Source organism: Coenobita brevimanus, chromosome 14 (assembly GCF_032717465.1).
Source record: "Coenobita brevimanus isolate Jiangsu-jjx chromosome 14, ASM3271746v2, whole genome shotgun sequence".
Classification (NCBI taxonomy): domain Eukaryota; kingdom Metazoa; phylum Arthropoda; class Malacostraca; order Decapoda; family Coenobitidae; genus Coenobita; species Coenobita brevimanus.
The window spans coordinates 6,406,580-6,525,120 of record NC_136967.1 but is presented as its reverse complement, the minus strand read 5'-3'; the positions used below and the strand labels follow the sequence as shown (position 1 = coordinate 6,525,120).

General features: G+C 41.7%; 2 protein-coding genes across 2 annotated transcripts; one reads left to right on the top strand and one right to left on the bottom strand.

The window, feature by feature from the left end:
- Positions 1–15,627: 15,627 nt before the first annotated feature.
- tamo (PUB and ZnF_RBZ domain-containing protein tamozhennic) lies at positions 15,628–77,639 on the bottom strand. Its single transcript, XM_080287206.1, has 8 exons — positions 77,520–77,639; positions 63,117–63,748; positions 62,146–62,345; positions 55,292–55,525; positions 49,728–49,902; positions 30,948–31,292; positions 29,934–30,055; positions 15,628–16,734 (listed from the first exon to the last, which is right to left on the bottom strand). The coding sequence occupies exons 2-8, from the start codon at positions 63,724–63,726 to the stop codon at positions 15,628–15,630; spliced, it is 2,793 nt and encodes a 930-aa protein (XP_080143332.1). The 5' UTR covers positions 63,727–63,748; positions 77,520–77,639.
- A 31,312-nt stretch (positions 77,640–108,951) lies between these two features.
- LOC145418138 (uncharacterized) lies at positions 108,952–117,584 on the top strand. Its single transcript, XM_080286662.1, has 4 exons — positions 108,952–109,817; positions 109,875–110,469; positions 113,471–113,652; positions 115,517–117,584. Exons 1-4 carry the CDS (start codon positions 108,952–108,954, stop codon positions 117,582–117,584), a joined length of 3,711 nt encoding a protein of 1,236 aa, XP_080142788.1.
- Positions 117,585–118,541: the final 957 nt, after the last annotated feature.

Below are 118,541 nucleotides of genomic sequence, written 5' to 3'. Positions count from 1 at the left end.
TGTCTCAGTGGTAATGTGCACGCCTATGAAGCGCAAGGGCCCAGGATCAAATCTCGGTCAGGACAGTGTGATTAATTTGTTAAGTTTTGTTTTGGTTATGACATTGGTTGGCAGCGGTGTGGGGTGTGAAGTGAGGCTTGGAGGGCAACTATGTTGTTGCCAGTGTCCTTGTCTTTGCATCCCAGGGATGAGCTGTTCAGTGTGGTCTGTAGCATCCCCAATGGTGGCCTTTGATGCTGTGCTACCATATGTTCGAAACTAACCAGATTAATCACCAAGGGGAGAAAAATGTGATGTAATGGAGTATATAAAAGCCTGTGTTGCTTAGAGGCAAAGCGGGGGATCCTCTATTTGGCCCGGTGGTAACGTACACATATCAAGTGCGAGGGCCTGAGCTTGAATCTTGGCCAGATCAGTGATTAATTTGTTAACTTTTATTTTGGTATTATGTGGTTCATAAATATGAGCAATACAGCTAAAAAAAAAGAAAAAAAAAAAGTATATCTTGAATACAGTGTCAGCTTTGGATACCTCCTGCCCTGGTCATTGGTAGGATGTGGAATGGTGTCCCTGGCTCATGGGCTGCTGAGTCTGTCTGGAGTAAACACAGTCCCCTCACAAGAATCTGGAATCCAAGACGGTGATTAATGGGCGATGAACTCCATCCTCTTATGTCTTCCTTTCGTTCATTCTTTCCTTGTCCTTCTGCCTATGGGCAGCTTTACACTCCCTCTTCTGTCTTTCTTTCCTTCATTCTTTTCTCTTCCTTCTGCCTGTGGGTGACTACACTGTATATATATATATATATATATATATATATATTATATATCCATCCATCCATCATCCAATCCTACATTGTCCCATGAGGAGCGTAGGAGCCTGGGGCCAGGCAGTTGATCTCGACATTTAAGATGAGAGTGACCAGCCTCACTCATCTCTGAGTGGCATTACATGAGCAATCAACCCCAACCACCCCTTGGATATAAACCTTCACTGGCTCAATCCGACTGGAGCGCAATAATTACCCACTAAACCACCAGGTGCCAAAATTTGGCTATATGGTTACTACCCAGTGTAGTAAATGGTTTCCTGGTGTGCAGGAAACCATTTGCCTTGTCACTCAGTGTAGAGTCACCCACAGGCAGAAGGAAAAGGAAAGAATGAAGGAAAGAAAGACAGAAGAGGAAAGTGATGATTATTGAGAGAGAAGGTGACTGCCAGTGCAATGTAACAGTGAATGGAGAGAGACTGGAATTGGTGAGAGAGTTCAAATACCTGGGTACAGTGATAGAAAAGAGAGGAAAATGTGCAAAAGAAGTTGAAAGTAGAGTGACACAAGGAAGAAAAGTAGCTGGTGCAATGAAGGCCTTGATAAGAAACAGAGGCTTGAGTGTTGCAGCTGCATGTGGCTTACATGAAGGAGTGTTAGTGCCAACTTTAACACATGGATGTGAGACTATGGTGTGGCATGAAAATGAAAAGTCAAGAGTAAGAGCAATGGAGATGGGACTGCTGAGGAATGTATGTGGAGTACAGAGGGTGGATAGGATACGAAATAATGTGATTCGTCAAAGATGTGGAGTGAGAAAGTCGGTGGACACCAGAATTGAAGAGAGTGTACTGAGATGGTATGGTCATGTGGAGAGAATGGATAACAATAGAGTGGTGAAGAAGGTATATCTGAGCGAATTCAAAGGAGGGAGGAGGCAAGGTAGGCCAAGAAGAAGGTGGAGAGATATGGTGGATGAATGTGTGAGGAAGAGAGGTTTGGAAGTTGGTGAGGCTAGGGAACTGACAGGAGATCGAGCTGGCTGGATGAATTTTGTTAGGAGAAGTGCTTGATCAGGGATTTTTGGCACCCTTTTTTAACGTGGCAGCATCTGGATTGCCTCTGTCGGATACGATTATGTGAAGCTAAAGAACGTGGTGAATGTTTTTGGCGTATCCGATAGAGCCAGGATTCCAGGGGCTTGAATGATGAGTGAATGGAAGCGTGGCCCATTGGATTGGGCAATTTTGGGCTGTCTGGACATTGCTACTTCTCACCCTGCCGTTGGGTGGGAAAGGAGGTCCGGATGATGATTGATGATGATGATGATATATATAAGGTACTGTACTAGGAACCACGATTTTTTTCCCCCTACCTCTTGTGGCCTGATCAAGGCATTTGTATCCACCTCACTGACACTCAAACTTCCACACTCCTATTTGCAGTCGTTGCAAGAAACACACAGTGACTGAATTCCATTTGAGGTACTTCTGGTGGTGTGCAAGAATCCTTTAACATTTCTTCTCATTTCCAGGCCAGTTCATTCATACATAACCCTGAAGAACAATAAGTAATATCTCTGGGGATTGTGATACAGAAAGGTAGATTACCAGTGGAGAAGGGAGAAAAAGTGAGCAGATGGAGAGAACACTTTAAGGAATTGTTGAACATAGAGGATGGAAGTAATGCGAGTATAAGTGGCTGGGGAATGGCTGGGAGAAGGAGGGAGGTGAGAAGTTGTGGAAGCAATGAAGAAAGTTAAATCGGGGAAAGCCCCAGGAATTGATGGAGTGTGTGGTGAAATGCTGAAGCATGGGGGAGAGATAGTAGTGGAATGGATGTGGAAGATGTGCAGATTGGCCTAGGAGGAAGGTAGAGTCCCGGAGGATTGGAAGTCAGGTATAATTATTCCTTTGTACAAAGGAAAAGTGGAAAAAGAAGTGTGTGGTAATCATAGGGGCAATTGTCTTCTTAGTATAATAGGAAAAGTGTATGGTAGGATACTTATTGACAGAGTTAGAGAAAGAACAGAGAAATTAGTTGGAGAAGAACAAGGAGGCTTTAGGAAGGGAAGAGGTTGTGTAGATCAGATATTCATTCTTAGATCTTTAGTGGAAAAGTTTCTAGAGAAGGTAAAGAAGTTTTATGCGGCTTTCATGGATTTGGAGAAAGCATATGACACAGTGGATAGACAAGGATTGTGGAAAGTTTTAAGAATATATGGAGTAGATGGGAAGTTGTTGAATGCTGTGAAGAGTATGTACGATGGTGTGAAGGCTGCAGTGCGTGTGGATGGTGAACTAAGTGAATTTTTCTCTTTGAAAGTTGGGTTGAAACAGGGATGTGTCATGTCTCCATGGTTGTTCAATCTGTACATGGATGGGGTAATAAAAGAGGTACAAGGTAGGGTAGTGGATGTTGGAGTGGCCCTGGTGAGAGAGAATAGTGTTTGGAAACTCCCTGTACTGTTGTTTGCAGATGATACTGTGTTGTTGAGTGAAGACGAAGGGGAGCTGCAATGCTTGGTGGATGAGTTTGGGAGAATGTGTAAGAAACGGAATCTAAAGATGAATGTAGGGAAGAGTAAAGTGATGGTCTTTGAGAGAGGTGAAGTCTGTGAATGTACAGTGAGGTTGGATGGTGAGGATTTTGAAAATGTGAGTACGTTTAAGTACTTGGGTAGTGTGATGAGTAAGGATGGAGGTTTGGAGGGTGAAGTGCTTGAAAGGGTACCAGCAGGGAAGAAAGGTTGCTGGTTCTTTGAAAGCAGTGATAAGAAACAGGGAAGTGAGCATGGAAGTGAAAAAGTTACTACATGACAGTATTGTGATACCAACTCTAATGTATGGAAGTGAAGCTTGGACGTTGTTGGAAGGACACAAGTCAAGAGTGAGAGCAGTGGAAATGAGTTATTGAAGAGGAGCCTGTGGAGTCACATGGAGAGACAGGCTGACGAATGAGGATATAAAGGAGCGTTGTGGTGTGATGTGGATGTGATAGGAAGCGTTATGAGGAACACACTGAGGTGGTTTGGCCATGTGGAGAGGATGGATGGTGAAAGACTGATGAAGAGAGTGTATGTGAATGAGGTGAAGGGGGGAAGAGGGAGGGGGAGGCCGAGGATGAGATGGAGGGATGGGGTGGAGAGGTATATGAGAGAGGGGGGTGTGAGTTGGGAGCAGGGCAGTGAAATGGCGGGGGACAGGGCGACTTGGAGGCGATTTGTTTGTGGCCACCCCAAACGGGATTGAGGCGTCTGGCAATAGATAGATAGATAGATTTATCACACACTGGTAAATAGTGTTGAGTATAAAAAATCTACCCTCTAAAGAACATCATCATTGACTGGGATGTTCTGATCACTATCCCTACCTTTCCATTTTGCTCAGAAAAAATATTTGTATATCTTTGTAAAGGTCCTGTTCAACTTTGTAAATACAATTTTATGGTCCTGGAGAGGGATGCCTTAATATGGGAGTAACATTAACCCTCCCAGTCCCCTGAAAAGAGGATGGTGAACTGCAGAAGGGCTGCTCATCCTTCATGCCACTGGGTTCACATGCTGTTGTGCTTGAGGTCACAGCAATGGTAATACTGTAATCCGATCTTGCTGTACCTACTGAAACAGATTGCCTAGGTTTCCCATAATATCGAGACACACTAGCTGTCTACCAGTTCTGTACTGTTATACTGGGACACCTTACCATGCAGCATTTAGTACTGGTAGCTCTCCTATTCTGGAAGGTAACACCCTGTCACATTAAGCCGAGATGGCTTGACTGTCCCTTGTCCAGAAACTACTGTGATACTGCTTATTTTATGTTCATAATACTGGCAAACCCTGGTTTAACCATGCAGTTGGTTAAAGAGAAACCAACTGCTAGGTGGGGTATCATGAATCGGGGACAATTTAACATGTACGAGTAGAGTATAGGGATTCATTTTTGAGCCTTGGGTTCCCCACCCCCAACCAAGTTCTAAACCCACCCAAAGGAGGCCCACCCAAAAGTTTATAGCCAGTCTGAATGGCCTAACAGCTCTAAAAGATGCTAACCTAAGCCTGTCTATCTATCTAGAGCCCGACGCCCTAATCCCGCAAAGGGTGGCCGCAGACAAAACGCCTCCAAGTCGCTCTGTCACCCACCATTTGACTACCCACCCGCCAACTCACCCCCCCCTCCCTCATATACCTCCCTACTCCATCTCTCCACCTCATCCTCGGTCTACCCTTCCCTCTCCCCTCACCTACATACACCCTCTTAGTCAGCCTAACACCTGTAAATACTGTAACTCACAAAAACCAACAAATAAAATTGAAAATCATAAAAAATAGGTCAGAAAATATCAAACATTTCTGACCAATTACTTCTTGTTAGTCCATGTCTGGTCCTGGTTGCCATCCTTGCTATGCACCTCCCCCCCCCCCCAGCTAGGGGACATGTGGTGCTCCCTAGCACTCACTCACCCTCCTCAGAGCCTTTAAACCCCATTGTTAAACTGGGGCTCAGTCATTGTTAGGCAGGGTAGTGTGGTATTTAAACCCCCATCACTAATCCAGGGTATCTCATACGGGGTTATGGTAAATTGGGGTTTGCATGTACCTTGCCCGTTAACTTTTGAGAGAAACTGATTTTCTAAATAATGCCTAAGTACAGTATCTTATGGTGACGAATTTTTCTTTTTTGAATGTCACACTTCTATTCCAATATTGCTGGGTAGGTGGTAATCATGATCTATATATAATAATGCTTTTTGGTGTATCATATGTAATTATGTATTTATTTATTTTTTTAACAGACTTGGTTTCAAGGATACTGCTATATATATATATATATATATATATATATATATTTTTTAAAGCATGAAATCTCAATGTCAGTATTGTCCAAAAGCCATTAGGCATACTTCCCATTCAGTGACTTTATTGGTGTATTAGCTTTATGTTCGTTTTTAAAGGCTCCAACATGCTTGCATGTGTCGGCCTTGGTCACCTAATGGCGGCTCTCAACGCTGCACAATCCATTGCAGCCTCCCTGTTCAGTCCCTTAACCCTGAGGTCACACTTAATGACCTCGTCCCATGTCTTTCTCGGTCTACCCCTCATAACCCCACCCCCAATATTAACACTTCTCACCTTCCTCACCCAATTATCATCCCCCATCCTCTCCACATGTCCAAACCATCTCAATCTACCTCTCCTCATCACAACACCAATACACTCCAGTCCCATCCTACCTCTCAACTCTTCCATCGTAAACCCAGCCCCTCCAGGCCTTGGATGCAGGGACGCACTGCACATCCACCTAATCATTGTCATTTCTGTATGTCTGAGCCGGCGAATATCTTCCTCCTTCACTGCCCAGGTCTCACTACCACACAGCATTACACTCCTAACACATGCTGCATACAAAGACCCCTTAGCACGTAGGGAGTCCTCTCAATGTCAGGAGAGGCAGGAGCTCCCTGAACTTCTTCCAACCACTTCAAACCCTAGCCACAGAGCTAGCTCCAGCCCCACCTCCAGCACACAACTTGTCTCCCAAATAACAAAACTCTTCCACACACTCAAGAGATTCACCAGCAAGTTCAATCCTTTCACGTCTGACAATCTCCACCTGCTCACCCTGACACGCCGTACACATAAAATCGGCATTATCTTGCAGTCTACCTCTGATATCACTACATCTCTTATGCACCCACTTATCACACACACCGCACAAGATGGAATTATTTCCCACGCCCTTGTGGCAAACTGCACGTGGCCACTCTCCCTCGTCTTTGACAGTACCGCCACCAACCCTAGATATCATCACTTTTGTTTTATCTGCATTTACCCTTAAACCCTTGTGCCCCAACTCATCACTCAAATCTCCATTCACTCTCACCTGGGTGTGAGCACCCACAAACATAGCCATAACCACCCTAACCAGCCACTCTTCCAAGCCAAGCTTTCTCATTGCCCACTTCACCACCTCTCTAGGGACTTTATGAGCTTTGGAAATGTTTGAAGAAAATTTTCATTTCAATGTAACATCTCCATGTAAAGTAAATCAAGTACTGTAAAATTGAAAACATTTATCATTTCTGTAGAAAGGGCTTCAGTGCAAGTAAAGGTATTAGGTGGTACCACTGTCACAATTACTGTGCATCTTCCCCAAAGATGTTCACTGGCAATGTGTGAGAGAAATGAGCGAGGAGAGTGTGAAATATGCAGTGAGCTGGTATTTCATCCCCCACCTGAAAAAGGCAAATATTAATTATTAAGTGTAACTTAACCTTAGGTGAGGAAAAAAAAAGGTTAGGATGATGATGATGTTACACTCTGGGATGAGTTTATATGTATGGAAGTATGAAGAGAGCCACTGATAAAGGAGAGCTTTGTATGTAGGATACTGTATACAAATTATGGTATAGAGATTGAGATTTCCATTCATAAAATGCAAATATGGAAGTGGAAAATTATAAAACAAATAATCCACAGAACCATTATCAGTCCTATAACTTAATTTTCTGAATTTATTATCCATGAAATTCAAACACAAACATCGTCTGCCTCTTTTCCAGGTTCTTAGATTCTATGCTAGAGTAAAGGGATCTGCTGTATAAAACTGAATGTATTCCCTCACTGTCATGGCATCCTTTTATTATGGGCACTTGGTATTGATACAGTATAACTATCATTTAAATATATATAATATATATATATATATATCAATCATTAATACATATTGAAACACTATAATACATTGTGTTGGTTACCTGAACTGGCTGTGTTACAAATAAATGTTAGCTGAAGGCATCTCACCAACAATAATGACAATGTTACAAGGGTCAGTCACAGAGAAGCATTGCCAAAGAGTGAACAAGACATCAGCTCCTCCATTACCAACTTTGTAAGGTTCTTTTTTCATTCTGTGTTGGGTTATTGTGGAATGTAACCCCCATGCTAATGATGAAATCTTGTTGCACTCTTTGGTGTCACTCCATCCTAGATCAGAAACAGTATCAAGAACACCCTCAGTAACAGTACATACACAAAGAACATCATGACACCAGTTCATATAATAGTTCTCCTGAATAAATACTCTCTCCTCTGTACACACTGGAGACATTAAACCATAACAACTGTAATACTGGCCCACAGCCTTAGGCCTTGCATGAGGATAAAATCTGTCAAGATTTCAGCTTGGCTGCTTCATAAAGCTGCCAATGACCTCAACATTGTCAAGGTTATACATTAACTTGGTCAGAGGCTGCCCTGAAAAAAAAAAAAAAAAAAAAAAAAAAAAAAAAAATAGGTGGAGTGTTGTATACTGCAAAATGCATTACTGCTTAAGATTTGTGGAAAAACTTTTCGGCTGTATAAGAGTGCAGACAAAATCCTATCTACCAGAAAGAGGGCAGCCTCTGTCTGCTTCAACATCACAGCAATAAAATGTGGAGACGAGTGCATGCAGGAACTAAGGCAACCTAATTAGTCAACAAACTGTGCAACACCTCCAAATAAGGGTCTCATAAGAAATGCTAATCATAATGCTAATGTGCTACACGGGTGGGGTGGACCAGTTAGCACTACAGCCACATGCATTCTTCAATGTCACACTTCAGTTACACACTGTTCAGTAAGTTATTAATAAAAAGAAAGCTGTAGTGAGCTACCTTTTTTTTTTTTCTTTGTAAAAAAACTTACATCGGCAGTCATAAGTACATACTAGCACAACATAATCAATTATATTGAACACTATTGCATCTTCCTAAAAGATTGTCAGATGAACAAAACAGTAATAAAGTGGATATAAATTCATGACTGTAAAAATACATTACAATGCTGAAGCACTTCTAATGGTTTATCATGACAATTATGCATCAACAATCGAAGTTAATACCTCATTAAACATAAGCATTCTCACTAACACAGAACACTTTTATCTTGCATTGAAGTGGCAGATGACAGTAGTCTGTGACAGTCCAAAAACACAGCTGGACTGAATGTAGTGAACTTCATGCCCATAATCAAGTGATTGGTATATGTTACAGACATATCAGATGTTACCCTCAGGCATAATTTAGGTAAATACAAACCTTTAATATAATTTCATTTCTGAATAAATATATTTTTGTCAGAGAACCAGCACCAGCTATGTATGTACAATGGCTAAAAAATTCACAGGCTGAATATATCATAAGCAAATTTCAGTTGGATATCCACGGAACAAAGCAGCAGAGAGAGAAAGAGAGAGATTTATCAACTTATATACTGCATTTCCTGCCATATAATGCACAGCCATGACTGGGGGAGGGGGGAATCAGTTTAATTTACTAATTACAGTACTGTACACTCAACCCTCGGCTATCACGGGTTCCGCTATAGCGTATCTGACTATCACGCCTATATAAAAAACTACCCAAGTACCTTTATCATGCACTAAATGCCTGCTATCGCACACCGCAAATGTTTGAAAATTTCAAAAAGGCCAGGCTCCAGTGCTCCGCCCAGCTAACAAAAGCTTCACTCCGTGACTGGTCGTGTGACATCAGCACCAGCCGAGCGCTGATTGGCCTCCCGACCGAGTCTCCTGCCCACCAAACCATTCAAGTGCGTGCCCTCAGACTGTGAACAGTGATAGTTAGAACAATAACCTTTTTTATGATATGACCATGGCCAACGTATCCCCTCCCCGTCCCCCTACCATCACCCAACATAATGCTGCAGCACCTGGCAGGGAAATAAAGAAGAGGAAGAACCTATGTTCTGCAGATAAACTGGAAATGTGAAACTTATAGAGAATGGTGAGACCAAGCGAAGTGTGGGGAAGATACATAACATCAATGAATCAACTGTGAGGGGTATTTATAAGAATCATGATCACATCATAAAACATGCTCATTTTTAGACTATTATATATTAATATGTGGTACAAAAAAGGTATCTTAGGGGTAAATATTGAGGTCATGGCACCAATTAGAATTATTACCATAAGTTCTTCAATTTGGCTATCATGGTTTCGGCTATAGCGCAGCCATAACGGGACCAATTGGGAGTGATAGCCGAGGGTTGAGTGTATTTATATCCATCAGTAAGTTGTAAGGGAAAATAGTTTTTCATTAAATTATGTATTTAAAGTGAAAATTCACAAATATACACATCTTTTTTACTGTCACTTTACATTTGCTAGCACGCAATCAGCTAACTTTGTTTACAATCTACAGATGTGCTTAGCATGATGCACACAATGCTCCATGTGTGTGCATATCTAACCCAAAGAATGCTTAATTTACTGTTTAATCTTGATGTATTTATGATAATGCACACTTATCAAAGTCTGCATTATTGAAATTTTAGTAATATTCAGTAAGGTCATCGAGTGATTTGCACCTAACTGTTAGTGGCCTGCATACCAGTTACCTTAGCCGACAGGTCCATCTCAAACCATGACTTTCGTGGTATAATGATCAGGATAACTTTTGAGGTTAAATTTTTGGGAAAAAAGTGGGCATTATATGGCGGAAAATATGGTAATTCTTTTTTTCCCTCATCCAGTAGATATTTGTAATGTAGGTCTGAATGATTACAAGGTATCTGCAGCATACTGAAACAATATAGCCTAAAAGATACACAGCCTGAAGCACTCCACTATTGCACCATGTGTATCAACAGTAGCCCTTGGCCACCAAACTCATAAGCTGCTTGACCTGAGTGCATAGTTGGGTGACTGGACAATTGTCTTAGATAGCTCAGACTGATTTAAGAATCACTGCAAAAGGAAAACAAAGACTACCCGTCAATACTCATTAACAACAACTCTTTGAGTTACGATGGTGTCAAAACTAAAAGAATGAACAATACATAAAGTAATAAAGAAATATATGTACAGAAATTCTGTATTATTAGTTGTGTCAGTACACTTCAGTAAAAAAAAAAAAAAAAAAAAAAAAAACCATGCCTGTCAGCAACTGCAATTGTGAAAATTCTGTGTCACAGTCATGCATACAGAAATTCTGTATTTTCAGTTATGTCAGTACACTTCAGTAGAGTATACCAATTTAAAAAAAAAAAAAAATCATATGCCTGTCAGCAACTGCATTTGTGAAAATTCTGTCTCACAGTCAAGCATAACTCTGAGTCTGATTTCAAAGTAAACCTCTGCACAACACATGATCACATTATGAAGTGAAATATTGTTTTTCCACAGAGCAAATAATGCTTATTAACTGATTACTTCCATTACATGCCATATAGGAATTCATAATATGCCAGCCTTTATTAGGAGGTTTATGAGTCATATCATAAGCAAAAATCTGAAATGAGATGTTTACTTTATAATGACTTTAGCCATCTGCCATGAATGCTATAAATAACTCTGCTTGTATACTATGTATATGCTTTAACTTTCCTGAGCAAAACAATGCCAAGTTATAATATTCAAGATAAGTCAAATATTCTCTAGAAGTATTCACATGGTGCTGTATACAAAAGTGAGAAATCATCACACTATGTTGAAATACAGTACAGTAAAACCTCCCTTAGTTGGCATTTCCCTAAGTTGGGTTCCAAAACATTCATTCAAAAAATCATTTTCGAAAATTGACCAAGTGGCAAAAAAATAATTGGCAAAATTAATCCCAAATCGGCAAAATGCCAACTAATAACAACAACTTGGCATCACGTGAGGCGTGAGGTGTCAGGGTATCCCATTTAAACTTGAAGTCAAAAGTAAGTTGGCACATTGGTTGTCAGCCGGCAATATCCCAACTTAGGTGGCATAAACATACCAAGCCGCCGCGCCATGCATCACATGGAGCTTAGCTGTGCCCCAGCCACCACCCGCGATGGGTCTCTACCGCTTGTTCATGCCTGTGACAGTGTTGAGCACTTTTCAACTCTACTTATCCTGCATCCTGCCATCATGTCTTCTCTGTAAGGTACCAAGGGAGCCTCTGGGAGGCTATCATGTATGCAAACATGGTAAAAGATCTTTGACACTTTTTTTCTTTCTTTTTTTTTGGGATGGTGGTGGTGGAAGTCGGCAGTCTGCCTAAGTTGGCAAGGCCTCAGCCCCTATTATGCCAACTTAGGGAGGTTTTACTGTACACTATTAAAAACATAACCAAACTTATCACTTAAAGCTAGTCAACTTAGTATGAAAAAATCAAAACAACCAAGAAAGCCACAAAACTCATCACTACTTGATTTACATCTCATTAATGGTGCTCTTTGTGAGATGTATTAGATAAAAATCATTCCCAGTATGTATACATGAATAAAATATTTTGTGCATAAAATTAATAATACCATATATGAACTCATTACATACATGTTTCCAATTCTTCAAAAAGCAATACATCATTGCTCCTTATATAATGTTAACTGCAATAGTAAAAAGAATGGAATGATAAAAAATATTTTTTTCATAAGAGAAAAATGAAGACTAGAATATGATTAATCTATTTTGAGTAACGACTGTAAACATACAAACACACACACACACATGCATTCCCACACTCATACGTAGGCACACTGCTGCAGTACACATTAGTGAGTTTAATGTAACAGTAAGTTATGCAACCAATAAGAATACTGGTTGTGGATACTATTAGTCAATGAACATCATCAACATTCCACTATTAAAGCTTTTCCTTGCAAATGAACTCTGCTCAAGGACCAAATACTGGATCTAAAATGCACTCACAATCCCAGGAGAACCCCCCAATTTACCCCCCGACCCATGGCTGAGCTACTGCAGTTCAATACATTTAAGGGTAAATGATCAGCCTATCTTGGTGGTACTACTTGATTGATGAACCTCCAGTCATCTCTGCAGATCATACCTATACAAGGTCATCATGCCAACTGAAGCATTTTAATTCCCAGACCATCAACATTTATTTCTATGAAGGAAGCACAGGTTCATGGGTGAATCAAGTTATCTTACAAGTACTTCATGATGAGAAGACTTTGAAATGTGTGGGAAGTTCTACTGAGATATTTTAAGCAATTTAGGCCAAACATGCACTCTCAGCATCACCAAAAACTGGCAGCACACCTTAAAGTTATAATCGCAAAAATAAATAACAATTTGACTTCTTGTGCTTTGTGGGGAGCTGGGAATAATCCAAGGCTGAGGATTTTATGATGATAAACAGTGAGAATCACGTATTTCATAGATTACACGGTTGATTTCAGCTAAAATCATACAACCCTATGACTGCAATTGGTTTCTAGGAGCTGAGTATTCCTCATATGCTAGAATAAGATATGAAGCTCTCTACATTTGCCAATATGCTAACCGTTACAATTTTTAACATAATTTTGTGTCTTAAGTTTCTCTTGTGCATAGTACAATCATGTGTCACTGACTGAAATAAATGTAAATACTATGCAGCCAAAGGGTTAATGGTGAACACTAAAGTGCAGACTGCCATTGTCCCTACCATTCACTAGCCATAATCTGAATTATGTTTTCTGGTTTGGGTCTGATATCATTACAGGCATTACTAACAAAGCAAAATATCAGTACACTGACTTAAGCGAAGAAGCTCTATGGATGTCCACTGAGCCATTCTTTATCTTGCTGCAAGTCCTGCCTAACCTGAGAGTGATCAAAACTGCTCAGCATAATAATTATCTATACCAAAGGCTAAGTTTCTCCAACATTACAAATAATCAAATCTGTTTTCCCTCAAATGAGGAGGATGGCTGAAAAGTTTAAACAACTGAAGGCTGTTACCTCCTGTCCGATGATGCATTTTCCTGTTTTATTCTAGTTACTTCCAGACAAATTTATTCAATGTAGGAAAGACCTCTTGTGTGGACAGGGGTCAGTGAAATTTGTATCCCACCCATTCCATTCCAAATGTCTTCCTTAAGCCCAACAAAATCACTTGATGGCAGCAGGAGTAGAATAAATAATACAGTACATCATTGGACTGATGGAGTTAATACACTGCTGTAATCTCCCAAGCAATGCAAAGCCAATTACAGTAAATCTTAATAATCATCCATGAGCAATTTGGATCAAAGCACTCTGCCAATTCTTGAATGTACAGTAATATAGTAACTCTTCATGATAACATACTTTAATTTCTACCCCCTGAATCCAGTGATGTAATTTTACTGGTTATACTTACTACCTCCAGATGATCTTATTCAGCTTTATGAGAGACCATTAAAAAGGTTTTATTTAATCCCTGCAGTTCAAAAACTCGATTGAACATTCTGTTTGGCGGTAGCAAGAATACTGTATAATAAACAAGAGATATTACTGGATTCAAGGTGTTAAAGATGGTTGTGTTGCTTCAAGTCCATCATTAGAACCTTAAACCTGTTGATGTATCTTTCATTTCATTCTTTTCACTACCAGATGAGTTTATTGAACTCTCAGAGATGTTCTGAGCTGGAGAGGGTTAAATATAGCCTTTATTAACACCAATCCTTATTTCTTCCTCATGCCGAGTAAAAGTGTCTGGTAGCTGTATGCACAAAATAAAAATGAGACACTTGGGGGGGGGGGAAAGAAAAAAAAAAAAAAGAAAGAAAAAAAAAAAGCCTTATGCCCTCCTGGCTAGCAACTGATGGGTTAAGTTCAGTGTTCAAACACTTCTCTATCTGTTCTTTCTAGCACTTTGGTTCTTGCAAAATAAAATTAAGGTTAAATGTTTATGGTAGGCAATATCAGAGTCTTGCAAAAATTACCAAAGCACCTTAGGGTTAATAACAGCTTCAGCATTGAGATAAATTAATGATAATTAAAAAAAAAAAAACTATGCTATGGTAGTAACTATCCAAATGTTTGCTAAACATAATTCTATTTCGTCACTGAATAATATGTGCTAATGCAAAGTTTTAATTAGAATGAGAAAATAAGCTCTTCAGCTGAAGACAGTCTAAAGACTCTGCATTTCATATTATATTCTAGTTTCTAAAGATCAACAATTTCATGAAAATATAGATAAGAATTTTAATTAGATATGCCTGCATATTAAAAATATATATTCATACATATACTGGTTTTTGGAGTGGCACTTACATCTTTGGGAGTAAGAATATCTGTTCAATCATAGTGACAGCAGCTGATCGACTTCAAACAAAATTAAAATACAGAGCCATCAAATATGCAAGGTGATTTACAGTATGATACTCATGTCACAAAACAGCTGTACTGTAATTGTATTTATACTATACCCGTGCTGTCATATGGTTCAGAAGCTGAGACTAATTCATCACAATAGTCAATCTGCTTCACTCAAGAATACAGCAATGACAAGAACTGCTTTGAAATACTGCTGTCCTCACACATCAATGATATTGCCACTTTCTTCTCTCAAGATCCATACTTTTTGTACTGTTTATCAAGGATTATAACAATAAAAATTTTGGCAACCTCACTACTGAAGAAAGAAAACTATGGGTAATACAAACAAAGAACTAAAGCCCACTTAGCAGCAGTGATGTGATATAATAATGTAAGGCAGCAGAGGTACCCACTTGCCTATGCTGGTGCTCTTGGTCAAATGAGAAAATGAACACATAAATTACAATGATGAAAGACAAGCCATTATCTTTGGTGCTCCTCTTGCCTTTCATAATCTGATCAACACTTGATGATTCATGGCAATTTTAGATACTATAACGGCTGTGAACTGGGGGGGAGGGGAAGAGAAAAGAAAGCGGCTTGTAACAAGTCACATAAACAGCAATATTTGAGATTAGTGGCCAAGGAAACACAAAATAATTTTTATTGGATAATGAGCAGAGATATTCTCCTCCGCATGATCTACTGACACCAAAATATTACCAAAATCTACATGATTGCTTTGGTGTTCTATTATACATAAATTCTTTCACAGGTAATCTTTTCTTAAATATAGGTGGAAGAACCCTCCAAGTGTACTCCACAGGCAGAACAATCTTGGGCATCTCTCTCATTAATGAGGGTACACTGTGGACACTGTCGCCCTCCTGATATTAGCGGCTTTGACTCTGAACCTGGTACCTTGGACTTGCCACACATATCACACACTGTGCGGTTCTTGTCATTAAGAAAAGTGCAAGTACTGCAGGACCAGGGAGTGAGGGCTAAGCTTTCCTTGCTAGTCTGTGTGTCCCTGGACCAGAGGGTTGTACCTCCATCCCTGCCAGCCTGTGTGGTGGTAAGGGTGGAAGTTGTTGGCTGCAACGTGGGAACCGTGCCAGAGGAACGTGAATTGTCTGAGGGCAGATCATGGCGTGGATGAGACCCTTTGCTGCTGATACTGAGGCTTCGAGGGGAGGATGAAGCACTCATGTTGTTTTTGGTGCCCGCATCCAGCCTAGTTTCTGCACGATTTATGTTGCTTGTTTTCTTTAGTGCAGGTTTTCTCTCCTCATAGTCATCACTGTCTTGTGGAGCTGTCTCAAATCCGGCAGAAAGATTGTCATACAGACTATTTCTTTTTGTGAGATTGGGGAAGACATCTGGCCCAGCACCATGAGATATCGAGTGAGAGCTCTTGCTAGAGGCAGAGGGTCGCTCCACTCTCTCTCGAGGCTCATTGAGTGCTAGTGCCTGCAGGGCCTGGTTGATGGACAATGGCTTGTTCTTGGTTAAGTCCTTCTTATTGTTCAAGTTAGTATTCTTACCTTGAGCTACACCATCAGGACAAAGGTTCTGACGTGTGATTTGGTGCAGTATGTCACCACGGTCCCCAATGTCCTTGTTGTAACCTCTCTTCTCCAGCCCTCGGTACACAAAGTCCCATGTCTCCCAGGATGTAGCCCCCTGGTCATTTGGGGTGGAAAGGTTGGCAGAGTTCCTATTTGGGTCCTTGACAAGGGACAGCGTGGCTTCCAGGTGCTCATCCAAGGTGCCTGCCTGGAACACTTCAGGTGGTGGAGGTGGGGGAGGGGGTGCATCAGGGGTATCTAAAGGAGGAAGCGCACGACTGCTGCCCCCAGAAACCTTTCCACTACGTTTGTGAGGCAGCACCTGGAGATTGAGACATCATAATCAGAGTTGAAATGGATTATAAAATTTTATTCCTGACACTTTTACTTTAACAAGAGGTGAGGCAAAATACACATGAATAAACATCATCATCCTAACCCTACTTCCTGCTAATGAATCATAAGTGATGAATGGAATAAGTGAAGAATGCTGTTACCTCAGTGACAATGAAGGGATTCTTTCTATGTATGAATGGGAAACTTCATGCTTCATGTCCAAATATCGCAATGCTATAGGGTATTAACACATGTAACACAAAATGTTCACAAATTGCATAATCATCATCATCTAACCCAGTGTTGCCCCATGAGGAGAGTAGGAGCCCGGGGCTAGGCAAGTTAGTCCTGACATTTAAGATGAGTGACCAGCCTCATCCATCCCAGAGTGGCATTACATGGGCAATAAACCCCAACCACCCCTTGGATATAAACCTGCACAGGCTCAATTCAGCTGGAATGCCTTAATTACCCACTAAACCACCAGTCGCCATAATCTGGTATATAGTTAGCACCCAGCATAGTAAATGATTTCCTGATGTACAGGAAACCATTTGGCTTGTCACTCTGTGTAGAGTCACCCGTAGACAGAAGGAAGAGGAAAGATTGATGGAAAGAAAGAAGAGGAAGGAAGGAAAGTAGGAAGGTAGAGAGGAATGGGCAGTCACCTGAGAGCAGCTCTCCATTGAGAGATTGGATGGTATGCGCCCCCACCTACCATTTAAGAACAATGCCAACTGTATCTGGTGTTCCCAGACCCAGTGTTGCTTAACTTCGCTGATTGGAAGAGAAGTTGTACACTCAATGTGCTATGGCCGCTGGCAAAAGATAATGGTTCGTACAGTTTTGTATCGTTTATAAAGGTTCCAACAAGCTTGCATGTGTCAGCCTTGGTTGCCTAATGGTAGTTCTCCAGACTGCTTGATCTCTGGCAGCCTCTCTACTCAGTCCCCCATGAGTTCAAACATTATGAAGCTGTCCCAGGTCTTTTTTGGTCTGCCTCTTGCAACCCTAACCTCGATGTTCACACCTCCCACTTCCTACACCCAACTGTCACCTTCCATTCTCTCCACATGCCCAAACCATCTCAATCTACCCTTCCTCATCACAACAAAAATACATTCAAGTCCCATCCTTCCTCTCAACTCATCCATCACAATTTTAGCCCCTCATGCCTCACATTCAAAGATTCACAAAACATCCACCTCATCACTGTCATTTCTATACATTTGGGCCTAAGAATATCCTCTTTCTTTACTGCCCAGGTCTCACTACCATGCAGCATTACACTCCTAACACATGCCACATACAAAGATCCCTTAGCACACAGGGAGAGTCTTCTAAATCAGTAGAGGCAACAGCTCCCTGAACTTCTTCCAACCACTCCTCACTCTGGCCAAACTCCAGTCCCACCTCTAGCACACAACATATCTCCCAAGTAAAGAAAAAAAAAAAAAAAAAACTCTTCCACACACTCTAGAGACTCACCAGCAAGATCAATCCTTTCATGCCTGACAATTCCACATGCTCTCCCAGACACACTGCACACATGAAATAAGCATTCTCTCACAGTCTGCATCTAATATCACTACATCTCTTATGTACCCACTTATCACAAACACTGCACAAGATGGAATTACTTCCCATGCCCTTGCGGGAAACCGCATCTGACTACTCTCGCTCTTTGACAGTACTGCCACCAACCTTAGATATCATCACCTTTGCTTGATCTGTATTTACTCTCAAGCCCTTGTGCCCCATACTATCACTCCACTTCCTAAATCTTTCTTCCATCTCCCTTTCAGTCTCTGCAATCAACACCAAATCATCAGCAAACAACATCTCCCACAGGAGTCCACCTCTGAAGCCCCGTGAGAGGGCTTCAAGCACCATGATAAACAATAAGGGGCTCAAGACTGACTTCTAAAGCACACAAACATTCACACAACACTCATCACTCAAATCTCCACTCGCTTCACCTGGGTGCGAACACCGACATACAGTGGAAGCTCCTAAATCACTCATTTCTAAAGAGCGAATTCATAATGCATGGCAACATCATGCAACATTTTGCAATATCAGATGTTTACCGACCACCACACCGACTAGATGCGTCAGTGTATCATGCATTCTAAATCCTCGTCAATAGCTTTCAGAGGTATGTTTATAAAAATGCCCAGCAGCTGTAGTAATCCAGGAATAACAAAAATTAACCTGTGAACGCTCTTTCCTCTCTTCCTTTCGTCTTTCCTTCCATCCTCTTCTGTGTTTTTTTCTTCGTTCTTTCCTCTTCCTTATGCCTATGGGTAACTCTACACTCTCTCTTCTTTGTTTCCTTCATTCTTTCTTCTTCCTTCTGCCTATGGGTGACTCTATACTGAACGATAAGCCAAATAGTTTCCTGTACACCAGGAAACCATTTACTATGCTACGTGATAACCATATAACCAAATTATGGCGCCTGGTGTTTTAGTGCGTAATTAAGGCGCTCCAATCTGATTGTGCCTGTGCAGGTTTATATCCAAGGGATGGTTGGGTTTATTGCTAACATAATGCCACTCAGGGATGAGTAAGGCTGATCACTCTCATCTTAACCCGTGGACTGCACAAGTACCGGTACCTTTTTTTATCCCACCCCATGGTGCAAGAAAAAAAAAATTAGTTGTTGTTGATCATAATCTTGAAGATAAACATCCATGGCATCATGTGCTAAGAAAAAAAAAAAAATCTTTCTCTCTCCATCTTTGCATAGCGCCATGCGTAATTTTGCGTAGGGGCAGAGTAGTGAGTGAGAGAGAGAGAGAGAGAGAGAGAGAGAGAGAGAGAGAGAAAATTTTTTTTTCTCTCTCTCTGTCTTTGCATAGCACCATCCCTAAGTTTGCATAGGGGTGGAGGAGTGAGCAGTGATGCACGGCCACTGGAAGGTTTGCACAACCTGAGCTATGGCTCGCAATGCGGTGCTTCCCAGCCTCAGCTGCGGCTCACAATCCACGGGTTAAATGTCAGGACCAACTTGTCTAGCCCCGGGCTACAACGCTCCTCGTGGGGCAACACAGGATTAGATGGTGATGATGATGAACCTGTGAAAAACTCATTTCAATAAAAAATAGGAAAAGGCCACACCTGTCTGGTAAAGAAGTAATCACACCACGTAATTCTTCTCTAGATGAACGTGGCAATTCCACCTATAATAACAAACTCACAATCCCAAGTTAAGAAATTCTGGTACATATGTAACACAGAATTAACTGTTGACTTGTGACTGCAAGAAGTGAGTAGCAAAAAACAAAATTGGGGTATTCAAGGAAGCTGGCAGGTTGCCACTGGCAGTGTTTATGAACGATCTCTCCAACTGGCCGTGTTGTTTACCAACCACCACTCCGACTGGATGGGTCAGTGTATCACACATTCTAAATCCTCATTCATAGCTTTAAGAGAAATGTTTATAAAAATGCCCAGTAGTGGCAGTAATCCAGGAATAATAAAAATTAACCTGTGAAAGACTCATTTCAATAGAAAATATGGAAAGGCCACACCTGTTTGGTAAGCTCAATGAATTAATGACTCTTATGACAACATGGAGGCACCTGAGGGCGATAATGACACCGCTTCCAATGGATGCAAACAGAACTTTGAGGGGTTCCTGAGGGAGGCTGAGGAAGAGGAAGCAGCACAGAAGTGGCAGCATGAGGAAGCAGCACACTCACTTCATGCTGTGAGGCTGTAGTCAGCCTCAAGCCTTGGAACCCCTCCCCCCACACCATGGTGGCACCTTAGGGCGACAATGACACCGCTTCCAATGCCTCCACACTGAACTCTGAGGGGTTCCTGAGGGAGGCTGATGAAGAGGAAGCAGCACAGAAGTGGCAGAATGAGAAAGCAGCGCACTTGTTTTGTGCCGTGAGGCTGTAGTCTGCCTCAAGCCTTGGAACCCCTCTCCCCACACCATGGTCATTTTGGCTGTAAACCAGTTCGGCCATAGCAGCCTAAAGCAGCAAATGGCCTAATTGCCTTATGGCCAAAATATAGGTTAGATTAGGTTAGGTACAGCCTAAATGTCTTCGGCCTAACAGGATCACGGATGGACAATCTCGAACTCCTCTCCCCCTTCCACGTCCTTTCAAACAATGTTGCCACTCAGAGTCAGGTAAGAATCTTACAATAGTGCTCATTTCCATTAAATATGCTTTACTAATTTCTTTTCCAGGTTGTTAGTGTTTGCTGGTGACCAATTTGGTGTAGGCTGTGACCAGCTTGATGTAGGTTAGGGGATAAGGGGGGCAAAGTTTCCAAGATGACAGACTCATAAGTAATTTTCTCAATAAGATCAGTTATTTCTAGCTTGTGAAATACTCAATTCGCGGCCTGTGCCCAGTCTCATAAGACCAAGATTTAAGAATTCCACTGTACACAGCCACAGTCACTTTAACCAGCTACTCCTCGACCCAAAGCTTTCTCATTGCCCACTTCACCACATCCCTAGGGACTCCGTCAAAGGCCCTCTCCAAATCAACAAAAACATAGTACAGATCTCTTTTCGTTCACTAATTTTTGTTTGTTTGTTTATGAAGGCTACAACATGCTTGCATGCGTCAGCCTTGGTCACCTAATGGCAGTTCTCCATGCTGCTCAGTCTCAGGCAGCTTCCCTATTCAGTCCCTTATCACTGAGGTCACACTCAATGACCTCGTTCCAGGTATTATTCGGTCTACCTCTCACAACTCTATTCCTTAACAATAACACTTCTCAATTTCTGCACCCAATTATCATCCCCCATCCTCTCCACATGCCCAAATAATCTCAATCTATTCCTCCTCATCATAACATCAGTACACTTCCAGTCCCATCCTATCCCTCAACTCTTCCATCGTAAACCTAGTACAGGTACCTCCTAAGTCTCACACTCAGGGATGCACTGCACATCCACCTAATCACTGTCATTTCTGTACATCTGAGCCTGAAAATACCCTCTTCCTTTATTGTCCATGTCTCACTACCATACAGCATTACACTCCTAACAAGCTGCATACAAAGATCACTTAGCATGGAGGGAGTGCCCTCTCATTGTCAGGAGAGGCAACAGTCCCTGAACTTCTTCCAACCACTCCTCACTCTAGTCACACAGTCCCACCTCCTGCACATAACATGTCTCCCAAATTAAAAAACTCTTCCACACACTCAAGAGATTCGCCAGAAAGTTCAATCCTTTCACGCCTCACAATCTCCACCCGCTCTCCCTGACACACTGCACACATGAAATTAGCATTATCTCGCAGTCTACCTCTAATACCACTACATCTCTTATGCACCCACATATCACAGACACTGCACAAGATGGAATTACTTCCCATCCCCTTGAAGCAAAAGGACATGACCACTCTCCCTCTTCTTTGACAGTACCATCACCAGCCCTAGATACCGTCACTTTTGTTTTAACTGCATTTACTCTTAAAGTATGACATCTGTGGTTCCTCTGCCTGGGATAAACCCAAACTACATCTCATCAGTGTTCACTCTTCCCCTAATCATATCTTCTAGAACTCACTCCATCATCTTCATTATCTGGTCTAAAAGCTTTACGCCTCTATAATTTCCTCTTTTCAGGGCATCACCCTTACTGTTGTACACATTTACAATTACATTCTTGAGCAAATCATCAGGGGCAACACACTCATATATAATTATATTTATCATGTCAGTGACTAACCTCACTCCTATATCTGCTGAGGCTTTCAACATTTCAGCACTCAACCCTGAGAAACCTGCTGCCTTCCCCACCTGCATCCTGCCTATTGCCCCATTCATAGTGGCTGTGCCAATCAAAGGCCAAGGGCCAAACACTAGATCTGCTGGCTCCAAACCTTCCCTGTCCCACTCAAACTCCTCACTCAACAATCGGCTGTAATGCTCTCTCCATGCATCTTTCATACCCCACGGTTCACCGTTACCCTTCCTTCATCATTCTTCACACACTGCTCACCTATGATATCCCTGCTCTCCCTCCTCATCAGATTTGCCACCTTCAATATCATATTCTTCCTTTCTAAACAATTTAGGTTATCAAGTAAAAGTCTCTTTGACCCAGACTTGGCCCTATAAACCTCTTTCCTAGTCCAATGCTTGGCAGCCAAATATTTCTCTTTGTTACCACCCTTCCTCCATTCCTGGAAGAGCCTTCTTTTCTCCTTAACTGCAGCGTCTAGACCCTCATCCCACCACCAAGTTACTTCATGTCTTGGTGGGCCTCTTGTCCATCCACGTACTGAATCAGTAACTCTCAAGTGGTTGTTCTTGAGGGTTCTGTTCTGTTCATTAACACTTCTGTCAACATCTCCCTGTTCAGCCAACACTCTCCTCATCTCGCATAAGAATGCATCCCTTACTGCTTGGTTTTTCAGCTTCCATATGTTTCTCCTAGGTGCATAGGTCCTTTTTATCACCCAATTCTTAAGCATCACATCACAAATCAATAACTTGTGTTGTTGCACACACTCTTTGTTCCCAATAAAATTAACATCCCTCACTAACCTCTTATCAGCCCTCATGACCAGGAGATAGTCTACCTGGCTGCTATTTCCCCAAGACTCATATGTAATCAACCTACTCTACCTTTTCCTAAAATGTGTGTTGTACAAAAGCATGTTCATTGCCTCTCCACACTCAAGTATCCTTTACCCTTCTTCATTTCTTGTACTATATGCACATCCCCCATGTATTTGCTTCATATCCTTGAGCTGCTTCACCTACATGACCATTTAAGTCCCCTCCCAAAACTATAATTTCATCATCCCCCATACCACTTACCACACATATTAAGTCACTCCAAAATCTATCCTTCTCTACCTCATCCAAGCCTGCCTGTCAAGCATATGCCGATTTAAATGCAAACATTTTCCAATCGGACAAAATTTTCACCTACTATTATCCTATAACTTACTCTCATAACATTCATAACATATTCCACCCATTTCTCCCCAACCAACACATTCATACCACCATATCCATCTGTCTATCTGTCCTACCCTGCCAAAAAAACTTACAATAACAACCCTTCCCAGCAATCTTTCTGGCTGATCCACCTCCATACCGAACTTCTTGCACACATCCCACATCCACCCACCTCCTACTCAATGTCTCAAACACTTTCCTCACTCTACCCCTCAAACTTCCCATACACCATGACACCACTTTGATTCCCCTGGGTGATTTAGTGTCCTCAGGCATGCTTTGAATTTCATTCTTTAACCTGGTTATAACTAGTAAAAATAATAAAGTGGAGAGACACGCCACAGGCTCCACCCACTGCACAGTCCTATGTCCAGGCACTGGCTCTGGGACCCCTAACCCACCAGCCTTGACCAATGGCTGTGGAAGTGGCCTCAGGGACCCTGCCAGGACAGCTACAGGGACACCTTCCAAGCATGCCTTGGCACTGTAACTGCCCTGCCATTATACACCCACTGACAGGGCAGCCTCCTGGGGCATTACTCCCAGGTTTGGGCCCCTCTCTACTATGCGTAAGCGGCAGCCTGGGAACCATAATGCCCTGTACCCTCTAGCACAGATTTGAGCCCCATCTCACTCTAGCCCCATGTATGCTGGTGAAGCTGTCGTCACGCCTCCCCTCAAAAGGTTCGCCACTAGGTAGGTGAGGCAAAGTTTTCTGACTGCATGCCCTTGCTGGCGTTAACTTGTGACATAGTTGGGTACGTTGTGCGACACGTAAAGCGCATGTGGTGTAGTGTATGAGATAAAGGAAGAGGTTGGGAGAGTATGCTGGTCTACTCTCCATGTTAGTGTCACACTGAAAAGGTCAGCAAAGGGGGTTGGTTAGGTAGCCAGTGAAACAAGAGCTCCAGCTCTCCCTATCACCAGCATTCCCATTCCCTTCAGGAGTACTCCCTGTTCTACAGCCTCCTACCTATATATCTTTCCTGAAGCTGTCTAACAACTGACTGGCATAAACACACACTGCATCTCGTCAATATTCATTCTTACTCTAATCACGCCTTCTAGAACTCTCCATTATCTTCATTATCTAGTCCAATAGGTTTATGCCTCTATAATTTCCTCTTTCCTGGGCATCACTCTTCCCCTTGTACATATATACAATAACGCTCCTCAGCTAGTCATCTGGGAAACACACTCATGTATAATCGTATTTATCAAATCAGTAACTAAGCCCACTCCTATATCTCTTGAGGCCAACAGCATTTTGGCAGTCAACCCAGACACACCTGCCACCTTCCCCAACTGCATCCCGCCTTTTGCCCTGCTCACAGTGGCAGCATCAATCAAAAGCCAAGGGCCAAACACTGGATCTGCTTACTCTAAATCTTCCCTTTCCAGTCAAACACCTTATTCAGCAACCAGTTATAATGCTCTCTCCAGGCATCCTTAATATCTTCAATGTTCACCACTACCTTTTCTTCATCATTCTTCACACACTGCTCGCCTATGATATCCCTGTTTTCTCTTTTCATCTGATTTACCACCTTAAGTATCATATTCTTCTCTCAAAACTATTTGGGTTACCCCCCTAAAAGTCTCTGATACACAGATTTTTCCCTGTGTTATCTTTTTTTACTTTTTTCTCGAAGGGAACAATCTTGCGGACTTCTAGCCTTTGATTCCCTATGTCTTGCATTTATGTATGTATATATATATATATATATATATATATATACAGTCACCTCACACATAACGCACGATCAGGGAGTGTGGAAACAGTCACATCAAAGCCCCCTTTTTTTTTTGAGTCCAAGATATGGTCAAAATGCGATTTTGACAAATATTACGCGAGTGGAGAAATTGTCCATTTCATAAAAGAATGTACTATGCTGCTACGATAGTGAAAATGCGGCCTGAGGCCAAAAATTATGGAATATTTAGTCATTACGTGAGACAACTGGTCATAACACGGTAAAAAACAGACAAAACGCCTGCTGATTTAGTCATAGTGCGTGTTGCATCTGCCCGTGACGTATCCCTTGATCCTTCCTGCCTCTTGGCGGTTTGCCCAGACCACGCCACACGTTATGCTGATTTTGCTAGATACTAAAATGCATGTATGAGATTTGGTACTCATGGTAGTGCTAAGTACATTTGGTACGACTTAGAAAAAAAAATGCCAACCAATTTTCTGTTAATGATCTGTGATGAGCATAATATAATAGAAATAAGCTGTTTAACTTAATTTAAGTGGCACCAGCGTCCATACACGACATGTCTACGAAACTTCAGTACATACTGTATTAAACCTACACAGTGCTCACGACGCACTCAGTCACAAGTCTACTATGAGCCCTGAAGAAAGTGCTTGGATTTACTTAAAAATGGGCAAGCCACAATATTTTCAGAAATTTAGAAAGGCGTGGCTAAAAGACAAAAAGTACAAAAACTGGCTTCGAAAGGTCCCTGGAGATGACAGAAATGGATTGTGTAAAATTTGCAAGTATACTCTGCAAAACTGTGCGACCTTGAGAAACACTGAAACACAAAGACAAGAAAGCTGCAGAACCTTTCAGTAGAATGTGACACAGTTCTCCCATTTAAGAATTTGGTGAAGCAAAAAAAGTGAAGAGAACAGTGGCCATGTTTGACCTATTGATTAATACTGACCTATTTCATCAATACTGTGCAGAAAAAGCTGCTATAACTTGATTTAAAAATGGGGGGGCAGGGGAGGACTAATATTAGCCACTTTTGATAGGATGGTTAGTGACATTTTAGCGACTTTTAGGCATGAGCATAGCGACATTTGAAAATGTGAGTTGGCAACCCTGATTCCTGTGCCACTCCAGTCCAGTCAACCCTCTGCCTCCACACATGCTGTGTGTTAACTTTGCTCTTTTTTTTGGTCACCTGACCCAGCCTAACCATGCCGCGCTACCGTGACTCAGCAAGATGGCGGATCAGTTTGACCCAGGAGCAGAAGCTTGATGTGATCAAGCAGAAGGAGAAAGGAGAACATAATTGTGCCATCGCCAAAAAGTGTCAAGTCAACGACTGACCCAGCACTTGTTATGATGCAACTGACGGGAGAGGGAAGAAGTTCCAATCGACTCTATAAACACACACAAACTCTTCAGTTCAAGTTGAGGAATCCTTCAGTGTTTGTGGGTACTAAAGTCATTTTTAAGTAGGTAAATGTCCTGGGAAAAATCCCGGAAAATTGACCCAAAAGGTGAAGTTGGGGCTGGCTTGGGTACCACGAAACCCTTTAACATGTAAACATATGGCTGTATAACACTGAATTTTCATAAAGCGGGACCTGCCAGGAACAATATTCGTGGGTTATGTGAGAGGTGACTGTATATATATATATATATATATACATATATATATATATATATATATATATATATATATATATATATATATATAAATATAAATATATGTAAATATATATATATATATATATATATATATATATATAAATATATATATATATATATATATATATATATATATATATATATATATATATATATATATATATATATATATATATATATATATATATATATATATATATATATATATATATATATATATATATATATATATATATATATATATATATATATATATATATATATATATATATATATATATATACATACAGTGTATATATAGTGCTCGTCAGAAGTATCAAGCGCCCTGCGTCCCTCCTACGAAACAAACCTTTCAACATTGAAAAAACATATAAATAATGAATTTTATTTACCTTTAGTGCTTCGTAGGGTATCCTTTACGCTTCTTCACGGACCTGAGACGTCTTGGAAGTGAAAGGGCGAGGTTCCTGAGGTGCTGGAGGGGTATTTTGTCCCAGGAGTCACGATTGGCTGCTTCCAGTTTAGGCAGAGAGCTCACATCCTTCCCTTGGAGATTCTTCTTTACGAGGTACCAGAGATTTTCTATCGGGTTGAGGTCTGGGCTACTGCCTGGCTAGTCTTTCATGAATGAGACCTTGCAGTCACAAAGCCAATTGGTGACTGATTTGGCTTTATGAGCAGGTGCACCGTCCTGCTGAAACACTCGTGCACCTCTGAGCTCGAAGGACTCAGGTAAATCATCACAAAGAAGCTCCAGATAAATGTCCTGATTCACTCTGCAGTTCTTGGGAAGCACAACAAGCTTCCCCAAACCTTTACCAGAGAAACAAGCCTATACCATGAGTGAATCAGGGTGTTTAACTGTGCTTTCCACGTAACGGGGGTCAAGCGGGTCACTACCTTTGCGCCAGTACACCCGTGCTCCTCGATTACAGGTAACACTAAACGTTGCCTCATCAGACCACAACACTGACAACCATTGCTCCTCACCCCAGTTAAGGTATTTGTTAGCAATGGCAAGCCAACGAAGTCGCTGGTAACGTGTAAGAAGGGACTTTCTCACTGGCCTGTGACTTGTGTAACCAAGTTCATGGACTCTTCGAGACACTGTGCGCACAGAAACCTCACCAAACACTTCCGGGTTGCTCTCCTTTATTTTCCTTGCACTCACATGAGGATTAGACTCCACTGCACGTTTTAAAACATTAACAGACCTCGGGGAAGTTTTCCTGGGCCTACCAGACCGCGGTTTCTTTGTGGGAACGTCACCACTGTTTTCCACTCGAAAATGGGGGCACTACCTACGCACTGTCGATCAAGCCACACCAACCAATTCACTAATTTCCTTTGTGGGGTGGCCTGCCTCCTTTAGAGCAATGATCTGGGATATGATTTCACTTGATAGTTCACGGGTAGGTGCCATAACAAAGTGGCAAAAGCCAAAACACTGCGGGACACAAGGTAAAAAATGGCGCAATAAGAGAGAGAGACGCGGTGGAGTTCCTCTCTCTCACGCAGCCCGTAGGCAACAGAGGTGGGAACCAACCAGCGCACAGTAAGGCCTCAAGCTCCCATGACGTCATGCTAGCGCCCCAAACATCTGGCTCAATTTTTTAGTACCAATAACAGGTGATTCTTTTTTCGCCAAAAGTATTGCGCGCCCTGCCATAGGCGCTCGATACTTCTGATGAGCACTGTATATATATACATGAGGCCCTGAATGCAGGAGTATACCCATGCACCACCTTGTCGAAAATTGAGATAATGCTATCCCACAGTCCCTCAGAGCATGTACTTTCATGCGGACTTGGTGGATGTGATGTACAGTATGACTCAAGCCATAAGGGCGAAAACCCATAGATATAACATTGGGTTTACATCGCCACCCTTTATCAAGTGCTACCACTGTATTCATTAATAAGATTATTAATGTAAAACATCATGATTCCTAGTATTATTTGTGTTATTTTGTTTGTTATTGCATTTAACAGATGTAAAATATCTTCTGTTCACATAAAAACACAGGACAACGAGGACAACGGTGCTAGTTTATGCATAAAAGAGCAGCATTATATGTTAATATGTCGATTTTTTTGTTTTTTGTTTTTTTTGGGTTAAAACAATAGTACCTTTACTAAAAAGTTTTGGGATAAAGTAGAGACAATCAGCTTTGAAATGATGTAAACGCCATTATCCTAGGTATAATAGTTTTTGTGGTATCGTTTTTCAAAGTTGTAAAAACTTTAAACGTGATTTCTGCCACTTTTAAAAATCGTGCATGGGCATACTCTTGCATGCGGGGTCTCATAGATATATATTTACATATATATATATATATATATGTATATACAGTATATATATATATATATATATATATATGTATATACAGTATATATATATATCGTATAAAACTCCCTTTTCTAGCCCTATGCTTGGCAGCCAAGTATTCTTCTGTTACCACCCCTTTTCCATTATCAGGAAAGACTTCTTTTCTCCATAACTGTATCTACACCCTCATCCCACCACCATGTTACTACCGGTATGTCTTTGGGGTCCTGTTGTCCATCCACGCAATGAATCAGCAACTCTCAGGTTGTTTTCGAGAACTCTGTACTGTTCATTGACACTTCTCTCAACAACTCCCTGTTCAGTTGCCACTATTTTAAAATTTGGATCCTTTCTAACCAACAGATACATTTTTTAAATAGAAGGTTGGGGTAGACTGATGATACTGATTATGATGACTGCCAACTAATTTCTGCTCACAAGAGACTCTTAGAGTGATGGGTCAGGTTTCATAAAGATCATTCTGATAACAAAATGTGAGGGGAAAAAAAAAAAAAAATACCTTGGGGAGGAGGTGGGAGGGTCGTTGCGAGGCATGAGCCTCATGAGAAGAGTCCAGGTCTATCAGCTTAGCTGTTGGTACCTGACCTCCAACTCCCACACCTATGCTGCTCAAGCTCTTCCCTGCAAAGTAATCATTTATATATCATCACCTATACAATATATCATATGCAAAATATTGTATGTTCTCACCTATTTACAATATGACTTGGCCGAGTCAGACTCATGATGTAGTAACTTCTGTTACTAATGGAAAATGTGAATTTTTACCTTACTGTATTTTTACACAACTGACTCAGGAGTATGATGTACTGTCTTCTTGTACTATTATACTAGACATTTATTTTTAATTCTTGAATGGTTTCAACACACAATTTCACCTGGAAGCTGGTTCCAAGAGTCAGTTCTTCTCATTGGAAACTGTAGTTCCTAACATCTTTATTACTTCTTAATGCAGCTACCATATATCTGGCTGTGTCTTCTCTGCATGCAGTCCCTCATCTTTGAAAATCACACTACAAAATTATTCTTAACTAAAGGCTAACTTCATATAAACTTTTTGAGGACACACTTTTGCAGCAAGGGCCTTCCTTTAGCTGAGTAAACTTACGTGCACAATAAAGGTAACTAAGAAGCAGCAGTTTTCAATCCTTTTGAGTTATAAGCATTTACTCATACTGAAGTTTCAACCACTTTGATTTATGACCTTCCTCAAACTGAATTAAATCATCCCAAATTAGTCATAATGAAATACCGGTAGTTGTGTATAACTGTTGCAGCAAAAGTTCAAGAATAAAATTTTCTGTAACAGCAAACATAAGTGAAGATTTTTTATTTCATTTTATTTTTTGTTTAATAACTATCATCTGTGCATAAGGCCTGTAAACATTTAAAGACAGGGATAAATAAAGCTCTAAATTGCACTCTCTTATTCCAAAGTTCAAATCTAATAATATTCCAGTACCTAAGCAAAAAAAGCTTCATTGTACTAGACATACTATACAAGTACGCATACCTGTGTCTGGAGTGTCTGCACTACGAGAGTATGAAAGTGGTGGGGCAGGGGCTTGTGGTGGGGGTGGATGGGAGCTGTGGGCAGGCCCAGGGGCAGCAGTGGTGGTGGTGGGGGTGGAGTGATGAAGCACATGGTGGTGGTGGTGGTGATAACCTCCCCCTCGTTGCTCACCTCCACTGCTCGTGGCGCCACTCGCACCAGCAACATTCCCTCGTAGCTGATCTGGCACAGGTTTATCCTGGGGTGGGGGGTTGGTTTGGTGAGGGGTGGAGAGAGAGGAGGGGGAGGAGGAGGTGCCCCCAATGGAGGACTGACGGACGGGCAAGGGGGGGCCTGTCGACGAAGCTGTAGTCTGCAGAGGGTATCAAAAGGTGCAGGTAAATAAATGCTTACAATGATGGAAATTGGTGGCACAAAAGATAAAAGGATAATTTTCTCATATAACAAGTCTGCACAGATGTACTACTATACCCTTAACAAACTCTACGTACAGTGTCTTCCTATTCTTTTTGGAAACCTAGTGTACTTCCATTACTTTATTTCGTTCTTGCAGTAAAAACCCTCTACAAATACCAACTACCACTTCATGAAGAGAGAAACCTGTTTTGTACACTGGAAAAATCATCCAATATATTACCAATATGCAATAAGTACAACTTAATGATTTCCAGAATAGTATGGAACATGTCAAAAGCCATATGCAGCACAACAGTATTAAACTGGATATGATAAAATTTAGGCTCCAAAGGAAATACTGAAAAAAAAGAAAAGAAAAAAAGTACAGTATGTTAACTGTAAATATATATATATATATATATATATATATACACTACCATCATCACCATCATTCACTACCAATCTCACTACCACCATCACCATCATTCACTACCATTCTCATTACCACCATAACCATCATTCACTGCCATTCTAACTACCATCATCACCATCATACTCACAGCCATCACCACCCTTCACCATTCCCACCACAGGCACTATGTCAGAACAGTTAAGAATTTCCCTGGCACAAAGCTGACTCCCCATCCTTCCCTAGCACCATTACCAAGCGTTACTCCGGCTCTTGGTAAACCTATAGACTATGAATATTGTTCCTATGGTTCTTGGATTTGTTACTGACACTACTGAAACTTTGATAAATGTATCTTGATTAGGAATAACAGTGTTACTGTTCCTGGTATTGCTATAGATGTTACTTGGGTCTCTATAATCCCTATATCTACTTCTACTATTGCTATTACTACTACTACTACTACAACTACTAACAAAAACAATAATAATAATAATAATAATAATAATGATAAGAGAAATGGTAAAAATAATAACACCATTAATAATTACAGTAAAAATCCATCCATCCATCATCCAATCCTACGTTGTCCCATGAGGAGTGTAGAAGCCCGGGACTAAGCAGTTGGTCCTGACATTTAAGACAAGAGTGACCAGCCTCACTCATCCCTGAGTGGCATTACGAGAGCAATAAACCCCAATCATCCCTTGGATATAAACCTTCACCGGCTCAATCCGACAGGAGTGCCACAATTACCCACTAAACCACCAGATGCCAAAATTTGGTTATATGGTTACCACCCAGCATAGAAAATGGTTTCCTGGTGTACAGGAAACCATTTGGCTTGTCACTCAGTGTAGAGCGGTAAAACATATAATACTATCTGGAAACAATTTAATGACTTTGTAGAATGCAGTGATATTTGTGATTTGGCAACTCTGTACTGGCTGCTGCCTGGCCGCGGGCCTGCCGCATGCCATAGATGTACTGTATACAAAAAACACCTTTAAATTCAAGAGGTATGGCAGGAGGCAAATCTACTCATAATTATGGGTCCGCCACATGATTAGCTGTAATAAAAGGGGTCTGCTGCATGAGAAAGTTTAAGAACCACTGGTGTAGAGTCACCCACAGGCAGAAGGAAGAGGAAAGAATGAAGGAAAGAAAGACAGACGAGGGAATGTAAAATCACCCGTTGGCACAAAATGAGGAAACACTGAAACAAAGAAATAGAGAAGAGGATGGAAGGAAAGAAGGATGGAGGAGAGGAAAGGGCAGCCACCCGAGAGCAGCACTACATCTAGTGAGTGGATGGTGAGTGCCCCCACCTACCACCATACATACATACAAACATATATATCTCCTAGTCAGGTCAGGTGTGGGTACGGGGATGGGTCTATTATGATGGCAGGGGTAAACCAGCTCTGCTGTCGGGCCCTGCTGCAGATGTCACTGATTGCACTGCGGTTGACCCTTGTGTGGTGTGGTGCGGTGAGGATCTGTCCCTTCTCCCCTTTGGGGCTAAGATGCGAATGAATGTGTTTAAATGGATGAGTAAATGGGGAGTGTGTCGTCCTGTCTCAGCTACCTCCCTTTCCTGGGGGGGATGCAGCCTAGGTTTATATATATATATATATATATATATATATATATATATATACAGCTACTGCAAATTGACTTGGGACTTCCCCCCACAAGGTATTAAGAAACACAGAAATCAAAGTATATCACAATGTTTGTTCATGAAATGCCATTCATTAATATGAAATCGTTTCCCTTGTTTTTCAGGACCAGTTCGATGCATTTTGGCAGGGAATCACTTAGATCTCTAAAGTAATCTAAGGACATTTCTTTGCACCAAACATCTGTCAGTTCGGTCTTGAGGTTGTCCAGATTGGGTGTCTTCTTCTCTGCCATGATTTTCTTCATCTCTGCCCAGCAGTTTTCTATCAGATTTAGATCCGAACTGTTGCCAGGCCAGTCGAGGACCTCAATCCAATTATCCTGAAGCCATTTTGTCACCTTTCTTGACTTGTGAAAAAGTCACACCCATGAATAGCGAAAAAGTTTAACAAATGATCTTTCAGAATTTGAATGTACCAGCCACCATTCATCATCATGTGCTTAGGAAGAAAGTAGATGCCTCCCCTTCCCACTTCACCTGAGAAACACCCCCATACCATTACTGATTGTGGGTGCTTAACAGTCGGCAACGTGTAAGCAGAGTCATATTGACTACGGGAGGCAGGGAGACGAACCTTGGCAGAATGCACCTGGAACACTTGAAATGTGCTTTCATCAGAAAACATAACTTTTCTCCACTCATCCGATGTCCGGTGTGCATACTTCTCGGCAAACTGAATGTGCAGCTTCTTCATGTGGTCAGTGAGAAGCGGTTTCTTGGCTGCGGTGTGGCTTGGCAAACCCAGCTCCTTCTGCAAACGGTGCTGAATAGCTCGAATTGAGACGTCTTGTAACAGCTGGGGATGCATTCTCTTCAATTCTGCTGCTGTCAGTTGAGGATTCTTGATTACCTGTACTTCCCTCTTCAGAAGCATATCTGTACCTCTAAAGGTCATCCTCTTCTGTCCACTGCCATGCTTGGGACATCAGGTGGCAGGCCCAGCGCTGCAGCATGAATCTTCATGACAGTCGACATTGCGCGTCCAGTACATTCACTAATCGCGTTGATAGGGACACTATCTTGCCTCCGTGCAATGATACGGACCCTCTCACCCCTTGAGCAGTATTTTCCAGGAATGACAACTCGACTCTAGGAAAATAACAGGGCAAACAGTAATGCATATGAAAAAAGAGGGAGGTGCAAGCTCGGAGCGACAGAAACATATACAGTAACCCCTCCAATATCCGGATCAATAGAGCCATCGGTAGGTTCGGATATTGGTTTTGTCCGGATATTGGGCCCCAGCTTATGGACTTGTACTTACGGACCCTAACACAGAGAAACACCTATACAACTCCCTCCGGACATGCATAGCACCTATTTAACACCCAAATCACACCAATAAGGCACATAAATGACTGAAATAAATGCAATAGACACATAAAATGTGGGTTTAGAAGTATGTTCATACATTAATAAACATTCTGGTACTTATGGACTCTAACCGAACCTAACCTAACCGAACCTAACCGAACTCTGAAAAACACATTCCTACTGCACATGCATGAGGTAAGTTTAGTATGGAAAGAAGTACAGTATGACACTTTCTGGTAAGTATAGTATGGGAAAAAATACAATATGAAACATTCTGGTAAATATAGTATGGGAAATAGTACAACATGAAACATTTTGGCTACTTACAGCAAGTCCCTGGCCACCTCGATGAATAACCGCCTCCTCTCGGACTCTGACAGTAAGAACGATTTCCTGAAGCACTTGCACTACACTCTTCCTGAAGTCTTGCACTGAACTTAGTCACTAACACACAGAAGTCCGTTCTTTTCACAGTGTTCACTTTAGTCCAAATAATGTTCCATTAAATTTAAGTGTTGCACATAAACTTTTCCCAAGTTTTTTTAAGTTTCCAAAGCCAAAACAAAGAAGGTTAGTTACGTTAAATTTCTTTTCTACTTAGTCTTTTCTCCCAACTTGAAAACCTTAACACAACACACCGTTTTTTTCACTGCACAACACTCAAAATTCCCGTGTGGTCTAGTGGAGAAGTTCTTGCTGTTTATTCACTGTCAGAGCCCGAGAGTATCACTGGCAGGCGTCCAAGGGGTGCATCGGTGGGTAGTGGTGATGGCGTACCGACTACAGAAGACTCTGAAGACAGCCGCAAACTCACGTCGAGCGGTGACTCTTGTCGCGGTGAGAGACAGGCGGGAAGTGAAGAGGATGCAGCGGCGCTCTATCGGACGTCGGAGGAATGACGAACCAAAACAATGCTCTCAAGCGGCGCGCGCGGCAAGTTCAAATTACGGACGGCAAAAAATCGATTTTTTTTCCCAATTTTTTTGGATTTTCGGACCATTTTGGGAATGTTTGATCCCAGGACGATAAGGTTCGGTTAGTGGGGATGTTCGGTTATTGGGCGTCCGGATATTAGAGTGATTACTGTACTCCCACTCTTGCTTCTGGGCAAGCACTGACATGCTGAGTGTTTCACCACTTCCCGCCAACACCAGAGGAGTTGCCAGTTACTTCTTGCCCAAAAAATTCACTTGGTAGACGTGGAAACACAAAGCAATGACAGACAACCCTCCTGTAGCAATTCTGTGTGTAGGTTCTAAGTCAATTTGCAGTGGGTGGATATATATATATACAGTATATATATGCAACGTTGGGTCTGGTTAGTACTTGGATGGGTGACCGCCTGGGAACACCAGATGCTGTTGGTATCCCTACGTGTCAAGTGGGGTTGGTGGAGGATTAGTGCCCCTCCCTGTAAAACAATTAACTCTAAGCCCTTGGCCACCCTGTCTGGGATACATGGCGTCTGGCAATGAATGAATGAATGAAAATATATATGCTGTGCTGTATATATTTATATATATATATATATATATATATATATATATATATATATATACACATACACACACACACACACAATAAACCCTTCACAAGTCGAACTACATGGGGCTCTACCCTAGTTTGAATTACCAAATTTTCCATCTTACCGAATTTTCACCCCCGAAAATTGCTACGACAATATTGTACCTATTACACTCAATCCTCGTAAATCCGAGCAATTTGGGTCTGGACCACTGCCGCGATTTACAAATTCCACGGTTTATAAATAATAACCCCTGGGGGCAGGGGCGTTTTTCAAGAATACTCCCCCAGTATCCCTGCTTGTCGTAAAAGGCGACTAAAAGGGTTGGCGGAGGGTTAGTGCCCCTCCCCGGAAAACAACTAACTAAAAAGACAAACAATATGCCTCGGACAAGGACTGACCAAAAGATGACAACCAAGGACCGGACAAAGGACATGGTAATTGGAACATGGAATGAAAGAGGAGCGAATGATGAGGCGAAAGAGAGAGAGATTGTCCAGGTGCTTGAGGGTGCGAAAGTTGATCTATCTATCTATCTATAGCCCGACGCCCTAATCCCGCAAAGGGTGGCCGCAGACAAAACGCCTCCAAGTCGCTCTGTCACCCACCATTTGACTACCCTCCCCCCAACTCACCCCCCCTCCCTCATATACCTCTCAATTCCATCCCTCCACCTCATCCTCGGTCTACCCCTCCCTCTCGCTCCCTCCACCTCACCTACATACACCCTCTTAATCAGTCTTTCATTCTCCATTCTCTCCACATGTCCAAACCACCTCAGTGTATTTCTCCTAATCTTCTCAACCACATCCACATCTACCCCACAACGTTCCTTCACTTCTTCATTCATCAACCTGTTCCTCCACGTCACTCCACATGCTCCTCTCAAGTAACTCATTTCCACTGCTCTCAGTCTTGACTAGTTCCCCTCTTGCAAGGTCCACGCCTCGCTTCCATACGTCAGGGTAGGGATCATAATACTATCATGCAGTGACTTCTTAACTTCCATACTCACCTCCCTATTTCTCATCACTGCTTTCAGTGTACCAACAACCTTCCTTTCCTGCTGTACCCTTTCATGCACTTCATCCCCCAAAGTTCCATCCTTACTCATCACACTATCCAAGTACTTGAATGCACTCACATTCAACATATCCTCACCATCCAACCTCACTGCACACTCTGTGACTTCATTCCTCTCAAACACCATAACTTTACTTTTGTTTACATTAACTTTCAGCTTCCTCCTCCTACACACTGTCCCGAATTCATTCACCAAACCTTGCAACTCCCATTCATCTTCACTCAACAATACTGTATCATCAGTAAACAGCAACACTGAAAGCTTCCAAATCTCACCCTCATTCATTAGGGCCAGCCCCACATCCACTGCCCTACCTTGCACCTCCTTTACAACCCCATCCATGTATATATCAAACAGCCATGGAGACACACAAAACCCTTTTTCAGTCCCACATTGAGATCAAAGAACTCTCTCTGCTCACCATCCACTCGCACCGTAGCCATAGCTCCCTTGTACATACTCTTCACAGCACTCAACAATTTCCCCTCCACTCCATATATATCATAATACCTTCCACATACCTAGCCTATCTATTCTGTCATAAGCTTTCTCCAAGTCCATGAAGGCAGCATACACTTTCCGTCCCTTCTCTAGATACTTCTCCACTAAACATCTTAGAACAAATATCTGATCTATACACCCTTTTCCCTTCCTAAATCCCCCATGTTCTTCTCCAACTAGCTCCTCTGTCATATGCCTAACCCTATCAATGAGTATTCTACCATATATTTTACCAGTCACACTAAGAAGGCAAATACCCCTATGGTTACCACATACTTCTCTCTCCCCTTTTCCTTTGTATAAAGGAACAATTATACCTGATTTCCAGTCCTCTGGAACCCTTCCCTCTTCCCAAGCCAATCTACACAACTTCCATATCCACTTCACAACAATCTCATCCCCATACCTCAGCATTTCACCACACACTCCATCAATTCCTGGGGCCTTTCCTAACTTAATCTTCTTCATTGCTTCCACTACTTCCGCCCTACTGATCTCTTCCTCCCTCCTCTCATCTCTTCTTCTCCCAGCCATTCCCCAACCACTTATACTCACACTGCTCTCACTCTCTACATTCAACAAATCCTCAAAGTGCTCCTTCCATCTCCTCAATTTCTCTTTCTTCTCCACCAACAATCTATTATTCCTATCTTTCACTCCCCTACTATTTCCCCTTTCACATTGCCTTACTTTCTTTACCTCCTTCCAAAACAATTTCTTACTCTCTCTCCATTTCAACACTCAGATTCCTCCCAAACTCTTCATCCACTTTCTTCTTACTCTCCTTCACCAGTCTCTTAACCTCCCTTCTCCTGCTCACATATACCTCTCTCTCCTCTCATCTTCTCCCCTACCTCTATTCGCTAACCATTCACTATATGCCTTCTTCTTTTGTTCCACAGCTCATTTCACCTCATCATTCCACCATGCTGTCCCTTGCACACCCTTGCATCTCCTCCTCACTCCACAAACCGCCTCACATGCTGCGCCTATCTCTTCCGTGAATATCTTACATAAGTCTTCCACCCCTTCCATCTGCTCTAGCTCATACCTTCCCAATCTTTCTTCCACTATGCTCTTATACTCTGTCATTTTCTCACTATCTTGCAATTTCTCCACTTTTCTCACAGGAGCTGCTTCCTCCTGTCTTCCCCTTTGTCTCCTCAACCACTTTCTTTGCATCTCTACCTTGGCCATCACTAAGTGATGGTCTGAGACTCCATTCCCCCACCCTCTCCACACTCTTGCATCCAACACTTGTCTTCTCATTCACTCATCCACACACATGTAGTCTATCATTGCCTTTCGTTCAACAATTCACCATCCATCCTCCTCGTTACTCTCCATGTATACCGGTGGATCATCTTATGACGAAAGTAGGTGTTGGCTATTGCCAACCCCTTACAAGCACAGATGTCCACCAAAGCACTACCATTCCCATCTACTTCAGCTGGCACACCTCACTGACCAACCACTCCATCCACTCGTACATTCCCAACTTTGCCATTCATGTCTCCAATCAACAGCACTCTCTCGCTACTCTCAAACTTGTCCATACATGCTTCTACTCTCGCCCAAAACTCATCTTTCACTCTTGCCACTCGATCCTCTGTTGGGGCATACAGTACACACATACAATCGTCCATGCTTGTATACCTCCTTTCATCCTCACCCATACAATCCTTGCACCCACTGTTCCATACTCTCTTATATTCTCCTTCCACTTCTTGCTTATCATCAGACATACTCCCTCTCTTGCCCTCTCATTCTCACTGACTACCACACATATACCTACACCATATTCCCATTCTCTCACCCTTTCACCTTTCCATTTAGTTTCAGTCAATCCACATATATCCACTTTTGCATCTTCAAGCACCTAAACAATCTCTCTCTCTTTCACTTCATCATTCACTCCTCTCACATTCCATGTTCCCACCCTAAGAATGTCCTTTGTCCGTTCCTTAGTCGTCAACGTATGGTTGATGTATACGGAATAACTGAAACCAAATGGAGAGGTGAGTGTGTGAGAGAATGGGAGTATAGATGGGGTATTTGTGCAGGAGTAGGTGAGAATGAGAGGACGAAAGAAGGAGTATGTACAGTTGTGCGTAAAAGATGGAAGAAGAGCATAAAAGTGTATGGATCAGTTGGGTCAAGGATTGTGTGGGTAAGATGGAAAGTTGGAATACAAATGTGGGTGATTGTGTGTGTGTATGCCAACGCAAGATCGTACAAGCAGAGTGAGAGAAGAGTTCTGGACAAATGTGGAAGTGTGCATGGAAAAGTTTGGAAAGAATGAGAGAGTGTTTTTGATCGGTGATATGAATGGTAAAGTAGGGAATGTGAAGGTGGATGGAATAGTTGGTGAGTGCGGTGTGCCTGCTGAGATAGATGAGAATGGCAGTGCGTTAGTGGACATTTGTGCTGGGAGGGGGTTGGTGATAGCCAATACCCTCTTCAGGCACAAAATGATTCACAGGTATACATGGCAAGTGATGAGAAGGGTGGGTGGTGAACTGAATGAAAGGAAGGCAATGATTGACTATGTGTGTGTGGATGAAAGGATGCAAAAACGTGTAATGGATGCAAGAGTTTATAGAGGTTGGGGGAGTGGACTTTCTGACCACTACTTGGTGGTGGCCAGAATCAAGGTCCAATTAGGATGGAGAAATAGAAGAAGGGAAGGACGGGAAGAAGGAGTATTTGTAAGGAGAGTGGAAAGGATACAAGAGGATGCGAAAAAAGCAGAGTATAAGAGAGAAGTGGAGGAACGATTGGGCAAATATGAATTGGAGCAGATGGGGATGTGGAATGTGTGTGCAGGATATTTTCAGAAGAAATATGTGCAGCATGTGATGTGGTGTGTGGGATGAAGAGAAGACGGAGGGGTGTGCAAGGAACAGTGTGGTGGAATGAAGAGGTGAGACAGGCTGTGGCATAAAAGAAGAAAGCATACAATGAATGGATGAGACATAGTAGTGTGGAAGAAGTTGAGAGGCAGAAGAGAGAGTTATATGTAGAAAGAAAGAGAGAGGTGAAAAGATTAGTAAGAGAGAGTAAGAAGAAAGCGGATGAGGAATTTGGAAGGAACTTGAGTGTAAAGTGGAGGGACTGTAAGAAAATGTTCTGGAAAGAGGTGAAAAGAGTAAGACAGGGTGGAAGTGAAGTTAGCATGGGAGTGAAAGATAAAAATGGTAAATTACTAGTGGAGAAGGGAGAAAAAGTGAGCAGATGGAGAGAACACTTTAAGGAATTGTTGAACATAGAGGGTGGAAGTAATGCGAGTATAAGTGGCTGGGGAATGGCTGGGAGAAGGAGGGACGTGAGAAGACAGGAAGAAATCAGTAGGATAGAAGTTGTGCAAGCAATGAAGAAAGTTAAATTGGGGAAAGCCCCTGGAATTGATGGAGTGTGTGGTAAAATGCTGAAGTATGGGGGAGAGATAGTAGTAGAATGGATGTGGAAAATGTGTAGATTGGCCTGGGAGGAAGGTAGAGTCCCGGAGGATTGGAAGTCAGGTATAATTATTCCCTTGCACAAAGGAAAAGGGGAAAAAGAAGTGTGTGGTAATCATAGGGGCATCTGTCTCCTTAGTATAATAGGAAAAGTGTATGGTAGGATACTTATTGACAGAGTTAGAGAAAGAACAGAGGAATTAGTTGGAGAAGAACAGGGAGGCTTTAGGAAGGGAAGAGGTTGTGTAGATCAGATATTCATTCTTAGATCTTTAGTGGAAAAGTTTCTAGAGAAGGGAAAGAAGTTATATGCGGCTTTCATGGATTTGGAGAAAGCATATGACAGGGTGGATAGACAAGGATTGTGGAAAATATTAAGAATATATGGAGTAGATGGGAAGGTGTTGAATGCTGTGAAGAGTATGTATGATGGTGCTAAGGCTGCAGTTGGATGGTGAACTGAATGAATTTTTCTCTTTGAAGGTTGGGTTGAAACAGGGATGTGTCATGTCTCCATGGTTGTTCAATCTGTACATGGATGGGGTAACAAAAGAGGTACAAGGTAGGGTAGTGGATGTTGGAGTGGCCCTGGTGAGAGAGGGTAGTGTTTGGAAACTCCCTGTACTCTTGTTTGCAGATGATACTGTGTTGTTGAGCGAAGATGAAGGAGAGCTGCAAGGCTTGGTGGATGAGTTTGGGAGTCTGTAAGAAATGGAATCTAAAGGTGAATGTAAGAGTAAAGTGATGGTCTTTGAGAGAGGTGAAGTCAGTGAATGTACAGCGAGGTTGGATGGTGAGGAATTGGAAAATGTGAGTACGTTTAAGTTCTTGGGTAGTGTGATGAGTAAGGATGGAGGTTTGGAGGGTGAAGTGCTTGAAAGGGTACAGCAGGGAAGGAGGGTTGCTGGTTCTTTGAAAGCAGTGATAAGAAGCAGGGAAGTGAGCATGGAAGTGAAAAAGTTACTACATGACAGTATTGTGATACCAACTCTAACGTATGGAAGTGAAGCTTGGACATTACTGGAAGGACACAAGTCAAGAGTGAGAGCAGTGGAAATGAGTTATTTAAGAGGAGCCTGTGGAGTCACATGGAGAGACAGGCTGACGAATGAGGATATAAAGAAGCATTGTGGTGTGGTGGTGGATGTGATAGGAAGCGTTAGGAGGAATACACTGAGGTGGTTTGGCCATGTGGAGAGGAAGGAAGGTGAAAGACTGACGAAGAGAGTGTATGTGAGTGAGGTGGAGGGGGGAAGAGGGAGAGGGAGGCTGAGGATGAGATGGAGGGATGGGGTGGAGAGGTATATGAGAGAGGGGGGTGTGAGTTGGGAGCAGGGCAGTGAAATGGCGGGGGACAGGGCGACGTGGAGGCGATTTGTTTGTGGCCACCCCGAACAGGATTGAGGCGTCTGGCAATAGATAGATAGAACTCTTATGTGAAAAATGAATTTGGGTCTGGACTTTGGCCAACCACCCCCCACAGCACCCTACCTACACCTATCTAGGCACCATCAAACAAAAACATACAAATTTAGGAATATTCAGTGCACGTATTTAATAGAAATATGCAATGTTAAGGGATCTCACCTTAATCCTATGATGATATTGCTTAAGTGAATGGAGTGGGGTGGTGTTGGAAAGAACTTAGAACCTCTCAGCATGAGGTGGGGGTGCTCCCTCAAAGTCTGCCTCAGGGATGACAGATGCTTCGTCATCCACGTCCTAAGTTTGTGAAGGTCCAGGCTGTGGTTCAGGCTCAGCTTCTGCCCTTACCCAGGCAAAATAGTGGGTGATGAGTTCCTGATGTTTCTCATTAACTCTGCGGCATTAGTATGCACACTTGCCAGATTGGTTGTTTGGTCGCGATTTTCAAATTGAATGCCGCGGTTTACGATTCACTTCGGAAAAGACCCACTTCGGTGCCTAGATCCGCGATTTTCGTGACTTAACAGCGATTTAAGGGTGCCGGCAGTCTGACAGCCACTTAGCCGTGATTTACAAATCCATGATTTATAAACCCGCGATTTATGAGGACTGAGTGTACTTGTCCTTTCAACACTGAATTAAAAAAAAAAAAAAAAAAAAAAAAAAAAAAAAAAAAAAGTGCATTTAATATACCTTTAATTCGTAGAAAATTATTCACAGAGGCAGTACAGACCTGTCGGCAGCTTGTGTTGGAGATGGATTTTCACCCTCCAAATTGCAAAGACAATACTTATTACTGTACTTGTCTTTTCAAGACTAAAGTAAAGGAGCATATACAGTGTATAGATGAATAAAGAAAGAAAGAAAAAAAAAAAATTCAGGGCACCTAATTTACCTTTCATTAGAGGTAGCACAGACCCGTCGGCAGCTTGTCAGCCTGTGTTGGAGATGGGTGGTGGAGTTCACAATTTAACGTAACATTCTAAACAGTACCCAGTATTTATTTCACTGAACATTAAGAATTAAACTTAAATGTAATCACTATAACAGACTGGAATGTAACACTTGCAGTCATAATAATACTGAACTTTAATCATGATCGATTAACACTAAGTCACACGCACACATTTTTTTTCATTTAGTCAAATTACAGTCTTCATAAGCACACACACAGACACTTATTGGTGTCTGTGCCAACATTACTTGAACTGCTGGCTACCTGAAGAGTTGTAGAAGCAGAATCATTGCTGGAATCAGTGTGGTAGGTCTCCATATTATAATTGCAAATCATAATAGATAGATAGATAAATAGATAGATAGAGAGACAGACAGAAGCAGGGAGTCAGATGATTGAGAAGGTGTTGTGTCTGCGAGAATCGAGCAATGCTAAACATGCTTACACTGAGGAAAGCTGACGACAGCGGCCAGTAAGGAGATGATGCAGTTAGCTGTCAGCAGTCCTCTCGTGAACAAAGATCCACGAGGAACACACGTGACACACCCCTGCTACACCAGATTTTAGGAAAGAGAGCTCAGACGGAGATTAGCCACCGAACAGGCTAGGTAGAAGGAGACAAGCGACCCTAAAGAGAGGTCGAGACGGAGATTAGCCTTAGAACAGAAAGAGAGAGAGAGGGAGACAGGCCTCAGAGGAGGCAGGCAGGAGGTCAAGAAGAGGGATGACCCAAATGTCATTTATGACATTTGGTAGCAGCGAACGTATACGAACCTCGTCTACGAATCAACATTAAATTCCTACAAAATATCAAGATTGAAAACAACCAACAACATCAGCTCCTGACAGTATTCTCTCCATCCAGCCCCCTCCGTCTCCCAGATCATTACGCTGATGCAGAGGTCAAGAGATCACTCGACGCCTTGCAAGTAGCTTAACGACAAACCAGCAAATCTGCGGACATCGTCTCCGAATTAAAAGCAAATTTCTACAAAAGCAACCGAGACTACAAGATTAGCTTCAGTTCTACATTGAATCCTACAAAATACAGCCTACAGTGCAAATAGTCTACAAAGTCTACAGCCATCTACAATCAACTACAGCCATCTACAATCAACAACTCTACGTCGTCTGTATAATCTTCTACACGCACCTACAAGAAGCGGCAGTCTTCATCCTACAACGAGTAAATCACAAGAAAAAAAAGGACCAAGAATACATCAAGAAAGAAAACAAACAAACAAACAAACAAACAAACGGAGAGTGAGAGACGACTCACAACTCATAACCACCAGACCTCACCCTCCTCTTTCTGCTACATCCACCCAACCCCCACCGCTTACGCAGATGTGAAGAGGTCAGGACCACGCAGCAAAACACCAAGTCCATATTTACAACTCATCTTACTCGTCTTCACTCAAGTTACTCATCGCTACTCATTCACTCACCACAGCTACCAGTGTGGGAAGCCGACGTCACCATGTGCTGAGACGACAACACGCCAATCAACCCGCGAAGGACAACGCTATCACCACGTGCAACACCACTCACACCATTTCCCACCACGGTACAAATTAGTGAGTTACATAGTTACTTCATTCATACAATACACAGTGATAGACAATAAGCTTCTGCACAAACATATAAAACGTATTGTATAGTTACAGCTTAAATACACATACCTACTTCAATTATCTTCATAATTCAATCATTAAATACTTGCACCAACAATAAATATTCTACACTGTATATATTCATTCATTTATTATAACATTTATTTACTACCAACGAGTGTTACCATTTATACCTACATAAAATACGTGTTTCATACATACAACTATACATTATTATATCTACAAAGTGATAAAGAAAATATACAATCACAGTTACTCAGTGAGCAATTAAAAGAACTGTATTAAACATTTATTAATTAAAGCTACCTAGTGGAAACATATAAATTAAGTTACAAGGTAAACTAGAGAAAAAAAAAAAAATGGCCAACACAAATGCCGTTAGCAAGAGTGAACATCTTCAACACAATCGTGAAGACAATGATTTCCACACAGTGCTGACACACATATTACTCACGATAGGTACAGGTGAACAACAAATCAGTGTGTATAGTTAATACTGTATATAGTGTATATGTATATATTTTTTATATAAAATAACAAAATATGGGACTATATAATATCATTTTATAGTATCTGTGCAATATAAACTAAACTTTAAAAAAGTATCCCTAGGAAATTAGCCAGTAATTATGTAACCATGAACAACATGGAAAAAAGTGTACACAAGCAAAGAAAAACAAACTATAGAAAATCAATACATACAAAAAAGAAAGAAAGAAAAGTAAGAAAGAAAAAAGAGAAATAGAGTAAGATCACATAACAAACAAATGAAAATAAGTGTAAATGTTACTACATAAGTCAAAATACCACATAAACTACAAACAAAAAAAAGCAAATTGTTGTCTCCACATACAAGTGGCACGACACATCATCACTATCATCGACCGCAGCATATGTTAGGACTGCAGTTATTACAATTATGTTACTCCATATTACAATTATGTACCTACAAACGATATGTAACAATTATGTAACAACAAACGATTGCATTATGTTACACTAACTACAATTATGTACCTACAAACGATATGTAACAATTATGTAACGACAAACGATTGCATTATGTTACACTAACTACAATTATGTACCTACAAACGATATGTAACAATTATGTAACGACAAACGATTGCATTATGTTACACTTTGCCAATTATGTAACAGTTGCATTAACAAGATGTAACTTTTATGTAACTTTAACTACAATTATAAGGCCAAGACACTTATGTAATAGTTGCATTAACAAAATGTAACTACAATTATAAGGCCAACACAATTATGCATTAACACAATATTTAGTAACAATTCATAAAATGTTACAATTATGTAGTACCACAATGTTAGTACAATATTATAAGTCATACAATTATAGCACAATTCTGTATTACCAGTATCATCATACAAGTTAGGTGAAATATTAGACATTACTAAAGTGATAACTCAAATATGTAATGTATAACCTAGCAGTATTACCATTGCACAATTATATGCGTACGTCTGTTGTACATGCACGTCTTACAAGTGTTATACAACAACCATTGCATTTATTCAAATATGTATACAACTTATTTAAAATGTAATATTACTGAATAATCACTATTTACTATGAATAATATATGTATACAATATTCATACAATTATGTTACTTTACAATATTATGTATTTCACTTAATTAGCTTATAAGTTCATTATAATGTGTATGTAGTATGTATTAATATGTTATGACTATTAAATGTCGATGGTACGCCATTTTTGCGCGGCCGAGCAATGTGGTAGGTCTCCATATTATAATTGCAAATCATAATAGATAGATAGATAAATAGATAGATAGAGAAACAGACAGAAGCAGGGAGTCAGATGATTGAGAAGGTGTTGTGTCTGCGAGAATCGAGCAATGCTAAACATGCTTACACTGAGGAAAGCTGACGACAGCGGCCAGTAAGGAGATGATGCAGTTAGCTGTCAGCAGTCCTCTCGTGAACAAAGATCCACGAGGAACACACGTGACACACCCCTGCTACACCAGATTTTAGGAAAGAGAGCTCAGACGGAGATTAGCCACCGAACAGGCTAGGTAGAAGGAGACAAGCGACCCTAGAGAGAGGTCGAGACGGAGATTAGCCTTAGAATAGAAAGAGAGAGAGATAGCGAGACAGGGAGGTAGCTACCCGGGACTTATACTCTTCCCATGGGAGAGACCTGTTTAATATCTCCAAGACAAATAAAAATAGTCCCATATTATTCTTTACCTCTCCCGTCACTACATGACATCTGGTGGGGAAACTACTACAAGATATAAAAGCCGCTCGACCACAAGTCTAAAATATACTTCTCTACAAGTAACTACAAAGTCTTTATGACATCAGGAGGAGGGATAGGCAGACGCCTTGGCATAGGCTTAAAGAAGTCATGAATCTTCACCTGCTTCTGCAGCGAATAACCAAGCCTCGCAACTCCCTTACATGGGTATAAAAATATTGTGCTTCTGCATCATCAACATAATCCAGCCAAGGTATGACAACATCCATTGCTTCACGAACTTGGGATAATTCATATGGATTCTTGTGTCCAGCATCACTGTTCTCTTCCTCGTCATCATCTTCATCTTTCTTCCCAGCCACGGACTCAGCAATTTCTTCTTCTGTTTGGTGATGATACCCAGGATCATCTGCATCCATTTCAAGCCACTGGATGACATAATCTTCATTTATATTCTTCTCTTTGACTTTTTGCATAACTTCAAGATAATCTGAGATTTCAAAGCCAGTGACATCAGGCAAGCAGCAGACCGGCGGCCACACATCCACCTGGTGCCACCTTTGTCCCCCTACCTCCACATCTCGGCCTACTTACATACGTGGGCTCGGCCTGAGTACGACTTACCAAAGATTCCGTCTTCTAAACGTTCAACTTATGAAGGGTTTACTGCATGTACAGTATATATATATATATATATATATATAATGTGGTAGGTGGGGGTGTTCACCATCCACTCACTCGATGTAGTGCTGCTGTCGGGTGTCTGCCCTTTCCTCCCCTCCATCCTTCTTTCCTTCCATCCTCTTCTGTCTTCCTTTCCTTCATTCTTTCCTTGTCCTGCTTACAGGTAACTTTACACTCCCTCTTCTGTCTTTTTTCCTTCATTCTTTCCTCTTCCTTCTGCCTGTGGGTGACTCTACACTGAGTGATAAGCCAAATGGTTTCCTGTACACCAGGAAACCATTTACTATGCTGGGTGGTAACCATATAACCAAATTTTGGCGCCTGGTGGTTTAGTGGGTAATTATTGCACTCCAAGCAAATTGAGCCGGTGAAGGTTTATATCCAAGGGGTGGGTGGGGTTGATTGCTCATGTAATGCCACTCAGGGATGAGTGAGGCTGATCACTCTCATCTTAAATGTCAGGACCAACTTGCCTAGCCCCGGGTTCCTACACTCCTCTGTGGGGTGACATTGGATTGGATGATGATGATATATATATATATATATAAATATACACGAGGTGCTACCCAAAAGTTCCAGTAATTTTAATATTGTAGGAAAATATGTTACCTTACCTCCTAGTTCTCACTGTCGTCTTCAAAGCAGTCGCCCTGGGCATGTATACAGTGGTCTCAGCGTTTTTTTCCACAAGTCAATGCATCCCTGGAAGGCTTCAGGCATGATGGTCTTGAGAATCTCCTGCGACTCTGTCGGGATCTCCTCAATCGAGTCAAATCGACGTCCTTTCAGTCGTAATTTCAGCTTTGGAAACAGGAGAAAGTTGCAGGGGGCAAGGTCAGGCAAACAGGGTGGATGGGGAATGACTACCGTGTTAGTGGAAGCCAGGAACTGCTGGACAACAATTGATGTGTGGGCGAGGGCGTTGTCATGATGTAGGACCCAGTCCTTGTTCTTCCACTGTTCTGGAGGTTTGCAGTGGATGTTCTCCTTCAGACGCTGCAAAACTTCACAGTAAAACTTTCCGCTGACAGACTGACTGCATGGAACAAATTCCTTGTGAACAATCCCTTGGATATCGAAGAAAACGATCAACACTGACTTGACATTCCTGCGCCATTGGTCCGCCATTGCAAAACCACCAAACCACCTACACACCACGTTACAATAGTAAGCGTAGGTCAACAACACGTCCGCTCACAGACACGGCTGGGACCACACCGACACCCAAGGGGTGTTGCTGACTCCTCCTAGCAGCAAAAGACAAAACTGCAAACGGTTGGCTCCCTCTGTTCAAATTACTGGAACTCTTGGGTAGCACCTTGTATATATATATATATATATATATATATATATATATATATATTATAAGGTATACTGTATATCAATAAACACAACCTATACCGCACATGCAGTTTACTGGTTCTACAAAGTGCTGCTGCAAATTTACTTTGTCACTTACTTGTCTGTGACTGGTGTCAGGTTGCACCTGTGGATGTAACCTCTGTCGCAGAGTAAATAAGAGGTGGCGCACTGTTACATCAACACCACCCACATGCAGCTGTCGGAACTGCAGAATCTGACGCCATGTGAGACCAAATTCTCGCACACCCTCACTAATTTTCTTCATTACCTGGTCAATATAAAACACAAAAACTTTGTTAAACACAAATGATGTCATCATTTACTAGGTATACATTACTCCTAAGAAACTGGAACTGACAGTATTACCCACATATTCCCTTGAAGTCAAAAGGTACCATTATGTAACTAAAAGAGGTAAGAATGGGAGGCTCAAAACCTGTCTTAGGACTGACAATATGGATGTGGCATAACCCATCTGTTCACAGGTAGCACTGCAGACAACCTTGTATCTATACTACATACAGCAGGAGAGTGCAGGAAAGTTATACCTAGGGTTTCCTTTTTACCACTCATTCAATTCCTATGGAGATGAGAGTCTTGTGCCAGCTCTCCCAATCCCAAACATAAAATACTGAGTCAAGATGATGGTGGCAATTCTGAGGGTTTCCTTAAACCTATACTGTTAACAGAACATCAGAAGAACATGTTAAGCATGCAGCTGATAGATGGCTCAATGGCCAATCATACCACATTTCAGGCTATATTATAGGTCACTGAAGTAATTTCAAAGCTGGGTTGGCTTCAGATATCAAAGAGGTGATTCCAGGCAGACATCAATTTTGCATAAAAATATGTACGGACCACCCTGAGAGATTTTCTGGACACGTACGAGGTGAGTCTATACACGTCCAAACTTAAAAAAAAATATCTGTAAGGGGCAGTTTGAAAATTTCTGTAAGTAAATTTGTCTTAACAAAAAAGGGCACTTGCATAAATACCAGGTAGTAGTACATTTCTTTGGCCTGTAGCTATGCCTGAGCACTGTAAGAAAAAAAAAATAAATAAAAAAATAAAAACACTGTACTTGAATGCACTCACATTCTCCATATCCTCACCATCCAACCTCACTGTGCATTCTGTGACTTCATTTCTCTCAAACACCATAACTTTACTCCTGTTTACATTCACTTTCAGATTCCTCTTCCTACACACTGTCCCAAATCTATTCACCAAACCTTGGAACTCCCATTCATCTTCACACAACAATATTGTATCATCAGCAAACAGCAACACCGGAATCTTCCACATCTCACCCTCATTCATTACAGCCACCCTCACATCCACTGCCCTACCTTGCACCTCATTTACAACCCCATCCATGTACTGTATATATTAAACAGCCAAGGAGATATCACACATCCCTGTTTCAGTCCCACATTTAAATAAAAAAAACTCACTCAGCTCACCATCCACTTGCATTATAGCCCTAGCTCCTTTGTACATACTCTTCACAGTACTCAACAATTTCCCTTCCACTCCATATATTCTTAATACCTTCCACATACTTTGCCTACCTATTCTGTCATAAGCTTTCTCCAAGTCCATGACAGCAGCATACACTTTCTTTTCCTTCTCTAGATAGCCTAACAAGGGTTACTGAATTTCCACATGGGGCAGACGTTCATTATAATGACTCAGCAGTCATACTAGCCAACATCTCCAATATGATTCCCATGCTAGTTAGTAAGTAGATGGCATGTGAAGTGATCATGATTGCCTTTCTGAAGATTAGCAGGCAGTTCACCGGTGATCATGTTAACTTCCAAGAGTACAGTAGGGTGAACGTTTGGCACTACACTGCTAACTTACTAAACTGCTAAAATGCCGTAATTTCAGGCAGTAATGTTTAATGTTGCAACTGTTTTTCCTGTTTTCCACTAAAAGTAATATGAGACTGTCTCCTTCTATGATATTCTTGTCTCAAATTAAACAAATATCAGTAAGAGAAGCCAGCCTACCAAGGGTTACTGAATTTCCACATGGGACAGATGTCTGTTATGATGACTCAGCAGTCATGCCGACCAACATCTCCAATTTGATTCCCATACTAGTTAGCAAGTGGATGGCAAGCAAAGTTATCATGACTGCATTTCAGAAGGTTAGCAAAGAGTTCACCAGTGATCATGTTCGCCTGCTACAGGAAGGTGTGTGCTAGACGCTAAATTCCTAAACTGTCATACCGTTAAACCCCTAGACCATCCCATGGCCAGTTGTAAACAAACCCTGTTCTGTTCTTGAGCTCGGGTGTCTCTAATCGTAAAATCTGAGTTGGGAGCAGGGCAGTGAAATGGCGGGGGACAGGGCGACTTGGAGGCGATTTGTTTGTGGCCACCCCAAATGGGACTGAGGCGTCTGGCAATAGATAGATAGATATATAGAATGTAATTTTTACAATAAATCAAAGGTTTTTATACTCTGGAAAATATTTGTGACTGCCAAGCAGTGAGATGATCATCTGTATAAGAGATTCTTCTAAATGACGCCAAGCAAACCCTGTCTAGTCTGGCCTCCAGGATGCATGGGGATATTTGAAGGTAATTTTGAGACAAAAAAGTACGTCTTATACCCCATGAAATACGGTATTTGGTTTTCCTAGTGTTAAATGATACAATATTATTTTGTCTCCATTCCATGATCTTCAATAAGTCTTGATTTATGGAGACTGCTGTACCAAGTAGTGCGTCAGAGATAGCAAACTTTGTGAATAGGTGTTTAAATGTGAATATACTGTGAAGGGTTGAGTCATCTGCAAATGAGTGCATGGGATTATGAGTGACAGATAAGAGTTCATTAATGTGAATTAGGAATAGAGTTGGAGCCAGAGCTGATCCTTGCGGCAAGCCGGCATTAATGGAGTGGAAATTGGAGTATGTACATCATCTACTTTTATCTCTCGGTTGCTATGAGGAAATCAGAGTCACAAAAGATGACAGGCCACAGCAAAGAAGTTTGGACTGCAGGGAATGGTGCATGTCATAAACTTTAGAAACATCAAGGGTTACTGCATGAGAGTCTCCACTTTGGTCAGTTGACTGATGGATGGTAGAGTCACGAGATTAAGTATATAAACTGTGGACCTTTCGTGGTGAAAACCATACTGTTTATCACTAATTGAGTTGTTGGATTCAAGATGTTTAACAATGTGTTTAGTAATTACAATCTCAAATCTATCTATTGCCAGACGCCTCAACCCCGTTTGGGGTGGCCACAAACAAATCGCCTCCACATCGTCCTGTCCCCCGCCATTTCACTGCCCTGCTCCCAACTCACACCCCCCTCTCTCATATACCTCTCCACCCCATCCCTCCATCTCATCCTCGGCCTCCCCCTCCCTCTTCCCCCCTCCAACTCACTCACATACACTCTCTTCGTCAGTTTTTCACCCTCCATCCTCTCTTCACCCTCCATCCTCTCCACATGGCCAAACCACCTCAGTGTGTTCCTCATAACGCTTCCTATCACATCCACATCCACACCACAACGCTCCTTTATATCCTCATTCGTCAGTCTGTCTCTCCATGTGGCTCCACAGGCTCCTCTTAAATAATTCATTTCCACTGCTCTCACTCTTGACTTGTGTCCTTCCAACAATGTCCAAGCTTCACTTCCATAAGTTAGAGTTGGTATCACAATACTGTCATGTAGTAACTTTTTCATTTCCATGCTCACTTCCCTTTTTCTTATCACTGCTTTCAAAGAACCAGCCACCTTTCTTCCCTGCTGTACCCTTTCAAGCACTTCACCTTTCAAACCTCCATCCTTACTCATCACACTACTCAAGTACTGTACTTAAATGCACTCACATTTTCCAATTCCTCACCATCCAACCTCGCTGTACATTCACTGACTTCACCTCTCTCAAAGACCATCACTTTACTCTTCCCTATATTCACCTTTAGATTCCGTTTCTTACACACTCTCCCAAACTCATCCACCAAGCCTTGCAGCTCCCCTTCGTCTTCACTCAACAACACAGTATCATCTGCAACAACAGTACAGGGAGTTTCCAAACACTATCCTCTCTCACCAGGGCCACTCCAACATCCACTACCCTACCTTGTAACTTTTTTATTACCCCATCCATGTACAGACTGAACAACCATGGAGACATGACACATCCCTGTTTCAACGCAGCTTTCAAAGAGAAAAATTCACTTAGTTCAATCTCAAATACTTTACCAAAAGAAGATGTGATAGCTATTGGTCTGTAATCAGATGGGTCAGAGGAACTTATTTTCTCTGGAATTGGGTGGATATTGGCTTCTTTCCAAGAATTTGGGAATGAAGAAGTATGTATGCATAGCCTGAATAATTCAGCTTGAACAGCAGCAAGTTCTGGGGAACACTTCTTCATAACAACTGGAGGAATTCCATCTGGACCTGGAGCTCTGCTGGCTGGTAAATTAATGGATTTGATGTATCTAGCCCATAACTTAAGTGGAGTTATTTCTGCAGAGTCAAGTTCTAGTACAGGGGCATTCTGGCTGATTTCCTCTAAGGTAGAATTTCTTGTAAATGTACTGGCAAGGATGTTCACTTTACCCCGAGTGCCATTTACAGTGTTACCATCAGAAGATTTTAGTGGTGGAATGGGTGATGACTTGTTCAAGTTATTATTGAAAGAATTGAGAGTTGACCAGAATATGGTTAACCAATAAAGAAAATGAGCACTTAATTTGAGTATGATGACAATTATTCAAGTAAGCTATGAACAAATTTCTAGCAACTTTATAAATATGCTGAACACACTAACCTTCACTGCTCCATCCTTAGAGCTATCCCCTTCCCCTCACTGACACCAACTCTAATGTCATCCTATTTATTTTTAGTTGTCCCATGTCACCTCAGTTTACCCAAAAAATTTCAGTCACATATTTAAAATATAAATTCAGCATATTTACAATAGTCATCTTAACTATTCTGTTTCTCAATCTTCCTAATAATACCAGTACTGGTATTTACTTAACTGATTCATAAAGTATTAAACAAGAATCATACCACATGTTGTGGTTTGTCTGTCACAAAGGTCTGACAGTATTGAAAAACTGTGAAGAAAAAAACAATATTCTATCTATAGCCTGAAGCCATAATCCCATACAGGGTGGCTGGTTGTCTTTGAGTTAGCTGTTCTACGGTTTGGAGAACTAACCCTCCACCAACCCACTTGCTGACATGTACAGAACAAGCATGACGGTTACATGGTCACCACCCAACGCTGTTAATGGTTTCCTGGCTTACAGGAAACTGTTAGGCTTGTCACTCAATTTAAAGCCACCTGAAAAGGAAAGAAGAGTAACAAAAAGAAATAGGAAATATGGAAGACACTGGAAGAGGTGCAAAGACACAGAAAAAGAATGATAATGAAGGAAAAAGTGGGCAGCACTACATTACAAATGCTACATAATAACTACTCAATCCTTACCAAAGTACAGTATGTAATATTCCAATAAAAATATACTGCTAAGTACAGTAATCACACAAAGAAAATTTTAATGTATCAACATTTTAGTTTCCTTAACTGTCTGTGAGTTATGTACTTGTAATTAAAATAGCATTTCCAAATTTTGTCTGATGTCATCCCTGTTGATGGTACTAACCTGACATTCACAGTAGGCTATGAGGCAGTCGAGGGCGAGGCGGGAGATGAGGTCAGGGTCAAGCACTCCCTCTAGCACCAGGCAGGAGGGGTCAGGACGCGGTGATGAAGGAGAGGGGCGGTCTGAGGCGGAGGTGGAGGAACTAGAGCGGGGCATGTAACCCATTAGGGAGAGGATGGATTCTGCACCAGCTAATCGACGGGATACCTGATGCACCCAGAAGCCACTGTACAGCTGTGGGCAACATAAAGATGGTACTTGTTTGCATCATAAACTTGCTCAACAACTAATAACTGCAGTCAATCCGGACAAGGTTTGTAAAACTTACCGAATCACATGAACACAGAACAGTCAGATGCTATAATCAAAGAAAAGTCACTTAAGGCAATTCACTTCACAACATAAGAAGAATAAAACTTTCCATTACTGTAAGATGTTAATATCTTCCAAGTAAAGTTCATATTATTGGACAAATGGTTGAAATGCTTTATGGAAATGAAATAATATCTATGGTACATGTTACACAGAGACATAACAGAAGCTGTGGCAAAATTACTCTCGATTCTGGGACAGAAAGGTTACTGGAGAGAGATTGCAGTAATGCATGACTAAAAAAAATTACTGACAAATGGAGGAGCATTACAAGCACTTATATAATAATGAATGAATGTACAGAAGCATGGGAGAGGAAGTGCACTACACTGTAGTACGTTGAATGTTCCGGATATGTAGTTAAGTTAGAATGGGAGGTGACAGATGTCTGGATGTATGAAACACTTGAGTTTGAAAAGCAATTCACCCAACCACTAGCATTTAAGTTTCTTGCTGCAGAAGGATGGCCATGAAATATACCAGTAGCTACAGCATACATTTATCAACCATATATAATATTTAAATATATAACTGGCACCCTTATTCAAACCTGACAGATTGACTCTTACCTAGTAGATGGATGGCATGCACTGACCTATACATCACGCGAGTGATGTATGGCTACAAGCTTGACAACTCTAGCCATAAAATAACTACTCATTGATAAGTGACTCTGTCACAAGAAAATTGAGTCCAAGTCCAAGCAGAGACTCTTACACTGTTACAGATCTTATAAACCACCTTAGTTTTTTTTTTTTTTTTTTTCTTTCCCAAATAGCTTTCAGCAACTGCTACAAAATAATCATCTGGTTTCAGCACTTGGTTTGGCTTCCAGTCCACAGGAAATACCAACTGTACCATGGCCAAATTCGGTATGGGTGCTTGAATTCTGTGTCACTGTCTGGCCAAATGCAATGGATATGTTACCAATTGTCTGTGTAATTCTATGCTATGTATCCTAGCCGTGCAAACAGGAAGAAGTAAAACCACAGAAAATAAAAGCAACAGCATTATTTCATCCTGTCTCCAGTTCTTCCAAAACATCTACTTTTTTTAAAGACTAAATGGGAAAACAGATACTGATTGCAGATATTTGCAATGAAGACCTCTACAAGGAATGTGGCCTTCTTGTATACTGATGCATACCTACACTAGTAGGTCATAATTTAATACAGTAAGTACTCATGTAAGAAGCTATATGTATCTGTAAAAGTGGTACTGTATATAAAAAGAACTGCTCAACCAACTTTAGAGGTGACAAGGGGATTTCAAAAGCCACAAAAAGTGAGGAAAATCAAAGCATGCCTAAGGAAACTAAATTACCCAAAGGAATCAGAGTGGAACCATGGAATGTGGGTAGTCTGAAGAGCAGAGCAGTGGAAGCAGATGAAGATATGAGTAGGAGGCAGGTGGATGTTGGTTGTGAACAGAAGGTTAGGTATAAGGGAGCATAAGCTGAAATGATTGCTAGGAGGGATCACAGGTATAAGTTATTTTGGCAAGAAAGAGCTGACAGATATGCTGGTGTAGGTGTGCTGGTTGACGAAAAATGGGTGGAATATGTTACTTAAAGTACTGAGAATGAATGAAAGGATTATAGCCGTGAAAATTTTGTTCAGTAGGCTCATGATTTCATTTATTTAATTATGATGTAGAAAATGATTCTGGAACAATTTGACACGTGTAGTAAAAGGTATGGGGGATGAGATTGTAGTTCTGGTAGGGGACTTAAATGGTCATGTGGGTGATGCAGCTAAAGGATATGAAGCAGTACATGAGGAATGTGCATATGGTACGAGGAATGTGTAAGGGGAAAGGATACTTGAATTTGAGGAGCCAATGAGCATGGCTGTGTGCAAGACACACTTCAGGTAGAGAAAGAGTACAGTACTCCCTCAATTATCTGATGTAATAGAGCCAAAGGCATGTCTGGGTAGTGGCAGTGTCTGGATAATGAACAATGTCCCCCTTACCATTCTTAGACCCTACCTATACCCAACCTCCAACCTATACCTAACCTATTTGTAGAGTACCTCTGCTTACTTTGGCAGTGTTTTCAGGTCATTCAGGCATATTTACACATCAAAACACACATAGGAACATCCAAAATAATTTTAAACACCAAGAAAACCATGCAAAAAAAAAAAAAAAAAAAAAAAAACACACTGACATCAATAAACACCCTACCTATGCACTACTGTATGTACTGTATAGTACCCTCTCCTAATTTTGGCACTGTTTTCAGGTCATTCTGACATACTTAGACATCAAAACACAGACAAGAAAATTCAAAATAATTTTAAACGAGAAAACCAAAAAAATTAAATAAAATAAAAAAATAAAACCAAAAAACACCCTACCTATACACTACTGTATATACAATACCCCTCCTAATTTTGGCATTGTTTTCAGGTCAATCTGCCATATTTTGACACCAAAACACACAAGAGGGTATCCAAAATACTTTTAAACACCAAGAAAACCATAAAAAAAAAAAAAAAATGAAAAAAAAAACACAATGCCTATACTCTACAGTATGTACAGTACCCCTCCTCATTGGGCACTGTTTTCAGGTCATTCTGCCACATTTAGACATCAAAATGCACATAGGAAAATCCAAAATAATTCTAAACACCAAGGAAACCATGCAATAAATAAATAAATAAATATATAAATAAATAAAAACCAAAAAGCACTCTACCTATACACTAGTGTATGTACAGTGCCCTTACTAATTTTGGCACTGTTTTCAGGTCAATCTGCCATACTTTGACATCAAAACACACATGGAAATATTCAAAATAATTTTAAATGCCAAAAGAAAACTTTGGAAAAAAAACAACAACAACTAAACTTCCCTGCCAAAAAACATCTGATTAGGGTACTTACCACCCAGTGCAAGGCAGACAGGCAACGTAACCCACACACCTCCAGCAGGTGTACAGTTATCCCATGTGGTCCAGTGGCTAACCTTCGCATTCAGCAAACGTCGAAGAACTCCTCCTTCTCCTCTTACCTGGTGGAGCTGAGAGATGAGTGGGGTGGGGACATGCGGCACAGTGATGGTGGCCTACCCGCCTCAGGAGACTCCAAAGACAGCCGCAAACTTACGTCCAAAGGGGACTCAATGGCTGTTGATGTGCTCGGTTGCAGGTCCGATGGTGATGGCAGGAAACGAGGTGGTGGTGGTGGAGGTGAGGATGGGCTGGCACTCGTGGGGGTGGCAGGCTTGAAGAAGGAGTCGATCTTGGTCCAATGATAGGACTAACGATTCTGCCGAAGGATGACAGTGTCCCTGACTGCCCGCAGCTCAATCGCCACATTGAGTGACACCGACTCCCTGTCACAGTGCAGGTGCTCGGCGTACTCCAGCATCTCCTCAAGACTGGCATGTAGGGCATGGAGACAAGGGAGTGATGGAGTTGTGGAGGGTTGTGAGTCAGGGTCTTCATCCTCGTTCTCATCGGTGTCGCTGTCTCCTATTGTGCCTGCGGAGGCAGCACCGGCTATCTCCTCATCAGAGATAGCCTGATAACCAGGATTGCCGCAGTCGTCGTCCAGCCAATCCCTCATGTTGTTGACGTCCACCTGCTCTCCTGCTGTGTGAAGACGAATGTGGAAATCATCCAGTTCAAACCTCTGTCGTGCTCGGCTTCACTTCCCTGGAGGAGACAAAATAAACTGCTTTCAAGGGTTTTCACTGAGACTTCCTTCCACGCATTCGCCCAGTTGAACACTGTAGGTTTCAGGTCGTAACGCCAGAGATTCTGCAAGGTCTGCTCCCCACGTGTGTCCTCAGCCTCGTCCTTGTCCTCCACCACCACCATCATTTCGCCGAGGAACCTCCACTGGTACAGTCCCTTGGCAGACACAATAACACCCAGGTCCATTGGCTGAACCACAGCAACCGTACTAGGTGACAGAAACATGCACCTAATGCATCCATCATCAGCAACCAAATCTCTCTCAGCCGGATGCGTGGAGGTACTGTCCAAGAGCAGGAGTGCCTTTGCCTTGTCATGAGCGACACCAAGGACCTCTGTTTGATGACGCATAACCTCCCTGATGAAGTGTCTGTGGAACCAGTCTCTGGAGATCTTGGTGGTAAACCAGGCCTTCACAGAATCATACCACACAACAGGCAGGCTATCCATCAACTCAAAGAGACAACATGGTTGTTTTGCACACCCAACAATAATGGGTTTGAGGTGGTGCATCCTGTTAGCATTAGCACAGCACAAAACAGAGACAAGTTGTTTGGATAACTTGCGACCAGGCACAGTCTTCTTCTTCCTCTCTGCCAGGGTGTTGGTGGGCAATGAGTGGTAGAATAGACCAGTTTCATCAGCACTGTAGACTTGACCAAGGGCAAAGCCCTCACCCTTGATCAAGTGCCGCACTTTCTGGCAAAATGGGTCTACAACCTCTGATGCTGTGTCCAGGGCCTCGCCATGTGCCTTATGGTGAAGCTTGAAAGTAAAGAGCCAACCTTCGGAAGCCTTGAAGTCGTGCATGTTGTGCAAGCATGCAAACTTCTCAGCTGCAGCCTTTAACTTGGTCCCACGCACAAGCACACTGGCAGCAAATTGCTGGCGCAACCACAACATTGTTGACTGGTTGATAATGGCATGCTGGGCCTAGGCCATGACCTTTCTGCTGTCCCTACATGTGCTTTCGCCAAAGTCCTGTCTGTACTGTGTAAGCTTGTCCCGTGTCTTCTTGATATCAAACAATGTTTAATAGACTAGATCATATTCCTGCAGTATGCGTCCTGTGGTCCAACCAGCGTCAACCTTGCTCAATGTCTCACGCTTATTCTCCAGAGTCAAAACCTTCCTTTTCTGCTTCTCAGGTGATGAAAAAGAGGTATACAGGGCAAAATCTGAGTCTCAGAGACGTTTATTGGATAACCCAAATGGCGCTGAAAGCAACAATATGGTACCGTATTTAAGGTGGCAAATCAGATGAAGACGGAAAAAACATATATCACAGGTAAGCACTGTGTGAAGAATGAAGAAGGAAAGGTAGTGGTGAACAGAGAGGAATTTAAGTCACCTCGGGAGAGATTAATAACCAGTTGCTGAATGAGGAGTTTCAATGGAAAGCTTGGGATTGAGGAGTGGTTGGTCAAGGTGATAATTGCTGTGTATGTGGGTTCTCGCACCCAAGTGAATGTGAATAGGGATTTGAGTCATGCGTTTTCTCTGAATGTTGATGTGCATCATGGGTCAGTCTTGAGCCCCTTATTGTTATCATGGTGCCTGAAGCCCTCTCTCGTGACTTCAGAAATGGACGCCCATGGAAGACGGTGCTGACTGCAGAGAATGAAGGATGGTGGAGGAAAGATTCAGGAAGTGGAGAGATGGTAAGGGGCACATGAGCATGACAGTAAATGCAGATAAAACAAAAGTGATGGAATCTGGTGGCGATACTGTTAAAGAAGAGGGAGAGTGACTATGTGCACTTTGCACAAAGGCATGGAAAGTAATTTCATCTTGTGCAATATTTGTGATAAGTGGGCACATATGACTTGTGGTATTTGAGGTAGACTATGAGATAAAGCTGATTTTGTAAGTGCGGCGTGTCTGAGAGAGCATGTGGAAATTGTCAGGCGTGAATGGATTGAACTTGCTGGTGAGTCTCTTGAGTGTGTGGAAGTGTTTTGTTACTTGGGAGACATGTCATGTGCTGGAGGTAGGGCTGGACCTAGCTCTGTGGCTAGAGTGGTTGGAAGAAGTTCCAGACGCTGCTGCCTCTCCTGACATTGAGAGGGCTCTCTTTCCATTCTAAGGGATCTTTGTATGCAGCATGCATTAGGCATGTAATGTTGTATGGTAGTGAGACATGGGCAGTAAGGGAAGAAGATATTCATAGGCTCATATATACAGAAATGACAATGACAGGCAGATGTGTAGTGCATCCTTGAACGTGAGGCCAGGGTTACAACTTAAGAGCTGAAAGAAAGGATGGGACTAAAGTGTATTGTATTGGTGTTGTGATGAAGAGGGGTACACTCCGATAGTCTGGGCATGTGGAGATGATGGGGGATGGCAACTGGGTGGGGAGAGTGAGAAGAGTGAACATCAGAGGTAGGGCTGTGAAAGGCAGACTGAAAAAGACCTGGGATAATGGAGTGTGACCTCAGGGATAAGGGACTGAACAGGAATGCTGCCAGAGACTGGGCAGCGTGGAAAGCTGCCATTAAGTGACCATGGCTGATGCATGCGAGCATGTTGAAGCCTCTATAAACAACACAAAATTAAATGATTTCCTTTAATATACTGTGACCCTGACAGCAAAATTAATACTGGTATGTAAATAAACAAATAAATAAATAAAATATATAAATACTGTACCAGGACCCTTAATAAAATGCAACTGGTAACTAATGTTGAGGCCTTACTGCAATAAAGTTAACTGTCACATGCTTAAAGAGTGCAGGACTAAGTCTACTACAGAAATAATAGGGTGTTGCTAATAACCTTAATTTGTCTGTACTCTCTCCTCCATGGCTGAGTGATGAGGTTGGCAGCATACTGAGCCAGAGCGTCAAATGCACAAGCAGCACTATATGCACTGAAATCCGCAACATTGTTTACACTGTTCTCGAGCACATCAGAAACTTGGTGGAATATAAATTTATGGGAGTGGGGAGTGATGGCCAAGTATTCCATAATCACACCTGAAAAACAATACACACTTTAGCATTATAGTTGCTACGTGTACTAGCAAAAGATATAAACGGTGGCAACATATTACGGTATTATACATTCAGTCTTAAGTCCTGTACTGTACTGCACAATGGAATGTAGCCAATGTTCATATCCATCCATCCATCATCCAATACTATGTTGCCCCATGAGAAGCAGAGGAGCCCCCAGTTAGGCAAGTTGGTCCTGACATTTAAGATGAGAGTGACCAACCTCACTCATCCCTGAGTGGCATTATATGAGCAATAAACCCCAACCACCCCTTGGATATAAACCTACACAGGCTCAATCCGACTGGAGCACCTTAATTACCCACTAAACCACCAAGCGCCATAATTTGGTTATATGGTTACTACCCAGCATAGTAAATGGATTCCTAACGTACAGGAAACCATCTGGCTTGTTGCTCAGTGTAGAGTCACCCATAGGCAGAAGGAAGGGGAAAGAATGAAGGAAAGAAAGACAGAAGAGGGAGTGTAAAGTCACCTGTGGGCAGAAGGAAGTGAAAAGAATAAAAAAAAAAGAACAACAGAAGAGGAAGGAAGGACAAGAGGAAAGGGCAAACACCCAAAGCAGCAGTACATCGAGAGAGTGGACCTACCTACTGCCAATGTTCAGTTACAGCATTTCACAATACAGTAATGTTTGAACAGTTGTGTAAACTCTATTGCAGCCAATGTTCTGACGGCTACACACAATACTATATAAACAAGTAACGTATTAAACAAGCATCAAACACTCACGCTCAAGCTTCTCTCGTTGTTCCAGTTTGTGTGGAGAGTCCTCGGTCTCAATGTATCCGAGGTGGAGTGTATTCATCTCCTCCATCAGCTCCTCATCCACAGACATGACAGGTCCTGGGGGTGGTGGAGCGGGGCCCTGCCCACCAGACTGCTGTGGGGGTAGCAGCCCAGGAGGAGGCCCTGCTGATGGCATCCCATACACCATGGGGGCAGGATGCTGATGAGGTGGGTGGGCATGGGTGTGGGTGTGAGGCAAGGATGGGGCTAAGTATGGGTTGACATAAACAGAAGTCTGGGATGCATAGACTGGGGAAGGCTGAGACAACATGGGTGAGGGATGGGTGAGAAGGGCAGAGTTGCCAGTGCCCACAGGGAGTGAGACATTTGTGGCACTAGCAGCTGCCACAGCCACACTGGAATGCTGCTGCTGTTGGTGGGATGGAGGGTGGCTGGACGGGGCCGCAGCTGCCAGGTGACCGGGGAAGGCATGCATGGCATAACTGTGGGGAATGGGAGGGGGCAGAATGGGGGAGGGGAATAATGGTGAATGAACTGTAGGGGGATGGGGACCCCCCAAGTGGGGAGGCATTGCCATGTGGTACATCGTCATGTGGTCACACACTCAGCATCATCTGGAAAGATTAATATTCCATCATAATCATGCTGTGTCCTTTAAGACACCAGTAATAACAAATACTGTACCAAGCTACAAAACAATTTTTTATTTATCTGCAAGAGTTCTGGGAATCTCATCCTGCATATTTCTAAAGAGCTGTCTTCTCTTTATTCAGATAAAACAGGTACAGGTAATATGGTAGCAACCGTATTTATGACAGTACTTGTACATCTCTTTAAACAAAATAATGCACCATGGCTGTAGCTAGTCTGTAGACATGAACCCCTTCACTTCAATGATGTCTGATTCTAGTTTATTCTTTCTACCTTCAAAAGATCATGTTCAACTTGACAAAAGACTTCTCATATGGAAAGAGCTGATGAAGGCTATTTTTTTCTCCAATAAAAAAAGGGCCTAAACTAAATAGAACTGCCTGTAGATAGTGTACTGAGAATAAAATATACAAGATGTCTTTGAGCTGAAGGGGCTAATATTTACTGTATGGTAGCCAATTGCAACTCGTAACATGTGTGCTTGTTGGTGGCATACTTGTATTAAGTTGTGATAACTGTCAGCAAGCAAAATTGTCAAAACAATAAACTGGCCAATTAGCTAAACTGCATGACAACACTTTCTTCTTACTGCTGCTGTTCTTCCCACCCCAGGTAATATTATTCTATGCTACGGAGACATCTGTTAATGATAGAAGCTGATGGAGATGGCTTTTAATCCTACAGCTACAATGATCCCTTGGTATTCGTGCATAACTGGTCCCAAACATGGTGCACGATAATGGAACTGCATGAAAATGAAAGCACAAAACCAATGGGATTTATCCTAATAAGGTGATTCTGAAAAGCTTCAACTTGATAGAGGGCACTGCGAACTCTAGTGTAACACAATCCTCCGCTGTTTAAAAAGCCTATTTCTCTTTGTTAAGTATCAACACTGTTGTGTGAAACTGTGAATCACAGTACCGGCAATGTCTATCTATCTATCTATCTATTGCCAGACGCCTCAAGCCCGTTTGGGGTGGCCACAAACAAATCGCCTCCACGTCGTCCTGTCCCCCGCCATTTCACTGCCTTACTCCCAACTCACACCCCCCTCTCTCACATACCTCTCCACCCCATCCCTCCATCTCATCCTCGGCCTCCCCCTTCCTCTTCCCCCCTCCACCTCACTCACATACACTCTCTTCGTCAGTCATTCACCCTCCATGCTCTCCACATGGCCAAACCACCTCAGTGTGTTCCTCATAACACTTCCTATCACATCCACATCCACACTACAACGCTTCTTTATATCCTCATTCATCAGCCTGTCTCTCCATGTGACTCCGCAGGCTCCTCTTAAATAACTAATTTCCACTGCTCTCACTCTTGACTTGTGTCCTTCCAACAACGTCCAAGATTCACTTCCTTACGTTACAGTTGGTACCACAATACTGTCATGTAGTAACTTTCACTTCCATGCTCACTTCCCTGTTTCCTATCACTGCTTTCAAGGAACCAGCAACCTTTCTTCCCTGCTGTACCCTTTCAAGCACTTCACCCTCCAAACCTCCATTCTTACTCACCACACTACCCAAGTACTTAAACGTACTCACATTTTTCAATTCCACACCATCCAACCTCGCTGTACATTCACTGACTTCACCTCTCTCAAAGACCATCACTTTACTCTTCCCTACATTCACCTTTATATTCCGTTTCTTACACACACTCCCAAACTCATCCACCAAGCCTTGCAGCTCCCCTTCGTCTTCACTCAACAACGCAGTATCATCTGCAAACAACAGTACAGAGAGTTTCCAAACACTATCCTCTCTCACCAGGGCCACTCCAACATCCACTACCCTACCGGTAATGTCATATACCATAATATACACTCAATCCTCGTAAATCGCTGCAATTTGGGTCTGGACCACTGCTGCGATTTATGAATTCTGTGATTTATGAATAATAACACTTATGTGAAAAATTAATTTGGGTCTGGACTTTGGCCAACCCGCCCCCACAGCACCCTACCTACACCTATCTAGGCACCATTCAGTGCATGTATTTAAATAGAAATAAGCCATGTTAAGGGATCTCACCTTAATCCTATGACGAAATTGCTTAAGTGAATGGAGTGGGGTGGTGTTGGGAAGAACTTAGAACCTCTCAGCATTTGTTCTTCCCAAACTCTTTCGCCAGCTTTGAAAACTTCTCTCCCCTCTCAACACGACGAATGAGCTCCAAACGTTGACTGTACAACAACTGCGGCAGCTTCTTGATGCCATACTGCTTAAAGCACTTCATTGGGGGGTCGGGAGGGGCCATGGCAGGTAGGAGACAGGGGAAAGTTGCACAAAAAAGGCAGGTAACTCTCGTACTCCACAGCGACGGTCTGTAATGCGGACTGGCGGGACAAGAACAACAACAACATGGCGGCATTAGTATGCAAACATGCCACCAGGGATGCGCGGTGACTGGTTGTTGGGTCGCGATTTTCAGTTTGAATGCCACGGTTTACGGTTCTCCTCGGAAAAGGCCCACTTGGGTACCTAGATCTGCAATTTTCACGACTTAACAGTGATTTAAGGTTGCCGGCAGTCTGACGGCCACCTAGCCATGATTTACAAATATGTGATTTATGAACACACAACTTACGAGGATTGAGTGTAATACAAATGTAATTATAACGCAGCACGAATGGTTTTATTTATCATACACAGAAATGAAATGCAATATTCACTGAGGGCAACCCCACCATTTCACTGGCCCCATAATATTACATTTCTACTGCATAGTGAAAGTGAGGTTCTTAGTATACAGTACTGTATAGTTGGCTCAGATTGTAAACTAAACCTAGTGGGTATCTTGACTCATTCAGTTTCTATGATGGCTAAAATTTAATGCTGAGTAAATACTGGCATTCATGATCACATTTAGTGGTAGGTGGTGGCGATCATCATCCACTCATTTGATGTAGTGCTGTTTACTTCTTCCTTAGCGTTTATTATTCTTTTTCTGTGCCTACCCTCCTCTCTTCCTATTTCTCCCATCATTTCTGTCACTTCTTATTGCTTTTCTTTCTGTTACAGGTGGCTTTACATTAAGTGACAAACCAAATGGTTTCCTGTAAGCCAAGAAACCATTTACAACGCTGGGTGGTAACACATAACCAAACCATACATGCTCCCTACGTGTCAACAAGTGGGTTGGTGGAGGGTTAGTGCCCCTCCCTGTAAAACAAATAACTCAGTGTCAAATGGCCACCCCTTACGGGATTATGGCATCTGGCAATAGATAGAGATATAGATGATCACATTTCATCCGTTCTTGGAGACTGTCCCAAAACCAGGATCATTTATGCTTCACTAGACGTCTGCCTTCACTACACATAGGGGGAGTAAGTTCTACCGTATATTCATGGTCTGCATAGCTGGATGAAGAGGAGTTCAACGTAAGTGATTGTGGAATGAGTAAGAAGTTTAGAACAAATCTTGAATGAAAATTTTAAACAGGGGACTGTCCTGTGCTGAGCATATGAGGCTTGGGTGGGCAAAATTTTGAATACCAGAATTTACTCAACATTAAATTTATGCCAAGACAGAGACTGAATGAGTCACAGTACCCACTAGGTTTAATCTGCAGTGTGAGTCAACTATCTATTAAGAACTTCACTTCCACTACATGTAACAGAAATGTAATACTGTATTACAGGACTACTGAAATGGTGGGATTGCCCTCAATGAATATTTCATTTCTGTACAGTCTGTCCTTGTCTAACACAGTTAACTGCTTCTGCACCCCTGCCGTGTTAGAGAAATTTCTTGAAATCCCCTATTTCCTTCCGCACCCCTGTCCAAAGTCCACTTTTGCCCCCCTTGTGGAGCAAAATTTTTTAATACCCCCCAATTTTAACCTCCTAGAAAACATTAATATGGTTCAAAAAATTATCAAAGGGTATTATTACAATTAAAAGCCTCATTTTATTTACCTCATGGGAGGATAGGAGGTGACACACTATGCCGGAGACGAGGCAGAGGGGAGAACACTGGTTAAAATCCTTCAAAGTCAATAGCACTTATAACACTTCTCTCATCATCATTTATGTCATTTATGTTATCTATGGCTTCTTCTTCCTGCTGGTGTTGGATATCCTCATCCTGGTGTTCAGCAGCCGAAGTGTGATTGGCTGGGAGGTAGATAACACCCGTTGGCAAGGCAATGCTCCTGTGATTCATCTCATCACTGCCCGCCAGGTTCAAAAAACTGTGTTAGCTTCATCAATGGTCATGTCAGAAGCGATACTGCTTCCGGAAAATTGTACTGGGTTAGACCATTTTCATCAGGGAAAACCATGTTAGACGTGGATAGACTGATAAAACAATTCACGCTACGTTTATGATTGTTTTCTATTTGTAGTATTTATATTATGGTATGTGACATTACTGTGATTCACAGGTTCACACAACAGTGTAGATTACTTACTTACTTGGTTTACTTGGTGAAGTTTAGAGGTCACTGCCTCAGAGTCGTGATGGGTCACCATTCCTTCCGTATCCAGCGTCCTGCTTCATCAGGTCCATTTAGTCAACCTTTGGGTCTGATGCTGCTCTACACTATGGCGTGTACCCAGGAGCTGGTGGCTCATCTGGGAGTCCTTGAAGGAATTTGTCCAGCTGCCTTTTGAAAGTGTCAACTGAGCAGTTGGTTGTGTCCCTTACATGCTTGGGGAGGCAGTTGAATATTTTTGGGCCAGAGTGGCTTCTACTTGCTCTTCCTGTGTCTCTCCAGATATCTTGTTCTGTGGCCACTGAATCAGGGAGCAGTTGAAGTCAACAGTTATGAGGATGTCTGACACTGGTGATGGAAGTGCGCCTACGGTGTTGATTATTTCTTGGACTGCCTTTTCATTGTTCTCTGGGTCGCAGAGAGGGAGGTGGTATATATTTATTAAGACAAGGCTGAGACTGGTTATGAGGGAAATAAGAAGCTCTACTTTTCCAATGCTGTAGGAGGCTAGGGTTTTGGTGCAGGCTGCAAGGTTGCTTCTAATATGTGTTATGACTCCCAAGTGGGTTCAATTTTCACAATCTGTTCTGAAGGGTGTATAGTTTTCTAGTGTTATTTCGGCATTGTCTATGTTTGTGCCAAGGTGAGATTTGGTGAGTATTAGGAATAGGAAGTCATTTTGGTTTGCAAGGTCTGCAAGAAAGGGAACTTTACACTGGTTAGATTTGGGGTTCAAACTTTGTATGTTTCCTATGAAGGCACATTCTAACGAGTTTTGTTCACTGCGTTCAGCCAATGGAAAAGTGGGCTTATTAGGTTGTCCTGCCCGGTGATTTGTCTCCCCATCAGGTAGTTTGACAGGATGTGCCCTTGGGCTTCTACTGTCTTTGTTAAGGAGTCTATAGTTGTTTGCAGTCCTTTCATGTAATCTAAAAGAACAGGTGAGTTTTCATTTCGGGGGCTGGGTTGTCCGTTGCTCTCCCTGGTTATGGGGGGATGGCTTGGGCTAGGAGGACCATGTTTTGTCCCTGTACCGTATCTAGTGTTGGTGTCTTGTTCTGGGGCCAGGCTGGGTTGATCTCGTGGTACTGATGGTGCTGTTGGACTTGGCCTTGGTTTTCATCCTTGCCGTTCTGGTTTGTTCAGTGCTTTCTGGTTCCTCATATATGTGGGAAGGTACCGTACAGTCTTTGTTTAGGCATTCTCGTTTGTAAACTGAGTCCTGGCATAGTACTGGGTGGTACTTTGGGCAGTTTCAACCAAGTTTACAACCTAGGTTTGAGTTTGACCCACAAACTATTAGTCTTCTACAAGGTCTGGGATGGTGGTACTCATAGTCTCTTCTGGCTGGTCCATGCCTACATGTGTCATTTCGATAGAAGTTGCAGATAGGGGTTGAGGTTGTTTGAGTGATTATCTTAGCCCCAGTGTGTGTGTGTGTGTGTGTGTGTGTGTGTGTGTGTGTGTGTGTGTGTGTGTGTGTGTGTGTGTGTGTGTGTGTGTGTGTGTGTGTGTGTGTGTGTGTGTGTGTGTGTGTGTGTGTGTGTGTGTGTGTGTGTGTGTGTGTGTGTGTGTGTGTGTGTGTGTGTGTGTGTGTGTGTGTGTGTGTGTGTGTGTGTGTGTGTGTGTGTGTGTGTGTGTGTGTGTGTGTGTGTGTGTGTGTGTGTGTGTGTGTGTGTGTGTGTGTGTGTGTGTGTGTGTGTGTGTGTGTGTGTGTGTGTGTGTGTGTGTGTGTGTGTGTGTGTGTGTGTGTGTGTGTGTGTGTGTGTGTGTGTGTGTGTGTGTGTGTGTGTGTGTGTGTGTGTGTGTGTGTGTGTGTGTGTGTGTGTGTGTGTGTGTGTGTGTGTGTGTGTGTGTGTGTGTGTGTGTGTGTGTGTGTGTGTGTGTGTGTGTGTGTGTGTGTGTGTGTGTGTGTGTGTGTGTGTGTGAGAGTATTTGCCTTAGCTTGAGTGGAGTTTTGGGTGAGTGCTGGGTTTTGTGTTTGTGTGAAGGTATGAGTTGGGTTAGGCTTACTGGGGGGGTTTACTTTAGCCTGGGTTTGACTTTGGCTTCTGTTACTTTCACTTTCAGTTTGTTTGTCTTGATGGCTAGGTCTTGGGTTAGGGTTAGTACTGCTTGTATTGGGCTTCAGCGACTGGCTAGAGTGCAGAGACATGGTTTGGGACTGACTACAAGACAGAGATACTGCTTGGTTTAGCTGACTAAGGTCAGTATCTGTGAGTCCCCTAGGCCAAGATCTAGCATATTTTGGCTTCCTTTGGATTTAGTTTCTTCAGGTTCTTGTAAGTTTCTGGTACAGGTACTTACATTTTGGGCATTTTGTGTAAGTTGTTCTTTTGTACCTCCTTGCCTGATGATTGCTTGCTAGAAGTCTTCGGTTACCTTATCCCAATCAGTATCACTGTATTTCTGTGGTAAAGCACATTTCACATGTGTATCTTCCGGTGGATGTGATAAGGCTTACTAGATAGTAGAGTGGCAGCTGTGTACAGGAGTAATGGATCCAATTTTTTGCAGTCATCATACATCATGGAATTCGACATATTGTTCCCGAGACAACGTGCAGCACATGCATGTTTGGGTCGGGGCGGTGGCTGTTTTCACGTTGTGTTCATGTGGCGATAGGGTTCCTTCGTTGATTTTCTTCTCTTTTTTACACGTTTGTTGACTGTTTGTTAAATTTACATGTATCACGGTACGCGGTAGTGTTATGAGCACTTGTGTGGAGTATTAGGTTGTATAGACAGGCAGGCTCTTGGTAAACGGATGATACTGTAAGAGTGGTGTAAACAACATGTCCAAGTTCCATCCCTCACATCTAATCAAGATATTTAACAAAGATATATAGACTTTTTAAACAGTGCGGGAATGTGTTAAACTAGAGTCTGCAGTGCCCTTTATCGGATATTAGCTTTGACAGCACCCCATTGGAACCAGGCATCCTGTGTGCAAGCTAATATTTTCCCTTTTAAGACAATTTAGACCCATTAAATGCATACGGTATGTACTGTAATGGTATGTATCAGAAACATATATAGACAGCGTGAGGTTAATCGAAAGTAATGGAAAGGGCACAATAAGGAAGAAACACACCAAAGAGAGACCTGAGATGGGTTTGAGGTAAAGCGTTCTGAGGCTATGGGTGGAGAGCTAGTGGTCACCACCTGAAATTAACTCCTCAAGTAGGGCCTCATCTCTGAATCCCTCAAAGCCATCAGGAACCAAAGACACTGCATTATCATTGTTGGCAGACACCAGCTCAGGTGTGCAATAATATTGTTTTTGAACTGAAAAATGTGCTACCTGTAGAACAGCAGATGTGCAGTGTCATCTCACAGTGACAGCAAGATCTGCTATAACCAGGGACCACTGCACATGAGGTCTAACTTAAGCTAAATAAAATAATAGAGCATGGTGCAAAAAATAACAGAGGGCTTAACTCCTAAAGGTCGGTCCCAGTCCTGTAACGTGTGTCATGGGGACGTTGGTCCCCATTCCAGAACATTTAGACACATGTTCTCAGCCACTGCTCTACAATAAATAATCATAGGACATCGGAACACCACTCATTTTGAAGCTAAAGAGGTTTAATGGTTTTCATAGGGGCAATTTTTGAAAAGTCACTTTTTTTTTTTTTTTTTTTTTTTTTTTTTTTTTTTTTAATGCCTGCTGTTGACAGTTGATTTTATAAACAATGCATGACCCCACAGTGTCAATTTCCTACTTGATCTAAGCACAGTAGATAAAAATTATGCCAGACAGTCATAAATCTTAGCTGCTCCAGGTTAATATGGTACATCTACTATACGGTACCGGTACTTAAATATCTATCTGGTATCTATTTATTGCCCGACACCTCAATCCCGTAAGGAGTGGCCACAAACAAATCGCCTCCATGTTGTCCTGTCCCTCGCCATTTCACTGTCCTCCTTCCAGCTCACATGCCAATCTCTCATATACCAGTACTTGTACCTCTCCACTCCATCCCTCCATCTCATCCTTGGTCCCCCCCCCTCTCCACCCCTCCACCTCACTCACATACATTCTCCTCGTTCGTCTCTTGCCCTCCTCCTCTCCACATGGCCACCACCTCAATATACTTCTCCTAACGCATTCTATCACATCCACATCATCCACACCACAATGCTCCTTCTCTTCCTAATTTGTCAGTTTGTCTCTCCATGTAACTCCACATGCTCCTCATAAATAACTCATTTCCATTGCTCTCACCCTTGAATCAAATCAATTCTGGTTCATTTGGATGCTTGTTTACACATGTAAATATGCATGCAAAGCTAGATGGTAGATCTACCATGATGGGGGACTTCAGGTTTGATGAAATCAGGAGAAAGCCCTTAATAAATGTCAACAAAAGATCTTTCTTCAAATCTGCTCTGAAGGTGTGAGGACATTTGATATTACAGCCTATAGTGTATTTCTGGGGGGGAGGGGGGGAGGGAAGTGAAGGATTCTGGGAACTGGATTTTTGAATTCAGAAGTTTGTACTAAGTCCATTCAGATCAATGAAGGTTCCTTTGGGTTCTTCCCACCAGTCCTGTCCAACCAAATCAACTGATGTCCATTCTGTATCATTCAGGTCAATGCAGGACAATTAAGATTTATTCAGATCTACTTATGTCCATTTGGTTAAAAGCACTTCCTAGGCTATAGCTACATTCATCATGCACACATTCTCTCTCACTAATATTTATCAAAACAGTGATCATCAAATGTTTCCTCTTCTGTTCACATAAAATGTAGCTATTTCAAACAACACAGAATTTATTAGCTGTACTTTGTAACAAATGAATGTCTATAAACATATTTATTGCAGGCGATGTGTGGCATGACCCATCACCCCTAAGTTTCTGTTTTTAGAAAAGGCCTGTGCAGTTGTACTCATCCAGGTAAATGCACTGTACCATGCTATGTTAAATACTCATGCTCATTATATACACTTATAAAATTTTCAAAACATATACATCCCAGCAGTGTAGGGCTATTCAGCTGGCGGCCCGCAGGCAGAATCCAGCCCTTGAATAATTTTTGTTTGGCCTTTGAAGAACTCAGAAGAATGAAAATATACAAATAAACAAGTATGAAACAGAAAGTCCTGTGTTTTAGTTTTTATTAATGTATTTAGCAGAAACTGTCAATGCAAATCGGAATATAGTACTGTACTACTGTATACGAACTTCTCACTTCTTTTTGTGTACAGGACTAAGTGTTTAGATAGAGGGAAAAAATACAGGTGAAATAATGTATGGCCATTTTGTTAATCTGAGTTTTATAATTTTGCCCTACTTCTACAGTAGCTAAACAGCCCTGCAGTAGAGGACAACAGTAAGCAACATGATGGAGGAGTCTAGATACCCGGTACTGAAGAGTAAGATGAATCTGTGTACAGTATAGGGTGGTGAGGTGTGACTGCTGTATGTTGTCACTTACTGTCAGCTACACTGATGATAGCCCTCTTGTCAGTCAGAAACATCATCTTTATATGATGTGTTAAGTGCAGTCTCTGATTTTGTTGTCATTTTTCTTAGAATGCCGAACTTGCAAAGATTAATTTTCAGGCCCTTCTTACATCTCTAGGAGCAACAAGTTCACACACTGCTTGAGGTATACTGCAGTCCATCTATCTACTGCCAGACGTCGTAATCTCATAAGGGGTGGCCACAAACAAATTGCCTCCATGTTGCCCCGCCCCCCACCGTTTCACTGCCCTGCTCCCAGCTCACACCCCCCTCTCATATACCTCTCCACTTCATCTCATCCTTGGTCTCCCCCTCTCTCTCCCCCCCTCCACCTCACTCACATGCACCCTCCTCATCAGTCTCTCACTCTCCATCCTCTCCACATGGCCAAACCACCTCAGTGTGTTCTCCTAACGCTTCCTATCACATCTACATCCACACTACGATGCTCCTTCACTTCCTCATTTGTCAGTCTGTCTCTCCGTGTGACTCCACATGCTCCTCTCTATCTATCTCTCTATTGCCAGACACCACAATCCCGTACGGGGTGGCCATATGACTCCGAGTTATTTGTTTTACAGGGAGAGGCACTAACCCTCCACCAACCCACTTGACACATAGGGAGCACGTATGGTTTGGTTATATGGTTACCACCCAGCGTTGTAAATGGTTTCTTGGCTTACAGGAAACCATTTGGCTTGTCACTCAATGTAAAGCCACCTGTAACGGAAAGAAAAGCAATACGTAGTGACAGGAAAGGTGAGAGAAATAGGAAGAGAGGAGGGCAGGCACAGAAAAAGAATGATAAAGGCTAAAGGAAGAAGTAGGCAGCACTACATCAAGTGAGTGGATGATGGTCGCCACCACCTACATATTTCCTCTGCTCTCACTCTTGACTTGTGTCCTTCGAACAAGGTCCAAGCTTCACTTCCATACATCAGAGTTGGTATCACAATACTGTTATGCAGTAACTTTTTCACTTCCATGCTCAATTCCCTGTTTCTCATCACTGCTTTCAAAGAACCAGCAACCTTTCTTTCTTGTTGTGCCCTTTCAAGCACTTCACGCTCCAAACTTCCATCCTTACTCATCACACTACCCAAGTACTTAAATGCACTAACATTTCCCATTTCCTCCTCATCCAACCTCACTGTACTGTACATTCACTGACTTCATTTGTCTTGAAGACCATAACTTTGCTCTTCCTTACATTCACCTTTAGAGTCCATTTCTTACACACTCTCCTAAACTCATTCACCAAGCCTTGCAGCTCCCTTTTGTCTTCACTAAACAACTCAGTATCATCTGAAAACTTCCACACAATGCCCTCTCTCATTAGGGCCGCTCCAACATCCACTGCCCTACTTTGTATCTCTTTTGTAACCCCATCGATATACAGACTGAACAACTATGGAGATGTACATGACACATCTCTGTTTCAATCCAACCTTCAAATAGAAAAATTCACTCGGTTCACTGTCCACACACACTGCAGCCTTTGCACCCTCTTAGATGCTCTTCACAGCATTCAACAACTTCCCATTTACTCCATATATTCTCAATACCTTCCACAATCCTTGTCTATCCACCCTGTTATATGCTTTCTCCAAATCCATGAAGGCTGCACACAACTTCTTTCCCCTCCCTAGAAACTCTTCTACTAAAGAACTAAGAATGAATATCTGATCTACACAACCTCTTCCCTTTCTAAAACCTCTTTGTTCTTCTCCAACTAAATCCTCTGTTATTTTCCTAACCCTGTCAGTAAGTATCCTACCATATACTTTTCAATTACATTAAGAAGACTAATGCCCCTATGATTACCTCAAGCTTCTTTTTCCCCTTTTCCCTTGTACAGGGGAATAATTAGACCTGACTTCCAATCCTCTGGGACTTTATCTTTCCTCCCAGGCCAATCTGCACATCTTCCACATCCATTCTACTACTATCTCTCCCCCATGCTTCAGCATTTCACCACATACCGGTACTCCATCAATTCCTAGGGCTTTCCCCATTCTGACTTTCTTCATTGCTTTCACAACTTCTATTTTACTGATTTCTTCTTCTCTTCTCACATCTCTCCTCCCAGCCACTTATACTCACATTACTTTCATTCCCTATATTCAACAATTCCTTAAAGTGTTCTCTCCATCTGCTCACTTTCTCTCCCTTCTCCACTAGTAATCTACTGGTACCATTTTTATCTTTCACTCCCAGACTAACTTCTTTAACATCCACTCTAACTCTCTTAACCCTATCACAGCAAGGGAGGAGCATAAATTCCGGCTGAGCACATAATTCTTGCTCGAGAGTTTTCAGAACAGTCACATAGAGATATTTTACTTCTAACACTTGTAGGAAAGTTACTACAGTATTCATCATAGAAAGGCCACTTTTGTCTTATTTTGAAGATGAAGACTTTTACTCTGTCGTACATTGTCCAAAACAACAATATATACAGAAAATGCAAAAAAAGTGAGTAGAAGTTAGCTGACATGCTAAAGTTTTACAGTCCTTTAAAAAAATATTTGAAAAAAAAAAAAAAAAAAAAAAAAAATCAAGAAGTACCAACACACTGAGGTGGTTTGGCCATGTGGAGAGGATGGAGGGTCAAAGACTGACGAAGAGAGTGTATGTGAGTGAGGTGGAGGGGGAAAGAGGGAGGGGGAGGCCGAGGATGAGATGGAGAGATGGGGTGGAGAGGTATATGAGAGAGGGGGGCGTGAGTTGGGAGCAGGGGAGTGAAATGGCGGGGGACAGGGCGACTTGGAGGCGATTTGTTTGTGGCCACCCCAAACGGGATTGAGGCGTCTGGCAATAGATAGATAGACAGACCAATATTTTTTGCTTCAATACATAGCAGAATAAATTTCCTTTCCAATAATGCATTATTTGTTGTGTTTTCTTAAATAATAATGCTGCATATATATATATATATATATATATATAGATATATATATATGCGAAAAAAAGGAGCATAAGTATTCAGCGGGAGGTCAAGAGGTGTACATCCTACCTGTGAGGAACCTCACATCACGCTGAGCCAAGCAAACCAAGTGAGCATACACGCAACTGCTGTGGCAGGCTTAGCTCCGCTCACTTTGCCCTTCATCCAACAAAAATGACAACTCCCTAAATATTTCTTTAGAGATTACATCGGATGACGGGCAAAGTCGTCATACTGACGTCAGATTGACAAACGCATGACGACGGGTTAACTACAGTATTACACTATATGAAGGTCTTCCAATGTATCTGCAGGGGTAGTAAGTTAATGTTTTTCGTATGCACACCATACAACATCAGGAGTCCAACTCAGTGGTAACACTATAAAAATTCTCTGGTTGTCACATGGTTGCCTTAAGATTTACATGTAACTGGAGAGGGAAATTCCCATTACTTATCTCTCAAATCAATTAATGACCTACCCTGTGCTCCTGAATGACAATTCTTTAAGCTATAACACTGACACTAAATCAGCATTTGTCCACGCACTACTACACCAGTTTTACCTACAGGAAAAAAAAGAGCAAGTATTACGAAATTAGTGGACTCACTGATGATGAGTAAACAGGAAGTGGAAGTGGTCTCATCCTCCCACGACCTGACTCATCGTTATCATCATACACACTCATTCTAGAGTGGGCATATATCTTCCCTGCATGATCGTGGATAACAATGGCACAAACGCCTTTAAGACGATAGGGGAAATGTAAAATTCTGGGTCGTAGCTGTCCGGCCTTGAATTGCTCCAAATTTCCACCCATCTGTATTTCCTGTTCACCACAATACCATTTACCCCTACCTCCATCATCAGATTCTATAAGCCTCGCTGGTCGTGTCCATCCGCCTCGCTCTTCAGTTTACCATCACGACACGAGGTTACGTTGATTTTTTCATTATTCTTAATTTAGTAATGTTAGTCACTATCTCCTACCAAAACACACACCTTATACTTTTCAAGAGGATGGAGAAAAACAAAACACAATTGCAGAAACCATATAATAAGAGTTTGATCTTTCATTGGAATTTATAGTACGATCCAATACTTATCTAACAACCATAGATGTTCCATGAATATATAGAATAGAGTAAGTAACGTTCTCCATACCTTCTGGATTGAAGCCACAATAAAGCAAATTGCGACTGCCATGTTGGTACACTAAATTATAATAATGCAGAGCTGAAGTATTCTATGAGTGAATAGATTGTGTCTCAAGATAGTAGAATGTCTCCTACCACTTACAGCTGACATGTGGGAATAGAATATAAATGGTGATAACACTTTATGAGCAAATATGAGAGTTTCAAGATAGCCAATTTGCCTTCTGCTTATTGTTCAGTGATTTATCAAGGTTAACAGCTTACGTCTATGGGCTATATTCAGGTGTCTATACTTACTATTAACGTTTTCTTTGTTTACAGAAAATAGAAAATAGTATAGTAACTACTCATCACCATCATCGCCCTACAACTTTCCTCGTTCAGTGGGATGTGATAAGAAAAAAAAAAAAAAAAAAAAAAGAAATGCTACCAACCATGCCTACTTAATGGAACACATCTATTCACTAATATGCCTCATGCATATGCAGTTCTGGTATCCATGCTATCTATCTATCTATTGCCAGACGCCTTATTCCCATACTGGGTGGCCAGAAACAAATAGCAACCACGTCGCCCTGTCCCCCGTCATTTCGCTACCTTGCTCCCAACTCACCCCCCCCTCTCTCATATACCTCTCCACACCATCCCTCCATCTCATCCTTGGCCTCGCCCTTCCACTCTCCCCCTCCACCTCTCTCACATACACTCTCCTCGTCAGTCTCTCACTCTCCATCCTCTCCACATGGCCGAACCACCTCAATGTGTTTCTCCTAACGCTTCGTATCACATCCACATTCACACCACAACGCTCCTTCACATCCTCATTTGTCAATTTGTCTCTCCATGTGACTCCACATGCTCCTCTCAAATAACTCATTTCCACAGCTCTCACTCTTGACTTGTGTCCCTTCAACAACGTCCAAGCTTCACTTCCATACGTTAGAGTTGGTATCACAATACTGTCATGTAGTAACTTTTTCATTTCCATGCTCACTTCCCTGTTTCTTATCACTGCTTTCAAGGAGCCGACAACCTTTCTTCCTTGATGTACCCTTTCAAGCACTTCACGCTCCAAACTTCCATCCTTACTCATCACACTACCCAAGTACTTAAGCGTACTCACATTTTCTATTTCCTCATCATCCAACCTCACTGTACATTCACTGACTTCACTTCTCTCGAAGACCATAACTTTACTCTTCCCTGCATTCACCTTTATATTCCGTTTCTTACACACCCTCTCAGACTCATCCACCAAGCCTTGCAGCTCCCCTTCGTCTTCACTTAACATCACAGTATCATTTGCAATAAACAGTGCAGGGAGTTTCCAAACACTGCCCTCTCTCAGTAGGGCCACTACAACATTCACTGCCCTTCCTTGTACTCTTTTATTATCCCATCCATGTACAGATTGAACAACCATGGAGACATGACACATCCCTGTTTCAAACCAACCTTCAAATAGAAGAATTCACTGAGTTCACTATCCACACGCACTGCAGCCTTACACCTTCATACATACTCTTCACACCATTCAACAACTTCCCATCTACTCCATATATTCTTAATACTTTCCACAGTCCTTGTCTATCCACCCTGTCACATGCTTTCTCCAAATCTATGAAGGCCGCATACAGTTTCTTTCCCTTTTCTAGAAACATTTCTACTAAAGATCTATGAATGAATATCTGATCTACACAACCTCTTCCCTTCCTAAAACCTCTCTGTTCTTCTCCAACTAATTCCTCTGTTATTTTCCTAATTCTGTCAGTAAGTATCCTACCATATACACTTCCTGTTACACTAAGAAGACAAATGCCCCTATGATTACCACACACTTCTTTTTCCCCTTTCCCTTTGTACAAGGGAATAATTATACCAGACTTCCAATCCTCCGGGACTCTACCTTCCTCCCAGGTCAATCTGCACATCCTCCACATCCATTCTACGTATACTCTCGCTCCCCCATGCTTCAGCACTTCACCACACACTCCATCAATTCCTGGGGCTCTCCCCATTTTGACTTTCTTCATTGCTTCCACAACTTCCATCCTATCGATTTCTTCCTGTCTTCTCACCTCCCTCCTTCTCTAGCCATTCCCCAGCCACTTATACTCGCATTATTTTCATTCTCTGTGTTCAACAATTCCTTAAAATGTTCTCTCCGTCTGCTCACTTTTTCTCCCTTCATCATTATCTACCATTTCTATCTTTCACTCACCTACTAACTTCATTGCCACCCTAACTCTCTTTACCTCTTTCCAGAACATTTTTTTTACAGTCCCTCCACTTTACACTCAAAGTCCTTCCAAGTTCCTCATCCACTCTCTTCTTACTCTCTCATAATAATCTTTTCACCTCTCTCTTCCTTTCTACATATAACCCTCTCTTCCGTCTTTCAACTTCTTCCACGCCCCTATTTCTCATCCATTCATTATATGCTTTCTTCTTTTGTGTTACAGCCTGTCTCACCTCTTCATTCCACCATGCTGTTCCTTGCACCCCCTTTCGTCTTCTCTTCACCCCACACGCCACCTCACATGCTGCACATATTTCTTATGTGAATATCTTGCACACACCTTCCGCGTCCCCCATCTGCTCCAATTCATATTTACCCAATGGTTCCTCCACTTCTCTCTGATACTCTGCCTTTTTCTCATCTTCTTGTAACTTTTCCACTCTCCTTGCAGCTACTCCTTCCTCCCGTCCTTCCCTTCTTCTATTTCTCCATTTTACTTGGACCTTAATTCTGAAAGTCCACTTCCCCAACCTCTATATGCTCTTGCATCCATTACACACCTTCGCATCCTTTCATCCACACACATATAATCAATCATTGCCTTCCTTTTATTCAGTTCACCACCCACACTTCTCATCACGCGCCATGTATACCTGTGGATCATTTTGTGCCTGAAGAGGGTATTGGCTATCACCAACCCCCTCCCGGCACAAATGTCCACTAAAGTACAGGCGATAATATAACACGTATGCTTCACCTTCATTAAGTTTTTCTAGCAGCACTTTTGTGGTGGGTGGTGGCGACCATCAGAGTAAAGGTTAGAACAGTTTGGTTTTGGCAGTGTTAATAATTAATCCAGAAGCAGACGCAGCCTGGTCTGAATTAAAAGAGACGCTGAATTTTGGCAAGGAATGGGGATATGGAAATCAGAGATCATCAGGATAGGTTGGCATGGAGGGGAGGTCCAAGAAGCTGGAGCTGGAGCTAACTACTAAAGGAGCTTAAGCTCACCCTAGACAGAAGGGTGGGAAAGATGGGTGGGAGAAAAAGTACAAGCGGAAAGGGATGAAATGTAATGAGAGTAGCAGGCCCGTAGCTAGACTTTTCGAAGGGGGGGGGGAGTTTTTTCTGCTGAATCTGGACGTCATAGCAGGCGGCTCGTCAAAGGTCTGCTGCATGCTTGCAGTGGAGGTCTGGGTGTATGTATAAGTGACGTTGAGAAGCAGCACAAGACATCTGAATAACGGAGAGTGACTCTTTTTGCACTGATTAAAAAAAAAAAAAAAAGACAGAGAGAACGTGAACATTTAAACAGGTGGAGGGGGGGGGGGGGTCGTCCGACCCTCTCGACACCTCCCCCTCTCACTGCTAATGGCCTGAGTAGATGGTGTGCATGCTGTCTTCACTGATATTGTGTCTTATTGGCTAATTATTTTTTGTTGCTGGGCTTCCTCTCTGAAGGTTTGTGGCACTGGAGTAGTTAGTGGCTGTTGTGGGCTGGATTAGGTTTTGTGGGTTTGGTGGTGGTGGTTTAGCTGGGATGTTACTGAATGTACCACGTTGCAACCGCGAACAAGGTAGAGACAGCCACCCTCAACATGAGTGGAATGAGGTACAGTATGGCGAAAGGATGACGGTGATGCATAGTGACAAGTCGTGAAGGCGATGACCAACAGAAGAAATACGGGAACCACCAAACGACGGATGAGAGGCATTATAGCAGGGGTTCTTAACCTGTGGTCCATGGACCCCCAAGGGGTTCATGGATGAGCTTCAGGGGGTCCGTGAAGGTCAGAATAATTGAGAACAGTTTCGTGATGCCGTTTGACATCATTAACTGACAAAAAAAAAATAAAATAAAATAATCGAGGAGTCTTGAAGAATTCTGGTGTTCATTGACACAAGCCTACCCCCGTCTGGCAAAGCGAGCTATGGGTGCTGTGATTCCGTTTGTTGCTACATACCTTTGTGAGTCAGGGTTTTCAGGACTTGTTTCTATCAAAACGAAAAATCGAAATCAACTGGATGTCAACGATGACATGCATGTTTCCTTATCAAAGACCACTCCACAAATTCATCTTATTCCAGCCAAAGAACTACCCTGTCACTGAAATGAACTTTTGAGCAGAATTAAAGTTTTGTTTTGTTCAATTTGCACAAGTTGGATGTATTTCATTTTTTCATAGAGTGGCCATTAGCTTTGCCATGAAAGAGTGGGAAACAATTCCTTGTAAAGACAGTTTTATACTTTGTGTATGTCATACACTGCGTGAGGCAGTTTTCAATAAAATACAGTCATTGCATGCAAAATGCTGTGTTTGTGATTATGTGCATTTTTGTAGGGAAGGGGTTCATAGCTTTCACTAGATTCGCGAAGGGGTCCGTGACTCAAAACAGGTTAAGAGCCACTGCATTAAAGTCACCCAGGCGGAAGGTAGGAGAGGAGCGGCGGGTAGGTAAAGTGGTGGGGTTACCCCCAACTGGACTGAGGAAAGCATTACATAATTATATATGCCAAGGGGAATCATTGACATTGAGCCGAAGTAAGTGAGAAAGAGAGGAACAAGAAGAGGCTAACAGAAGCTTTCTGGTATGAGGTTATTATTATTATTATTATTATTTTTTAATGTTCTGATATAGCACACGAGAGAGAGAGAGAGAGAGAGAGAGAGAGAGAGAGAGAGAGAGAGAGAGAGAGAGAGAGAGAGAGAGAGAGAGAGAGAGATGAAAATGATAAATTTTCTTAGGCAATAATAGCACACACACACACACTCCGCTCGCTGGCAACGTTCTCGCTTGCCATCTGGTAGACGGGAGTTCGCGCCTCATTTCGTCATCTGGTAGACGGGAGTTCGCGCCTTGCTCAGGCTGCGAAAAGTTTCACTGACGAAGTGGGTGGTTACTGTCCCCCTTGAGCAAGGGGATGGGTGTGTGCGTGTGTGAAGGTCACAGCCTTGCTCCTAGATCGGACTATATGAGCTCCCAGCTCCCTTCCGGGAGGGTAAAAGCTGACGATCACGACCATCAAGTGATCCTGACCGACCCGGTGAATTACACACACACACACACACACACACACGGCCGAGCAGTCAGACAGGAGGGACGGACGTCGGATGGAGCTCCTGAACGCCGGCCTAGCTCAGCATTTTGCAGTATTGGTCAAGCTTATGTTCCTATTCCAAAATGAGTGAATAAGATAACAAACTCTATAAGTGGAGCGCTAAAGTAAGAAAAAAAGTCGGAAAAAAAATGTACTCAAATAAGTGGGAAAAAAGCAACTAGTGATAGTGGCAACAAACAGCTGGCTGACTAGTGTTGACAGCAAAAAAACTCAAATGTGCGTGACCCTGAAACAATGCCATACTCAGACAAATTAGGAGAGATAAAAGTATAAAGGATCCCTTCTATTTCGACTTGGTGGACCTAGAGGAATTTAAAATTACGATATGAAGGGAAAGAACGAAGAATAAATGAAAATGAAGAATGAATGAAAAACTGACAACAGAGGTGAACAAATAGATGTTGAAATATGTGAAATGTCAGCAGAAGGAAGTGATTCGAAAGCAAAATGAGAGAAATGAGTATTGAAATGGTAAATCACCAACAAATGTTTTGCAAAAAGGAAAAATGAAGTAATAAAAGAAGGAAATAACATATTAGAAAAGAACAACGTGTTTGAAGAATCGGATGACAGTTTGCACAGTAAAGGATGAGGTGAAACCAACATATTCTTCACAGATTTTAAAGGAAAAGGGTGAAATAAAGGGCAGACAAAGCACTGATCCAGTAAGGTCGAAAATGTAAACATCAAGCAGGAAGTTACGGGGGTAATAAGGAAAAATCCAAAATTACTGTGAAAGACGGTTGACATGAACATATCAATAATAATAGTAGGCAAGAAAGAGGAAGAAATAAAGAATAAAGTAACAAGAGACAAAACTGAAATGAGCATTATCATGAAAATTTTAAATAAAGTAATAGAAGGTGCATCAGAGAAAGATATTGAGGAATTTCAGAGCAGGAAAATATGAATTTTGTGGTAAACACAGGCCAAGAAAGAGATGGAGAGAACACTTGGAAAAGTATGAAATGTTATCAGAGAGACAGTTTGGGTTTAGAAAAGGAAAATCACGCGTAAGAAATCTCGTAAGTTACTTGACAGAATGGCAAAAACAATGCAAGAAAGAGATGGATGGGTAGACAGTATATACTTAGATTTCAAAAAAGCATTTGACAGAGTTCCTCATGAAAGGTTACTATGGAAACTTGAATACAAAGGAGGTATCCAGAACTCAATGCAGTGGATGAAGGACTTTCTATGGGAAAGGGAAATGAGAACAATATTAAAAGCACTCGTCATGGAGAAAGGTGACAAGTGGTGTCCCACAGGGTTCAGTGTTGGCACCAATCATGTTTTTGGCACTGTGTATATAAATGATATAAATGATAACATTGCAACAGTGAGCTACATGAATATGTTTCCTGATGATGCCAAAATACAAAGAACAATACAAAATGAGAAATCTTGTAAGGCGTTACAAAAGGATCTAACAGAATTATATGACTGGAGTCATAAATGGCAAATGGAATTCAATGCAGAAAGATGTCATATAATACAATTTGGAAAGGGTGTAAAGAGGTCAGACTGAGACTATAAACTATAGGGAGCAACAGTTTACAGGTATCTGACAGGGAGAAAGGTTTAGGAGTAATTATCAGTAATAGACTATCACCAGACCATATAGGTGAGAAAGTAAGGAATATGTATAACCTTTTAGCGAGTGTGAGAGTAGCCTTTACATATATCAGTAAGGAAATGGTAAAGAAGATAATTACATCAGTCATAAGACCAACTCTTGAACATGCAGCAGTAGTATGCAACCCACACTAGAAAAAACACGCTCAGAAGATTGAGAAGGTATAAATAGCAGCCACAAGATGGGTGCCAAGCCTGAGAGATCATAGCTATGAAGAAAGACTTGTTAAGTTGCAATTAGGCTACCAACATTAGAAGAGAGAAGAAAAAGAGGTGATATGATCATGCTATATGTGTTAAAAGAGAAGAAAAGATTGACATTGATGAATATATAGTACAAGAACAGTCATCTTCATGAGGACACAGCGAGAAACTGTTCCAGAAAAGATTAAAGAAAGATGTGAGAAAATTTAGCATTCCAGACAGGGCAATAGAGCAATGGAATATATTACCAGAAGAAGTCGTGTGTGCCAAAAACATTCACAGTTTTAAAGAAAAATATGATAAAATAGTATTAAGGGACGGGACACAACGATCTTGAATCTGTCCTGTAAAAAGACAATTAGGTAAGAATACACATCACACACACACACACACACACACACACACACACACACACACACACACACACACACACACACACACACACACACACACACACACGAAACAGGTTCCAGGAAGAGCAAGAATTGAAATGAGAAAATGAGATTATCTTAGATGTGGAGAGAAAAGGAAAGAACAGTGAAGTGGCTGATGGAAGAATCTCTCTCTCTCTCTCTCTCTCTCTCAGTATTCAGTATTATATTCTCTTGTGTCCTTGGAAATTTATTAAAAAAAAAAAACAGTACTCTAGAAGAAAGAAATTTAATAAATAATTATCTTAAATATGAAGATAAGAGGCAGTGAGGCAGCTAATGGAACTGTGTGTGTGTGTGTTTCTGTGTGTGCGTGTGTTTCTGTGTGTGCGTGTGTGTGTGTGTGTGTGTGTGTGTGTGTGTGTGTGTGTGTGTGTGTGTGCGTGCGTGCGTGTGCGTGCGTGCGTGTGCGTGCGTGCGTGTGCGTGCGTGCGTGTGTTTTCTGTGTGCGTGTGTTTTCTGTGTGTGTGTGTGTGTGTGTGTGTGTGTGTTTTCTGTGTGTGTGTGTGTGTGTGTGTGTGTGTGTGTGTGTTTTCTGTGTGTGTGTGTGTGTGTGTGTGTGTGTGTGTGTGTGTGTGCTAGGCGGGTTTGCTTTAAGAGCTTTTGCCCTATGGGACCTTTGTTCTAGTGAACTTTGTCCAACACGAGAGAGAGAGAGGGAGAGGGGGATGTGGGACATGTGAGACAAGTCCCTGGAGCTCCTCCAGGAAAAAATTTTAAGTTTCTCGTCTACTGTTAGTACTACCACCACGAAGTGCACTCCCTTTACTTGTTCTTAGCACAGTTTTAGTAACATGAACTCTAGAAAATAGTACAAAGAACAACAACTGATTAAATGCCAGAGCTTATCCCACACACCAAAAAATAGCCCAGTGGTCGTGCTACGTCTCTAAATATAGCCCCAAAACAGACCCCCACAAATTTTCAAAAATTTATATTGAAAAACAAGTACGAATAATTACAAAAAATTGAGAAATATGTTAAAATACGCTTGTCAATACATCTATGTTCAATCAAATCAATACTTTTGCAAAGTAGATGTCTGTCAAGGCTCGTTGACGATCCAAAGGCAAAACACTTCCGCCAGTTTTGGCACATTTCCGCCCCGAAGCAAATTAATAGTTAATTTAAACACAAATTTTTGACTGATTTTGGATAATTAGGTGTGTATGAACCTGTATGGCTATAAAAACTATAATATTTTCCAATTAAAGTGCCGAGTATGTGTCGATTCGGTAATTCGTCGCACCGCTCCACGAATGTACGTAAAGTATACGTTTTGGATCTGATATCACTGTAGAGTGGCTGGTGCTCTTTGCAAGGACGGCTCAAGATAAGGTGATGATAAGTAAGATAACCTACAAGTGCATGTGATATCGAGGAGAAAGAGGAGAGTCCAGCACACACAAGCACAGGTAAGGTCTTCGTTAACGCCCATGGAAGGAACAAGTCTTATATTCTATTCCTGCTGGCGCCAGACGATTTTATTCAGCTGAGACTGAGTCAGAGGAGCCTGAGAGTTTTAATGCTATCACCGTTAACCATCTCATGGCCGGAAGAACTCCAATATTCTGTCTTGAGAACGCCAGATGATACTATTCACGTGAGAGCGAGTACCAGGAGTCTGGGAATACTAATATCTTTCAGTATGATTTTTTTTATATAATTTAATTCATACTACCGCCAGTACTCGCTCCTCACATATGGATAGATAGATAGATAGATAGACAGACTGATTAGATAGATAGATACTTTATTGATCACAGCATAATACAGCTCCCTAACTAAGATATTCATTAACACATTCAATAAACTGAGCCTATATTACTTTATTTTGTCGCCACCATGCTATTTATTTCGGCATAGGGGGGATATCTCGTAATGAAATGGTCAAAAACGAACTCTAAAGTGTCCTGCTGTGACAAAATACAGTGACAAATGATTGGCTGCGCAGGTATTGCCAAATGCTCACCTGTCGCCGAGACGCTGTAAGTTAAAGGAAGCAGAGTAATTCGCATACTTTTATAGACTTTACAAAAGGAATCTTGCTGTGGGAAAGAAATAATTAGTAAATGAATCACATGCCTGAGAAACAAACATATGTGACACCGAGCAGTGTCAACTGTCACACAGTACCCCCTCCAACACCACCACCATCAACAACCAGACCTCATTTCCCACGTACGGACGGAGTGAGGCAGGGTCCAGTTAGCAAGAAAGTCTGATAGAAGGATACTATTTCACAGATTTAAAAAAGTGTCAAACCCGATTTCATTCCCCGGGCGTACATTTTCCAACTCTCCATCTTGAACGCATTGCTGTAACAAGAGAACAGCACAAGAGTATGGTGTTAATCACGAAGAAGAATTATGGAAAGGATCCAGAGCCGTATTACTGCTTTATTTTGCCAATGACTTATAACAAACAGGCTTCAAAAGGACGAAAATTTCCGCCAGGTTCAAGTGAATGAACTACATGCGAGAGTAAGTTTGGCCAAATGCGCACCTGTGTGGTTATGAGGGCAGGACACGTCTTAAGGAGGGGGATAAGCGTAGTGCGTTATCTCTCAACCGTTCACACACACACACACACACACACACACACACACACACACACACACACACACTCTCTCTCTCTCTCTCTCTCTCTATCTCTCTCTCTCTCTCTCTCTCTCTCAAAACCTCTTAATTAATTTCTTCAGGCTGAGGACGTCTTTTACACACGCACACATACACACCTCTTAATTAATTTCTTCAGGGTGAGGACGTCTTTTTCACCCCCATCTCCACACACGATCTTGATTAACACCTCCAGCCCCAGACGTCTTTTTAATGTACATTTTGTTATCTAAAGATAATTTTATTTAGCTTAGGAAAGATTTCTCGTATTGGAGGGGTAGGTGAAGGCAACTAACTCCTCCAGTGAGAGTACCCTCCACAATGCTGGAGAAAATCGTCTGGAGATAGCAATGATAAAACACGCCAAGTACTAAAATGTAGCGGCTAACTTTTCAGCCCAAGGGAGACTTTTTATTACGTTCTAGCTAACTTCGTACTGTTTTATTTAGCTTGAGAGACCCCCTTCCTGGCGAGGGGAATAAGGAAGCCTATTTTTAATCCTTCAAAGTCGGAGAATCCCTCCAAAGCTAAACAAAATTGTATGGAAGAAGCTTGAATCAAATAATAGGAACTCCTATAGCTGCAAGATTATAGATAAAAACGATCAGTATAACTCTGGTGATTAAATATTAGAGTCTGCATGTTGGTGTTAATCATTATAGTTCGTTCACATTAACTTGGTGGAGATTTTCGTCCTTTTGTAGCTTAATTCACGTATCTTAATGGCAGAATAAGCAATAATACGGCTCTATATACAGTACACCCCTCAGAACTTTTTCGCGTTTAGCATCATACCGTATTTTAGTATTAAAATCATGTTACGGTTCTGCATTCAATCTGTGAGATGGCAGCTTTAAGCCAAGTTAAAGTGAAAGTAGTATTGGTATATATTTTCCTTTGAAATTATTGGATACCATTTTTTTTTTTTTTTTAACTGAGGAAATCTCAAAGTCGACAGATAAGTTATGGGAAAAAAATAAAATTATCCATCTGCATGTTCCCAGCACTTCCGAGATTACAGCTACTTGGTAAATACAACTTTACATACTACATACTAGTGTCATATGATAAACACTGATTCACTCCGTGGTAGACAGTGATTCTACGTGATGAATACTGAATCAGTGCTAAATACTAATTCAACTTGATATATAATTGTGTTGCATGATAGTTACTAATGTTTCATGATAAATACTTATTCTACGTGATAATCTGTTTCTACGTGATCAGCATTAAATCTACCTGATAAATATTAACGGTGTAATAAATACTAATTTTACCTGATTATACTTATTCCACGTGATAAAGACTATGTGATAAATATAAAATCTGTTTGATATATATTAACTCTGCGTGATTAATAGTAATTCTGCATGATAAATATACTACTATTTTCGCGAATCAAATGCTAATTTAGCATGATAAATATTAATGATGTATGATAAATATCTATTTGTTCTGCGTGACAAATACTAATTCTGCGTGATAAATACAGATTCTGTAAGATAAATACTTGCTTTGCTGGTAAATACTTACTCTGGGAGATAAATGTTACAGCAGACAAGACTGGGGAAAACGAAGTACAAATGACCATACATCGAGCTGTATTTTCGGTGTCGCAGGAGACTTCATATCACCTCTCTATTAGTCGATTTTTTCCTTACTAAGCCTCGATGTTCTCTTGTATGTTATTTATCATTTTATGCCAACTATTAGCACACAAGATGTTGATTTAAGTGCATGTAATAAGGCAAAGTAAAAAGTTGAGGAAGCGGTGTCGCGAAATCTGAGCCAGTGACAATACGGCTCACTGGAACTATATATCAACCATTTCAGTACATGGACGGCTTTAGTTTTTATTCAGGTTTTGCCATTATCATATTAATTTATTCAGGAATAGATACTAATTTTATTCCCCTTCACTGCACTGAAATAATTTGTTTGGTAACTAGAATGAATGGCAAAATGTGTCATTGTGCTGGGACTTCTACTTTATAATCCCTTTCTAAATCTCAGCATCCCGAGGGGGGTCTCCTCTGAGCTTATTATTATCATCTGATATTAGCCAGAATAAAATCGTCTGGAGTTAACTACAGTAACATGATGGCGTACACCCTCGGGCTGAAAGGGCTAAATTACTATAATTAGAAAGTAATTTTTTCTGTCATTACTACAGTCCGACCATCTAAAGATTTGTTCTCGGTGTCTGCTGTGTGATATATGTAACTAATCTAACTGACAAGGTTAAAAACTGGTGACGTTACATTGGAGGGTCTCAGACGTGACTAGTGCGGCATAGTCGGATGATCCAGGCCTGATAGAACGGCGATAAGAACGATAGCGGCAGTTTTATCACGAGGCCCTGCTGGGCGGATACTGAGAGGGGGACAGTTGAGTGGTTGGGCTTTGAGTGCACAAGTCAAGTTTGGGATAGAAGTCGACGTCATTTGATCACCCTGGAAGTTAATTAAGGTGAGTTTGATGACCACTGTATTGTCGGAAAGTGTGAGAGTGACTTAAACAACACAGAAAATGTGGGCATAGGTGGGTGGTTGTGTCTGGGTGCAGAGACAAACTTATCTATTTAATAGGATATATACAGAGACTAGTGTATTGCTGAAAGGAGTGTGAGTAACTGGAACAGTGTGGAAAAAGTGTTAGTGTTGCCGGGTATACAGTAGTTAGGTGGTTTGGTTTTGGTGCAGAGGTTTAGTTTAGTACAGACGCGGACACAGCTGAAACACCTCATATGGATTCTGATAAAGCCTGGCAATAAAATGAGTAATGACTACAGCGGTGCTTAAAAAAATGACAGTGCGAATTAACTGGGTAGTGCAAAGATCATATTGTGACAGATCTGGATGTCTCTCAGTGCAGTAAGTAAAATTCGTTTGCGATAAGTTATCCCCCGAAATCTGATCCCACAAGTCGGATGACGTATTTAAGAATCTGTTCCTGTTATATCCAGATTTATTTATTTTTTTTTTTCCCCCAGATTTGGAGAGACTTTTCAAATTCTTTGAGAAACTTCTGACTGTGCGAGACAGATACAATCTACATTAAATCCCACACTACAAGATATTTCTCCAAAGCTTAATGAAGTAGTGTGGAGGCAGCAAGAATGAAAGAAAAAAAAAAACGCGTTATTGAAATGAAAAATAATGAGGCTAAGGGATAATTGGAAGTGTGACAGACGAGTAATGACTATGGGGTGTTCCAAAGTCCCATTGTATGTAACTGCATCAGTTCTCAAAATGGACTGATACAAACCAGAGCAATCATTTTGTTAGTCTGCAAGTTCCTAAGCCAAGTTTCAGAAAACATAACAACGACGCTCACCAATAGCATCACGGAACACAGCGATGGTGCCCAAATTAGAGTGGAGAGCTACGTATTATATTAATCTTACTTTAACCAACTTTGCCTAAAATTGCCGTCCCCCTATTATCAGTGATAAGTTGTAGCACTAGGTTAACATTAAACATGCTGCTGGTCCCGATGAAGTGCTATAATGCATAGGGTGTAGAGCCACAGCATTTTCTACCACTGAGCTACATTAAATTTTCTGCAAAAGGACGAAGACCTAGGCCAATTTAAAGTGAGAGAACTAAGGAAAGGACCAGAAGAACAAGTAAAAAGTGTAAAAACAAATAATGTGAGAGCGATGGTGAGTGGGTGTACCAGTCACCTAGGTACGGGTGTGACGCAAGATAGGGGTGAAGAGGCCATAACACAATGGTACTGTGAAGTACTTTTTACCAGTCCGCGTCCCGGAGGGGCTCCGGGACGGGTATTGTTTTCACTCGGTTTGTCTGTTTGTCTGTCTGTTTGTCTGACTGTCTGTTAACAACTTTACGCGAAAACTGCTAGTGCGATTTTGATTAAAATTACAGGGATGATGGGCTATGACCAGGTCACCTGATTGCATTTTAGGCCAAATAGAGACAAGGCCCAAGCTGTAGGCCCGGAAAATGTAAAAAAAAAATCGGGGACGGGTAAAACTAGTTTTTTCACCATAACTCCTTTCAAATTTGTCATATCGACATGAAACCAAAACATAAACGTGCATCTTTCAAATCTGCATCCTATAACAAGCCTCATTACATCAGGGGATCACCTCCCAGTTAGCGGTAGGGTCAGTGTCAGGTGGGTTGGGCCTATAATTTCAAATGGGCATAAAATCGTCAATATTCACTCGATTTACTCTAAAAATGATACGTGACATCTTTGACTAGATATCCTGTTGTTTTTATGTCAGCACTAAAATGACTGCCGGGGACGGGTTCCCTGTGTCTTGGCACCGCTTCTTGTCTGTAGCAGTGACTCACACACACACACACACACACACACACACACACACACACACACACACACACACACAAGCAGAACTAAAATCTGACTGCCGCATGACACTGAACCATTCCTTCATTCACTTATCATGCAAACCTTCGGAAAAAGAAAGAAAGAAAGAAAGAAAGAAAAAAAAAAACTGGCATATTTGTTTCAGCCTGACAAAGATCCCTAACTCATTTCAGTACAATTGACGGCCAAGTGTTCTGACTGGGGGTTAATTTGACTAGTAACCAAGGATACTCACCCCAAGCTCAGCTGCGCTCACTGAATTTCATGCAACCACGATACAGTGCGCATATTGTAGAAGTTGCGCAATTCCGTCAGGTGAGAACATAACAAATCCATTGGCCTAATATGAATGTATATAATCGATTCATTGTTGTTATCGCTGCGTGGTTGGCTCTATCTATGGGTCTATAATGATTAAGGTTGGCAAGGACTGTATAGGGTTAGGTAAGTTTACTTTCATTTTAATTCATCAGTCCTTTCGTGCACAGAAACTAACTAGATAATAATGAGGCTACCATAGAAAACCATGATGTATTTATTATTTCATGGAATGTATTATCAAAGAATGAAAAGGAAGAGGTACAAACGAAGTTAATATTAAAAAGATTAAGATAAGAATATCAGAACAAACAATAATTTATTTAATATTCTTAACTAAATCGTTATCAGAGACAGACATTAACAAAATTATGGCATTTATTAATAATAAGATATAGAGAAGGATATCAGCAAAACTTGATTTACCTAACAGCTTTGCACTTACTTATCAAGACTCACAAGAGCAAAGACATATAAAGGTGATAAAGACAATACTGGAGATAAAGACAGTAATATCATAAATACATAAGAACGAAAAATAAAGAAAAAACAGACAAAAACAATACTGAGTGTAAAAATTCGAGAAACATTAAGAAAAATAAAAATAATCTTGACAGTAGAATCAAGTTGCATAAGTTAAAAAAATTGCGTTCCAAGGTTTCTTGAATCATTGTCAAGGGATTATCTTTTTAATACTCTGTAGATAAAGGAGTCTGGTGGCATACCACAAGAATGTAGCGTAAAATCTAAGGATATTTTGATAGAGAAGTTTGCTGGAGGGGTTTGCTGGCATATCACTGGAAGGATATTTTGACGAAGAGAAGAGGAAAGCAACATAAAGTCCTAGGTTAGTTTGACTAAGGAAAAGTGGAAGGCAACATAAAGCATTGGGCTATTTTTGAGTAAGACAATGGAAGACAACATAAAGTCATAGGATAATTTGATGAAGAAAACTGGAAAGTAAAATACATTCTACAGATACTCAGATAAAGTAAAACTGGAAGGCAACAGCAAGTCTACGAATAAGGGAGAACACGAAGCAGAAGTTGAATAGCATGAACTAAGATGCTAATCGCCAATTCTTGAATTATCCAACATTTTTTTCCATTATTAATACTGCCAGTGTATTATTCATGTGTGATGGTGTCGCTCGTATGTCAGGGCAATCATAATATAATGATAACCAGCAGCAGCTGTGTGAAGGTTATCTTATTGTCTTAGTGTTGGCATTGTCAGCCACTCATTCGTACTTTATCATCTGCATTATTATTTTTGCCTCCAATTCCCTTTTATTCATCATTTGATTCTTTTTTTCAATCATGTCTTTATCACCTTCATTCTTATCTCTGATTCGTCTATCAGCTCATTCATTTCTTTCCATTCATTCCCAGTCATTTCTTTCCGCTTGTTCATTCATTTCTTCTCATACATTAACTTCCCTTCAATGACTTATTATGGAAATGAGTGTTGAGGCAGAGTGTCAAGCGGAAGACCTAAGAAGAAATGGCGTGGGGTCTAATATACTGACCCCAAGGTAAAGGGACTAGCCAGAGATGCTGAAAAAGATCGAGCAGCCTGGAAAGAATTCATCAAGGGCCTTATATACAAACTCTTCTTAGCTTAATTTGTGTATAATATTGCTTGTGCACATTTGTTTTCATCCATACAGATATGAAACACGTCGCAACCAAAATCGAGTAAATATTAAAATGGCAGTGCGAAAAACAAAACGACGTGTGATAATCATTAATTGTTATGAAGATGTATGCATTTAACTTGCAAATTTGATCAGACCCTTGAGAAATGCGACCTCTGGCGAGCAAAGTTTATACATGTTAGCATGACTTAGTCCCTTTAAAATGTAAATGCACAATACAATCGAAAACCCCTCAGCAGACATAGCTCATTTACACTAGGGCGAAACAAATGGCAGAGGAAGTTCAGCGTGAGGTGAGCTTACAGAGAGATGCCATATTATTTTTCAATACTGATTTACATAATGTGAATGAATCACATTATATATTTAATGAAGTAGGATATGTCGTACAGTAGTTCAGAACTTTTCATCTTGTGTTTCAATCATAAATCACCAGAAGGACAGCAAATACAGAATCTATTGCTCGTATATCAATGTGTTGCTGAATCACCACCTCTGTCTCACTCATCTACTGTTCACTTATTGAGTGTTTGGAACTCTGATTTTTGTCTGTTTCACTCAATATTCTCAAGTCATTTACTCTGTTTTGGCGTTTTCTCCCGTCGTCATCTCCTTCACTGATATGAATTATTTATCTGAATTGATGACACCACCAGACAATTTGATAAAAGTTAGAGAGCACCTCGTGGTGCTGGAGGTAATATTATTAACGCGTATCATTCACAGTATTTTGTTTTTGTAAAATTTCTTGTCCCTTTAAAGTTTTAAAGGTTTCCTCACAAACCATTCATATCCAACATTCCTTTACAGTACCCCCCACAAAATACAAAGGAAAATAAAGTGATTGACCGTTTCATTGTACAGTGTACACTACTTAACGACAAGTTTTTCCAAAGAACAATCAAGTGAAGTGCCGTATCACCGTAAACTCATCACTACTGAGTCTCAGAGTGGAAAATAAAGCAGATGAATTAATTCTTTTTTCAGGAATAATTAAGCAACCAATATTATGTGGAGTGCTTTCCATTCCGGTTCAGAATTTCAGTACTTTAGCGTGGGCCAGGATTATCAGTAAACGCCTTCCTGTGCCTTTCTCGGAACTCTTTCGGTTATCGTTATCTGTGAAATGGCTCTTGCAGCGCTCTGTAATAACGAACATAGTGTGTTTCCCTTTGCTAAATAAAATTGTATGACAGTAGCTAGATAAAATGCTGCGTTTAATGTACTCCATGTTGGCGCTTATCATTTTTTATTTCATTTCGTTAATTTATTTTATTTATTTATTTATCTATTTTTAGCTGCAGTTCAAATATTTTACTCGAATAATGAAATACCTTTCGTGACAAACGAACTCAGAAATGAACCCTCAACAACGTAATTAAGAATCTCTGTCTGTCTGTCTGTCTGTCTGTCTCTGTCTGTCTCTGTCTGCCTGTCTGTGTCTGTCTGTCTGTCTGTCTGTTTGTCTGTCTGTGTCTCTGTCTAACTGTCTATGTCTCTCCTAATTTTAATCTTGCTAACGCCATACGATTTTATTCAACGTGGAAAGGGCCTTTCATAGTGAATGGGTTCAGATGTGTCCAATGGCTGTCCATCTATCTACCAGACATTGCATCCAGTGTGGGGTGGCCTCAACAACAGGAATTCCCATGCTTTTATGTCCCTACTCCGTAACGACCCAGTCTTCCCTTGATTCACCGCTCACCCTCAAAAATCCTCCCACGTTTTCCCTCGAATTCGTTTTGTGGGTCACATTCCAAATGGCTTGAAGATTTCGTATCACCTGACCTCAGAGATTTTTTTTTTTTCCTGCACTTTACATCTCATTATTTTCTGGTAGAGTATTGATTAATAAAAAAAGAAAGTCAATGTTAAAACGATTAAAACGACATGGAAGAGCACAACACGGGGCAATCAGCAATATAAGTAGCAATAGAAGACTCCTGAACCAATTAGAATACGGCCCATAGTATGCCTTTATTGCCGAACTCCTAGTGGGTCTCCAGGTATTTATGTTCATATCATACTTAACAACTTCCACATCCATATTATTTCTCTACTTCTTTCTTGGTCTTTTTTTTTTTTTTTGCTCAAACTATCATGATGCCTCCTATTCCTGCCACCTACCACTTCCATCTTTTTGTCCATCTCGATCTTGGTCGTCTACTCCTTCTTCTCTTCGCTATCCTTTCCTCATATGCCATCCAATTTCCTTGTTAATATTTTCGGATGAAACTTCCCGTCCAGTCACACGGGTGAGATAAGGAGATCTGTTTTAATTTCTGTGTCTTGATAAGGTTGGAAAAAAAGCACACACACACACACACACACACACACACACACACACACACACACACACACACACACACACTCACTCATATCTGACTGGTGTAGTCGTATCGTACCTTGAGACATCTCAAAGTACACACACACACACACACACACACACACACACACACACACACACACACACACACACACACACACACACACACACACACACACACACACACACTCACTCATATCTGACTGGTGTAGTCGTATCGTACCTTGAGACATCTCAAAGTACACACACACACACACACACACACACACACACACACACACTTGCCTGTGTGTGTGTGTGTGTGTGTGTGTGTGTGTGTGTGTGTGTGTGTGTGTGTGTGTGTGTGTGTGTGTGTGTGTCTCTCTCTCTCTCTCTCTCTCTCTCTCTCGCTGTCTCTGTAACGTATCAGGACAGGTGGCTCCACTCAGGATATCAGTATCACCCATTTATCAGAATGAGTCACTGTGGAGAAAGATAGCAAGATAACATCACAAGGGGGTACTGATTAATTTAACACATTCAGGACGAATATTTTTATTTGCTCTTTCTATCATCAGACAATTTCATTAATTTCAGGAGATACTATTTTCAAACTGGAGAGGTACGATTTTAGTATTAGGCTAGGAGATTTTTTTTTTTTTTTTCAAACATGAGATGGTAAGTAAAGTCTAACTGTACAGAGAATTAAGTAGAGGAAAAAACTACCATTGTTGTAATGAGGCTAATGGAAGATTTTTTTTTTTAGTTCCATTTCCGTGAAAGGTCCTTCATAAGCTAAATTTAATTATCTATAGTCAGAAAGAATAAATAGAAAACTTTGCTTCATAGTGAAGAGGTCGATTTATTCTTTTTAAATTGCACGTGATGTCGTTGTCAAGCTTAAACATCGTCTGAAGGCAGTAAGAATAAATTAGAGAAATCGTCTTCGTAATGGAGGAGTAATTGAGGTAAATCCGTTCTGTCAGAGAGGTTATCCATCACTAAATTAAGTAGTCTGAAGGTGGGCAGAATGATGAACAAGTAAGATTATCGACTGCGTACACTGCGTCGTACTCTGAAACCGTCAAATAACTAAAAAAAGAGGATAGGGGAGTAAAGGAGTGGGTGTGGTGCGAAAAGGAATGGATGGGGTGGGCTGGAAATTTAGTGGGCGACGGGGCTGGGAGAGGAAAGTATACCCAGTGAAAGTAAGTGTTGTAAGTTTTGTGGTTCGAGTGCAGTATATGATTATGTAAAATTCTCCCAAGAATGAAAGTGTCAGGTGTGTAAGGAAATGGTCGTGGGGGGCAAACAGAAGGGCGTGATGAGCTGGAAATAAGGCGGGAGGTGGTGAGGGGCCATGAGAGTATGCCTTGTGAAGATAGATGCTGTAGGTACAATGGCTTCAGTACAGTGAATGTTTATTTGAAAGTTTTCTTCAGCAGCAAGATAAGCTCGCGTTGGTCTTATTTATCTGGTTTTTCAGTGCAGGTAAAGATCATCATCACGGTGAAGAAGTTTATGGAATTTCTTTTTAATGGCTTCGCTACGGGAGGTCCTTTCTAACCTGAATGAATGAATGGGCAGCAGGAATGAAAGAAACAACGTTGTTACAAGAGCTATATGACAATGGCCTTCAGGTTGCGTGATGCAGGAGGAGTAGGAGCGTGATGATGATGACGGTGATGATAATGAGATGCAGGAGAAACTTGATGATGAATTTGATGATGCCGATGACAAGCAGCAAAGGAGCAGGGGGAAGACGAGAAGACGAGTAGGAAGAGGAAGGGGAGGAATAGGAGGAGAGAGAAGAGAGAAGGGGTTGAAGGACAAGGAGTCCGCGGGGAGGAAGGAAAGGATAGAAAGAGAGGAGAGGAGAGGAGAGGAGCTCTGGGGGAGGAGAAGCAAATCTAATCACCTAATCGCCCATTTCCCGTGTCCTCCATGACTAAAAATGCCTGACATGATAAGAAGAATAAAACCCCAGGAATGAATGGGAGTTTATCAGTCGCTTTGTGTGCCATGTTTACCCTTGTAACGAGGTGCAAGTGAGTGATACTGCCGTGGGCAGAGAAGGCTTCGTAACACTTCTCTAATTTATTTTTGGCTTAATTTAGTCTTGCTCCCTCCGTACGATTTTTGATTGTACGAGTATATAGGGAACGAGCTTAAAGCAATTTCCACCAGGTATTTCACTACCTGACGTCACCTCCTTGTGGTGGGTAGAAAAAGTAAAAGAATGTAAAAAAAATAAATAAATAACGTTCTGGGGCATAACGAGTAAATATCGACATTGTTTTCATCTGTGGCATACGGACAGAGATTGAAATGTAATATGCGAAATAAATTAAGTGGGAGGAGATGTTACAGAGTCCAAGGTAATGAGAATGTGTGGGAGGCTCGGTGGTGGTGTGTTGTGTTTACCCTTCTGCCTTCTATAAGCCGTATCCTCGTGAAAATTTTAAGTCTCGTGTTAGTTAATAATCCGTAATAGTGATTAAATTCCATAATTGTTGAAGAGAATGGGTTCTCAGTTGATTCTCAATCTGTTACGCATAAAAAACAGTGATGGCCTCGACAATCCCTCTGCCTACAGGGGCCTTGTACCTGGACTCTTTAATGAACTGATTTATCTGGGTGGGAGAGATTACGGCCCATGATAATGACGCCGGACGAAGATGATTATGTACCAGATACTGTAGTGCCGGATAGTCGCCGGGGGGAGACAGCGAGATGGAATACTTTTCATTTTTTTGGCATCAATGAATGTAAAGTTATCTCGACGCAATTCTGATGGGAAAGCACGGTGTGACGAGTGATATTGTTCACTGAAAGTATCTGGGTGGAATTATGATGGAAGAGACAGTGTTATAGAGGGATGTTGTTCGTAACTAAAAAACTGTTCCATCAGCTATGAGATGTCTACATTCTACTAAAAAAAAATCATCTTGTGGTGACAAGACTATAGAAACATTACTACAATTAGTTCCCTCTCTACGAGATGTCCTCTTTAGGTTTATGAAGGAGATAAAACCTAGACTGAATAAAATCATCTGATTTCTTTATAAAGTATTATGGCAACTACAAGATAACCGTTTTAAAATTCAGCGAGGCCTCTCGTTCGGAAGGGCTAAGAAGCAGTCATCATCCATTTTTCTTCACTGCAATGAGGACATATCTATATCATATTATGGCTATACTCAGGCGATTTCATTCAGTTTGGAGGGACCTTTCGTGTTAAGAGAATTATTCTTTTATCACATAAGAGAAAAAATTCATTCTTTTTGGAGCTATTATCAAAAGCTAACTTGAGGTGGATCCTGAAAATGGGACCAAACCCTTCGGTATGGTGATTTTTTTTTTTTTAATTCTTTCTAGAGTTAGTAGGTATACAGACAAGTAAAAAGTTACTGGAGAATAATAAAAAAATACATTCACTGCTTCAAACTGTGTAAATGGAGAAAGGGATAAATACTGTCGGCACTGTACAGTCGAGGCCAAAAATTCCTTCACACCGTCCCGAAACTCAAAACCCAGACAGACCTGGCTAATCTTATCACTAATAATCATGCAGTTTGAAATTTCGCCATAGCAACTTCGAATATCAAGACATGTTAAGGAATTATTGACCGCGACTGTACACTGATCCTCTTTAACCTTCGGACAGAACCTTCACCGGACGGTTTGGTAGCGCAAGCGTCTAACTGTCCTACTGATCAGGGTTCAGTCTCATCCGGGGCAGACGTTTGAAAGGATGCATCAATATGTCCTTACATATTGTCACAGAAGTTATAACCCTTTTGGTTCCCTCGATGACGTATATACAGTAGGTTCCCACTCACAAACACGGCCACTGTAACACCATTTCTGCAGCATTCCCCACATCTTTACCCATGCATGAAGCATCGGGTGGAGGTGGCTCACCTCTCCATTAACAGATGTGAGGTTTTCTCGACTCAGCGGATCAGGCACCCTTCAGGACCCATAAAACACGGCTTGAACCCTCTCATGTCAGGTGTGTGCAAGCCGGTCGCAATGAAATATAAAAAACATTCTGATGCACACAGTTCAGACGGAAACAAAAACCAAGATAAGAATTTGGTCCACTTTTGATCCAACATCATAATCACGCAGAAAGATTGCCTCACAATTCTGCCCAGATCAGAAAACGGTGATTGCTTGTTTCATGTTCTTGTAAGTAAAAGACAAGGAATGAAGTCATAAGTTTAGAAGTAAGCGTAAGTGCTGATGTACAATGCACTAATGCAGAAGTATGGGTGTAGGTGTAATTGTAAGTATAAATGTAAATTTAAGTATACGTATATGATAAAAAATCAGTACTGTTTTGGTATAAGAGTAAATATTGGTAAGAGTATAAGAGTAAGTATAGGTGCAAGTATATGTATAAGTATAATAATAGTAGTTATATGTGTAAGTATAGGTGTAAGGAGAGTGAAATTATTTTTAGGTATATGTGTAGGCATATGAGTAAGTTAAGGTGTAGGTATACGAATAACTTATGGCAAGTTTAAGTACTGCAAGTGTAAGTCTAGGAGTATGCATGAGTGTAGGTTAGGAATTTTTCTAACCTTCTCACCACGAGAGGTATATCTCAGCGCTCAAGAGCAGAATCGTTTGAAGGCAAGTAGTAAAAACAACGGAAGAAAGTTTCATCTCAACGAAGGGATTAATTATATCTGCATCTGTGTCTGCGTCGTGTTTTGCTTTTTCATTTTTTGCTTTGCTTTAAGTCTCGTTCGACTCACTAACAGCGCTAGATGAAGGTCACAGAGAGATGGTGGTTGTGTTGGATGTACAGAGTGCTGTCTAACAGGAAGTGGAAAAAAATCGCATCTTTACTCACAATGCCTACCTGTACTAGCCATAATAATCTACATATCTCCTTATTGGAACACTGAAATTGTGTTTCCAGATGAAACAACGGGACTCTTGTTGACAAGAGAGAGAGAGAAAAAAAAGGGGACGGAAGACAACATGACTGACAGCACTTGAGAGTTCAATAGTGGGGGAGATATGAGAGTGACTTCTGGTGTTCAATCAGCTGATTTGCGTCACCGTGATTTTCCAGAACAATGTCATCCTAAGTAATCAGGATTTCTAGTCATTACACATCCTCAAACTCAAGAGCAACTATATAAACAAGGTTCACTAGGCATGGAAACTGAGAAAGTAAAAGAATGATCGAAGGGCATAAATGAAGTATACATGGAGATTTATAGTGCATCATACTGACAAAGGCTGCACTCCCCTCCCCTCCCCTCCCCTCCCCTCCCATTTTTTGTCACTCAGCGAAATGGTTCGATCCCACAGGCATTATGAAATTCAGTTTTGTGTGGATCGTTTGGATCATGAGGTGGAAATGAGAATCGCGTAGGCTTGAATTATGAGTGACGATGTATGGCCCATTTCAGTCGTCTCTGATAGTTCTCTAATTTTTCTACTTCCCCCTTTTTCTGTTTTTGGAATCGTCTCTCTTCCTGTATTACAGGGAAAATGGTTATGGTGGTGGTGATGATGATACGATTAATTTTATTATATTCAAATTGGTTATTTATATTTCAGGAGGATAAGTGGATTCTTGTGTCAGTGACCATGAAAAGTAATGTACCTTCAACTGCTGCTTTTAATTTGACAACCGACAGAATGATTTTGTCAGAGCTACTGAATAATCTGAAACATGTTTGGTGTGGTTAAAGGCCGTGTTCTCGCCGACTTAGGGTTCGAATTATAAGTGGCTTTGGAGATTCTGTAACACTTCTTCCCGAGCGATTCTTCACATTACATGTCAGTATCCTCTTGTATATCACTGATGTAGATTGCGTTGATATTAAACAACATATCATACAAGTGAATAATAAGGAATAATATGCAAAATATAAGGCTAAGGGAGAGATGACGTGAAGTGTCCTGTGCATGGGTCCTGGTCGTTTCGGTTGTAACCTAACTTAGCCTAATCTAACCTAACCTAACCTAACTTCAGCAACGTCATCTTGATGAAATTTAGTTATTTAGGCTGTATACACAGGTCGTATGTTGTTTAGACATTTTGAACTTTGCAACCTAAACGACTTACGGCCGAAACGACCAGGACCGCTTATGTAGAGACCCATTGTGCTGACGAGTTTAGAAACACTCTCCTGTTACCTCTTCAACCTTTCAGTCATTTTTATCATGTTCTGACTAACGCTAGGCCAACGGAGTGGGAATCCAGTGATGGACTGAGTGAAAGCGGTAGACTAGGAACAAGATAGTGAACGAGATTCGGAGATTCCCTGGAACTGGATGGAACAGGCTAATAGCCAAGAGCTTAGTGTGAACAAAGATGGAAGAGGCTTTTGTCCAGGAATGGGTCGACTCAGGCTGATGGTGATGATGATGAATGCCATTCGAATTAATGCTTTCACCAACACGATGTCTTTTTCAGCTTTAATCTTGTTAGCCTATCTCCAGAAGATTTTATTTAACTGAGGATGAACCATTCAAAATGGAAGATTTTAATTACTGGGGTGAAAATGAAACGTTCAGTGCAATGGTAGTCGGAAACCTTAACCATAAACTATAATTTATTGATAAAAGTTGCCCAGTGGAATGGGAACTTGCTCACAATCAGAAAGGGATTTACTTTCAGATAAGATATACAACTTCCTCACGCCAGTCCGATACCCAGTCGTGTCGTACAGTTAAGGACCAAAGTTCAGCTACTGTCCCACTGTGTCTACATCACACTTAGGGCACGTGTCCGTCATTTTCCCCTCCTGAAGTATCATACCAAAAAGGATCGTACATACCAAGCCCTCTCTCAGTTTATAAATACTAGCCGGTAGAGAAAACTAAGACGTAGAAAACATGAAATACTCGGTCAACTTTTATCTCTGGCTGCACATACCTAGTAGAGCTGTATTTATAAATTCTCCTGATCTTAAGCTGTGTACTAGCTTACTTCTTTTATATATTTTTTGTCTTCACTCATATAGCAGCTAAACACTTTGCAGATCAGAGCGAATATTAAAGTTAAGAAATAAAACGAAAGATCTGTGATATTACTCAACTTTTATGGAGACTTGCTTATCACAGAAATTGGCTAGGATTAATTAAAAGTACAAACCCGTGAAAGGCTTTGTTAAGCCCACGCTTCCGGAGCCTCTTCATCGCTATATACAGTATTACCATCCTCCCCTTCCCCCCCCCCCCGCATTTCTCACTTCCCTTGATGTCTTTTGAAGGTAAGAGTGCAGTATTAAACTGGAAAGCACTCAGAGAGCGTATACTTCCTCCAGCACCAATAAGATCAATGATTTACTGCACTAAGTCTTTTTCCTGCAAGACGAACACTTTTACTGCCTCACGTACTCAGTTAATTTTACGGTATTGGTCTGCATTGTTCCACGGTTTCAGACAAAGCGTACCTCCGGCAACGCCAGTAAAATTTATAATTACCTGCATCCGGAATCGGATCCTCCTCGAAATCTAATAAACGTTTCCCTGACCCACTGCTCACCTAGCAACAAAATTTTATTGAAATACAATAACAACTCTTTAAACATATCTTGTGCAAAGACAGACAAACAAACAAGACGTGGATGAATATATAACTTCCTACCTATGATTAATCTTTTAAATGTTATTCTTGTTACTCTTTGACGAATTTATGCAACCTCTTTATGTGTCCGTTTCTACGCATAAATTTGATAGTCTGATTCTTGAGGTTCAGATGTCCTACGCGTCACACACCTTTGCTCCTTGTAGGGAAGGGATTAGAATCTGTTTCCATCACCTTCGTCTGCATAATGGTAGGTACCTTTATTATTTTAAGCATTCTCGAAAGGGCTTGGAGGTAACGAAGGCATTATTGAAAATGAAATGTGAGAAAACGGCGAGGGATCATTAATGTAACACCAAGCTACGGCTCAAGATTGAATAAGAGCTTCCTCATTTGCAAGCTTCCTGCGTCATGATGATACACGCCCGGAAGGAAGCAGAGATACGTGGATAATCAGTTACGTTGCTTAACATATGCTATTAAGTTGTTCCTATCAATACATTTCAAAGTCACCACATTTAACCACTTCACTTCAGTGACATCTTTCATAATTATATTCTCGATACCTTCCGATATTTGTATGCAGCGTGTGAAAGACTTCTCGAACCGGAGGGATTAGATGTAGCCTTCAGTTGTCCCTGCATTACGAAAGACCTTTCATAAGTTTTGCAAAAGAGTCTGGAGGTAGCGAGACACACAAATAACTAAATAAAAAAAAAGACACCATCGTACTGAAAAGCTTGAAGGTAAATACTGAGTCAATGGTCACCGCTTGAGAGAACGTTTCACTTGACATCTTTCTCTTTCCTGATTGTTTTCTATCATGACACCACAGCACACCGAAACACTTCACACATCAAATAGAAAATACTGAAGAGGTAATTGGATATTTTCTCTGAGATGAATAAATCTGCCAAAGAAATCTTACACGAATTCTGGAACTTACGAGAAACGAAACGAAAACAGAAAAACCAACAGTGATAATTAATCAGACAGTGGAGACGGGGGACACTGACATACATCACGCCGCCGCCACACCACTCCCCTACAACACCACATCACACCGCTAACTTCGCTCCATATCATGCGACATCACACAACATCACACTACACCTCAACTCCACACCACACCACACCGCACAGCATCACACTATACCTCAGCTGCACTCCACACAACACCACATCACACATCACACTACATCCCAAACTCCACATTACACCACACCACATCCCTGACTCCCTTCCCCCAAAGCTAACACATATCACGTCTCTAACATACAACATGCTTTACCCTATACTACATTCTACACCATAAAATCACTACACACCACACCACACTTTACACACCACATCACACCAGACCACACCACACCATAATGCACCCCATACCTTCCCCTTACACACCATTCTCGTTCATTCATTTGCTTAAGGTAACTACACTAACACTTTTTTCGTAAGGTCCATCTGTCCTGTTGCACATGTTCATTTCGAAAGAGTCTTTACTGAGCTGAATAAACTCATTTAGTGGGTGCAAGATTCAAGAATGACTAAAAATAGCCACCCTGTCAGTGAAGCGGATACAGCAAGCTCGCGTTGTAAATGACATTTTTTTTTTTTTGCTATTAATTGCCTTGTACTCTGTTTGTCTATCCTGAAGTCCTTTTTCTTCCCATCGAGAGTAATGGAACGCAGGACTAGGCTACTCAGTTCTGACAATCAAGGGAAGGGTGGCCAGTCTCGCTCGCCCCTGATTGGCACTATGTGAGCAGTGAACTCCAGCCATTTCTCAGCTGCAGACCTTCAAGGGTATCTTCTAAGTGGAGCACCTTGTCTCACTATACCACCAGGCGTCCATTTGGTTATGTGGTTACCTATCACCATGCATAGTAAATGGTTTCTTGGATTAAAGGATTTTCGCCTGTCACTCAGTTTAAAGTCACATGAAGGTTGTACTACATCACACAAGTGGATGGTGGTCGCGCCTACTTACCACCTGCCACTGTAAATTACAGATTAATTGCCTATTATAGATTAACTTTAACTTAGTGGAGATTTTCGCACTTTTGCAGCTTATTTCTGGCAATTCAGTGGCAGAAGACAGTGCTGCAGCTCATCATAGTTTCCACTGAACTTCGTGATCCTCATCATAATCTGGGGTTGATCTCTTATTGCAGAACAGCACCGAGGATGCCGAGATGGCAGTTTTACGCTTTGTTAAAAATACACTAAAGCTGATTTGCCAGTTTTCTCCCTATTTACGGTACGAGATTTTTAGAGCACGTCTCTTATTAATAATGAGGAGTTCCTGCAGCTTAAACCCCCTGAGCCCGATTAATCCTCTCAGAGCTAATTAAAATAATCAAGGAATACTTAGAACAGAGCGAAGACGTCATCACTGCAGTGTGAAGGAGTTAAGAGCTTATAATATCAGATAATACCCATGATTCACCTAACCAGCCAGTGATTCATCATATGGCTTCAGTTATTCATGAAGGGTGACTCATTCCTCAGTCTTGGCGAGCACTATTGTCTTCCTTGTAATCAGTCTTTGTTTCCGGAACGATCCCCGATAACTGAGCCCTCGATAAGATAGTGAGAGCGTCCTACGTGAGAGCTCAGTCAGTGTGTCTCGAGAGAAAGCTAGAATCGGTGTTTTAAGTTTATCTCTTCAGGTATACTGTTTTTACTCTGACTTGGCCTACATTTGCCATCTATCCGTTTTGAATGCCGAGTTATATCGACAGATCGACATTAGAATATGATGCTATTATAGTCGCGAAGAAGTGCTTTAGAATGGATTCAGAGCTGTGGTATTGTCTTTTTTTTTTTTTTTGTCACCGAACTACACGGAAGAAGCTACAAAGGACGAAAATCTGGTGAAAGAACTACAGTGGTGCGTAACTGACATGGAAAAAACCCAGTAAACTTTCCCTCGGACTATTCGAAACATAACCATCAGGTAGAGGGAAGAGCAGTCGCATTAAAATACTGTAATAATAAACTGCTTACCCCTCTACTAATAACTGTCTTTGCTGAGTTAAAGGTAAGCGTCTAGAGGAAGTGAGTAACATTCAAATGCAGCCATCGCCCTGAATGAGTTGATAAGAGATGTTCCCGATCCCATTACTGTTCTACATCAGGCCTTCCCTAAGCTGAATAAAGTAGCAAGTATAAACTAGAAAAGGCTTCTTCGTCTAGAAGGGGTTAAGAAACAGTGATGATGTTTATTGTGTTTGTGGAGTAACAGCAGCAAGTGATTACATCACCCAGTCTAGAAGCAAGTGAAAGCTTTGATTAACATCTACTTCAGTTCCATTTTCTACTGTTGTAACTGAACTAAGGTGTGGAAAATATACTAGCCTTGAAATGAGGTATCATATATATATATATATATATATATATATATATATATATATATATATAGAGAGAGAGAGAGAGAGAGAGAGAGAGAGAGAGAGAGAGAGAGAGAGAGAGAGAGAGAGAGAGAGAAATATACTGTAGATAGCTAGATATAGATATAGATAGATAGATAGATATACAGGTATCTGTGAAGGTGGACTAATAACAAGCTGTTCTACCTGCCTACAAAACAGTACACCAGTTAAGAAGCAAGTGAAAGCTTTCACTGACATATAATTTTATTTCCCCTTCCCACAGGTCGAGTATCAGTGAACGAAGGCTAAGTTGGTGTGTCTGCCTATCTTGAAGCCAGCAGTGTCAGCGAAGGTGGCGGGGTGGTGATGGTGTTGTGTAAGCACTGTATCACCCTCCTTGAGGACAACTCTGTTGCTCTTCTGTTGTGAAACCTTGTGCGGCGGAGTGTTACGTTATCACAACACTTGGTTTTATTTGACTGGATTTACAATTACTGTGGTACAGTGAGGTGGTAGTGGTGTGTCTTGATATCATTTGACTGGATTTGCAGTTATACTGGTATGGTGAAATGAAGGCGTTAACTTGATATTATTTGACTGGAAATACAAGCATTATAATTACATAAAGAGTTTGTGGTGTTCTGTATGTGCAACATTGTATCACCTGTTTGGTAGCCTACATTCTGCACTGTCTTGTGAAATCTTGTGAGGCGGAGCGATACATATCACAGTACTGTATTTTGATGTTATTTGGTCATGGCACACAGTGAGAGCTGTAACTATTGAAGTGTCACCCAGGAGCTGTGTTGTATTATGTGCAATTGCGGAAATACAAGCTGATCCACTTCTTTACGATAAAGAACGATAGATAACAGGTCAGTCAACAATGACTTTCGAAACCTACTAATTCAATTTCTGGAGCTATCATACTTTTCAGAAATTTTTTAAACGGCTCAATTATTGAATGACTAAAAACTAGAGCGATAGTACTGTTTGCAATATACAGTACAGTGGTGTATGCATGAAATGCACAGTGTGATGATTAGCGCAGAACTGTGCTGCAGTCTGCAGCGTCACGTGTGGAAGTGAAATTATTATTGTGTATCTAGGATTACCTGAGCGTAAACCCGGTGGGCTGCAGGCTGAAGTGGCCCTCATCCTGCAGTCCACCATCCTCCTTGAATGAGACGGGGAGGGAGTTGAGGGACGTTTGCATAAAAAGAGCAGTGGAGTCGACTGGTAATATCAGTGCCATCACCTGAAGGCGTCTCTCACCAGCACCGCGGAAGTGTGGTGGCGGATGGGAGAATGGGGACGTCTAGTGAGGAAGGGGAGTCGTTTTTCGTGCGAGGCAGCAGCTGGAGAATCACACGACGCTATAAAGGCCCTGCCCCGCCTGCCAAACCTCCAAGGCCCTCTCTCCAGGCAAAGCAGCAAGATCGTCCACCACTTCCGCCTCCACGCCATAGCGAGGACCCGCCCTGCAAAACGTCGCTCGATGTTGTCAAGAGTGCCTCGCTCCGCTACGGCGGAGCTGACCGAGCAAGTCATTTCCGGTCCTTGCCTCCTCACCCACTTCCCAAATCCCACTCTTTCCATGATGAAACCCGTGTGAGACAGCTAACAAGGGAAATACTGCCCCTTTCGCCACGCACATCCACCTTCTACCAACCACCTCCCGATTCCACAGACTCATCTAGTCATGTCACCAACGAAGATTTGCATGGCCAATACCTACCAGCTCAGGATCATAGGCACACCAAACCTCTTCCTCCCAGACGAGCAAATTCCCTGATCCCCATCCAGTCACCGTCCTCTCCAGGAGTAGAGTCAAAGAAGAGTGTCTTTTCGTTCTTAAAAAGCAGGCGGGCGACCTCTTCTTCCCCTCGGCGTGGCGGGTCACTCAGAGGTGATGAATTCAGAGGTTTAGAATGCGAAAGACCCGAAAAGACAAATATACCTCAAATTGGGAAGGTACAAAGCCGGTCATCATCGCCGTCCCCACATCGACCAGCTGCTGTATCCTCGCCCACAACCTACCGCAGGGTACGCCATACCTCAGACAATTCTCTTACTCCCCCTCCTTCCACCTTTAGGAGGGCGGATAGTATGCCCATTCAGCGGGCGTATGCGAAGCGCAAAGGAAGTACGGATGTTGCCACGACGATTAACAGGCTCGTGTCGCAGTCGATGAGGCTTCCACACACCAGCAGCAGCAGCAGCGGCAGCAGCAGCAGCAGCAGCAGCAGCACCCAGAACCAGGACCAGTGCTCTGACCGGGGCACCACATCACCATGGGGAGAGAGAGCCTTCATGCAGTGGCCTCTTAGACCATACCAAGAAAGGAACACCCAACAACCTCCACTCCAGCCTCCATCCACCTACGCCCCATCCATCCATCCAGCTTCACATCATACCTCATTCACCCACGCCTCCACCCACACACACTCGCACCATGTCCCATCCACCCAAACCTCAGCCATCCATCCACCCCCATACCAAGCTCCATCTGGCCACACTCCATCCACTCATATACACTCACACCAAGCTCCATACCTTCACACCTCATCCACCAGTCCTCCTCCACTCACACATACACCTTCACTCCAGTCCCAACACCCTGACATCCCATCCACCAATCCAAACCCAATGTACACCCCATCCGGCCCCAGCACTTTACTCGCAGACAGAAGCAACCACAGCCACATTCATCAGCCATCAGCATCAAATACCAACGCTGCCAGTGAGCTCCAGGATGAATCCGACAACGAACTGGCTGGATCAAGAGTCTGTCTCCTGCCTCGCCCCACGCCTGAAAACTCACAGGTAATATATATCTACTGTACTTAGGACTAATGATCTGGTTTTAGAGGTCTCGAATAGGAAATAGTTGTGACTTACGCGTTACCGTTCTGAGGATGATCAAAGGGTTTTCTGTCATGTAAAACACCACCAGGAGCATAGGTCGGTCTCCTCCCCTTAAATGTTTTGGATATCTGTAAATTATCCTTAGACCCCTACGCTCCGATGATATAATAAGGGATAGGCATTTTTATTTAAACTCAGGCCAGTTTCCATATTTACAAACCTTTTAAAATCTAAGTTGTGTATATGACTGCTTGTTTATATTTTTGTCTTCACTCACACAGCTACCCAAAACTTCGAAATCAACCTTGTAAACAGTTACAGCCAATCTCATTTTACTCCTTTGAGGTGTGGGAAGACGAGGATAAATCACCATTTTTTTCCCCTTAGCGGCATTACATGATCGGGAAATCTCCAGTTACCTCTTGAATGCTGAACCTATGCAAAAACCGTCACACTCCGACCAGGGCATCCTAATCACTAGGCACCCAAGTGGCCAGGGAGGGGTAGTCAAGCCTCCCAGTTCTGAGAGTCAGTGGAAACCCAAGGTGACAGTAAAGCGAATATGGTTCTTCATTCTTGCTGGTGAATTGTAATTTCTAACGTAGCTTGCAGACCAACCACATGTAATCCTCACATTTGTTCCACATATGGCGGTCAGAAATGGGTGGCTTGTTGGTCTATATAATTTTGCTCTCCTGCCTAATCCATTCAGTCCAGTGAAGCAACATATATTACATTTTGTTCTTGCAGCTACCAGACAACTATATTTCAGTTAAGATAGACTTCTGGTAGTGAAAAGATTATTGCAATGAAAATTATATCTAACGCCCTCAGTTTGAAAATTTAATCCTAGGCTAAAAAAAATAAAATAAGATGATACGACATCGGATTGAAGTGGCCAGTACGACCTTTACGATGATGATGGTGATCATCACTCTTTGCTTGCTCCTTAATTCATCATCCCTCTCACTAAATCGCCATGCCCCTTCGCTATGAGTGACCTCTCTTAAGCTGAATAAAATTGTCTGGTCGTACTGAGAAAGAAATGATAAAACGTCATTGCACTAAAAGCGAATGATTGTAACCTCGGTACTATAAAAGGTTTTCCCTAACATGAATAAAAATGTCTAATGATACTGAGATTGTCATGATGAAGACATAATTGCAGTGAAGGGGTAACTGAGAGTCACTGTAACCACCAGTGCGAGAGGTCTTGCCTTAGGTTAATGAAATTCTCTGGCGGTACCGAAAATGCAGTGGTAAAGACGCCACATCGTACTGAAGGGGCTAATGGTGGTTACTCAAATGCCTTCATTATGAAACAAATTCCATAAGCTGGACAAAATCATATGGCGGTAACAAAAATATAAAGAAAGGACATTTTGAAACTGAAGGACTTACGCTTTTTTTCTTTTTTATTCTGGTTTCTCATTCACATGTTATATTTCAACCATTTGACCTCGAAGTGACAGTTGTGCATTTTGGACTTTCTGTCGACAGACGATTTTATTCTGCTCAGGGAAACCCAACACAGAAAAAGTTGATACTTCACTACAATTACTTTTTATATATTAATTAGGCTATAACAGACGATTTTAATCCATGTCGGAGGGATCTTCAGTGGTGAACGGATTAATAATGTCTTTATCAAATCCTTGTAGTCCCTAGAATGAATAAAATAGTCTGGAGATATCAAGAACAAAATCGAAAAAACATCTTGGCCTGTGAGTGAAAATTAAGAGCTTTATTTTATTCCAACTAATGCCAGATGAATCCATTAACGCTCTCAGCCAGACGACTTTTTTTTTTTTTTTTTTTTTTTTTAAGCTACCCAAAGACAACCTTTCCAGTTTAGGGAATATTTTTGCTAGCTGCTGATAATCCACTACAACCATACGGTTTGCCACTTCCCTCCAGTTGCGTATTACCGGTATATGTTCTGTTTTTCCTACCACCGGACAGTTTAACTCGCCTCTGGACTTTTTTTTAAAACTGAAGGAGTTAGATATAACCTTCATGAACCCTTTCGTTACCAGAAGCCTGGCCCAAGTTGAATTAAAATGTTTGACAGTAGCAGGAATAAAAAGAATATGACGTCCTCGAGCTGACGATGTTAAGCTGACGAGAACTCAGCGCAACTTTGGGGTTGCATTCTTATCTCTCACTGACTCACCACTTATCATTTATTCTACCGTCATTCATCATCATCTTATAACGCATTCCTGTGGACTTACGAGGCTCCTAAGCACCTCTGATTTAACGATTTGTTTTCTGTATATTACGGGTTGATGTTGTTTGGAGTGTTATTTTTTTTTTTTGAACTTATTACTGGCTATCAAAACAGCTTGCAGAAATGAACATACCAGTAATATGCTGTGTGGAGAACTCAACTGGTTAGGAGGAGGTGTCACAGAGTATCCTGTGCCAAGTTTTTTGTGGGTTATTTTAATATTATTTTCAGTAGTAATATAATTTGCAGAATAGCTTACAAATAAGCGAATATAAATGTACTTGGGCAGATCACGAGACCTTTGGGAAGGTTCGCTTTACACTATTCCGTCCGCGCCTAGAAATGTAATTGGGGGTTGGATTTGTAAATCGACAGTGTGGTGGTATGCTTACTGGGTGCTTTCCTTCACACGTACAAGCACGCACGCGCACGCGCACGTACACGTACACGTACACGTACACGTACACGTACACGTACACGTACACGTACACGTACACACACACACACACACACACACACACACACACACACACACACACACACACACACACACACACACACACACACACACACACACACACACACACACACACACACACACACACACACACACACACACACATTAAATTAAGCTGTGATAAGTAAGAGGTGTATGGCAACCGACAATACAGCACCATGTATCTCCCACACTGTTTATCTCGATTCTCATCTAGAAATTCCTCCCCACAGGCGGCACGTCCCAAGCTCCTACTGAAGGGGTGCCATGAGAACACCGGCTTCCTGGACTACCCGAAAGTAAGCCCAGCCAGCAGCACCAGCAGCAATAGCAGTAGCAGTAGCTCCCCCAGCAGTCCATCCGTCGCTTACCCTACCAAAACATATATCCGTCCTACACCCACGCCAGACACTAAGTAAGCAAACTGTCACTGGCACATCTTATTCAGTGTTTTATTACAGCTAAAGTCAGACGATTATATTCAGCTAAGGATGAGAGTGATAGGAGCCTGAGAGTATTAATCTAACTATCTATTGCCAGACACCATAATCCCGGAAGGGGTGGCCATTTGACTTTGAGTTATATGTTTTACGGGGAGGGGCACTAACCCTCCACCAACCCACTTGTTGACACGTAGGGAGCACGTATGGTTTGGTTATATGGTTACCACCGAAGCGTTGTAAATGGTTTCTTGGCTTACAGGAAACCATTTGTCTTGTCACTCAATGTAAAGCCACCTGTAAAGGAAAGAAAAGCGATAAGAAGTGACAAGAAAAATGGGAGAAATGGGAAGAGAGGAGGGCAGGCACAGAAAAAGAATGATAAAGGCTTAGGAAGAAGTAGGCAGCACTACATCAAGTGAGTGGATGATGGTCGCCACCACCTACCACTTGAGTTGAGGAATGTGTTCATCACAGGCACTCTTCATTCATGGATGTGTTGCAATATCGCACCTTTACTTATATGACTATACTCTCTTTTTTCCCCCTCTAGCTTGGCCTAAATTTTATATCTCAGTCTTAATCGCTGATATATAGCAAGAGATTAACGCATGAACATAGCACCACATACGAAGATGAACACAAGAAAGTAGCACTGGATACGAAGATTAATACAAGAACGTAGAAGTGGATAAGATTAACACAAAAGAACACAGTACCAGATATTAAGAAATGCTAGGGTAAGGATGCAGAGCGGTAGTATTGTTTTATTATATCAATAACTATGGTAAATATTCTGAAAAAGGAATAGAACTTTTGCCCAGCTTAAGGTGAAAGAGTACAGTATTGTTAATTAGGGGAGCAGGTAACTTAGCTTTATTAAAGGAGTGGGAGAATTATGCCCATTTTACCTCAATCTATATACCTAATTGGAAAACATGGATGGGGGGAGGTAAGATACAGAAACAAGAGGAAAGAGAAATATAAAAGTGTGAGAAGGTATTAAAAGAATGTCCATGGAAACGAGCCACACACATTCATTGTCACTCAAGAAAGCCTGCGAAATTCTTGGCTCCTCTTCACAGGGAAACGATTCACACAAGTTTGTTTATGCTTTTGGATGCATTGCACAAACGCTTGAGAGATAACGCCATTCTTTTAAATGCCAAGGTGCAACCCTCGTAATATGCATCTCCATACATACTTCGTCCTTCGAGACAATTATGAATCTAACTTTGTTCACCAAAATATTATTAGGGTAACCTTGCCTCCTAAAATAACAATTTAATTTCTTTCTCCAAAAAATTATCAGTGTAACTTCGTTCACAAAAGAAAAAAATATCAGTATAACTTTGTCTATGAAAATAATTATAACTTCGTTCATGAAAATAATTATCACTAACGTCGTCACACAAAAATAATTTTGAATTAAACTTCGTCCTCCAAAGTAATTATGATTATATCTTCGTTCACCTCCTCCCCCACAAAAAATATATATATAATATCTTTCACAAAATTTATGAAAAAATTCGTTCACCAAAATAATTATATATCTAAACTTCATCCACCAAAATAAGCCTAAAATATTCTGTCAACCAGAATACTTATCAATATATCATTGTTCATTAAAATAAATATCAGCATTACTTCTTGCATCAAAAGAGTTGTTAATAATTTGTCCACCAAAATAATTATTAGCATTACTTCGTCCATCAAAATAGTTATCAATAGTTCGTTCACAAAAATAGTTATTAGTATACTCCGTCCATCAAAATAACCATCAATACAACTTCGTCCCAAATAGCCATCAATATATCTCATTCTCTGGTGTTCTTCCAGGGATGGGGAAGACACTGCCACCTCCCACGGCTGCGGCAACATTGACATTAGTAGCAGCGGCCAGGGGCTGCAGGCCCGGCAGACAGTCAGTCCCCGCAACAGCGTGCTATCTGCTGGTGGCAATGAGAGCCCCAGGACTGTAGCGAGGAGCTTCTCACTAATCTCTACGGACAGTGGGGTGGGGTCCATGTGGGGTCTAGGCAGTACCGTGGACCTGGTAGAGTCACTTCCTCCTACTGATAACTTTTCCTACCTTATAGCAAATGACCGGGAATACCTGGACAGTCTGGTCAACCTGCTGTCAGATTACAGTGTCATGAGCAAGACCACGCCACCAAGCATCCGGCAACACTTCGATCTAGTGTTCCAGCAGTTAGAGCTCATCACTCACTTTCAGGAGATGTTGCACGAAAACTTAAAGTCAACAGGAGGTGACGTGAGCTGCCTGGCCAAGGTGTTGCGTGATGATCAGTTCCAGTGCTACAGTAGTTACATGGTCTTGACGCCTGCTGTCCAGAGAGACTTCCAGCGTCACTCATCTTATTTTCAGGAACACTTCCCGGACCTCTTAAGAAACATACTCAAGCCCTCTTTCAGGTTAAATTTCTATGCTATGATCCTGGACAGTTTCAAGAAGGAGTGCACAGACACTGAGCGGAAGGAGGTGGAGAGCACAGTGGAGTATCTGAATAAGCTGAAGCGTGAGGCAAACACAGAGATGACTCTGACAGCAGTGATGGAAAGTCCAGTGGACCTTCGGCTGGGTGGAGACTTACTTCACCTAGGTGATCTTTACTGCCTGTCAGCTGCCTCACTCCAGAAGAAGAAGTACACCCTGATATTGTTCGAAAATTTGCTGGTAATCACGTCTTGCAAGCAAGCCTTCTATAAGTACAAGATTCATTACCGGGTGGAGCAGTTGGAGAAAGTTAAGGCAGTGGGTCAGAATGAACTGTTACTGCATGTACTGACGCAGGGGCAGACGCAACACACCACCCTTAGGTTCCGGGCCAGGGCTCAAAACACCAGAGATCAGTGGGTTGAACGTCTCCAAAAAATAGCCGAACAGAACCAGCAGGCAGGCAGGAGAAGGCAACCGGACACTGGAACCGGTTTTGGAAGTCACTCACGTCTGTTGCCCCTCAGCCTGGCTAAAGTGTATCCCAACCTCAATAACACACTGGAATTACATAAAACACCTGAGAGTATCGCAGAAGTTCCTATAGCTGGGGATTTCCGGGCTCAGCTCCTTGATGAAGAACGGAATTACTTAACAAGCCTATCAAAGTTGCTCAATCCCGAGACTCTGGTGCCACATCCAGGTCTCGCTCAGCTCCTCGACAGACTGTATGAACTCCACAGCAAGGGCATCCTACCAACTCTGGAGAGATCACGGAATGTAAATGAGATTCTGAAGTGGTTTTTGATGAACGGACACTTGTTTGACATCTATACAGAGTATCTGGTGACCCGCAGTCTAGCAACTCTACAAATAAATACTCCCACAGCCACACATTACATCTCTCCAGTCCAGCATTTCACATTTTATCTGGCATGGTTTCAACAGCTGACCTGCAGTCCCACTCACTCATCAGCAGCCAAGGAAATGATACATAGATTCTTTGACTTCACGAAGCAGGCACAAAATCAACTTGTTTCTCAAGTTATCACCGGTAGACGCATCGATTTTCACCGCAGTGGTGACTTCGTCCGGTATGACAAGATGGACGTAAAAACGCGGAAGAAGGAAGTTCGAGGTGGTACATACTTTGCCTTACTGTTCCAGAATGTAATCATCTTGACTAAACCGAGAGCGCCCTACTATGAGTACGCCTGGGACATTTGGTTGGACCAGGTCAACCTAGGACCTCCAGTAGCCCTCGACTCAGTCTTCAAGTTGGAGGTGCGGCAGGGTGGAGGGCGGGAACCAGTTACCTACGAATTTGGTGCTGACCACCCAACAATTAAGCAGGAATGGCTTAATTGTCTCCACCAACAAATGTTGCAGCAAGCAGACAAAATACGCAAGCGCACCTCAATCCACTCACACCCTCATCTGTCACAGTAATCTACTACTGGTTCTTGGGATCATGACTGATTGAGATTTTTAACACATGACATACTGCCTTCATTGAGTGTGCCATGCGGTCCAAGCTGTAACTTTGTGAATACCATGTGTGAGTATAGTGCTAGTGATTTTAACATTCACTTCTTTGTACATTAATGTATAATACTGTACTTACATGTATATATGCCCATATTTATATACATTAGATAACTATAGCTTGTACAGTAGCGTAAGTGAAGTACCAAGTTCAATTAACTGTGGAATACAGACGCTCAACATTAGAACTGTGAATAACACTGTTGTTAATAAATAAAATGTCTCGGAAGATACTGACATTCTTAGCAAAACATGCCTTTATTATGATGTAACTGCAATGTTTATCAAGAATGGGTATACCGAAGCGTTAATTTAGGCATAGCTCATTCATTATAACGAGATCAGTGTTTCTCAAACTTTTTCATGCACTTCATTCAACACTTAAGAGGATCAACATCCTCGTGACCTCCCTTCAGTTTTCTTTCAAGCTCTTCACAAATAATGGTGAAAAAAGGACTCCATTTATTTTGATAATTATAACTATCAACCAGAATGCATTTTTTATACATATCAGTGGGATGGACGGCACTGTTTGATTTCAGTCAGTCGACTGATTCGAGGTTGGGTCACTGATAACGAACTTCTCATATCTGGGTCGACATCCAACTGATTTCGGCTTTTACTTTTTATGTATACAGTAGAAGGTGGGAGAAACCAGATTCACAAATATGTTGTGGAGAATGGCAAGAGAACTCTAAGTGCAATTTCCCAGACACTCTGATTTACTACTTACGCTTGCCCGCCATGGTCCCCCCCCCCCATGGCTACCATGGTGAGAAAAAGTATACTAGACGGCGATTTTCGTCCTTTTGAAGCTTATATCCTGTATTGTGTTGGCAGAATAAGACAAAGCTACGAATC

What these genes read in the sequence shown, in the direction of transcription:
- tamo (XM_080287206.1), bottom strand. Translation starts at nt 63,726, where the DNA reads ATGACGATGTACCACATGGCAATGCCTCCCCACTTGGGGGGTCCCCAT. An exon ending in ACAACGAGAGAAGCTTGAGC is followed by an intron (nt 62,346 to 63,116) that starts GTGAGTGTTTGA and finishes ATTGTTTTTCAG; the next exon opens with GTGTGATTATGGAATACTTG. An exon ending in CCTCCCACCTCCTCCCCAAG is followed by an intron (nt 16,735 to 29,933) that starts GTATTTTTTTTT and finishes CTCAATCTCCAG; the next exon opens with GTGCTGCCTCACAAACGTAG.
- LOC145418138 (XM_080286662.1), top strand. Translation starts at nt 108,952, where the DNA reads ATGGGGACGTCTAGTGAGGAAGGGGAGTCGTTTTTCGTGCGAGGCAGC. An exon ending in GTTGCCACGACGATTAACAG is followed by an intron (nt 109,818 to 109,874) that starts GCTCGTGTCGCA and finishes CAGCGGCAGCAG; the next exon opens with CAGCAGCAGCAGCAGCAGCA. An exon ending in ACACCCACGCCAGACACTAA is followed by an intron (nt 113,653 to 115,516) that starts GTAAGCAAACTG and finishes GTGTTCTTCCAG; the next exon opens with GGATGGGGAAGACACTGCCA.